At 35.3% G+C, this 117,250-nt stretch overlaps 2 protein-coding genes and 1 long non-coding RNA gene across 6 annotated transcripts; 1 reads left to right on the plus strand and 2 right to left on the minus strand.

Annotated features, from left to right (window-relative positions):
• Window positions 1-5,823: 5,823 nt before the first annotated feature.
• LOC131804106 (uncharacterized) lies at window positions 5,824-6,556 on the plus strand. Its single transcript, XR_009342901.1, has 2 exons — window positions 5,824-6,030; window positions 6,095-6,556. It is a non-coding gene; the product is annotated as an uncharacterized LOC131804106 (long non-coding RNA).
• A 3,769-nt stretch (window positions 6,557-10,325) lies between these two features.
• LOC131804128 (uncharacterized) lies at window positions 10,326-11,252 on the minus strand. Its single transcript, XM_059126544.1, has 2 exons — window positions 10,805-11,252; window positions 10,326-10,716 (listed from the first exon to the last, which is right to left on the minus strand). The coding sequence occupies exons 1-2, from the start codon at window positions 11,174-11,176 to the stop codon at window positions 10,465-10,467; spliced, it is 624 nt and encodes a 207-aa protein (XP_058982527.1). The 5' UTR covers window positions 11,177-11,252; the 3' UTR covers window positions 10,326-10,464.
• Window positions 11,253-31,501: 20,249 nt separating this feature from the next.
• On the minus strand, window positions 31,502-110,606 carry LOC101887561 (acyl-CoA Delta-9 desaturase). 4 transcript variants are annotated; one of them, XM_059121551.1, is made up of 5 exons: window positions 110,492-110,606; window positions 60,812-61,272; window positions 34,703-34,833; window positions 32,467-32,858; window positions 31,502-32,399 (listed from the first exon to the last, which is right to left on the minus strand). In XM_059121551.1, exons 2-5 carry the CDS (start codon window positions 61,203-61,205, stop codon window positions 31,997-31,999), a joined length of 1,320 nt encoding a protein of 439 aa, XP_058977534.1. In that variant the 5' UTR covers window positions 61,206-61,272; window positions 110,492-110,606; the 3' UTR covers window positions 31,502-31,996. The 4 variants fall into 4 exon arrangements, with proteins under 4 accessions (XP_058977534.1, XP_005179706.2, XP_058977531.1 ...); XM_005179649.4 differs by lacking the exon at window positions 110,492-110,606 and adding an exon at window positions 61,682-61,850; XM_059121548.1 differs by lacking the exon at window positions 110,492-110,606 and adding an exon at window positions 61,682-61,850 and having other exon boundaries at window positions 60,812-61,291.
• Window positions 110,607-117,250: the final 6,644 nt, after the last annotated feature.

The raw sequence follows: 117,250 nt of genomic DNA on the forward strand, positions 1-117,250 counted from the left end.
CGCGCCACCCAGGAATGGTTACAAAATAAGGTTCCTCGCTTCATTTCCAGCGCACAATGGCCATCAAAATCTTCGTATATAAATTTGTTGGACTGTTGTGTCTGGAGTATTTTGGAAAGCAAGGTTGGAACTAAAAAAATACCAAAGTGTCGATCACCTCAAGCAAGCGCTTCGCCGGGAATGGGCCAAAATACCGCAGAACAATATTCGGGCAGCGTATGACGGTTGCATTGGCCATTTGAAGGCCATAGTTCGTGGCAAAGGTGACTAATTTGAAAAAATCTAACCTTATTCTAAAAGTTGATGCTATTTCCGATATGTTTGCTTTCATTCAATAAAATTTAACAAAAATTTAAAAATTATGGCGTTTGACTTTGTTGCAGTTTTTTTATTTCACCCTGCATTATTTTTCAATGACACCTGAAACGTGGGGTTTTAAAAATATGTTTTTCAAGAACATCTAAAACGTGGATTTTTAAAAATATATTTTTAAGGACACCAGAAACGTAGGTTCTAAAAATTGTTTTTTCAAGGACACCTGAAACGTAGATTTTAAAGATATTTTTTCAATGACACCTAAAACGTGGATTTTTAAAATGACATCTGAAACGTGTTTTTTTAAATATTTGTTTGAAAGACATTTGAAAATTGGATTTTTGAAAATAAATAAATCAAACTTTGATTTTTAAAAATATTTGTTTCAAGGACACATGAAGTTATAAACTTGGATTTTTAAAAACTGAAAACTGAAGCTATAAAAAAGTATGTTAAGGCTATAAACGTGGGATTTTATGTCTTTAGTCATATGGCTGCGGCTGTGATTTGATGCGGCCAAAACGTGTTTAATCAAATAAGGGTTTTAGGCGAACAGAAAGACACCCGTAGTCTCTATGGGCCAAATCCGATTCAGAATATTTTGTAATCTAGGGGTGCCCGTTCATCTGATAACCCTCGAAATGAGTATCCGATTTGGTCCAAACTTCGACATCGTAATATTATTATTAAACTTAGATCGAGCTCGAAATTAAGAACGGATAAAACGACACAAGAGTATTTCTAACAACACAAGATTTGGTGTGAAGATGGAATATATGGGACCATTCCTTCTGATACCTTAACCAAAGCAGAATTTTGAGTAATTATATTTCTCCCAAAATGCGAAATAATCATTGGATGCTCCTCAAAATGTAATACATTCCAATAACTTTATTAATACAAGATTTGCTTTAAAGATGAGATATATCGATCAACTCCATCGGGAACCTCCCCCACAAAGGGTTTAAATTTTAGAATAACCAAAACGCTCATAAAATGTGAAATAAGCAATATAAATATTTCTCACAATCAGAGATCTGATGTGAGTATGGAATTTATTGGCCCACCCCTTTCGGTACATCCATTATAAAATCTTCAAAATTTGATTAAGTTAAGTTATTCGTATAAAATTGGAAAAAATTCCACTATATTTGGTACCTTACTTAAATGTCAACCTTTTCCAATTATTACTACATGTCTCATATGGGGTAAGTGTGCTTAAGTTCGACATGTCCCAGTAGTCGGCACTTTTAATTTTTAAGCTCAAATCAATAAAAAAAAATTAAACAGAAATTTTAGTTTGCTTCGAATATAATGTCAGCTATTTTAGTGTACAATTTCGCTAAGAAAAAATGATTTATTCTAATAAAAATTACATTTTTGTCTGTGAAGTTCCTTAGCATGAACGGGACACTCCATATTCTTAAGAAAAGTACAATAAAGACGTCGAATCAGTTTATCTAGACAAAAATATAATATTTTAGTAAATTAATTTATCATTATTATTAATTATTCTTACAAAAAATCGGTTTGCCGAACATGTCATACCGACAATTAGCAAGTGGTGCCGACTACTGACAAAAACTCATTATTTTAATAAAACTCCAATTTTATGAAATTTAAAAAAAAAGTTATAAAATCTTTATTTATTATTGCAAAAATTGTACGAATGTTCGAATCTGAATAAATTAGCTTTGTAACGATTGAATGGATGAACGATTGAAAACGCGAAAATCCTAAAAGTGCAGGCTACTGGTACACTTACCCTATTTACATATAAAGTGAAGACCATTAGTCGAAATGGACAATATTGGCACACGCCTTCGCAACAATTCCCATAAAGGGTCAACAGTTTGAATAACACTGTGCAGCAACTTCCATTTTTTCCAATAAATCAAATATAATAAACACGATGAATATTTTAAATCTCTAGCGAGTCAGCAAAAAGTGGGTTTTGTTTAAATATGGTTAAAAACTTTAAAAGGTACCGTAACATGTCAAAATATTCCATTAAATTATTTTTCATAACATTCAACTATAGGTCCTAGAAGACATCAAGTGTGTGCATTTTACGTAAACGCAAGGAATTCATACATATTAACCAGTAAAGAAAGTCCTAAAGTCGGGCGGGGCCGATTTTATGATACCCTACACCACTTTGCTAATTTAGTTGAGCTCCACTTAATAATTAAAATTTTTTTTTATGGGAAAATTCAATTATACATATAATTTAAAATTCAAAGGACTAAATATACCGAAGCATTTGTATCTTTTAAATTCGGACTTATATTGCCCATTTAGTGCAAAATTAATTTGAAATCAGATAAAGATATATATGGGAACTATATCCAAATCTGAACCGATCTCCATAAAATTTGGCAAAGATATTTCTGAGCTGTATTTCATATATTTCCCTGAATATCGTTGTTACGGAGTGTATATTACGGCTTTAGGTAACAAATACAAAAAATCGGATGAACAATATATATGGGAGCTATAGCTATATCTGAACCAAAATTTGGCATACTACCTTCTAGGCTAAATTCGGTCGTATGTGCCAAATTCCATCCCATTTGGGCAAATATTAGACGTTTGGTGCACAATAAAAAGTAAATCGGACGAAGTTATATATGGGAGCTATATCCAAATCTGAACCGATCTCGATAAAATTTAGCAAAGGTATTTCTGAGCTGCATTTGATATATTTCCCCAAATATTGTTGTTACAGAGTGTATATTACGGCTGCGGAGGACAAAAATAACAAATCGGAAGAACAATATATATGGGAGCTATAGCTATATCTGGCATACTTATTTTCATGCCTAATTTGGTTGGATGTGCAAAATTCCATACTATTTGGGCTTATATTACACGTTTTGTGCACAATAAAAGGCAAATCGGACGAAGACATATATGGGAGCTATATCTAAATTTTTACCGATTATCTCCAATTTCAATAGAGTTCGTCCTTGGGCCAAATAAATTGTGTTTGCAAAATTTCATCTCAATCGGATAATAAATGCGACCTGCATTTTGTTCACAAGAATACATGGACAGACGGACGGACTGACATGCATAAATCAAATCAGAAAGTGTTTCTATGAAGATCATCAAAAGGAACTAAGGGTCTATCTCGTTTCCTTTTGCCTGTTACAAACAAATGCACAAAGACATAATACCCTGACTACCTTGTGGTGTAGGGTATAAAAAGACATTTTAGGGTTAAAGCTTTACTTTGTGTGAGTTAATTTGTATACGACAGATGTATACCCCCTGCTTTGAGTTATGATTATTCTAACTGATGACTCTTTATGGGGGAGTTTTCGAAGCAGTTGGCCAATATTGTCCAATTCATATCTGACCTAAATCTGATATAAATATTACAATGTGCCACATTTTTGACTATACCATCTACTTCCTATACTTTATATGAGATATGTGCAAATTTTTGAAAAATCAGGAAATATGCGTGAGGTACCAGATATTTCGGACCGGAATAGTACAATTTTCAAATACAGATAAAAATATTGGTATGTGTAAAATTTGAAGGAAACGGACATTTATATCTAATTTTATACGAAATCATAAATTTCGATATATTATATATTCACATCAGATATATGGTTAAGAGAAATATTTTGATATAGAAAGTTGACCCCTGGTGAGTTAGGTACCAGAAGGGCTGGGCAGTTATTTATAATCTTCATAACAGATTTTGCGTAAGAAAAATTTTTGGATGTGTGAAATATATATATTTGGATGGAAAACCACAAGTGGCTATCGTTAGAGAACTCCAGCATTTAAATGTGAATAAATCGTTTGTGTTTCGTACCATCGCTCGTTACCGTGATACTGGTAGCGTAGCCTGACGTCAAGGACGGAAGAAAACAGCAACATCAGCAGAAATGGTTCGAAAAGTAAAGAAGCGACTTGATCGAAAACCGCGTCACAGTGGCCGAAAAATGGCTCGTGAGCTGATCATATCGCAATCTTCCATTCGGCAAATATTGAAAAATGAGCTGGGGGTAAAGCCATTGAAATTCCAAAAAGTACAAGAAATTACACCGCAACAGAAAGAAAATGAATCAAAAGAGCTAAAGAGTTGCCTCTCTTGGCCGAAAGATGTGAACTCATCTCCGACATTCGTTGTCCAGCAATTAAGCAAACAAAATTATAGAACTCAAACGCCGGCCATGTTGAGGGTGTGGGTCGCCATAACGGTCTATGGTCGCTTTTCGCTCGTATTAATCGTATTAATCGACCGTGAGACCCCAAATCGGCATCAGAATAAATGACGCATATTATGGCGAAAATATTCTGGCCGCAGAACTTGGACATTCCAAAAGGACTCAATACCATCGCACTCAGCACGCGCCACGCAAGAATGGTTATAAAATGAGGTTCCTCACTTCATTTCCAGCGCACAATGGCCACCAAAATCTGTGGATACCATTCCGTTAGACTGGTAGCGTAGCCCGATGTCACGAAATTGGACGGAAGAAAACCGCAACATCAGCATAAATTGTTCGAAAAGTAAAAAAGTGACTTGAACGAAACCCGCGTCGCAGTGGCCGAAAAATGGCTAGTGAGCTGAACATATCGCTGTTTTCCATTCGGCAAATATTGAAAAATGAACTCGGCGTAAAGCCTTTGAAATTCCAAAAAGTGCAAGAACTTACACCGCAACAGAAAGAAATAGACTCAAAAGAGTTAAAGAGTTGTTTCGCTGGGCCGAAAGTGGTGAACTGCCGAATTTGGTTTTCTCCGATGAGAAAACATTCGTTGTCCAGCAGTTTATAAACAAACAAAATGATCGTGTATACTTACCAAAGAGGTCAGCTGAAAATGTGCACCTTCGGTTGGCCACCAGAACAGCCGATGGTTGCACTCCGCTGGTATTAATCGACCGTGACATCAGAATAAACGAGAAAATATTGTGGAGGGTGTATTAAAGCCTTGAACACGGAAACGTTTTGGCCCCAGGCTTGGACATTCCAACAGGACTCAGCACCATCGCACTCAGCACGCGCCACCCTAGAATGATTACAAGATGAGCTTCCTCGCTTCATTTTCAGTGCACAATGGCCACCAAAATCGCCGGATGCCAATCCGTTGGACTATTGTGGGAGGATTTTTTTGGAAAGCAAGGCTGGCACTAAAAAATACCAAAGTGTCGATTACCTCAAGCAAGTGTTTAGCACGAAATGGGCCAAAATATCGCAGAGCAACATTCGGGCAGCGTGTGACGGTTTCATTGACCATTTGAAGGCCATATTTCGTGCCAAACTTGACCAATTCGAACAAATCTAAACTTATTCTAAAATGTGATGTTATTCCGACATTTTTTGCTTACATTCAATAAAATTTAAAAATTATCGCGTTTGACTTTGTTGCAGGTTTTTTAGCTCGCCCTGTATTTATTGATAAATAAACTTTACTTCTCGTTCTAACTTAACATTACAAAAAAAAAAAAAAAAAAAAAAAAAAAAAAAAAAAAAAAAATTGAAACCAAAATTGTCAGAATTTCAAAATTTTTCATTCCATTCTCTATCAGCTATGTCTATAGTTTGCGGATTTTGCAATTTTCTCAGCTCTTTTGTTCAGTTATTTATTGCACTAATATGGAATGGAATTTTTGCATTTGCATTGCAACTATTTAAATTTTCCATTGTCCTGCTATTGACATTCGTACTTGGTTGTGTCGTATTTTTAATGGTAAGTTACAAGTCCTCTATGCGCTGACGGAGAGGAAACAATTTGAAATGATTTTAATTTTCAGTTCGATGGCGCATCAATTTCATTTGATCAATGGGGAAATGCCATTTCATCGATCAGACGTTTGAGTGATAATCTCATTGAAAGGCAGCGTCGAAGTGATAGTGTGGCTCCAGCTACCCCGATCGCAGTCTCATCACAAATTTCCTCTGAATCGAATAAAGCCAGCGAAGAGTTATAGCTGTAAAGTTACGTGTGTTGGGTGTAAAATATGGTAATAACTCTTGTCCTGAGTGACCCCTTAACACAGATTCACAATTAAAGAAGTAATTGCCCTAAAAATTGTCCTTTTGAATCAAGGTTTATAGTTTGGTCGATTCCGTAAATATCTATTCTACGATTTAAGAGTCTATGACAAAATGTATTTCAAAAATCACGTTTACAACTTAAATGCTTTTTGAAATATATTTTTAAAAATCCAAGTCTATAACATTGATGGTCCATGAATATAAGGAAACGAAATAGACCTGTAGTTCCCTTTGAATATCTTCATTGAATTACATTCTGAGTCGATTTATGTCTGTCTGTCCATGTAATTTTTGTAAACTTTTTAAACAAAGTACAGGTCGCATTAATTGTCTGATTGAGATGAAATTGTCCACAAATCATTTGTTTAGCCCAAGGACGAAACCGGACTGATAATGGGTTAAGATTTGAATATGGCTGTAGTGCCGTAAGTATTGCGGGCCAAATGCGTAAGATAAGTCCGAATCAAATTAATTTTAGCACACATTACCAAGTTAAGTCCAAAAGTATGTCTGGCTATTTTGGTGAATATCGGTTCAGATTTAGATATAGCTCCCACATACATTTTCGTCCGTTTTTAATTCTATTGTGAGCCATACGTGTAATATTCGTCTAAATGGAATGGATTTTGGCACATCCGTATTCGAATTCAGTCCGGAAGCAATCACTTCAAATTTGGCGAAAATCGGTTCAGTTTCAGCTATAGCTCTCATACATATATGTTTCATTCGATTTGGGGTATATATACATTCGTAATATGCATACCACAACATAGATATTTGAAACAAGGTATACCCCAGAAATACTTCTGTTAAATTTCATCGAGATCGGCTCAAATTTAAATATAGCTGCCATACACGGGTTGAGATAAAAAAAAACTGCAACAAAGTCAAACCCCATAATTTTTACCTTTTTTTTAATTTTTTTTTTAATGAAAGCAAAAAAGTTCGGATTAGCATTAAATTTTAGAAAAAGTTTAGATTTTTTTCGAATTGGTCACCTTTGGCACGAATTATGGCCAATGAAACCGTCACACGCTTGCCGAATGTTGCTCTGGGGTATTTTGACCCATTCCCACCGAAGCACTTGCCAAAATATTACAGACACAATAGTCCAACGGATTGGTATCCGGAGATTTTGGTGGACATTGTGCGCTGGAAATGAAGCGTGGAATCTCATTTTGTAACCATTCTTGGGTGGCGCGTGCTGAGTGCGATGGTGCTGAGTCCTCTTGGAATGTCCAAGGTCTGCGGCCAAAATGTTTGCGTGCCCAAGGCTTTAATACATCCTCCAGAATATTTTCGCGATAATATTCGGCATTTATTCTGATGCCTCGGTCGATTAATACGAGCGGAGAGCGAACATCGACTGTTACCAAGTAAACACGATAATTTTGTTTGCTTACAAACCGCTGGACAAAGAATGTTTTCTCATCGGAGAAAACCAAATTCGGCAGTTCACCACTTTCGGCCAAGCGAAACCACTCTTTAGCTCTTTTGAGTATATTTCCGTTTTGTTGCGCTGTAAGTTCTTGCACTTTTTGGAATTTCAATGGCTTTACCCCGAGCTCATTTTTCCATATTTGCCGAATGGAATATTGCGATATGTTCAGATTACGAGACCTTTTTTCGATCAAGTCGCCTCTTTACTTTTCGAACCATGCTGGTGTTCCTGTTTTCTTCCGTCCACTTCCTTGACGTGGGCTACGCTAGCCAGTATTACGATAACGAGCGATGGTGCAAGACACGAAAGATTTATTCACATTTAAATATTCTGGAGTGCTCGCTCTAACGATATCCACTTGCGGTTTTCTATTCAAATATAAATGTAGCTATGTATGTCCGTCCGTCCATCAGTCCATGCTAATTTGTAATCACGATACAGGTCGCAATTGTGGCCTGATCCTCACGAAATTGAAAATGGAGGTTGGGTTAGGGTCAGAATAGAAGCCTACTGTTTTTGGAGACGAACCAAAAACATTTCCTGATTTAGCAGTTGCTCTATTGGCCACAATTATATACCAATCGACGTGGAAGTTTGCATGAAGTTAGTGTTCAGGGCTGAGCAAAAGTTAGCCAATTTGGATAATAATCGGACAATATTAAGCAGGTAAAATAAACCATAACTTGTGTGACACAAAATACGAAAATTTCCACTAAACCGCAAATATTTTTAATCCCGGCTAAATTATAAAAAATTTAAAGGTTACCTCGGACCATTACAGTGATTCTAATAGCCAAGATATCGGATATAACCATTGGGTTATATTTAGCTGGAAAATGAACCACAGCTTCAGTGTGAAATTATTTTGAATACCTAAAAACACGAAGGGCTCTATGACATTATATCAAAAATGAAATTTTCCAAGATGGATTTCGACAAAAGGGTCGGCCCCGCATCATGCCATAGCCATCCATAGCCTCCTCAATTTTGGTTACTTTTCGATGAAAATTTTCAAAAGGCCGATGTACTTGTCAACTTTTTTTAGTTCTATTTTGATAATCCGGGCGGGGTCGTCTTTATGATACCCACTTTGCTAATTTAGTAGAGCTCCACATAACAATTAAAAGTTTTTATGGGAGAATTTAATCATACATGCTATGATTATAATTATAATTTAAAGTTCAAAGGACTAAATATGCCGAAGCATTTGTATCTTTTAAATTCGGACTCGTATTGCCCATTTGGTGCAAAATTAATTTGAAATCAGACAAAGATATATATGGGAGCTATATCCAAATCTGAACCGATCTCGATAAAATTTGCCAAAGATATTTATGAGCTGTATTGGATATATTTCCCTGAATATCGTTGTTACGGAGTGCATATTACGGCTGTGGGTAACAAATACAACAAACCGGATGAGCAATATATATGGGAGCTATATCTAAATTTTTACCGATCTTCACCAAATTTGGCATGCTAGCTTCTTAACTCAATTCGGTCGCATGTACCAAATTCCAAACCATTTGGGCAAAAATTAGACGTTTGGTGTACAATAAAAGGTAAATCGGACGAAGTTATATATGGGAGCAATATCCAAATCTGAACCGATCTCGATAAAATTTAGCAAAGGTATTTCTGAGCTGAATTTGATATATTTCCCCGAATATTATTGTTACAGAGTGCATATTACGGCTGCGGAGGACAAAAATAACAAATCAGATGAACAATATATATAGGTGCTATAGCTATATCCGAACCGATTTCGATCAAATTTGGCATACTTATTTTCAGGCCTAATTTGGTTGTATGTGCAAAATTCCATACTATTCGGGCCGATATTACACGTTTGGTGCACAATAAAAGGCAAATCGGACGAAGATATATATGGGAGCTATATCTAAATTTTTACCGATTATCTCCAATTTCAATAGGGTTCGTCCTTGGGCCAAACAAATGTTTTTTGGAAAATTTCATCTCAATCGGATAATAAATGCGACCTGCATTTTGTTCACAAGAATACATGGACAGATGGACGGACGGACTGACATGCATAAAGCAGCTCAAAAAGTATTTCTATGGAGATCCTCAAAAGTAGCTATGGGTCTATCTCGCTTCCTTCTTCATGTTACAAACAAATGCACAAAGATATAATACCCTTACCACTATGTGGTGTAGGGTATAACAAATGCACAAAGACATAATAACCTAACCACTATGTGGTGTAGGGTATAAATATCTTTGAAAATCTCAATTTATATCTCGGATGACCATTGAAGAAGTTTTCTTTTTAACAATCCACGTCTTTGGTCTTTACAAAAAATAATTTTGAAAATGACTTAAACGTTTTATAGTCCGTGGATAGACATAGAAACATAGAAAGTCCTTGGAGAAAACATTTTAAATAATCCACGTCTATAAATCAAGTTTTCAGTCACCCTGTAAAATTCACAATTATTTTCTTGGTGATAGATTTGAAATTGAGATTCTTTGCGGTATACATTTATTGCCTATTTGTTCTCTTTAAAAAATAAATATTCATGCTCTAATCATTTCTATTACTTTATTTAACATTAAACAATTGCCGAAAAAGTACTTCCTCAATGTTTAAAAGAATTATCAAATATTTAAAATCCTGGAGGTGGAGTTGGAATTTCGGGGGTTGTCGTTGGAAATCCAGTATATTCAGTAGTGTATCCCAGCTGGTCTTGAGGGTTCGGGTGCGGATGTTGTTGAGGGTGTTACAAAACCACCACCAGCCAAACAGGCATCCAAAGCAGCATAGAGTGCGGTTGTCTCCTTGACATAGGCATCGGCACAGGTGTCGGTACAGTTTTGTTGTTGATAAGCAATTACCTGATATCTACTGTTGACATATTGCCATCTATTTTTGGACAAGGTTTGAATGTCATAAGAGGTGGTGACGACGGAACCAGCCTATGGTTGTTGGTTGGAGAGAAAATACGGACAAATTAAAATTTAATTTCAAATTTTTGGACTGCTCTCTCTCTCCTTCCGGACTTACCGATTCGTTGTAGCACTCAAAGAAATCAAGGGAAGATTCCTTTTGGGAACATGCCTGGTATAGGGCACAAATTCCACCAGCTTGCTGAGTGACTGTGTCACGATCGCCAGCAACTTCATCCTCAACGGCCTTGGTGGCATTGCTGGCTGTATCCAAACACTGGGTATAGGCAGCTTCGTATTTGTTGGTGGCCTCGTTAATTTGTGGTAAATAAACCGAAAAACATTGGACATTGCGTGGCGAATTTGCCTCCATGGAACGGCTCGATTTCAAAATGGTATTGGCCAAATTTCTTTCGACCAATGGCGCAATATTCATGGAAAGAGCCCCATTGGAGGCAATCGCCACAAGCAATACACTTAATATCCACATTTCCCGGTTTTTTGTTAAGGTTTCGAAATTATTTCGTTTCGTTAGAATGGTAGTCGTGCAACTGATTTTTTCGAATCAAAAAACTTTCGTTTTATACGAAACAATAGAGTAGTTCAGCAATGTATTGGCATACATTCTTATCTGGGGTTTTTTGTTTTTGCTTTCGTAAGAAATTAATTCACAAAGTGAGAATAGTATCACAAACCTTGTATAAGACTCTGAGCACCACAAAAATCCCTATCTTTTTTCCAAAGAAGTATATTTACGATGTCTTAGCCGATAGATCCAGATAATATTGCCATTCTTTTATCAATTAATACATTGAATGGCCTAAACAAAAATATAACATCATATTGGTATATTGTATTGTTGTATGTATACCTTCATGTCCTATTTCATTCCCCTTTGGTATAGAAATATGGGCAGTGCTTAGAAAGTGAATGAAAAAAAGAAAATCCCCTTCTTAAAATATTTTTGATGACTAGGTTATTGATGTTTTGCATTCATCAGAGGCTTTATTGCAGAAATACATTTTTTTTAATTAAGACCAACTAAGACCTTTATTTATTGAGTTCTTAGTGCTAGAATGTCGTTGTAGAATAACAAATTTTTATATTGAGGAGCACTGATTTTCATGGAATAAAAATGTCATGAGAAATTAAAAAGGTGTATTTAATTTCCGGCTATATATGTATACCAACTTCAGACAGCTGTCATTTCTAAGCCACTCGTCCGACAGCTGTGAAAAGTATTCCAGTGGCAGCTCATTATATTGCTTACAAGCGTACAAAAGCATTTTGGTGACAATTTTCCAGAAAAAAAGTTTTTTGTGATGGAATGTTGTGATTTCTTTATATTTGACTGAAAACCCACAAGTGGCTATCTTTAGAGCACTCCAGCACTTAAATGTGAATAAATCTTTTTTGTCTCATACCATCGCTCGTTACCGTGATACAATTTAGCGTAGTCCGACGTCAAGGAAGTGGACGGAAGAAAACAGCAACATCAGCAGAATTGGTTCCAAAAGTAAAGAAGCGACTTGATCGAAACCCGCCGAAAAATGGCTAGTGAGCATGACATATCGCAATATTCCATTCGGTAAATATTGAAAAATGAGCTCGTGGTAAAACCATTAAAATTCCAAAAAGTACAAGAACTTACACCGCAACAGAAACAAAATAGACTCAAAGTAGCTAAAGAGTTGCTTCGCTTGGCCGAAAGTGGTGAACTGCCAAATTTGGTTTCCTCCGACGAGAAAACATTCGTTGTCCAGCAGTTTGTAAACAAACAAAATTATCGTGTTTCCTTGCCAAAGAGGTCAGCTGAACTCAAGCGCCGGCCATGGTGATGGTGTGGGCCGCCATAACAGCCGATGTTCGCTCTCCGCTCGTATTAAACGACCGTGGCATCGAAATAAATGCCGAATATTATCGCGAAATTATTCTGGAGGATGTATTAAAGCCTTGCGCACGCAAACATTTTGGCCGGAGAACTTGGAAATTCCAACAGGACTCAGCACCATCGCACTGACTATGCGCCACCTAAGAATGGTTACAAGATGGGGTTCCTCGCTTTATTTCCAGCGCTCAATGTTTACCAAAATCTCCGCATAACAATCCGTTGGACTATGGTGTCTGGAGTATTTTAAAAAGCAAGGTTGGCATTAAAAAATACCAAATTGTCGATGACCTCAAGCAAGCGCTTCGCCGGGAATGTGCCAAAATACCGCAGAGCAACATTCGGACAGCGTGTGACTTTTTCATTGGCCGTTTGAAGGCCATAATTTGTGCCAAAGGTGGCCAATTCGAACTAATCTAAACTTATTCTAAAATTTGATGATATTTCCGACATTTTTCGCTTTCATTAAATTTTTTATTTCACCCTGTATTTGATGTACCTAGCATGGTATATACCTCCTACACAACAATTTAATTGAGGATACGATTATTATGGGGAACTATGTTCTGTTCCTGGCATTTTCACGCGTTTGTAGCGAAGCGCACCGGGGGTTCAGCTAGTTCTTTATAAAAATTCTTTAAAAAATCCATGTTGGGATTATCCTTTATAAAAATTCTTTAAAAAGACCATGTTTATAGTTGGGATTGTCATTTATAAAAATTCTTTAAAAATCGCATGTTTATAGTTGGTATTATCCTTTATAAAAATTCTTTAAAAAATCCAAGTTTTTAGTTGGGATTATCCTTTATAAAAATTCTTTAAAAAACCCACGTTTATAGTTGGGATTATCCTTATAAAAAATTCTTTAAAAAATCTATGTTTATAGTTGGTATAATCCTTTAGGAAAATTCTTTAAAAAACCCACGTTTATAGTTAGGATTGTCCTTTATTAAATTAAAAAAACAACAACGTATATACGTGTGATTATCACTTTTAAAAAATTCTTTAAAAAATCCAAGTTTATAGTTGGGATTATCCTTTATAAAATTCTTAAAAAACAACGTTTATAGTTGGGATAATCCTTTATAAAAATTCTTTAAAAAATCCATGTTTATAGTTGGGATTATCCTTTATAAAAATTCTTTGAAAATCCACGTTTGTAGTTGGGATTATCCTTTATAAAATTTTTTTAAAAAACCCACGTTTATAGTTGGGATTATCCTTTATAAAATTCTTAAAAAAACAACGTTTATAGTTGGGATTATCCTTTATAAAATTCTTTAAAAAATCCAAGTTTATAGTTGGGATTATCCTTTATAAAAATTCTTTAAAAATCCACGTTTGTAGTTCGGATTATCCTTTATAAAAATTCTTTAAAAATCCACGTTTGTAGTTCGGATTATCCTTTATAAAAATTCTTTAAAAAACCCACGTTCATAGTTGCTTTCATTAAATTTTTTATTTCACCCTGTATTTGATGTACCTAGCATGGTATATACCTCCTACACAACAATTTAATTGAGAATACGATTATTATGGGGAAAAATGTTCTGTTCTGTTCCTGGCATTTTCACGCGTTTGTAGCGAAGCGCACCGGGGGTTCAGCTAGTTCTTTATAAAAATTCTTTAAAAAATCCATGTTGTGATTATCCTTTATAAAAATTCTTCAAAAAGCCCAAGTTTATAGTTGGGATTATCCTTTATAAAAATTCTTTAAAAATCGCATGTTTATAGTTGGTATTATCCTTTATAAAAATTCTTTAAAAAATCTAAGTTTATAGTTGCGATTATCCCTTTTAAAAATTCTTTAAAAATCCAAGTTTATTTTTGGGATTATCCTTTATAAAAATTCTTTAAAAAACCCACGTTTATAGTTTGGATTATCCTTTTAAAAAATTCTTTAAAAAATCCAAGTTTATAGTTGGGATTATCCTTTATAAAAATTCTTTAAAAATCCACGTTTGTAGTTGGGATTATCCTTTATAAAATTTTTTTAAAAAACCCACGTATATAGTTGGGATTATCCTTTATAAAATTCTTTAAAAAATCCACGTTTATAGTTGGGTTTATCCTTTATAAAAATTCTTTAATAATCCACGTTTATAGTTGGGATTATCGTTTATTAAATTAAAAAAAAAACAACGTATATACGTGTGATTATCACTTTTAAAAATTCTTTAAAAAAATCCACCTTTATAGTTGGGATTATTCTTTATAAATTTTTTTTTAAAAAGTCCACGTTTATAGTTGCGATTATCCCTTTTGAAAATTCTTTAAAAAACCCACGTTTATAGTTGGGATTATCCTTTATATAAATTCTTTAAAAAATCTATGTTTATAGTTGGTATAATCCTTTAAAAAAATTCTTTAAAAATCCACGTTTATAGTTGGGATAAGCCTTTATAATAGTTCTTTAAAAATCCAGGTTTATAATAAACCTTTATAAAAATTCTTTAAGGAGCCCACAGTTATACTTACTATAGTCCGTTATAAAAATTTATTAAAAATCCACGTTAACAATTCGGTTAAATTCTCGGAATTCTCGTGTATATTCGGAAATTCGTGTATATTCGGAATTGTACTTTAGGAAAAATATTAAAAAAAAATCCATTATCTTTTATAGTTAGGAAATGCCTTGTTTATAGTTGGGATAGTTCTTTAGAAAAAATCATAAAAATAATTCCCGTTTATAGTGCGGATATTTATTGTATAACTATAATTCTGCCTCAAATATTCATCTGCAAAAAAATAAACGTCTTTAAAAGACCTCACTTAACATCCCAAATTATTGTGCTTAATATTCGTGTGTACGTACTTATTTGACATAATGCCGAATATTACCTTTAAAAAACCCATTGAAATTGGTGTGCCTGCCCTCTACAGAGACGTATGACAAGCCATGAGATAACGGCCTATTCCATGACGCAATATGTCAACAAAATACCTAACCTAACTTATTATTGGCTGTTTAACAATAACAACAACAGCTCTAATATGAGTTAGACCAAAAGACTATTACCAAAGTAAATATGTACACAATACGTACGTATGTCGAGGTGTATTACCAGTCATTTCGGAAGTTTAAAATGTATTGCATAATTTGCGTTCATCGGCATTACCCTAAGTACACAAACACATTTGGATGAAATATCATCCATAAACACGATCTGTTGTTTTGTTTGTTCAATGTTATGTGATGTTCCAAGCGTTGATTTTATTAAGTTTGGGCGGATGTTGACGCCGTGTTCCAAGATTAAATAGAATGCTTTTGTTGTTGCTATTGTTATTGGTAAAAAAAAAAAACACCACACACAGGCAGACATTATGAAGCCAAACTATTAATGAGGCTCAAACACAATATTTTCGGTTTTTTTTTGCCAAAGAATGAGAGTTGTGAAAAAATTACAAGTTTATCGTGGGAAAATATTATTGTACGACAGAATTCAATTTTTTCACTTATTGCAGGTGAAAACCAGCAGATTATTAAAGTAGAGCTAAAACAGGCACATGTATCGGAGTCTTAAAAGTTTCCATGGCAAAGTAACTCTAAAAATAAGAGCAAAATTCCCCCTGCACCACATTTTTTGAAATATTCGGATAAAGATATATGAGAATCCTTACATTTAAGGTACATAGAGTCTTCAGCAATACCATAGAGAACAATACGAGGATTAGTTACTTAATGGATCTGTTTGAATCATTATACCCTGCAATAAAATGTGTTGGGGGCATTATAAGTTTGATTGGGCCAAAAATTATGTATAGATTTTGTAGTATTTTGTGATTTTTTTTATTTTTTCATATTTTTTATCGCATGCGATTTTTTATACCCTACATCACAATGTGTTGGGTGTATTATAATTTTGATTGGGCCAGAATTTATGTAACACCTCGAAATATTGGTTTCCCATATAGGAAAGTATATATGGATCTTCCTAGCTCGCCGAGCTGAGTCGATCTAGCTATGTATGTCCGTCCGTCCGTCTGTCCGTCTGTCCATGTTAATTTGTAATCACACTACAGGTCGCAATTATGGCCTGAAATTTTGCACGAAGGTGGGGTTTGGGTCAGAATAGAACCCTATTACTTTTGGAGATGATCGCCAAATGTTTAGGGGTTGAAATGGACCAAACACTGAAAAAATGTCGGATTTTGCAGTAGCTATACAGGTCGCAATTATAGACCAATCGACGCGGAATTTCGCATGTAGCTAGAGTTTTTATAATATTTAGCGGTTAAAATAGACCATATCTTTGTGTTGAAAAAATTCAAAATTTTTCATTAAACCGCGAATATTTTAAATCTCGGCGAAATCACAAAGCCATGACAAGGTTACTTCTGATCTTTACATTGATGTTAACATCCAACAAATCGGATATATAGCAAAATATGTGCGATATATATGTCTATCAAAGAAGACATGCTTGAAAGATCTCTTATATGTCGATAACGGCTGAACTGATTTCGACAGTTCTCATTAATTCAGAATGGCCTCTTGGCAGAAAACAAAAAACGTCTAAAAAATCGCATAAAAATATCTCTCTAAAGACGAAAATATTGATTTTCTAAAATTTTCTCATATTTTTTCAATTTTGTCATATTTTCATTTTGAATTAAACATTTGGTAATATTTCTACAGCTAACAAAACTAAGTAGTTAGGATATCAGGATATCATATACAGATCGCATTTATGGCCCGATCCGTACGAAATTTTGCATGGGTATAAGATGAGGGTCAGAATAGAAGCCTACTCTTTTTGGAGATGATCGCTATATATTTAGGGGTTGAAATGGACCAAAAAAACTGCAAAATTGTCAGCAGGTCGTAATTATCGCCCGACCCTCACGCACATTTGAATGGGGGTTACCGGACATTGCAAAAACCAAGCAGTTTTGGATGGCCATCTAAAAATATTCAATGTGCGAAATAGTCTGCCAACTTTTGTAGACAAAATACGAAAATGTCCATTCCAGTGACTTTATGGAGAATTCACAAATACAGGAAAGACGCACTTCTGACTATTTCGTTAACGCTGATTTCGTTGAAAAATATAGTCAAATGTCTGTATCTAATATAGATTTACGTGCAACATCTACCAATAAATTGGAAATGAGCAAATTAGCTCAAGTTGCTATTATTCGAAAATTAGAGAACGAAACCTGATGGTTTTATTTTATTATTTGTCACAATATCTTGTGGAATTCATTCGAGTATCTCGCCTATATAAACTGTATCACTTATTATAGTGTTGTAGGGTATTCAACGGTCGGCCACGCTCGACTGTAGCCTTTGCTTACTTGTTTTCAATTAGACTTATAATATTGAAGTATTCATTTTGTAATATTTTATCACCTTACAACACAGGTTGGGGTTATTATATACAGATTGCAATTATCGTCCGATCCTCACGACAATTTTTATAAGGGTAGGGTTAGGCTCAGAAGGGATAGGGCTATTGTTTTCAAATATGTCCGCAATACATTTAGGGGTTGAAATGGATCAACAACTAAAATGTTTCTGATTTTGCAGCCGTTAAAAAGGTCACATAGAAACCAGAGGACACGAAATCTCACATGAAGTTAGAATTTAGGACAACGGGTAGAATGGACCAATACTTTTGTGTGAAAAAATACCAAACAATACCGAAATACACGAAAGGCGGTCTTCTGGCTTTTTATACCCTCCACCATACAATGGAGAGTATATTAACTTTGTCATTCCGTTTGTAACTCCTCGAAATACTCATGTCAGACTCAACAAAGTATGTATATTCTTGATTTAGCGATGTCCGTCTGTCTGTCTGTCCGCCTGTCTGTCTGTTGTAATCACGCTATCTTTCGAACAAATTGAGATAGAAGACTAAAATTTTGCACACATGTTTATTTTCCAGTAGGCAGGTTAAGATCGTAAATGGGTCATGTAGGTCCACGTTTTTATATAGCCCCCATATAACGGTACCTCCGATATTCGCTATTTTGATGATTTTAGCGACATTATTAACCGGAATCGTTTCAAATTTGGTATTTGAAGTTCGTAATGGATACTACAGCCTATGACAGAAAATTGTCTGAGCAGGTCCACGTTTTCGTATAGCCCCCATATAACGGTATCTCCCAATATTCGCTATTTTGATGATTTTAGCGTCATTATTCACCGGCATTGTTTCAAATTACGTATTTAGAGTTCGTAATTGAAACTACGGTCTGTGTCTATGCAGGTCGAGGTCTTTGTATAGGCCCCACATGTCAGTACCTCCCTATATTCGGTATATTGACGAGTTTAGGTACAATACCCACCAAAATAGTTTTAGATGTCGTATTTGAAGTTCGTAATGGATACTACAGCCTGTGACAGAAAATTGTCTATGCTGGTCCAGGTCTTCGCATAGCTCCGATATAACGGTACCTCCCTATACACGATATTTTGATGATTTTAGCTACATTATTCACCGTTTATTTCTAATTTCGAATTGGAATATGGTAATGGCTTCTAACAAACAATGCCTATGTAGGTCCACGTCTTATAGACCCCAATATAACGGCTATAATCGTTATTTTTAAAATTTTAACAGATTTTTTTAAGGATTTTATTTTTTGAAAGTTTCCAAATTCGTTCCAAATGGGAGGCTTTGCACAAAATATTTCTTCGGTCCAAGGTCGAATCCGTTTGAAATTGGAGATAACCGGTCAAAATTTTGATATAGCTCCCACATATATCTTCGCCCGATTTACGTTTTATAGTGCCAAGAAACAAGTGCGTCAAATTTGGTTGAAAATTGTTCAGATATAGCTATAGCCCCCATGTATATTTTTCAATCGATTTGTTATTTTTGTCCTCTACATCCGTAATCTGCACTCCGTAACAACGGTATTCGGAGAAATATATCAAATACAGCTCAGAAATACTTTTGCTAAATTTTATCGAGATCGGTTCAGATTTGGATATAGATCCCATGTATATCTTCAACCGATTTCGTGTTAATTGTGCACCAAATAGCCAATATCAGTCCAAATGTGCTGAATTTTGTCACATCCAATCAAATTCAGTCTAAAAGCAAGTACATAAAATTTAGTTGTAATCAGTTCAGATATAGGTATAGCTCCCATATATATGTTTCATCCGGTTTGGGGTTTGAGGTCCCTCACATGCGTAATATGTACTCCACAAGAGTGATATTTGGTACCGGACATTAGATACTGCTCGAAAATACCTCTGCCAAACTTTATCAAGATCGGTTCAGGTTTGGATATAGCTACCATATATATCTTCAACCGATTTCGGGTTAATTGTGCACCAAATGCCAAATATCAGTTCGAATGACCTGAATTTTGGCACATCGAATTGAATTCAGTCTAGAAGAAATTGAATTAAATTTGGTGAAAATCGGTTCAAATATAGCTATAGCTCCCATATATATGTTTTATCCGATTTGGGTTTTATGTCCCTCACATTCGTAATATGTATTCGATAATAATGACATTTGGTACCAGATATCTCAAAAAGCTCGAAAATAACTCTGCCCAATTTTATAAAGATACTAGCTGACCCGGTCCGCGTTGCCGGCCCGTACTTTTAGTCTTTAATGCATAATAAATCACACATCTGACTTATGTAAGCGGCACAATTTTGATTATAAGTAATGACTGCATTATAATGTCTCCAATTTTGATTATAAGTAATGACTCCATGACTAAATAGAAATAAATATTCATGGCAAAAATTATAATTACCGTCGGTTTTAGATATTGGAATAGCCTGATCTTATTTTTCAGCCATAGGCTTCAATGTGAGTGTAAAATACCTATATAATAAAGAACATCTACAATAGCCCAATGTAAAAATTTAGCTCAATTTTTGGTATTGTAAAAAGCTTAACATTTCCATTCAAATGATCTATAATTTCGAATTTATATTTCCAACGTTTAACATTCCGTACTGTGTGGTATTTAGTTTTGTCCACCTCATACTTGAAGGCAGAATGTTGTCAGAATAGCCAAAAAAAAATTACTCTTTGGCTCCCATTACCATAAGATGGGCATTATTTTTTTGTCATTTAAATTGTGCGGTGGAGCTCCAATAAAGTCCACATTTTTCATCATATTATAATTCAATGACGATTAAACAAATAATCGGTCCCGTGTTACTTTCTAATTTCGTATTCATGTTTCTGCCACAATTTCCGACTGAATGAGCCACAGATTGACATTTCGGAGTTTATTTCATGTAGACGTACATCCCAAATCTACGTTCCCAAACAATATTCTCTTGGGGGTTACATATTGACCACACATTGGTTGGGAAAGTGGACTTGGGGGTATACTAATGTGAGGACTGTACTTAAATAAATGCCTATGTGGATAATTGTCTTTAAGATGGTTTTTTTATCCCAGGTAGCCTCAAGACTAAGATGGGCCCTTTTCGAAAAATAAAAATTTTATGAGAAGAGGTTTTCTTCCCCCTTAGAAACAAATATGTCTAATAAGGGCCAAAAAATAGAAAAAGTGGCCAAGACCCCGAAAATACCTTAAATCATATGATGATGATACCAAAACGTGATCATTTTTTGCAAGTATGGTTTCTTCTTAAATTATCAACATAAGCCTAAATTAGTACGAAAATATGGTTAAAATGTAAAATATACTTGAAATCGGGTTGTTCCGTTATCGGGGTTTTAAAGGTATGTTGAATGTTTAGGAAGAATTTCTGGAAGGAATTCGCTCTACCATTTTGCGTCCTTTATAGTCGATATTTCACTGATTGCATTTTGAGTTCTCATTGGACGAATTATTGTCATATGAAGGAAGCAGGTCCACTCTTCGAAATGAACCCCATAACGCTTTTTCGAATCTTCAACTGGTTCGCTGATTTTTTACGGCAAATTTTTAAAGGTCCTTACGAAGTTTGTCGGAAGAATGTACTATTATTTTGAAATTCGATTCCATTGAAAAATTGTCGATTTTCCCCGATTTTAGAATTTTCATATCTTATTCTCTTCTGAAATGATATTATTCGTATTACCCAATAAATACATAAAATCTATAAATAACAATTTTATCCGTTGTCGCTTTATACTACCCAAAAAAACCTATACATCTATTAGAATTCCAAAAAAAAAAAAAAAAACACTACAATGTACATTCGAAAATAGTAAGTCAAAATGGAAAAAAATATGCAATATAAAACATTACTATTGTACATTTTAAAAGTCAAAATGAAAATGTTCATATTTCAAATTTTTACGCGATTTTTTGGATTTTATTCATTTCTGCCAAGAGGCAATTCCGAATTTGTCTGAATCGTTAAAATCAGACCGGCGGTCTTTATGTTATAAGCGTAGTAACTAACACAACTTTTTTACATATAGAGAGATAGATTTAAAAGTAGGCGCGTTCCTCAGCCCCCTAAATAAGTACTTAGGGTTGGATGGAAAGCCAACAGCATCTCGTGTAATAATTCTCAAACCGATATCTTCACTATATTGGCAAATATAAAGATTTTAGATAAATCGTCTTAGTGGTCGTAAAAGGAAGCGTGGTCAATATTTTTTTCTTTTAAAACCTAACTCGGGGTATGACGAACGTTTGTACAAAAAATTATGCAAATCGGTCCAGCCGTTTTCAACTGATTCCGTTACCAACAAACAACAACTGATTTTTATATATATAGATATATCTAAATTTGAAAATTTGAAATTGGGCAGAAGTATTTCCGAGCTCTATGAGTTGTTGTCGAAGGCATATTACGAATGTGACTGACATAAACACCAAATGGCCAATTTCTGTCAATAAGTCTTAAATTTTGATACATCCGATTGAATTCAGTCTGGAAGCAAGTACATCAAATTTGGAGGAAATAGGTTCAGGTATAGCTATAGCTCCCATATATGTTTCATCAGATTCTTTCTTAATATGCATTTGACAATATTGATATTTGGTACCAGATATGTTAAAGAGCTCAGAAATACCTTTGCCAACTTTTATCGAGAACGGCTTAGATTTGGATATAGCTCCCATATATATGCTTAATCCGATTTCAGGTTTATTGTGCAACTAATGGCCCAAATGGAGTGAATTTCGGGACGTACGTTTCCATTTCGGCTCTCGAAGTGATATCTTATACTCTATAGCAATGTTATTTGGTATAAAAAATTTAGAAGCAAGTACATCAAATTAACTGAAAATCGATTCAGAATTGGATATTCCTCCTGCTCTAAAGCCAGATGTTGATAGGTGTTATGATCTACTTCAAATAAATTATTTTGTTACGGGAGCTCAAATACGCAGTGGTCTAGGGTATCATATAGTCGGCCCTGCCCGACTTATGAGTTTTTTTTACTGTTTTTTTTTTTCACCGGGTTATGTTCACTTCCTTGCATCATTCATTTAACAAAGGCCTATAAACGTTTATTCCTGATTGATAAAAAATATGAAACTCCATAAATCATTCATAGAAATTCACATGGGCCATAAAAAAAATTTAACAACCAAAAACGGGAAGTCCCATGATGATCAAAATTAAGTCACTAAAAAAAAGTATTGGCATGCACTTAAGATCACCGCATAAAATAATTATTTGCGCGTGTTCAATATATTTAACAATGCACATAAATTGTCCTGCATAGCTGCAAGCGTGGTCATAACCATCCTCTTATTACATGGATGGCGTTTTTAAGTGCAATGTTAAGAATCTTCTTCTCTGATGGCAACAAAGAAAACAACATCCACAAGGATGGTGGACCATATGTCTACGTGAAATTTTACACGCATCAACTGAAACGACTCTGCATCCTCCAAAGAAAGCAAAAGGTTCTTCAACTTCTTTTGCCGGCGTTCTTAGAATCGTGCCGTTTCTCTGTTTCAAGGCTTAAATGTTACATTGGCTATTTTGTTGCTAACCTTGATAAGGTGCTTGGTTGGTGGGGAGACCAAATATCTTTTCCTTTATCTTTGAGTGGCTGGCATACGTGAAAAGTGCACGTAGGCCATAACTGGCCTGACCAGTTGTCTAGCTAGCCTAGAGACTAGTATAGTTTTCTTTGAAATAGTACAAGCAATTAGCTCACCCTGTCTGTCCACATAGTAGCACTTTGAATGTCCACCACACTTTGCCATTTTGGCCAGATTGATGTTGATGACATTGGTTTTACAATCGTCGGCATTACAACGAATCTATGCACTCGTATGGGTATTTTAATAATTATGCCACTTTGTTATCCAAAAAAAAAAAAACAAGTTACGAGCTTACATCACAAAGCTTACAATACAAAACAACCTAAATATAGGGGGCAAACCGATCTCATTCAATTTTATGACATATTCCCGGCAAGTTGGTGCTGTGTTCCCAAACATAGTTTCAGATTTGGCTATAACCCACGTATATGTGTTTAACAGATATAGTGAATTATATGTGTTTCGTGTTTGTGACGAAATTCCCTTCAGGTTTGGATACAGCGTCATACTAAATATTTCACGGATCTAGATATAACCTACCTACCAGACCCAATACTTTGTTAAACAAGTGATGAAAAACGAGTTAAAAAGTATCAGTCGGTTTTTGCCGACAGATGTTTACCCTCAGCCAATGTTCGATTATTCAATTATATTTTGTCTTCTGTTATGATTATTCATATTGTCGACCCTCTATGGAGCAGGTTCCGAAAGAATGGACCGCATCGGACCAAAATAAATATGATATAAATTTTGCGACGTTCCAGGCTTCGACTATATTTTTTACTTCCTTCACTTTATATGAGATACGTGATAATGTTTAGCAAAATCGCTGAATTGTTTCGCAAGTTATGACATATAATAGTATTGGAAATGGGGACCCTTTTTGGGTGAGGTACCAGATGGGGTTCGAATATATATACCATCTTCACTACAGATCTTGTGTTAGCAAAAATGTTTGCATGTGTGGAATTTGAAGAGAGTTTCATGTTTTTTTTTTTTGCTTTTTTTGGGCGTTTTGATATCAGAAGAAAAGGTCCGATCTATACCATCTTTATAACACATTTTGTGTTGATGGAAGTATTGAGATATACCAAGTGTGAATGGAATTGGATGTTAATTTGGAAGGTTTCGCTTTTGAAATTTTGTAACGGAGCACTGCCTAGATATTACCCTTAGAATTTTGAACAGAACATATTGCCCAATATTTACGCACTTCGTCGTGCTGTTAGTTGTTGTGGACCATTTTACAGCTAAATATAATCATATAATCCAATGGTCATCCAAAAAGCTACAATTTTTCCCAGAACTCAACCCTCTTTTCAGGCGTGTCGATTGGATTCAAATGTGTGAGATTAGGAAATTTTTTCTGATTTTGGTTCATTTGAATCCCTAAATATTTTGCCATCATTTCCAAACGCAAGATTCCCCTCTGTATCTCCAAATTTAGATTCGTCTATATGATTTGCTTGCCTATGATATTTGGCTATATTCGTCAACGAAATCAGCATACAAAAGCCAGAAGTTTGCCTTTTGTGTATTTCGGATATCGCCTGTAAGGAATGTTGGTATTTTTTTACACAAAAGTACCGGTCCATTCGTGAGGAACGGACGATAATTGCAATCTGTATATAATAAGCCTAACCTGTGTTGTAAGGTGAAAAAATATTCCAATTTTTACACTTCAATATTTTTAAGTCAAATTGAAAAAACTCATGCCATAAAAAATATGAAAAAATAAAAATATATCACAAAATACGACAGAATCTATATAACATCCTTTATGGTATATTTTTCTACAATTTTTTTTAGATTTTATATTTTTATACTAAGACGGCATTTTGAATTGACAATATTTGTCAAAATCGGTCTAGCCATTCCTGAGATATAAGCATTCCAGCTTACATCACCTTCTTGTGTATATACAGGGTTGTCTATATTCGACGGACCCATCTGGCAACGACATAACTTTTGACAGAGATGTCACATCGCTTAATGACATACCGCGTTTGAAGCGTCAGTCCAAGAAGATTTTTACCATGAACCAATACACGCCACGCGAGCGCTCTGAAATTTACATTCAACAGAAGAAGTCAATTGTGAAAACTCAACGTGCTTTTAAAACATTAAAAAATGTGAGAAGTGCGCCTTCTAAGAACACCATTAAGCGTTTATACGAAAAATTTTCGACTGTTAAGGCTCTTTCTTATCCGAAGAGGCCATATAAAAGTCGACCAAGGCGATCGGCCGAGAATATCGCTGCCGTACGAGCCAGTGTTGAGAGGTCCCCAAGAACATTCCAAAAACGCCGTTCTCAGCAGTTGGGCATGGCTCGGTCCACTTTACAACGGATTACTCGCATTGATTTGCATTTGTTCCCGTACAAAATTCAATTGACGCAAAGAATGTTGCCTGCGGACAAGCCTCGTCGATTGGAATGAACATGGGTCCGTCGAATATGGGCAACCCTGTACATTGTATATATTTCGTTATATATATCCGATATATATAATATCGGCATCTACGTAACGGTCAGAATTGACCTGTTCGTCTATTTGCGATTTCGTCGGAATTAAAAATATTCGCGGTTTAATGGAAAATTTGACTTTTATTTCACACAAATCTTATGGTCTATTTCACCCACTAACTATTACCAGATGGCCATCAAAATTGGAACGCTTCTGCCCAGCCCTAAGCTCTAGTCCCATGCTAACTTCTGCGTCAATTTTTTTATGATTGCAACCTGTAGAGCAAGTGCAAAATCAGGAAATTTTCCAGTTTTCGGTCCAGTTTAACCCCTAAATATTATGCGATCATCTTCAAAAGCTTCTATTCTTCTATCCTCGATTCTAAATTTCATGAAGATCGGTCCATAATTTCGACCTGTAGAGTGATTACAAATTAACATGAACAGACGGACGGACGGACATACATAGCTAGATCGACTCAGCTCGGCGAGATATACTTTCCTATGTGGGAAACCAATATTTCAAGGTGTTACATAATTTTTGGCCCAATCAAACTTTTAATACCCCCAACACATAGTGCTGTAGGGTATATAAACAAAATTGTGAATTTTATAAATGTTATATTTATTCAAAATTTTGACCCATTGTAGGGGAGGTACTTGATATTGATACGGATATTGTTCATTTTCGCACCTGCCCTACTTGAAACGAATTTAGTCCAAAGAGACCTAGGGTCTTAAACCGTTATTTCGATGATGCACATTTAGGTCATATCAAATGATATATACCCTCTCTAGCTATATGGCTGGGGGTATAATAATTTCGTCTTTGATGTTATCCTTATATTTATTATGACTTGTAAGAGAATTTTGCAAAAACTCACACGAAGAACAGCTTTTACCCTAAAATGTGTTTCAATATTTATAAACTCCTGGCTTTTCATGTTTTATGAGAGCTAAAATAGAATTTTACATGTACCCCACTGTGCCCACTATTGAAATGTACCGCAATGAGATGCAGTCAATCGCCGCTACCTTTCTTTAATTCATCTAATTTGAATATTTTTATTTTATTCATTTAGACAACTCGTTCATTTTCCGGTCGATTCAGTTACATTGAAATCTGTTACACAAATCATCTATGAGGATTACAAATTTGAAAATGAAATTATATAATTATACTCGTACAATAGATGACCTGAAAATTTGTTGTAATTATGTTAGCGATATGATGTCCAATGACATTGAGATCAAGTTCAAGTTCAGCTGGTTCGATTAAAAGAGAGAAGGCGTAACAACGGCAATACACGTGTCGCGGTTTATTGAAGATTTTCTTGTTGACATTTTGAAGGTCACATAAACCAGAGGTGTGAGTGTCTGGGAGTGCCGTACCATCTATAGTTTCTCCCTTTATATATCCTCCCCTCATACATAGAATGGAATGTATATTAAGTTCGTCACTCCATTTGTAACTCATCGAAATAATCATCTTAGATCTAACAAAATATATGTATTCTTGATCAGCGTCAAATTCTGTCCGTCCGACGGTTTTAATCAAGCTAAAATTTTGTTTCTTTTTGAGTACTTTACCCCTGAAAGAGAATTATCTATATAGGTCCACGATATCGAACAGCCCCCACACAATGTTACCGCCCGATAGTTGATATTTCGACGATTTTAGCGACACTTTTTACCGGAATTGTTTCAAATTTCGTACATAAAGTTTGAATGGGTACTGCAGCCTATGCCAAAAAATTGCGTATTCTGGTTAACGTTTTCGTATAGCGCCCATATAACGATACCACCCAATATTCGGTATTTTGATGATTTTAGCGATATTATTCACCGAAATTCTTTCAAATTTGGTGTTTGAAGTTCGTAATGGATACTACAGCCTATGACAGAAAATTGTCTGTGCAGGCCCACGTCTTCGTTTAGCTCCAATATAACGGTACCTCCCTATATTCGTTACTTTGATGATTTTAGCGACATCATTCACCCGAATTTGTTTCAAATTTCATATTCGAAGTTTGTTATGGGAGCTACAGCTTATGCCTAAAAATTTCGTGTGTAGGTCTACGTCTTCCTATAGCCCCCAAAATCTAAAAATCCTCGTAAAAATAAATTAAAATATCCTATGCTATTTTTTCCACTTGACATGCTTTATTTATGTTTTTTTTTAATTTTGAATGTAAGGGAAGAAAATTATGTTAGCGTACAATACGATGTTAAATTGTGATCTTTTGCAAACAAACAAAAAAATGTCGATACAGCTGAATGGGGTCGTGGACGTCCAATGAGAACTCGGCATTTAAATTCATTGGGACTGCAATCAGTAAAATACAGAATATAAAGAGGAACTGCAATATGCGGACTATAAAACTGGTAGATCGAAATGAAAATTTAGTAAAAACAAGTAAAAAAGGTAGCAATATTCAAATGCGAGACTTAAAAAAAAATCGGTAATAATGTAGATAAAATCATCGAAATACCTAATCTCGGGAGGTACCGTTATATGGGGGCTATACGAAGACGAGGGCCTGCACAGACAATTTTATGTCTTAGGCTGTAGAATGCATTACGAAGTTCAAATACCAAATTTTAAACAATTCCGGTGAATAATGTCGCTAAAATCGTCAAAATACCGAATATCGGAGGGGGCTATACTAAAACGTGGACCTACATGGCCCATTTTCAATACCAAAAGTCCTACAGACATAACATACATTTGAGTAAAAATTTATCAATCCACTTCAATTTGTTCAAAAGCTAGAGTGATTTCCACAGACGTACATAGCTAAATATAGAATTTTATGCTGATCAAGAATATATATACTTTGTGGGGTCTATACTGTGTATTTTGAGATGTTACAAACGGAATGACAAACTTAGTATACCCTCCATACTATGGTGGAGGGTATAAAAGGATATTTAATTTGCGGGTACCATTATTCGGGGTCTATGCGCAATAGCAAGTAATAATGGCATTGTGCAACAATGACTAGTCTTCGGTTATCAGATCAAAATCGCAAAAGGATTTTGGATTCTCAGGCCAAACGTTTTTAAGGCCCTCTATATAGCCCTAACCATACACAAATATTTTTCTCTAAACTAAATATACGTCATGTCGATCTACGATTTGGTGTAGCCAAGTCTGCCGAATATCGGCAGGTACCGTTATATGAGGGCTATACAAAAATGTGCACCTATACATACTATGTTTCGCCACCGGAGCTAGAACCCATTATAACCAACAAATACCAATTTTTAGACAAATCCGTAAAAAAATGTGGCGAAAATCATCAAAATACCTAATATCGGGAGGGCCGATAAACCTCATTTTTAATACCAATCATCCCAGAAACAAAGTTAATATGACGTCCTTTTCAAGGTGGAGGGTATAAAAACGATATAAATTCCCACCAAATTGTTTGCTGGGTAGCTAGGAACATTAGTTTTTATACCCTACAACACTATGTGTTGGGGGTATTATAAGTTTGATTGGGCCAGAATTTATGTAATACCTCGAAATATTGGTTTCCCATATTTCCTAGCTCGCCGAGCTGAGTCGATCTAGCTATGTATGTCCGTCCGTCCGTCTGTCCATATTAATTTGTAATCACGCTACAGGTCGCAATTATGGCCCGATCCTTATGAAATTTTGCACGAAGGTGATGTTAGGGTCAGAATAGAAACCTATTTCTTTTGGATATGATCGCCAAATGTTTAGGGGTTGAAATGGATCAAATACTGAAAAAATGTCGGATTTTGCAGTAGCTATACAGGTCGCGATTATAGACCAATCCACTCGGAATTTCGCATGTAATACAGAGTTTAGGCGGGGAAGAACATTTAGCGGGTAAAATAGACCATACCTTTTGTGTTGAAAAAATTCAAAATTTTTCATTAAATCGCGAATATTTTAAATCCCGGCGAAATCACAAAGCCATGACAAGGTTACTTCTGATCTTTACATTGATGTTAACATCTAACAAATCGGATATATAGGAAAATATGTGCGATATATATGTCTATCAAAGAAGATATGCTTGAAAGATCTCTTATATTTCGAGAACGGCTGAACTGATTTCGACAGTTCTCATTAATTCAGAATGGCCTCTTGGCGGGAAAGAAAAAACGTCTAAAAAAATCGCATTAGAATATCTCTCTAAAGATGAAAATATTGATTTTGTAATTTGTAATTTTCTCATATTTTTTTCAATTTTGTTATATTTTTGGCATATTTTCATTTTGAATCAAACATTTGGTAATGTTTCTACAACTAACAAAACTAAGTAGTTAGGATATCAGGATATCATATACAGATCGCATTTATGGCCCGATCCTTACGAAATTTTGCAGGGGGGTAAGATGAGGGTCAGAATAGAAGCCTACTCTTTTTGGAGATGATCGCCATATATTTAGGGGTTGAAATGGGCCAAAAAACTGCTAATTTGTCAGCAGGTCGTAATTATCGCCCGATCCTCACGTACATTTGAATGGGGGTTACCGGACATTGCAAAAGCCAAGCAGTTTTGGATGGCCATCCAAAAATATTCAATGTGTGAAATAGTTTGCCAACTTTTGTAGACAAAATACGAAAATGTCCAGTCCAGTGACTTTTTGGAGAATTCACAAATACAGGAAAGACGCACTTCTGACTATTTCGTTAACGCTGATTTCGTTGAAGAATATAGTCAAATGTCTGTATCTCATATAGATGCATTTCAGTCAAAAAACAATAATAAATGTTAATCTTTTGCCATTTCTGAGAGATTATAGGTCTTTGGGAAATATTGGTTCCAGATCTAGGAAGACCATTTAAGTGCAACATCTACCAATAAATTGGAAATGAGCAAATTAGTTAAGGTTGCTATTATTCGAAAATTAGATAACGAAACCTGAGGGTTTTCTTTTATTATTTGTCACAATATCTTGTGGAATTCTTTCGAGTATCTCGCCTATATAAACTGTATCGTTTATTATAGTGTTGTAGGGTATTCAACGGTCGGCCCCGCTCGACTGTAGCCTTTGCTTACTTGTTCACTTAAAACTTTTCCCCCAATTGTAAATAAAACATCATTTTTTTCTTTTTTTCACATTCACAGTTTTCTTATTTCCTTCTTGATAGATTTTAACATGGTTTAATATAAATGTTTGTGTATTTGACACTTTCCCCCTTCACAGGTGTTTCAGATCATAGATTTTGGAGGGAAATTTTTATCCCACGAATAAAAACTAACAAGAAATTAAAAAATAATCTTATAAAATATATTTTGCTTTTACTTCGATATGAGAGCTAATCAGCCAGGGTGGCTAACTAAACTGGCGCCCAAATCATCACTAAACCTATTACAAATGCCTTAAACTAGTTTGGGTATGCATCCAATAAAGTTAGTGCATAAACACATATATTGGAATATATTTTCCTGTTTTTTTTTCTTCTTTTCTTCATAATAAAGTAGATAAAATAATAATAAGCAAAAAATATGAGTCATTACTAAGCGCTTCACTTTTGTGTTTTTTTTTTTCGGATAGAAATTTATTTATTTATTTTTAAATTTAAGTGCTCCCCACTAAAACTAACAAAAAAGTGTTTCATTTTGCATATTTGTGAGAGTTTTTTTTTATGTGTATTAGTGTGCGTGTATTGCATCATTGTACCCATTGCTTATAAATTAAATAAAGTTTATTTGTAAAATTGATATGTATGTATTGGTGTGGTGTGTGTGTTATTGGTTATTGGACGTAAAAATGATCAAAACCCGTATTTCGTTAAAGAAATTCGACAGGCCCCGAGGCTGCCTTGCTATGATGATGAAATTGTTTGGTTGTTGTTCTATTTTTGATCGCGTGACCAATTTACAAAATATGTTTTAAATAAATGTTAAAATATATAAATAAGTGTATATATTTGTAATTGGTCCCACAAACGATTCTCACAAAAAAAAGTTACGATTACCCCCTTTTCCCCATGGGAGAGTGTTCCCGCCAATATTTAAAGTAACTTAAGCTAAAACTGATGATTTCTTTGAAACGTTTTCATTTTCATCGAGTTTTGTGCTCTCTGTACTTGACGACTCGGCATCATCGTCATCACAATCGTATTCAGGATCGGGAACTTCGGGTAAATGTTCATGGTGATGTTGATGTTCTGCTTCGGCTGCCGAGGGATGGGTACCATCACCATACTTGTCCAAAGTGCGTCTGACCAAATCCTTGGTGGGTTCTTTGCGGTCCCAGCACCAACCAATCTTGGCGAAGCCATCCAAAATCATGGTGGTCAGGTTCAAGGAATATTTACCCAACTCAGCTGCTTTGTAGTCCCAGGGGAAGACATGATGGTAGTTGTGCCAGCCCTCACCCATGGCAACGAAGGAGACCAAGACATTCTCGCGGGGATTGATGCGCCTGGAAAAAAGAATGAACATTTTAAATTATGCTGTGCAAATTTTTCATATTTCTCCCAACAACTTACTTATCATAGGGACGTGTACCCCACAAATGGGCAGCACTGTTCACCGACCAGGTAAAGTTCAACGAGTACACATAACGGAACACACACTGCATCACGAAGCTCAAATACCATTCCTCACCCCAGAAATAGACGGGAATAACGGTGGGAATAATGAAACAGCAAAGCATCTTCAGTGGAATGAAATATTTCTCATGGAAACGCACCACAGGATCGGCCAATACATCACTCATGTCCAATTGACGGCCGCGACGTAAAACCTCAGGATGTTTGTGCATCATCAACCAGCCGACATGGGCAAAGAAGAAGCCACGGTTCGAATTGTGAGGATCAGCATCGGTCTCCGAATACTTGTGATGCACTCGGTGATCACGCACCCAATCGTAGAGGCTATTCTGTGGATTTCGTAAGGGAAAGGAGAGAAGAAAAACAAAATGTGATTAGAAACAAATTGATAATGCTTATGTGGAAAATATTATTGGGATTCTAGGCCTATATTTCCCTCACTATTACAAAAATATTTGAAGGTGTAAAATTTGTTTGTGAAAAAGTCAGTACGAACAGGTTTTCAAGAGAGAGAGAGAGTAGAATTTTCACGAAACCGAGCAGACTCTGCTCTTGCCGTGTACCCTTTTAAATTTTAATTTATTATACCCTCCTCCATTCTATGGAGGGTATATTTGGTTTGTCATCCCGTTTGTAACTTCTCGAAATATTCATGATAGACCCTACAAAGTATATCTGTAAGGTCTGTCTGTTTGTGTAATCAAGCTATCTTCGAACGAATTAAGAAAGAATGTTAAAATTTTGCACACATGTTTATTTTTCCAGTGGGCAGGTCGGTCCATGTTTTCGTATGGCCCCCATATAACGGTACCTCCCGATATTCGGCATTTTGATGATTTTAGCAACATCATTCACCCGAATTATTTCAAATTTCGTATTCAAAGCTTGTAATGGGAACTACAGCTCATGCCTAAAAAGATCGTACGAGGATCCACGTCTTCATATAGCCCCCGCATAAAGGTCATCATTTAAATTTTAGAACTTTTTGAGTCTTTAAACTATGAATTTTCAAAAACCCTTTGGTACATCTATCCTGCACTCCATCAGTGACCGTCATTCGAAATTTTTGAGTTGTAGGCACTACTAATTATTCTATTTTTAGTACTTTTCGTAACACTTTACAAGGAGTTTTCCAAAACATAGACTTATAAGACACCTCCGTACCGTTCAAAATTTCAAGATTCTAACTTTAGCCATTTAACCTGAGCATTTATTCTTGGTCAGTCTTCCAGTTATTCCATTACTCTTTATATATTTGACTTATATGTATATATCTGCCGCCTTCTCTGGCATATAGTTGTTTATATATGGGTCCAAATCTTAAATAATCCCATATAACTGTATGGCTCGATATTCGATATTTAAATAATATCAGAGGTATTATATCAACGAAATTTACTTTTTAATGAAAAATTTAAATCGTCTTCAATAAAGTCTCTTCTAATATCGATTTATAATGACGTAAACATTGACGTCATCACACTATGCTGACAGTGATTGAACAGTAGTAATAAAACATAATCGGTGTAATGATGGTCGAACATAATTTACTTTATGACTGCATATGTCGGTCACTCTACTTCCATTGTTGTTTAGTATTTCCCGTCACGCTTCATGATCCGGCATTTTTATACCCTCCACCATACATAGTATGGAGGATATATTAAGTTCATCATTCGGTTTGTGACTCATCGAAATAATAATTTTAGATCCAACAAAGTATATATATTCCTCATTAGCGGTAAATTCTAAGACGATTTAGTCCTGTCCCTCTATTGTAATCACGCTACAGTCTGCAGGCACGTCAAGTTCGAAGATGGGCCGATATGCCCACCATATCGTATAGCCCCCCATAACGGTACACTCCCCCCTACGATTTTCGGTATTTTGATTATTTTAGCCACATTTTCAAAGGGATTGTCCGAAATTCTACACAAGGAGATCTTTGTGAGTACTTTCCCCCAGACATACATTTGGTCTATATAGGTCCAAAATATCGTATATCCCCCCATACATCGGCACCTTCCGGTATTCGGTATTTTTAAGATTTCCCAATTCGTTCCAAGTGATGGAGGGTATTCAAAGTTCGACCCGGCCGAACTTACTAATTTTTTACTTGTTATTTATTAATAATGTTATTTTAATTTTCGTCGTGAATACATTTATCACTTACCTGACCAGCCGTTGTATAGCACAGCATTAGAATGATGCGCAATGGCAAATTCGCCTTAAACGAACGATGTGTCCAATAACGATGAGCTCCACCAGTGACACCAAATCCGACAACACCACCCATAATGTAGGCTGTAAGAAAATAGAATATTACAAACAAACGGTTGATTAGATTTTATTCTAAATTCTTAAATAAATTAATGCAAATTAATAAATACAAATCATATATAAATAAGCCATGAACTCAATAATGACCTTCAATGTTGTCCAATGTCATTTACAACAAAATGTGACATTAGATTCGTAAGATGGTTCAGTATTCAAACGGGTTTTAGCCATATACTCTGGTTTTAGCAATTCGAAATAATTTTAAAATTGTTATGAAAATTTTTTGAAGGATTTCATTGAAATATGTTTAACGTTTATTACAAAATTCTTATTCTTTTGTATTTTTTTCGGAGGGATTTCAGAGGTACAAAGGGAATTCAGAGGAAATCTATTTTTACAGACGAAAAGGGTGAAAAGCGGGTGATAAGGCTGGTTTTTTTTAATTTGAAATGAGAGTCACTGATAGATTGTAGGATAAATGTACCAAAGGTTTTTTTGGAATTTCGAACTTTAAGTTTACGAAAAGTTCTAAAATGTTATTAATCTTCTAAAAGTTTACACTGTTGGTATCTGAAGATGAGATTTGGAGACTGTTTTGAAAATGCGCACAAAATACCGAAAAATGTACCGTTGGGTCTTAAATTTTGAAACTGGATATGGAGGTCACTGTTGTTTACATAGTTTTTAGGGAAGGAGGTGGATTTGTTCGAAAAGTACTGAATGGTACTAAATTTGTCTTTGAGTGAATGGATAGAAATTAAATTTTATATTTAGGCTTCTATAGGATCACTTTTTTATAGCCCACTTATAACGGTACCTCCCGATATTCCGTATTTTGATCATTTTTGCCACTTTTCTCCACGGATTGGTCTACAAATTGGTATTTGTAGTTAATAATGGGTTCTAGATCCGGTGGCAGAACATTTAACATTTAGGTCCACGTTTTCCTATAACGATACCCACCGATATTCGGCATTTTTATAATCCTATCCACATTTACCCACGAAATTGTTTCAAATTTGGTTTTTAAGAAGATTTGGCCCCCATACAACGTAATATGTGAGAATATTCATAGAATCACTTTCTGAGTCGAATTATGCATGTCAGTCCGTGCATCCGTCCGTCCATGTATTCTTGTGAACAAAATGCAGTACGCAGTTTTAATCCGATTGAGATGAAATTTTGCAAACAATATTTGTTTGGCTCAAGGACCAACGGTATTAAAATTCGTGATAATCGGATCAGATTTAGATATAGCTCCCATATATCATCAACCGAATTCGGATTAATTGTGCGCCAAATGGCCAATATAAGTCGTAATGACCTGAATTTTGGTACATCTGACCGAATTCGGTCTAGAAGCAAGTACATCAAATTGGTTCAGATATAGCTATAGCTCCCCTATACGTGTTTCATCCGATTTGGTACCAAATGTCAGACACATCCCAGAAATACCTCTGCCAAATTTTATCAAGATCGGTACAGATTTGGATATAGCTGCCACATATATCTTGCGCCAAATAGCCAATATAAGTCCAAATGACCTGATTTTTGATACATCCGACCGAGTTCAGTCTAGAAGCAAGTACATCAAATCGGTCAAGAAAATTGGTTCAGATATAGCTATAGCTCCCATATAAATAATGTTTCATTCGATTTGGTGTTCAAGTCCCTCATATTCGTAATATGCATTCGACAACAATGGTATTTGTTGCAAGATATCTTACAGAGCTCACAATTTTTTTTGCCAAATTTTATCGACAACGACTAAGATTTGGATATAGATCTCATATATATCCTTAATCCGATTTTAGGTTTATTGTGCAAATAATGGCTAATATCAGCCAAAATGGAGTGAATTTCGGGACGTACGTTTCCATTTTTTTTGGAACTTGGCTCCGTTACATATTTATTTAATATAATCCATCTCGAAGTGATATCATGCAATCTAAAGCAACGTTATTTGGTATAAAAGATTAAAATGTCTCCGTCAAATTTGGTGAAAATCGATTCAGAATTGGATATTCCAGTCATATATTAGTTCCCTCTGAAACCAAACTATAACTGCTCTAAAGCCAAATGTTAATAGGTGGAATGATCTACTTCAATTAAATTCTTTTGTAACGGGAGCTCTACTAAATATGCAAAGTGGTGTAGGGAATCATATAGCCGGCCCCGCCCGACTTTTGACTTTTCCTTATTGGTTTTTTCTTCTATCATTAAAATTTGCCCATGCTTAATATTTTTTTCCTTTATTTATTTTGGAAAAAGTGAACATTAAAGTGAAGGCTATTGTAATACGGAAATAAAAAAATAATCACTTAACACCTTGCAGAGCTGATGTTGAAATTTAATTGAATAATAAAAATGTCATTAAATAACAATCAAAATGTGTGGAACTCACTAATAACATTTTGGTTGGAAAATATGGCATAATTATTTTCAAATTTTTCATTAGTAAATGAGTTGCAGGTATGGAAAATTTCCGCAATAATTTCGCAACTAAAAAGTTCGAAGCTTTAAAAGATTCATAATATTTAGTTGAGTTTCTTTATTTCAATTGGGCGGGCAATAAAAACGAATTGGATTTTATGAATTTAATTCAAATTATATTGAAGCTTAGGGGTAGAAGTGTTAAAGCTGGTAGGAATGACGACTGCATTTCTCGTAAATACTCTATTGTTTTGCGGAAATTATTTTGGGTTTTCAATATTTTTTTTTTTTTTTTGATTTTTGAACCTAAAATGAATACTCCCAATATCTTACGAAGAATTTTTATTTCTTTTTTTTATTTATATATACATTTATTCTTTAGCGAATGTATCTGATTAATAAGAATTTTTACATTTAATGACATTATTACTCACTGATGTTCTCCTCACATTACTATACAAAAAACACAATAAAAAATCCGACTTATTTGTCAACTCATCGCAAAATTTAGATGTGGTGAAAAAAATTGGAAAAGCCTCGACTCATTGAATTCCAATATAAAAAAGTAATTAAAAACACCTTGAGACTAATTAAAAAATGTCTACATACATTTTAGGCCGAAAGAAATCATCATCATCATCAGAAATTGCCAATGCAGGCGTTTTATGGGTATTAGCCAACAATGAAACCTGAGGAAATAAACTTGATTTGTTTATCATGGCGCTTTATATGATTTTGTAATATTTTGAGACATTATGGCTATGTTACACACACACACATACACCAATAAAATGGGGTCCATTAATTACCACTTGTGTTGGTCTCCTTTTGTGTTTCCCATTTTCCACACATTTAGCACATTTGATTGGGCGTGTAAGCCAAACAAATGTTTGTCATTGTCAGCGAATCAAAAGCAATGAATGGTTTGAAGTTTTTAACACTTCTTTTAAACTATTTTACTTTTTGTCGCTTTGTGTTATAATTTTTGTTTTTATTTATATATTTTTTTTACTTTTGTGACGTTCGCTTTTTTTGTGAAGGTGATAAATGAGTTGTAAGACGGCATAAGTGTTGACACAATTTATTAGCAGCAAAGTTAAAAGAAACTTAAGTTGCAAAATGAAGAGCACCTCAATAACAACAGCTGTTGGTCATAGTTTGAAGAAAACATTTATGGATATGAACCAGAATATCTTAAAATTAGTACCGAGGATGCAAGAATCCGGTTTTTTTAAAATTCTCTGTTACAAGGGCCATGCTATAATCATGAAATTTTCTATAAATAATTTTTCGAAAGGTTAATCCCAATAAATGTGGATTTAAAATAATTTTTCTAAAGGGCAATTCCAACTACAAAACTGGATTTTTAAAGAAATATACTAAAGGCCAATCTCAACAATAAACGCGGATTTTTAAAGAAATGTACTAAAGGACAACCTCAATAATAAACGTGGAATTTTTAAAGAAATGTACTAAAGGACAACCTCAACAATAAGCGTGGATTTTTTAAAGATTTTTTACAAAAGTCTATTCCAGCAATTAATCTGGATTTTTTAAAGAATTTTTCTAAAAATCTATTCCAGCAATTAACCTGGATTTTTTAAAGAATTTTTCTAAAAGTCTATTCCAGCAATTAACCTGGATTTTTTAAAGAATTTTTCTAAAAACTTATTCCAGCAATTAACCTGGATTTTTTAAAGAATTTTTCTAAAAGTCTATTCCAGCAATAAACCTGTTTTATTTAAAGAATTTTTCTAATGAACTATCCCAACTAGAGGATCCACATGAACCTCTATAATATAATAATTTTCGTGGACATACAGGGTGAGATGAAAAAACTGCAACCAACTTCAGACTGCTGTAATTTCTAAACCACTCGTCCGACAGCTGTTAAAATTATTCCAGTGACAGCTTTTTATATTTTTTACAAGCGTACAAAAACATTTTGGTGAGAATTTCCAGAAACGAAGTTATTTGTGATGGAATTCAAGCGTGATAGCGTGATTTCTTTATATTTGGCTGGAAAACCACAAGTGGCTATCGTTAGAGCACTCCAGCATTTAAATGTGAATAAATCTTTTGTGTCTCGTACCATCGTTCGTTGCCGTGATACTGGTAGAGTAGTAGTGGACGGAAGAAAACAGCAACATCAGCAGAAATGGTTCGAAAAGTAAACAAGCGTTTTATCGCAATGGCCGAAAAATAGCTCGTGAACTGAACATATCACAATATTCCATTCGGCAAATATTGAAAAATGAGCTCGAGGTAAAGCCATTGAAATTCCAAAATGTGCAAGAACTTACACCGCAACAGAATAGACTCAAAATAGACTCAAAAGAGTTAAAGAGTTGCTTCGCTTAGCCGAACGTTGTGAACTGCCGAATTTGGTTTTCTCCGATGAGAAAACATTCGTTGTCCAGCAGTTTGTAAGTAAACAAAATGATCGTGTTTACTTGCCAAAGAGGTTAGCTGAAGATGTGCACCTTCGGTTGGCCACCAGAACTCAAGCGCCGGCCATGGTGATGGTGTGTGCCGCCATAACAGCCGGTGGTCGCCTTCCGCTCGTATTAATCGACCGTGGAATCAGAATAAATGCCGAATATTATCGCGAAAATGTTCTGGAGGGTGTATTGAAGCCTTGGGCACGCAAACATTTTGACCGCAGACCTTGGACATTCCAAGTGGACTCTGCAGCAACGCGCTCAGCACGCGCCACCCAAGAATGGTTACAAAATGAGGTTCCTGGCTTCATTTCCAGCGCACATTGACCACCAAAATCTCCGGATACCAATCCGTTGGATAATTTTGTCTGGAGTATTTTGGAAAGCAAGGTTGGCACTAAAAAATACCAAAGTGTCGATCACTTCAAGTAAGCGCTTCGCCGGGAGTGGGCCAAAATACCGCAGAGAAACATTCGGGTAGCGTGGACGGTTTAATTGGTGTCAAAGTGACCAATTTGAACAAATTTAAACTTATTCTAAATTTGATGCTATTTCCGACATTTTTTGCTTTCATTCAATAAAATTAAAAATAAATGTAAAAAAAAAATTTGGCGTTTGATTTTGTTGCAGTTTTCTTTTTATCTCAACCTACTCTTATCTCCTCCTACTCTGAGTTCTTAAAAGTAGCCTGTTTAGATTTACAAGCATTCGTTAATACAGACCCCTTAAAAGTAATCTTTAGACACTGTTTATTGTCGTCTATACAAAATTCTGAAAAGTTGTTTTGTGCCAAATCCCGAAATTGTTATCTACGGACCCCGTATCAGATGCTTATGCCGACCCTGTAAAAGTCGTCTTTACAGACTTCTGAACAGTAATCTGTACAGTTCTCTTAAAGCCGTCTATAAAGACTTCTTAATAGTAGTCTTCGCAAGATTTTTTTATCAACCTTTAACAACGACCCATATAGACTCCCAAACAAACATCTACACGGATCACTTAACATCCATCTATACAAGCCCAGTTACCACTTAGTTTTAGTCTGTCGCCATATTATTAATTCGAATTTTATTACTAACATAGGTAAAATTGTTTAAATCAAAATATTCTATAAATAACAGTGCCTACATTACGTTAGTCGAAAGGATCACAATAACCTACCATTACGCCTCAAGACTACCACTTAAAATGTGCCCCAAAAATTGGAATTCTTAAAAAAGTGCCCTGCCTATAATACATTTTTAAAAGGCCTTTTGACAGATGTAAATGAGCACTTCTCAGGCCTGGGCAGTAGCCGATATATTAAAAGTCGTTTTACTCCAAAACAAAACCTCTTTAAATTCCCAAAAAGAAATTCCAATTATTGAGGCCAGATAACTTTTACTTTCTACAGCGATATTGTTTTCTTCTTAAACGCCACAGGTTTTAACGTCGTAAAAAGGGGAAATCACTTAACAAAACCTGATTGTGGTTGGTGGACATTGCGTCATACAGATGGTCTGATGCGGCACATTGGTCACCCGGCAAAGCGGCATGACATTGAAAGACCACGATCTACCAGGCCGACACAAAACCCCAACAACATGTGTAATGTTTTCAAAATACATACAGACAAGCATGTATTTACATCGTTTGGAAAGCATGTTAAATATGTCATCAAGCTTGTAACACAACCATGCTATAAGAAAAGTACTCCAAAATACCGGATGTAAATGTTGTGTTGTAAATTAGGTTTTTGTTTATCTCATGGTTCATAAGTGACCTCATTGTTGTTTCATGTCTTACGCATAGTTGTTTACAGAGGGTATACCTAAGTCGTCTCCGCTTGGAGAACATTCAGGTCTTCACGTGTTTTCCAAGGTAGCAAAAATCGAAACAGATGAAGATGGAAATAAGAAGAAACAAAAAAACGCAATGCGTAGACATCAACTTGTCCGCACAACCTCGACCAGATTTGGTGCTGAGCTGCCGCCGCAACTTCTGGTAATGTCTCGTATCGCCAAGTAATCTGTTTTTTATTTTTTCTTCCATACTTTTTTTTATTGAGGAACGATTGTTCAGCGATAAAGTTTGGTGTGCGTAAAAGAACAATTAACACACTGCCGCCGTCAGAGCCACGGAATCATAAACCAGACTAGGGGAAATACCGATCAATCTGAACGATAATCAACATGAATTGTTTATTGTTGTAGATTTTTTCTCATATCATCATTGCTTGAATCATTCAGTTTTTGGTTGATGGGTTGCTGCTCATTTTAATTCCTCTGAAAATGCTCAGTTTGCAAAATGTTGTTTCTTTTTTGTTCTGCACTTTAAGGTTGATCAGCAAAAAATGGTCATAAATATTAAAGACGACAAATTGTGCATTGCCAGTAAAAAGGTCGAATTGGTGGTAAACTTTTATTGACTAAACCGCATAGGGAATTTCAAAAAAAAATTTACTGAAAAAGCTTGTTTTTTTTAAATTATGCGAGAAAAATTTATTGCAAATTATTGTGATTAAACAAAAACATGTTGTCGTTTTTGGCATAATGTAAACCTATGAGAGGAATGAAATATTTATGGGTGTAAAATTACAATGGTTGTAATGAAGTTAGCCATTATGTAGGCGTTGCCAAATGTAATGGGGTTAATATCGTTGTTGACTTATAAACACATACAGCAAGTATATTTAAGGTGTGGCTTAAGAGCCGCCCATACAGACGCCTAAAAAGTCGTCTATATAGACTCCTTAACAGTCATCGTCAATACAGACGCGTTAACAGTCGTCGTCAATACAGACCTCTTAACAGTCATCTATACAGACTCCTTAACAGTCTTTAAAATTATTCCAGTGACAGCTCATTATATTGTTTACAAGCGTACAAAAGCATTTTGGTGAGAATTTTCCAGAGAAAAAGTTATTCGTGATGGAATTCAAGCGTGATGATTTCTTTATATGTGATTTCTTTATATTTGGCTGGAAAACCACAAGGGCTATCGTTAGATCACTCTAGCATTTAAATTTGAATACATCTTTTGTGTCTCGTACCATCGCTTGTTACCGTGATACTGGTAGCGTAGCCCGACGTCAAGGTAGTGGACGAAAGAAAACACCAACATCATCAGAAATGGTTCGAAAAGTAAAAGCGATTTGATCGCAATGGCCTCGTGAGCTGAACATATCGCAATATTCCATTCGGCAAATATTGAACCAGTAAAGAAAGTCTTAAAGTCGGGCGGGGCCGACTTTATGATACCCTACACCACTTTGCTAATTTAGTAGAGCTCCGCATAAAAGTTAAAAGTTCATACACGCTATGATTATAATTATAATTTAAAGTTCAAAGAACTGAATATGCCGAAGCATTTGTATCTTTTAAATTCGGACTTGTATTGCCCATTTGGTGCACAATTAACTTGAAATCGGATAAAGATATATATGGGAGCAATATCCAAATCGGAACCGATCTCGATAAAATTTGGCAAGGATATTTCTGTGCTATATTTGATATATTTCCCTAAAAATCGTCGTTACGGAGTGCATATTACAGCAGTGGGTAACAAATATAACAAATCGGATGAAAAGTATATATGGGAGCTATAGCTATATCTGAACCGATCTTCACCAAATTTGACATACTTGCTTCTAGACTCAATTCGGTCGTAAGTGCCAAATTCCATCCCATTTGGACAAATATTAGACGTTTGGTGCACAATAAAAGGTAAATCGGACGAAGTTATATATGGAAGCTATATCCAAATCTGAACCGATCTCGATAAAATTTAGCAAATGTATTTCTGAGTTGTATTTGATATATTTCCCAACATATTGTGGTTACAGAGTGCATATTACGGCTGCGGAGGACAAAAATAACAAATCGGATGAACAGTATATATGGGAGCTATAGCTATATCTGAACCGATTTCCATAAAATTTGGCATACTTATTTTCAGGCCTAATCGGGTTGTATGTGCAAAATTCCATACTATTCGGCTTGATATTACACGTTTGATGCACAATAAAAGGCAAATCGGACGAATATATATATGGGAGCTATATCTAAATTTTGACCGATTATCTCCAATTTCAATAGGGTTCGTCCTTGGGCCAAACAAATGGTTTGTGCAAAATTTCATCTGGATAGGACAATAAATGCGAACTGTACTTTGTTTACAAAAATACATGGACAGACGGACGGACGGACATGCATAAATCGACTCAGAATGTGATTCTATGCAGATCATCAAATGGAACTATGGGTCTATCTCGTTTCCTTTTGCCTGTTACAAACAAATGCACAAAGACATAATACCCTGACCACCTTGTGGTGTAGGGTATAAAAATGAGCTCGTGGTAAAGCCATTGAAATTCCAAAAAGTGGAAGAACTTACACCGCAACAGAAAGAAAATAGACTGAAAAGAGCTAAAGAGTTGCTTCGCTTGGCCGAAAGTGGTGAACTGCCGAATTTGGTTTTCTCCGATGAGAAAACATTCGTTGCCCAGCAGTTTGTAAACAAACAAAATGATCGTATTTGCTTGCCAAAGAGGTCAGCTGAAAATGTGCACCTTCGGTTGGCCACCAGAACTCAAGCACCAGCCATGGTAATGGTGTGGGCCGCCATAACAGCCGACGGTCGCACTCCGCTTGTATTATTTGACCGTGGCATCAGAATAAATGCCGAATATTATCGCGAAAAAGTATTCTGGAGGGTGTATTAAAGCCTTGGGCACACAAACACTTTTGGCCGCAGACCTTGGACATCAGAACCATCGCACTCAGCTCGCGCCACCCAAGAATGGTTACAAAATGAGGTTCCTGGCATCATTTCCTGCGCACAATCGCCTCCAACATTTCCGGATACCAATCCGTTGGACTATTGTGTCTGGAGTATTTTGTAAAGCAACGTTGACACTAAGAAAAACAAAAGTGTCGATCACCTCAAACATTCGCTTCGCCGGGAATGGATTAAAATACCGCAGAGCAACATTCGAGCAGCGTGTGACGGTTTCATTGGCCGTTTGGAGGCCATAATTCGTGCCAGTAGTGACCAATTAGAACAAATCTAAACTTATTGTAAAATTTGTTGCTATTTCCTACATTTTTTGCTTTCATTCAAAAAATTTAAAAAAAATAAATAAAAACTATGGCGTTTGCCTTTGTTTTAGTTTTTTTTATCTCACCCTGTATATGTATACATACAAGTATATATATACATATTTATTGTATACCAAATTCAAATCAATCTATTTATAGTACACGCATGTTAAATTATGCAAAACTAATGTTTGAGCAAAGATTTGTTGTAATGAACCACCATCACAAAAAAAAAACAAAAAAAAGAACAAAATTCAATCTAAACAAGCTTGTGGCATTAATTTGTCCGGTCACAAAAGAGGACCATGACAAGAATCTCCATTTCAAAACTTTAATCTAATTAGAGCCATAGAAAACTTGTCCCCTGAAAATATATTCAAATTAGTTGCCATAAAAGGTGATGTCATCCTCTTGTCAAAGCATTAAACATGTGCACGAATTTTTTGAGGGCTTTCTTTAAAGAGTGTCTTTGTTGGTGTTTTAATTCGCATATTCTCTGGTATTTATGAATAAAATATTCATATAAGATGGCGGCATGTGAAAACTGCGTTTTTTTTTTGTCTGCAAATTATTTAAATATGTTAATCATTTAAAAACGGACTTAAACTTAACACACACGAAAAAATGGGGATGCCGACAATTCACGATTAAGGCCAACAAACTGAATATAGAATTTTAAAAGGGAATTTCCAACAAAAGGTAAGATGATAAATGTTTAATTAGTGTAAGACTGTTCTTATTGATGAATTATCACTACTGAAGAGCCCTGAATCAGGTGTAAATGTTTATTTAAATATTTACATATTTATATATGCATGTAAATGTAAGCCATAAGTGATATAAATTTGTTTAACAAATATATAAATGAAATATACCAACCCCCATACAGGCTTCTTCAATACAATTCGAAATAATTACGAGGAGTCTTATGGGCAAAATATAAGGGTTTTTGCAAACAAATGTTGTTGTAATTTGACGTTTCCCATTTCCAGATAATAAGGATCCTTGCAGCAGAAATTCACTTTTTAATATGAGTAGGGAGTGAAACTCACTCGAGAATACGAAAACTCCTATGACACTTGAATAAGAACGAGTAGTAAGTTTTGAGTGGGTTTTCGAGTGAGAGTAAAATTCGCTCGTAATCGAGCACATTACTTTCTTTTGCCGAGTTCTTCCTCAGGTTTTGTCATGCTGTTGTTTTACTTGTAGGTATGTGTATTTTCTTAATAGCTTCAAATATAACAAAGTTGAAAATGAAATCGGCAATCTGCGTTCAGGTTGTTCAAACTGTTGACCCTTTTTGGCAAGGTTCTGAAGGAGTGACCTTTGTGTTTGTTTGTTTTGGTTTTGTATTGGAAATTTGAAGAAAATCGGATGCTTATTTGGCGTTTTATGAGAAATGTAGTTATTTAAAATGTTGAGCTTTGGTGCGGGAGGTGATGAAGTGGACCGATATTCTCCATTTTATTTATTTCTAAAAAGATTTGGATTTGCAACGTTTGAGCAAAGTAAACAATTAAGTCAAATATTTTCTTTGATAATTTTGACCTTTTGTGGGGGAGATAAGAAGTGGGCCGATACTGCCCATCTCCGAACTAGACCTAAGTTTAATAATGATATTACGATGTATTCAAAGGGACAAAAGGTGGGAATACATAAAGCGCTTATTCGGCGGGCTTAAGTCATCGGCAAGCTTAACAGGGTCCTCTTTCCCAGCTAATTATTCCAAGCCCGTTCGGTTCATTCTTCAGAGTATCTATCCAATAAACGAAATATTTATACCCAACACTACACTGTGGTACAGGGTATTATGTCTTTGTTTGTAACAAGCAGAAGGAAAAGAGATAGACCCATAGTTCCTTTTGATGATCTCTGTGGAATCACATCCTGAATCGATTTATGCATGTTCGTTCGTCTGTCCATTTATTTTTGTAAACAAAGTCCAGGTCGCATTTATTGTCTGACTGAAAATTTCCACAAATTTATTTGGCTCTACGACGAACGTTTGGGAAATTTGTAGTAATCGGGGCTGATTTGGATATACCCTTCATATATAGTGTCGTCCGAATTTATAATCAAATCAATTTTTGCACATGCGGCCAGGTTTAGTTTTGAAGTATGTCTGGCGATTTTGATGAATATCGATTCAGATTTAGATATACAGGGTGATATGAGAAACTGCAACCAACTTCAGACTGCTGTCATTTCTAAGCCACTCGTCCGACACCTGTTGCAATTATTCCGGTGACAGCTCATTATATTGTTTTCAAGCGTAAATAGCATTTTGGTGAGAATTTTCCTGAAAAAAGTTATTTGCGATGGAACTCAAGCGTGATGGCGCGTTTTCTTTATATTTGGCTGGAAAACCACAAGTGGCTATCGTTAGAGCACTCCAGCATTTAAATGTAAATAATTCTTTTGTGTCTCGTACCATCACTCGTTACCGTTATACTGGTAGCGTAGCCCATCGTCAAGAAAGTGGATGGAAGAAAACAGCAACATAAGCAGAAATTCGAAAAATAAAGAAGCGAATTGATCGAAACCAGCGTCGCAGTGGCCGAAAAATGGCTCGTGAGCTGAACATATCGTAATTTTCCATTCGGCAAATATTGAAAAATGAGGTCGGGGTAAAGCCATTGAAATTCCAAAAAGTGGAAGAACTTACACCGCAACAGAAAAAAATAGACTCAAAAGAGCTAAGAGTTGCTTCGCTTGGCCGAAAGTGGTGAAAATATTCTGGAGGGTGTATTAAACCTTGGTCACGCAAACATTGTGGCCGCAGACCTTGATCATTCCAACAGGGATCAGCACCATCGCACACGCTTCTTTTCAGCATACAATGGCCACCAAAATCTCCGGATACCAATCCGTCGGACTATTGTGTCTGGAGTATTTTGTTAAGCAAGATTGCCACTAAAAACCAGTAAGGAAAGCTCAAAAGTCAGGCGGGGCCGACTATATGATACCCTACACCACTATGCATATTTAGTAGAGCTCTCGTGAAAAGGTTTATACAGGGCATTTCAGAGCTCTATGAAATATTTGGTACAAAATCAAAATCTATCTAATTCTATCGTACATGCCATTTGGGCTGATATTGGCCATTTGATGCACAATTAACACGAAATTGGATGAAGATATATATGGGAGCTATAGCTACATCTGAACCGATTTTTACTAAAATTGGTGTACTTGCTTCTAAGCTGGTTTCGGTCGGATTTGCCAAAATTGATGCTATTACGGCCATTTGGTGGTCAATCACCCGAAATCGGATGAAGATACACAGGGAGCTATATCCAAATATGAACCGATTTCGATAAAATTTAAAACAGCTATTCCTGTGCTCCATCTAATACCTGGTACCAAATATCACGGTTGTGGAGTGAATATTACGAATGTAAGGGACTAAAACACTAAATCGGATGAAACATATATATGGTTGCAATATCTATATCTGAACCGATTTTCATTAAATTTGATATACTTGCTTCTAGGCTAAAGTTGGTCCGATGTACTAAAATTAAGTCCATTTAGACTTATATCGGCCATTTGGTGCACAATTAACCCGAAATCGAATGAAGATATATATGGGAGCTATATCCAAATCTGAACCGATTTCGATAAAATTACAAACAGCTATTTCTGTGCTCCATCTAATACCTGGTATCAAATATCACGGTTGTGGAGTGCATAGTAGGAATGTGAGGGACTTAAACATCAAATCGGATAAAAGATATATGTGGGAGCTATAGCTATATCTGAACCGATTTTCTCCAAATTTGATATACTTGCTTCTAGGCCGAACTCGGTTGGGTGTGCCAAAATTCAGGTAATTTGGACTGATAGTGGACATTTGGTGCACATTTAACCCGAAATCGGATGAAGATATATATGGAAGCTGTATCTAAATTTGATCCGATTCTCACCAATTTCAATAGGGTTCGTCCTTGGGCCAAAAAAGTATTGTTTGGAAAATTTCATCTCAATCGCATAATAAATGCGACCTGCATTTTGTTCACAAGAATACATGGACAGACGGACGGACGGACAGACGGACTGACATGCATAAATCGACTCAGAAAGTGATTCTATGAAGGTTCTCAAAAGTAACTATGGGTCTGTCTCGTTTCCTTCTCCATGTTACAAACAAATGCACAAAGACATAATACCCTTACCACTATGTGGTGTAGGGTATAAATACCAAAGTGTCGTTCGCCCCAAGCAAGCGCTTCGCCGGGAATATACCAAAATAGAGTAACATTCGGGCAACGTGCGACAGTTTCATTGGCCGTTTGAAGGTCATAATTCGTGCCAAAGGTGGTCAATTCGAACAAATCTAAACTTATTCTAAAATTTGATTCTATTTCCGAAATTTTTTTCTTTCATTCAACAAAATTAAAAAAAAATTGAAATAATGTAAAAATTATGGCGTTATCAGATACAGCTCAGATATTCCTCTCTTAAATTGTATCGTGATCGTTCCAGATTCGGATATAGCTCCCACATATATCTTCGATTTTAAGTATGTTGCCCAAATGGAGCCCTCAGCTTTATAGCTACAGAAAGTATATATAATTTTCCATAGTCTAATGTCTCTTTTTGGACGAAATCCATTTTAAAATATTTGGATACGATGTGACTATACTTGTCTCTCTAGTGCTTTATACTCTCAGGCTAAGGTAACAGTCTGAGGGTTAAATACTGAGTATAAATATTTTGGAAATCATATATTTGAAATAATCCATAATAGCTGAATAAAGGTCAATACAACCAAACAACATCACTAATTGATGCAAATTTTGGTTTACTTTCAAATGACATACGTTATTATTTTCAAAGTTCCAAATTGGTAAAACAGAAACATGTATTGTGTGTTATTTCATTTGATGTGTAACGCAATGTTAATTAATTATCGAATTATTGGAACACCCCATGTGACCACTGCCAGACAGGCCAATAATCAAACCGGCAGTCCGGTTACGAAAAAAGATCCCAAAGTAAAACATGAAATTAATTTCTCTTTCACATTAGTGGTTCAAATCAAAAACCTTTTTTTCTTGCTGTCAAATCTTTCACTGCACACAGACACACACACGTGCACACTTATTTGTGGTATGTGAATGTTGCTGCCATATCCATATCCATGGGCCAAAACGACCCCATCATGCTCAAAACAAAACCCAAATAAATTCAAATCGAAATGAAAACTTACATAACATTTTGAAAAAAGAAAAAACAGACACACTCACATAGCTCACACATAATACACAGTCAGCAAAAAGAAAATTAGGAGGTTATTTTGAAGACCCAAAAAAAAAAAAAATGCAAAATATTATCTCTGTTGCTTTTTTTTCATTTCAGCTAGTCATGGCAATACAAACTAAAAAACCCAAAAAACAAAAACTCATAACCCTTCAACATCACGCATACATCCCTCCATCCATCCCATCCTCTGTGTTTCCAAAAACTAAGATGCTATGAAATTTACTTTGCCGTAAAAAATGACTGATGAAACGTTTATTTTGTTTATTCGTCTGTTTTTTTTTGTTTGTCGCTGAAGATATTTTGTAAGAGTTTTACGCCTTAGCAGTCGGTTGGGTGCTCACATACCCCCACATACATTCAAACATCACATTATCATCTTTGGGGCCACAGCTACACACAAAAACCCCTCCACAAATAAACAAAAGAAACCAAAAATTTACTTCAAAGAAAACAACAAAAAATATCATTGTCACCGCAATAATTACGCTTTTAAATTTTGGCAATTACCCTGAATGTCGGCGTGGAATTCACGCATTACCGCTCATGCTTCTGTCGCTGTTGTTGCTGGTGGTGGTGAAGCGAATCCATTTAATCCCTCCACTACTACAACCAAGTAATTTGCCAAATAGGTACTATACAATTGCTGCCGTTGTGAATCATTCATAATTGTCAATGATAAAAAGTAGCGCACCTTAATTTGCACTGCACTTAAGTTTCGAATGTAAAACTGTTGACATTCGTCCCTCAAACCAAACGCATGAACTGATGATATGCCATTGCCAGGTGATTTCATGATAGGATAGATTTTTGCCTTTTTATGTTTTTTTTTTTTTTTTTGTTTTGAGTAAGTTGACCTTCACAATTCAAGCCTCACATTTTGGTGAAATTTTGTTATTTCTAATTAGGTTTCATTACCACTTGGATGGAATAGAGCAATTATGATGATTTCATTTAAGAGGGAGGGTGACCATTCATTTCATTACAAATAACCTTACCAATCCAGTATTTTGACAAGGACATGTCGCACTAAATAAAAGTAAACAAGTAAAAAAGGAGCTAAGTTCGACCAGGCCGAACTTTTAATACCCTTCACCATTTTGAAGGAACTTGAAAAATTTCCTAAAAAATTCCTTCGAAAAGTACCGCTCAGAGAAAAATCGTTATATGGGGGCTATACAAAGACGTGGACTGGAATAGACAATTTTCTGTTAAGGAACTTCAAATACGAAATTTGAAACAATTCAGGTGAATGATGTCGCTAAAATCATCAAAATACCGAATATCGGGAGGTACCATTATTTGGGGGCTATAGGAAGACGTGGACCTGCATACGAAATTTTTTAGGCATAAGCTGTAGTACCCGTAACAAACTTCGAAGACGACATTTGAAACCAGTAAAGAAAGTCTTAAAGTCGGTCGGGGCCGACTTTTTGATACCCTACACCACTTTGTTAATTTAGTGGAGCTGCGCATAACAGTTAAAAGTTTTTAAGGAAGATTTCAATCATACACGCTATGATCATAATTATAGTTTAAAGTTCAATGGACTAAATATTGCGAAGCATTTGTATCTTTTAAATTCGGACTTGTATTGCTCATTTGGTGCACAATTAATTTGAAATCGGATAAAAATATATATGGGAGCTATATTCAAATCGGAACCGATCTCGATAACATTTGGCAAATATATTTCTGAGCTGTATTTGATATATTTCCTTGAATATCGTTGTTACGGAGTGCATATTACGGCTGTGGGTAACAAATATGACAAAACGGATGAACAGTATATATGGGAGCTATAGCAATATCTGAACCGATCTTCACCAAATTTGACATACTAACTTCTAGACTCAATTCGGTCGTAAGTGCCAAATTTCATCCCATTTGAGCAAATATTAGACGTTTGGTGTACAATAAAAAGTAAATCGGACTAAGTTATATATCCAAATCTGAACCGATTTCGATAAAATTTAGGAAATGTATTTCTGAGCTGTATTTGATATATTTCCCCAAATATTGTTGTTACAAAGTGCATATTACGGCTGCGAACGACAAAAATAGCAAATCGGATGAAAAATATATATGGGAGCTATAGCTATATCTGAACCGTGCAACCGTGTATGTGCAAAATTCCATACAATTCGGGCTGATATTACACGTTTGGTGCACAATAAAAGACAAATCGGACGAAGATATATATGGGAGCTATATCCAAATTTTGACCAATTATCTCCAATTTCAATAGGGTTCGTCCTTGGGCCAAACAAATGATTTGTGCAAAATTTCATCTGGATAGGGCAATAATTGCGAACTGTACTTTGTTTACAAAAATACATGGACAGACGGAGGGACGGACATGCATAAATCGACTCAGAATGTGATTCTATGCAGATCATCAAAAGGAACTATGGGTCTATCTCGTTTCCTTTTGCCTGTTACAAACAAATGCACAAAGACATAATACCCTGACCACCTTGTGGTGTAGGGTATAAAGATGTTAATTTTGGCTTGGCTGATCTTCTTATACCTCCCCACCATATGAAAACTTGACTTATGTTCAATTTGGTACAATTTGGTATTGGGCGAACAGATAATCCTAGAATTCTGAAATTTGGTATTGGGGTCACTGTTCATATGTAGCCTGGACATATTAGGGTGGTTTTTAGAAATGTGTAATATAAATGTACGAAAATTACTGAATGGTAATATATTTGGTATTGAGTGAATATAGAAATAATATAGATAGGATAGAGATAAAATTCTGAAATTTGATATTTAGATTACTGATGGTATCTGTGTTTGAGATTTGACAGTGGTTTGGAAATCCGTCCTATACTTGTAGGAAAAGTACTAGGGGGTACTAAATTGGGTATGGGATAAAGGGATAGGACTGGAATCCTCCAATTTGATATTGAGGTCTCTGGTGGTATCTGGAATTAAGATATGGAGGTGGTTTTGGAAATTCGTATTATAAAAAAATAAAAATTTCCATTTCATACAAAAATATGGCTTGGACTTTTAAAGTGCCATTGAATGGGGACAATTGTTACATGATTTTCTTCAAAACCTGACTTCACATCATTTGATTTTGACGAGGATGTATTATACGTATTGTAATTTGAAAATATCAACTTGCAGTCATTTTTAGGTGGAATACTACCATAACCTTCAAAAAAAAACTAAAATCGGTCACCAGAATATTAGGACTTTGATCATGAATGCCTCAAATCCATTAGACCTGTTTTAATGAAGCGAAAAAGATCTGAACCAACGCTTCTGTCGGAATACCTCGTCATAGAATCAGAGAAATTTTTTATTTTTTTTACATACAGTAGTATTTTTAAAAATATACATATGCGTTTTTCTTATTCTTTCAAACAAATGTATACAAATAATTAATGTAGACAAAAAAATTAATAATTACAAATTCAGCCAAGACTTCCTGAACAAAAAAAAAACAATATGATACAGCAATAAATTCTTTGCGGTTAATTTTTAATTCTCACCCGAAATTTTGTATTGCAGTTATAAAGAATGACGTAGCTATTACGAAAACAATTCATTAATTGGGATTTTTTTTCCTCGAAGCTGAAACAACAAATATTACATCATATTGCAGAATTTTTTCTTGAATGGAAACGTAATTTCTTGATAATAAGGTCAATATTTTCGAAATGTATGCGAATTGGAACGAACGTTTTTATATTAATTCAGAACAGAAATTAAGGTTATTATCTTATATATGGATATATTAAAAATTTGCATTTTTGGGAAGTAAAACAGAACAGATTAAAATGAGTCAATTACTGACAAGTACAATCAAATTAATTTATTATAAAGGGTTTTTAGCTATGGATAGGTCTAAAAGACCTATATTAGATAAATTTCAGTCATAATCTCATATGTAATTCAAATAACTTGGTTATTGCTCTTGTGGCTGATCGAAATAGTCATTATACACTCAGTCATATGACTAGAGAGGGTGTATACAGGGTGGGATGAAAAAACTGCAACCAACTTAAGACTGCTGTCATTTTTAAGCCACTCGACGCTCATTATATTGGTAACAAGCCTACAAAAGCATTTTTGAGAGAATTTTCCAGAAAAACAGTTATTCGTGATGGAATACAAGCGTGTTTTCCTTATATTTGGCTGGAAAATCACAAGTGGTTATCGTTAGAGCACTCCATCATTTAAATGTGAATAAATGGTTTGTGTCTCGTACCATCGCTCGTTACCGTGATACTGGTAGCGTAGCCCGACGTCAAGGAAGTGGACGGAAAAAAACAGCAATATCAGCAGAAATGGTTCGAAAAGTAAAGAAGCGACTTGATCGAAACCCGCGTCCCAGTGGCCGAAAATATGCTCGTAAGCTGAACATATCGCAATATACCATTCTGCAAATATTGAAAAATGAGCTCGGGGTAGAGCCATTGAAATTCCAAAAAGTGCAAGAACTTACACCGTAACAGAAAGAAAAGAGACTCAAAGAGCTAAAGAGTTGCTTCGCTTGGCCGAAAGTGGTGAACTGCCGAATTTGATTTTCTCCGATGAGAAAACATTTGTTGTCCAGCAGTTTGTAAAAAACAAAATGATCGTGTTTACTTGCCAGAGAGTTCAGAGGCCACCAGAACTCAAGCGCCGGTCATGGTGATGATGTGGGCCGCCATAACTGCCAAAGGTCGCTCTCCGCTCGTATTAACCGACCGTGGAATCAGAATAAATGCCGAATTTTGGTCGCAGACCAACAGGATTCAGCACCATCGCACTCAGCTCGCGCCAACCAAGAATGGTTACAAAATGAGGTTCCTCGTTTCATTTCCAGCGCACAATAGCCACCAAAATCCAATACCAAAATACTATTGTGTCTGGTGTATTTTGGAAAGCAAGATTGGCACTAAAAAATACCAAAATGTCGATCAACTCAAGCAAGCGCTTCATCGGGAATGGGCCAAAATACCGTAGAGCAACATTAGGGCAGCGTGTGACAGTTTCATTGGCCGTTTGAAGGCCATAATTCGTGCCAAAGGTGACAATTCGAACAAATCTAAACGTATTCTAAAATTTGATGCAATTTCGAAATTTTTTGCTTTTATTAAAAAAAAATTAAAAAAATGTAAAAATTATTGCGTTTGACTTTGTTGCAGTTTTTTTTATCTCACCCTATACATTTGTCGGCTAACCGTTTGATACTTTTTAACTTATTATCCAGTCAATTTAGACCAGGGTCGACCAAAATGTGACAAGGCCAAAATGCATGTGTATGCACATTTTTTTCTGAGAACATTTATATCACCAACAATTTTCGAATTCGGATTAATTTTCGAATTCGAATTAATTTTCGAATTCGAATTAATTTTCGAAAGATATTTAAACATGAACTCTCATTTTAAATGATATTTCTAAATGCAAATGTTCGGTGAAATTTCATTTCGTTTTAATCTTTCTTCTCTTGTGTATTTCATTCTTTCTCCTTCTCTTTTAAATAAAGAAATGAATCCAAACTATTTCGGCTTTGTCTTTTTCGTCGTTCGTAATTAATATTCGTATTAGTTTCGAATGATGTTAATGATTCTAATATGGAAAATAAGTATTGTTTGGTTTAATTAAGAATGTGTGGTAAAATTAAATAAATGCATACACATATTCAATGTGGAAGCTTATATTAATAGAAACTGAGTGAAATCGCGAGTGAGTGAATGTGGCGAAATTTGTATTTTCTTTGAATGAAATCATTTTGTATTTTCTTTATGACACTGTTAGCAATTTGAATGGTCGCAATATCTTAATGGAAATAGATTTCAGATTTCTGAATGTGTACATGTGTTCATATTTTCAAAAAGTATCTGTAGATTTATTTTATGCATCATCATATATAGAAATAACGAAATGATATGCTTATCCCCTCCAGGTAAATGCTGTGTGGGGACTTTTTTTTCAGATGTATGATTCTCACATAAATTTTGAAACATCAATTCATAATACAAGTTCAATGCCTTAATGTTGTCAGTTAACATATTCTCACACGCACACATACATGTATCTATAACATATGTATATATATATATATTAAAAAGTTTTTTTTTTCTTTTTTATATCATAAAAAATAGTTTTAGTATTAATAATACATAACCTGTGGCAGTTTTTATTGTGATACTATGTAAATGTACGCGGAAAAAGTAAACATTGAGACAACCGGCTCCGGCTTCAGATATTTGAATTTCAAAATCAAGACAACGTGGCCGGGAGACAGACTATTTTTTTTTTTTAATTTCAAAATGGGAATTTCACAAGAAAAAACTTGATATTATTATAAAGGCAGTTGGAAAGATTCCAATAATCGTTGATTTTGAAAAAAAGTATGTATTCATCGAATTTTCAATGGATGTTTTATAAGACCCTTCACTCTTTTGCCAAAATGGAGGAATTAAAAAGAAACATTTATATTTTGAAAAATTGTGTTATACGCATACCAGAATTATAGTATGTTTTTTTTTCAAAATTATTCACTTGACAACATATCATTGTTAAAATATATATACTTAAATCTATTGTACAGGAATGCATACATGAGAACCTGCTTTCTGTGGATCTATATTTGAAAAGATAAATTGCGGGAAATTTCCTTTTTTATACCGTCAGCCATATGGCTAGAGAGGTTATATATATCACATGATACGGTCAAAACGTGCCTAGTTGAAATAACGGTTTTGGACCCTAGGTCACTTTGGACCAAATCCGTTTCTGGACATTTGGAGTGTCTGGCTGGCTGGTGCGCACGATAACTCTCGAAGGGATTATCCGATTTGTTCCGAACTTGGTGCATCGTAATATTTTTGTCAAACTTAGGTCGAGTTCGGAGATCGGCAATATCGGTCGGCCCCTCTTCAGGCGCCTCTCCCACAAAAGGTCGAAATTTTTAAAAAATATATTTTCTGCACAGAAAGATAAATGATAATCCTAATATTTGCAACAATGCTAGGTTAGGTGCAAAAATGGACAATATCGGTCCACTACATCAAGTACCTCCCCAACAAAGGGCCAAAAGTTTGAATAATTACAACTCTTATAAAATGTGATGTAACGTTAACGTGGAATATATCGGTCCACTCCTTCTGGTACCTCCCCCACAAAATGTCGAAATTTTTAAAACGCGAAATAAACATCCGATTCCATTAAGACTTGGCACATCTAAATATTTCTATCAACACAGGATCTGCTATAAAGGCGGTAGCGATTGGAACATTCCTTCTGGTAATTTCCCCACAAAGGGTCCAAGTTTTGAATAACAAAAACGTTTATCAAATCCGAAATAAGCATAAGGTTCTCTTTATATTTCACACATTCCATTATTTCTTCTAACACAAGATCTGTTGTGAAGATGGGATACATCGGTCTACTCCTTCTGGTACATCCCCCACAAAGGGTCAAAATTTTGAATATCCATGGAGTTCATAAACGCGATTTTTACATCCGATTCCATTTAGACCTGGCACATCTCAATATTTTCATCAACACAAGATCTGATATAAAGTAGAGATCGGACTTTTTCTACTGGTACCTCCCCCACATAGGGTTCAAGATTTTGAGAAACCAAACGCTCAAAGTAAGTCAAATAAGCATTCAACTCTATTCAAATTTCACACATACAAACACCTTTATTTAATTAGGTTCGATATGAAATGAACAATATTGACCCATCCCCTTAGAACTAACTCCATAGAGGGTCAAGATTTTGAATAATCGTAAAAAAAGTCAAAATATATTTAAATAATTAAACATTGGCTGAGGGTATACGCCTGTCGGCAGAACGAACTGATACTCTTTAACTTGTTTTAAATATCGAAATATATAAACGAATATTGATATAACTGTATAACTATAACTGACTCTCGGTCAATGCCCAGATACAACGGCTGAAACTAGAATCTTGGTAAAGCTGGATTTTTGGAAAATATTACTAAAAGGATACAAAAAATACTGAAATCAAGTTAAAATTGAATTCTTTGTATTGGACAAACGGAATGAACTAGAATTCAGAAATTTGCAAAAAGGAAATTTGAAAATTCGACCTTTAAGACTACGAAAAGTTCTGAAATGGTACTTAAATGGTACCTTTTGGTATTATGTGAACGGATAGCGTTAAATTTGAAATTTGGTATGAGAATCAAGGTTGGTAAGTAAGTTTGATATATGATATATACTATGGCTGCGAACTGTACAAAAAGGTACTAAAATTGCAACAGGTTCGTTTGTGGTGAACGGATGAAGCTGAAATTTAATATTGGGGTCCCTGTTGGTTCTAGGTTTGGTATAAAAATGTGGTTAAATTTGGCATAAAAATAGTACTATATTTGATACAATTTGGTATTCGGTGAAGAAATAGTACTTGAAATCTGAAATTTGGTATTAAGGTCGCTTTTAATGTGTTGCTTGGACATATGGAGGTGGTTTCGGAAATTGTGTACTTAAATTGTATATCTGTGTTTGAGATTTGGCGATGGATTGGAAATCCGTCCTATATTTCTACGAAAAGTAATAAATGGTACTACATTTGGTATTGGGGAAAGGGATAGCACTGGAAACTTCAAATTTGTTATTGAGGTCACTGTTGGTGAAATTCTGAAATTTGATACTGAGATCGCTGTTGGTTTGAAAAGTTTACATATGGAGAAGATGAAATAGTTTTGAACAAAAAAAAAAATTGGATGTAGGTCCATTGTGCAGTGGTTTTAATAATATCCTCCTCGGTAAACTTCAAAATGAACGATTTTGAAGACTTTTTGGTGCAAAAGGTAAAACATGAATAATATATAGAAACTTAAAAATCTTAAAATTTAGTACGATCTATGAAGTTTTGATTACATTTGTTTTGTACATTTCGAGTATTAAAAGGTCTTAGCCCGAACTGTTGGAACGAATCTAAAATTTTAAGGTGGACTTATCGCTGACGAAGTAGCTGACCCTTGCTTGTGTTTAAATATATTCTTTAATATTATTTATTTTCTATTTTAGGTTATGGTTTCAAAATTGAATAATTGGATGAGCAATGTAAGTATTAAGCCCTTTCTAAGCAAATTTTATCTTTACAAATTTTTTTCTGAATCAAGCTATATCAGCCATTTTGAAACTCGTTCTATCAAATGTGTCCCATGATATAATTAAGAAGGTTTCCTCATTTTCCAGCTCAGAATTTTCTATAATTTTACATCATTCCCGCTTGTGATTTGTGTACACATAATAGATTTATGAATACCGACTTTCGCAATGGGATGTGGTCAAAGGTATAATTTTGAAAAAAAGTAAACGTATGATTTATCCAATATTCGCCATAGTCCCAATTTAATGATACCATCGGATCTTAAGGAAATCGCAGGTTTGGATCTACTTTCAAACCAAATAAGTTGTAGAACATTGACCTAAGATTTAAGGCATTAATCCTATTTCCAAATCGATTTGATTACAATTTTATGTTTTTTTACTATTTTTGTTAATAGAAGATGTCAGAACCAGGTCAGTGGATTCAAGCTATTTTTTTCTCTTTTTGTTTGTTCGTCATTCCGTTTGTAACGTCTCGAAATATACTTTTTAGACCCCACAAGTACATATTCTTGATCAGTATAAAACTCTATGTCGATTTAGTGATTTCCTTCTGTCGTCTATCTGTGGAAATCACTCTAGCTTCCGAACGAATCGAAGTAGGTTGATAAAATTTTACTCAGATGAGTGTTTGTTCTGCAGGAGTTTTGGTATTGAAGCTATTGAGGCTATATAGGTCTATATAGGTCCACGTTTAGATATAGTCCCCATATAACTGTACCTCCCTATATTCAGTATTTTCACGATTTTAATTTAAGTACTACAGCCTGTGACAGAAACTTGTCTATGCAAGTCCAGGTCTTCGTATAGCCCCCTTATATCGGTACCTCTCTATATACCGTATTTTGATAAATTTAGCTACATTATTCACCGGATTTTTTTTCAAGTTTCGTATTTAAATATTGTAATGGCCATGACAAAATTTGGCTTTGCAGGTCCACGTCTTCGTATAGACCCTAATATAAAAACAACTCCCTATATTCGGTCAAACGAAATTTTTAACGGATTTTGCTTTTATTTGAAAATTTCCAAATTCCTTCCAAATGGTGGAGGGTATTTCAAGTTCGGCCCGACCGAGCTTACTGCTTGTTTACTTGTTTCCAATTATGTTGGTTATTTTATTATTATTATTATTATTATTATTATTATTATTATTATTATTATTATTATTATTATTATTATTATTATTATTATTATTATTATTATTATTATTATTATTATTATTATTATTATTATTATTATTATTATTATTATTATAATTATTATTAGTATTATTATTATTATATATATTTTTATTACTATTTTTTTTAATCTTAAGGGAATTTATATCCAATTTCGTATGTTGAGGTTTTTTGCTGTTAAGTAAATATTTTCAATCTAAAATTCTGATATTTCTTGCAATTTAAGCCAGTCAGTGGCACCCAATATACCCTTTCATTAGCTTCAAAGATTAGTATTAATATTAAAACCAACTTTTTACCAGAGATTTATCTTTTCTCGGTCCTCTCTTTTATTTGTGAAATAAAATTGTCTGTAGGCTCGAGGTCTTTTGAAATTTTCATTCTACAAAAAATAACTTTATAATAATTTCCCAAAAAAAAAAAAAATATATGTTTTCTGAATTGTTTTTGCCCATAATTTAAATATCTATTTTAAATTCAAAAGATAAATAAAATTCTTACTTACCATACAAAACAGTTAAGACTTTTAGCTTTTCCAACGGATATGTGACATAGGCATAGATGAAGAAGAAATGGAGGGCGAAAATCATGATGATGTTACCCCATTTCAGTGGTGCATCGAATTGAATGCCGAAAACTTTGTCACCCTTGAAATTTTTGGTGTACTCTTCCAAGTCGACATGATGTTTCTGTTCGATATTTTTCACCTCACCATCGACGGCCGAGACCAACGGTTGGCCATTCTTGGCGGGGAAGCCGTTGGCAGCTGCTGAACTTTTGCCATTGGTGGTAACACGATGTTTCAATTCGGTTTGTTGTTGTTGTTGTTGTGATGGCGAAGACATTGAAGTTTCAATGCTGGTGGTACTGCTGCGATCGGACATTGCTAAGTGACCCATGTTGTTGATGTTGGTTGGGTTTAAATAATGGTGAGGATGATGATGGTGTGTGAATGGTAGTAGATGGCTGTTTTGAAAAATTAACACTTTTTTTTAAAATAAATCTAAGTTAAAAATTATTTTTTTTGTTTTTGGTACAAAATTTTCAAGTCTTTTTACTGTACCAAAATGTAAAGTTACAAAATGCAATAGGGTTTTTACGTTGATGGACTAACATTTGTTTTTAGTGTTTTGGGGTAGGGGAGTTGGATTTGTTTTTTTTTTATTATTTTTTTTTTCAAAAGTAATTATAAAAAATAGTTTTATTTAATTTTCTTTATTTTTTTTTTGGTTTATTTTTTTCTTCACTTCTCTTTTCACTTAAGAGTTATATCTCTTTTTTGTTTAAATTTTTCGTTTTTTTTTTTTTTTTTTTTTGGTGAAACAAATTTACTTTTCTTCTTTTTCTTCTCTTCTTCTTTAACTTTGGTACATACACGATTTATATAAGTTGATGAGTTATAAGTAAAAACCAAAACGTTTTGGTTTTTTCGCTTTAAATTTTCAAGTTTAACATCCGCTTAGGGCTTATCTAACGACCGTTACTCCTAGACGTTTCGCTAATAAATGACCAGAGTTGAAGATGTTAAAATTCATTTCTATCGGCCGAGGAAAGCCACAAGATCGGTTTTAATGCCACTGTCATGCCACAGATACAATGACGACGAACGACAGCGACAAGCACGACAACTACAGCCACAAGCACGAAGCCACGACACACACAGTTCACCTACGACCGAAACCACAACGAAAGCTTAGTGGCTGTACGACCCCAAGCTGCTATTCTTTTGTGTGCGAAGAATTTCGACTTCAAAAAGTTAGCTGGCGCACCTGTGTGCGTGCGTGTTACCCCATGCATTTGTTAACGCGTTAATGTTCATGCATACAAACATACATATGTATATTACTCATACGTACACGATTGTCTGGGTTAAACCACAACTTCATTTCAACCAAGTCCAGTGTTGCCATTTTCATTTGTAAAAAATGCTAATGAATCGAAAAACACGTTGTTATGTGGTTGCCTTATGGGGGGTTTTCCTAACCATCTCCCCGATTATGATCGGAAACATACCAAGTACGTCATTCATCTTAAAATGACGCATATGGGGTGTAAAGATTTCACAACGAACAGGTCGTTTCATTTGTATTCAATAATATCGCCCAAAGTTCCAAAATAGCGCATCTACACATAATGATGTAGGATAGGTCGGAATCAATAAGTTTCCTTATTTTATTTCGCAAAATAAAAAAAAAAATACAAAAAGTTGGACCGAGTCAAACCTGTGATACCCTCCAGTATTTCGAAAGCTGTATTTTACAAAGAATGTCTGTAAGTTTTGACACCAAGTATATATGTTATTCGGAATTTGCTATACAAAATGTAAAAAAATCCGCCAAAGCTAAAATAGTCATAAGAAATTACACCTATTACGAACTCCAAACAGCAAGCTTGAAATAATTATATTGAAAAATGTGATATAAATCATGTCAATGCCGAATCCACCCGATATTCGATACATTTATATTGATGATTTTTCCATAAAGAGAACATGGAATCTCTGTGAACATTAAGATGTTGCCAATACATGCAAATACCGAATATTGAGAGCAATGCCAAAATTTGGGCATATGTGTATATTTTTTTGCAAATATACGTATATATGGAGGCTATATAGAAACCCACTCAATTTCGTTCGGAAGCTTTGATATCATCATCACACCAGATTCTGTGTTGGAAAAAAATTGGGATGTGTAAAATTTAAGAGAATCGAATGTTTGCTTCGCATTTTATAAATGTTATAATTATTCAAAAATTTCGACCAGTTCTGCGAGAAGTACAAGAATGATTGAAGCGCCATATATCATCTCCACCCAGATCTTGTGTCAATAAAAATATTGGAATATGTGAAATTTAATGCGAATTGAATGTTTATTTCATATTTTGAGTATTATGGTTGTTTAAAATGTTGACCTCTGTTGGTGAGATACCAGAAGGAGTAGGCCGATGTATTCCATCTTCACGCCTGATCTTGTGTTGATTAAAAAATTGAGATGTTGCGAGTTTAAAAGGAATCCTATGCACATTTCACCTGTTATTAAGTGCATGGTTATTTTAAATGTTGACCCTTCGTGTGGGTAGAAATATTGAGATCAGGAAAATTTTAAGACAATTGGATTAGGTACCAGAAGGAGGGGACTGATATTTCCCATCTTTGAACTTGATTTAAGTTTGGTAATAATATTACGATGTGCCCAGATTGAACCGAATCGGGCATTTCTAGAGTTGTCGTGGGCTTCAGCCAGACACACCTAGATCGACTGCAAATGTCCCCTAACCACTTTCGATGAGGCACGTTTTGACTGCAACAAATGGCAAAGGATATAAAGAGTTTTTACGTTCGGAAACAGTCGAGAGTCAAAATTGTATATACATATGCACAAAAAATAAAATAATGTTTTTCAACACAAATTGAAGGCGAGGCTGCTTTCCGATTCTCTTATTTAGGGATAATTAAAAAAAAATCTGAACCAATTTCGTCAAATTTTGTCAAGGTTATTTTAGGCATTATCTGATATATTCTATCTAAAATTGTCATGAAGTGTATACTACGGATTTAACATCAACATTCTTCTAGAGGCTGAATCTGAAACGCATGTGAGGGACTTCAAACCCCAAATCGAATGAAACATATACAGGATGAGATGAAAAAAATGCAACAAACTTCAGACTGCTGTAATTTCTAAGCCGCCAGAAAAAAAGTTATTCGTGATGGAATTCAAGCTTAACAGTGTGATTTCTTTAAATTTGGCTGGAAAAGAATAAGTGACTATCGTTAGAGCACTCCAGCATTTTAATGTGAAAAATCTTTTGTGTCTCGTACCATCGCTCCTTACCGTGATACTAGTAGTGGACTATACTAGTGGACAGTAGAAAACAGCAACATCAGCAGAAATGGTTAGAAAAGTAAATGGGCTCGGGGTAAAGCCACTGAAATTCCAAAAAGTGTAAGAACATACACTGCAACAGAAAGAAAATAGATTCAAAAGGGCTACAGAGTTGCTTCGCTTGGTCGAAATTAATGAACAGCCGAATTTGGTTTTCTCCGATGCGAAAACATTCGTTGTCCAGCAGTTTGTAAACAAACAAAATGATAGTGTCTACTTACCAAAGAGGTCAGCTGAAAATGTGCACCTTCGGTTAGTTACCAGAACTCAAGCGCCGGCCATGGTGATGGTGTGGGCCGCCAACAGCCGATGGTGGCTCTCCGCTTGTATTAATCAATTGAAAATATTTTGGAGGGTATATTAAAGTCTTGGGCACGCAAACATTTTGGCTGCAGACCTTGATCAAACCAACAGGACTCAGCACGCGCCTACCAAGAATGGTACAAAATTAGGTTCCTCGCTTCATTTCCAGCGCACAATGGCCACCAAAATCTCCGGATACCAATCCGTTGGTCTATTGTGTCTGAAGTATTTTGGAAAGCAAGGTTGGCACTAAAAAATACCAAAGCGTCGATAATCTCAAGCAAGCACTTCGCTGGAAGCGAACCAAAATGCCGCAGAGCAACATTCGGACAGCGTGTGATGGTTTCATTGGCCGTTTGAAGGCCATAATTCGTGCCAAAGGTGACCAATTCGAACAAATCTAAACTTATTCTAAAAGTTGATGCTATTTCCGACATTTTTTGTTTTCATTCAATAAAATTTAAAAAAAATGTAAAAATTATGGCGTTTGACTTTGTTGCATGTTTTTTATCTCATCCTGTATATGGGAGCTATAGCTATATCTAAACCGATTTTCACCAAAATTTGAAGCACTTGCTTTTATGCTGAATTCCATCGGAAGTGCTAAAATTCTGTCAATGTATGCTGACATTAGCCATTTGGTGCACAAAAAAACTGAAATCAGATAAAGATTTATATGGGAGCTATATCCAAATCTGTTGTAGAGTGCATATTACTCATATGAGGGACGTTAACACCAAATCGGATAAAAACATATATATGGGGGCTATAGCTCTATCCGAACCGATTTTCATCAAATTTGATGTACTTGTTTCTAGGATGAATTCAGTTGGAATTGCCAAAGTACAGGTCATTTGGTTTGATATAAGCCAAAAAACCTGAAATAGGATAAATATGTATATATATGGGAGCTGTATCCACATCTAAACCGATCTTGTCCAAATTTGAAATACTTATGTTTGAGCTCCATATGTTATCTGGCACCAAATATCATTCTTGTGGACTGCATATTACGCATGTGAGGGACTTAATCATCAAAACGGATGCAAAATATATATGGGAGCTATAGCTATATCTAAACTGATTTCCACCAAATTTAATGTACTTGCTTCTAAACTGAATTCGGTCGTATGCGCCAAATTTGAGGCACAATTAACACGAAATCGGTTGAAGATACGTACGTATGGGATTCTCACAAATTTCAATAAGGTCCTTTTTGGAAAATTTCATCTCAATCGGATTATAATTGCGACCTGCATTTACTTCACAAAAATACATCGACAAATGGACGGACACACATGCATAAATCGACTCAGTAAGTGAATATATGAAGATCCTTAAAAGTAACTTCGGCATGTTACAATCAAATGCACAAATACATAAGACCCTGTGCCACATTGTGGTGTCGGGTATAAATACCCCCTATAAATAAGAGGGTATTTATATCCGACAAAGGGAAATATATAAAACAAATATGCCAATAATTCGCAATAATTGGCAACCACGTTTTACACCAACATCATCACTCCAACTATCTTTGGTTGTGTGCGTTAAAACTCCTCGTGGCAGCTTTTGTAGCACACAATACAGACACAAAAAACAAAACTATTGTCACTGAATTGTAAACATTACCACATTCAACATTCGGTATTCAAACGAATTAATTCATTCACCTGTTCGTAATGTTTTGGTGTTGTCGTGTCGGCTAACTATCTGTGGCTTAGTGCCAATATCAAATAGTCGAAAAACTTTCATGCGAATTTGCACGGAGTCGATTTTCTAAGATAACGATTTTGTTTTAGAAATGAAAAGAATTTAAATATTATGATTTTCATAATTTATATTGTGTCGGCCAAAACAATGTTAAGGGACTTTACAAAGCCCTTCAAATATATTGTCCAATCTGAAACATAGAACTCTTACAAGTCAATAGTTTTTTTCTTCTGATGTTCTAATTTGAATAACGGGTTTTGTGGCGACTTTTAAATATATATTTAAATGAAGTATGCACGTTATCGGCTCGTGGCTCGAACACATGTATGCAGGCCTGAAGAATTTGTGAGACAAATTTCCTAATTTATAAAAAAAGAAATATTCTCATAATTTAGCAACCACATTTTTCATTCATGAATTTAAATGAAATAAAAATCGTAATTAATTATTATTTATAATCTATAATAAACGAAAGGCTTAAAACGATACATGTGATCGGTATTATATTTAATTTTGTGGATAATTTTGTATTCAGTTTTAATTCAAGAAGAAATGAATGACAAAATGAAAGAAATTAAATATATGTTAATTGTTCTGCATAAAACATAAATGATGAATTTAGTGCTGTAGTACATAACGTTCATAGTTCATTGTCGGACATAAATTGTCATCATCTTTTTTATATCCACCACCCTACTATGGAGGGTATATTAACTTTGTTCTTTCGTTTCTAGCTTCTAGAAATAATCTCGTTAGATTCTATAATGCATATATATATTACTGATCAGCGTAAAATTCTAAGGCGGTGTAGCCATGTCCGTCTGTTTTTTGGTAATCATGTATTTTATAAAATTTTGACAAAATTTTATTCAAATGTGTGTTTCGTCTGCAGGACTTTTGGTATTGATAATGGGCTATATAGGTCCACGTTTCCCCCATATACCTCCCCCATGTACCTCCCTATATTCTTTATTTTGATGATTTTAGCAACATTATTCACCGCAATTATTCAAAATGAAAGAAAATTGCATATTCAGGTCCAGATCTTTGTATAGCCCCATATAACTGTACCTCCCTATATTTGTTATTTGGAGGATTTAAGCGACATTATTCACCAGAAACGTTTCAAATTTCTATTTGAAGTTCCTAATGGGAACATCAGTCTATGAAAGAAAATTCTCTATACAAGTCCAGGTCTTCGTATAACCCTCATGTAACGGTACCACGGGCCGATTTTCGGTAATTTTAAGAAAATTTTTTAAGATCTACATTTGTTATTTTATTTATCTCTTTTTAAATTTCTACGTTTGTTCCATTGTGGAGGGCATTCAAAGTTCGTCCCGGTCGAACTTACGTAAAAAATTCTAAGACGATTTAGCCATGTCCGTCTGCATGTCTGTTGTAATCACGCTATCTTTCGAACAAATAGAGATAGAAGGCTAAAATTTTTCACACGTGTTTATTTTTCCAGTAGGCAGGTTAAGTTCGTAAATAGGCCATGTAGGTCCAACTTATCATGTAGCCCCCATATAACGGTACCCCCCGATATTCGTTATTTTGATGATTTTAGCGACATTATTTACCGCGATTGTTTCAAATTTCGCATGTGAAATTCGTAATGGATACTTCAGCCCATGCCAGAAAATTGTCTGTGCAGGTCCACGTCTTTGTATAGCCCCTATATAACGGTACCTCCTATATTCGGTATTTTGATGATTTTAGCTACATTATAAACAGATTTTTCTTCAAGTTTCGCATATAAATATTGTAATAACTTATGACAAAATTTGCCTATGCAGGTCCACGTCGTCGTATAGTCATTCGGTAGTTTTAAGATTTTAACAGAATTTTTAACGGATTTTATTTTTTTGGAAATTGCCAAATTTATTCCAAATGGTGGAGGGTATTAAATGTTCGGCCTGGTCGAACTTACAGCTTTTTTACTTGTTTATTTTATTTATTTCTTTTTAAATTCCTACGTTTGTTCCATTGTTCCATTGTGGAGGGCATTCAAAGTTCGTCCCCGCCGAACTTACAGTTTTTTTACTTGTTTCTGTAGAAGATCGCCCCCTCAATTTGCCCCTCTTCGATAGTCAATAGCAACATTAATCCCCCTTTGCTATTATGCAGACACAAATTTTAGAAATTACAAAAGAAAAAAAACTCACATCATTTTATTATATTTTCAAACCCTCCACCTTGGAAAGGAGGTTATATTCCGTTTGTAACATCCCTAAATATTCGTCGTAGACCCCATAAAGTATATATATTTATAATCAGCATAAAATTCTAAGTCGATTTAACGTTGTCCGTCTGTCTGTATGTCTGTTGAAGTCACGATACAGCCCACATTATTTGACGTAGAGCGGCAACATTTATCAGAACAATTTGTATTGTGTCTAGGATGGTTGATATTGAAAATGAGATATATCGGTCCATGTTTTGGTATAGTCCCCATATAACGGTACCTCCTTTTAATGATTTTTGCCACATTTTTTCACGGATTTGTCTGAAAATTGGGATTTGTAGGTCAAAATGGATCCTAGATCGTGTGGTGAAACATTGTATGTATAGGTCCACGCTTTGGTATAGCCCCCATATAAAGGTACCTCTCGATATTCGGTATTTTGATGATTTTTGCCATATTTTTTCACGGATTTGTCTAGATATTGGTATTTGTAGTTCGTGATGGGTTCTAGCTCCGGTGGCGAAACATTGCATGTATAGGTCCACGATTTGGTATAGCCTCCATATAACGGTACCTTCCAATATTCGGTATTTTGAAGGTTTTTGCCACATTTTTTCACAGATTTGTCTGAAAATTGGTATTTGTAGATCATATTGAGTCCTAGTTCGTGTGGCGCAACATTGTATGTAAAGGTCAACGATTTGGTATAGCCCCCATATAACGGTATCCCCGATATTCGGTATTTTTATGATTTTTGCCAAATTCTATCGAGATCGGATCAGATTCCCATATAGCCATGTATATCTTTATCCGATATCAGGTTTATTGTGCACCAAATGGCTAATATCAGCCCCTACGTAATGTATCTGGGTAATTCCAATTGAATATAGCCTAGAAACAAATGCTTCAAATTTAGGGAAATCGGTTCAGATAAAGCTATATTTCCCATATGCTGTTTTCATCCGATTTGGGGTCTAAAGTCCCTCACATGCGTAATATGCACATCATAACAATCATCTTTGGTACCAGATATCAGATACAGCTAAGAAATAAGTGTTTAAAATTTTGTTGAGATCGGTTCAGACGGAATTCAGCCTAAAAGCAGGTGCTTCAAATTTTGGTGAAAATCGTTTCAGAGATAGCCATAACTCCCATATATATTTTTATCCGATTTGGTGTTAAAGTCCCTCACCTTAACAATCATATTTGATACCGGGCATTAGATACTGCTCGAAAATACCTCTGACAAATTTTATCGAGATCGATTTAGATTTTATATATACATCTTCTTCCGATTTCATGGTTGTTGTCCACCATATATGTAATATTAGTCCAAATTGGATGGATTTTTCATATACAACCGAATTTTTCCATTTGGTGAAACTCGATCCGGTATATCTACTACTCTAATTAATATTTTTTAACATAATCATGCACTATATAACAGTGTTATTTGATACTAGAGGTAGAAATGCATCCGTCAAATTTGTTGAAAATCGATTCAGAGTTAGAAATAGTTCCCAATTTGTTACGTGGGCTCTACTTAATACGTGTAGGATATCTTATAGTTGGCCCGGTCTGACTTTATAATTTCCATGTTACTTACTGGTTTCATAATTTCGATGTCCAAATGTAAGTCTGAATCCTAACCGGTGGATGCATGACTTCAGTTCGGTAGTGTAATCGAATATTGCCGGATTAATGCGGTTGTGAAAAAAGTAAATAATGCTTGACTACAATTGCGAATTTCTGTTTCCTAGGGGATGTAGATGGAAATTCCCGATTTGGAATTTGCTCGTTTCGAGGTATTTCGTTTTTAATCGTGTTCCCGTTTTAGCTCTATTTCAACCTATGTAAAAAAAATTCAAGGTCAATAGTACTGGGTCATTAGATCAAACTCACTCAAGTTCGCTTATTTTATATCTCTTCAGAAAACTGGTTAAATCAGTCCACGTGTTCGTTCGTATGGCTTCTAAAAGTTTCAAACTAGAATAATTATTTCATTGTGCGTGTATTCAAGCCATGAGCCCACTGAATATCGAATTATTTAATATAGTTCATATGTAAATGCTTAATTGTCTTTAAAAATCGACATGTCAATCATCACAACCAATGCCACAGAAAATGTAAAACTAGTTTTTCAAAGTTCAGCGATCTCGAACTAAACAAATATGAAATAAATTTCGACACGTGTTCTGCAGTGTTTTATTATCGAACCTGCGATAAACCGCTGCACCTTACCGACTGACAATGTTGCTGTTGATGATGGGTTACGTTCCGAAAGACACATCGACCAGCAGCCAATAGGTGTTGTGAAATATTAATAAAATATGGAACACATTTTTGGGACTGCGCAGATTCAATGTTTTATCAATAACCGTGATTTTCGGCCATCTTTTTTGTCTCCGTTTTTTTCTGCCGTTACTTTCTGATCTGTCCATTTAGACATATTGTGCCGAAATTAGGGTTACTTTTGTTAATTTTTCGGCCTTTGTTGTTGTTCTTTTTCTTCGGCTTCTTCATTATCATGTTTGACTCCACGAACTTGATCGAATATAAAACTCCACCATTGCCATCAAAAATCGCTCTCTGATGAACTTCACCGCTGATGCTTTCTCTTTACGTAACACCCATGCCACCACACCACCACTCCACTCCACTCCACACCAGACCAGACCATTCATGATGTGGACATGGATGTGTGTGGATGAATGGTTTGAATAAATGAAATTTAAACAAAACCAAAAACCCAACCAGCCAAGAAAAAAATAATTTTACAACAACAAAGAATCCCATTCAAATGTTGGCTACTGAGTCAGCCATCAGTGTGTTAGGCAGTTGGCCTAGCCAGCATCCAAACGTATGGCTAGTTGGACGGTAAAAGGTTTCAACATACGGTTTGCGTTTGCTTTTCAAGTTTTCTTTCTCCTTGATGTTTTGGTTTACACAGTGGGAGGAAGAGACTAAAAAATAACAGCTGCAGGTTTTTATACCCTACACCACAAGGTGGTCAGGGTATTATGTCTTTGTCAAATTGTCAAATTTGCTGGAAATCGCTTCAGATATAGCTATAGCTCCCATACATATTGTTCATCCGATTTGTTGAATTTGCCCTGTATAGCCGTAATATGGACTCGTTAGTAACGATATTCGGGGAAATGCCTTTGCCAAATTATATCGAGATCGGTTCAGATTTAGATATAGCTCTCATATATATCTATCCGATTTCAAGTTAATTGTGCACCAAATGCATAATGCAAGCCCGAATTGAAAAGGGGCAAATGAATCGACAAATTTAGTAGAAATCGATTCAGAGGAGGATATTCTTCCGATATATTAGTTCCTTTGGACTTTTAATTATTATTATAATCATAGTTGGTACCATGGTACAATAAGTAGGTACAACAACTTCGTAAAATACAGAAATACACCCCTGAGGCTATGCCCGTATTCCATTAGAATTAGATATATACCCTCAGCCTATGTTCGATTATTTAAATATATTTTGGCTAGTGTTAAGATTATTCAAACGTCTGACCCTCTATGGAGCAGGTCCCGAAGGAATGGGCCAATATTGACCATTTCCTATCGGACCCAAAAATATGATATAATTATTTCGACAGATGTGCCAAGTCTAAATGGAATCGTATGTTAATTTGGCGTTTTATGAGCTTCATGGGTACTTAAAATTTCAATATTTTGTGGGGAAGGTACCAGAAGGAGTGGACCGATGTATTCCCCCTTCACACCATACAAATATAAGGATGTGTGAAATTTGAAAACAATCGGACTCTTATATCACATTTTAAGAGAGTTGTAATTATTCAAAATTTTGACCATTTGTGGGGGAGGTACTTGATGGAGTGGACCGATATTGTCCACTTTCACACCTGACCTAGCACTGACGCAAATATTGGGATTTGCAAAATTGGAGTAACTTCGGATTATCCTTTCTCTTTCTGTGTAAAAAAATATATTTTTGAAAATTTCGACCTTTTGTGGGGGAGGTACCAGAAGGAGTGGACCGATATTACCCATCTCCGAACTCGATCTAAGTTTGACAAAAATATTACGATGAAGCCAATTGGGACCAAATCGGATACTCCCTTCGAGAGTTATCGTGCGCTCCATCCAGCCAGACAGACGCTCGGACGGACGGACATAGCTAGATCGACTCCAAAATGTTCTGAAACGGATTTGGTCCAAGGAGACCTAGGGTCTAAAACCGTTATTTCGACTAGGCACGTTTTGGTCGTATCAAATGATATATACCCTCTGTAGCCATATGACTGAGAGTATAAAAACGCGAAAGATGAATTAAGTGCCTGGATTTTCTTTCAAAAATATGATCTAAATGGATCAATCCTCCAATTCCATGGCAAAAATGGTTATTACCTTTAGTGTGCGCCCTGCAATGTACGTTTCTTTCAATCATAGTTTTCGAATATATTTTGCTTTTCAAAAAAATAAATACATACACAAAATTAACAGCTGGTAGCACTACGTTACCTTTTTTTTTTGTACCATGGTTGGTACGATATAATTCTCACAAATTCTCGTTAAAAAAATTATTTGTTATGTGAAGCTCTACTAAATATACAAAGTGGTGTAGGGTATCATAAAGTCGGCCCCTCCCGACTTTAAGACTTTCTCTACTCTTACCTCCAGACAACAACAGTGACGTCGATACCAAATTTTAGAATTCCATCTCTATCCCAACACCAAAAGAGACCTCAGTAACGAATTTCGGGATTCCAGGTCTGTCCCCTCACCCAATACCCAATTTAGTACCACATAGTATTTTTTGAACAATTATAGTACACATATCAAAATCCAGCTCCATCTCTCAACTAAAACAGTGACATCTATATCAAACTTCAGGATTCCAGCTCAATTCCTTTTTCCAGTACCTAATTGAGTACCATTTCCAAACCATCGACAAATCTTAAATATAGATATCATCAGTAATACAAATACCAAATGTCAGAATTTTGTACCTATCCCTTCACCAAATACCAAATATAGTAGCCGTCAGTACTTTTCGTACAATTAGAGTACACATTTCCGAAACCACATCTATACGTCCAAGCTGCAAATTAAAAAAGACCATAATACCGAATTTCAGATTTCATGAACTATGTGTTAGTACTTTCCGTAATTTTGTAGTACATTTTTACAAACCAACTCTTTATCACAAACCTACCACCAACAGGGAACCCAATACAAATCTTCATAAGTCCACCCTCTTCCGATCACCCTTAACCAAACTGTTCCAACTGTAGTACCATGCCGTACAATTCGGACACTCAGTACACATTTCCAAAAACCATCTTCATATATCCAACTTACTTTCCAACCTTGGTCGCAGTGACCAAAAAGTGGCTAGTGAGCTGAACATATCGCAATATTCATTCGACAAATATTGAAAAATGAGTTCGGGGTAAAGCCATTAAAATTCCAAAAAGTGCAAGAACTTTCACCGCAACAGAAAGAAAATAGACTCAAAAGAGCTAAAGAGTTGCTCCGATTGGCCGAAAGTCGAAAACTGCCGAATTTGGTTTTTAAACAAACAAAATCATCGTGCTTACTTGCCAAAGAGGTTAGCTGAAAATGTACACATTCGGTTGGCGGTTGGCCACCAGAATTAAAGCGCCGGCCATTTTGTGGTGATGGTGTGGACCGCCATAACAAACGATCGTCGCTCTCCGCTCATAATAATCGACCGCGGCATCAGAATAAATGCCGAATATTATCACGAAAATATTCTGGAGGGTGTATTAAAGCCTTGGGTACGCAAACATTTTGGCCGCAGACCTAGGACATTCCAACAGGACTCAGCACCATCGCACTCAGCACGCGCCACCCAAGAATGATAACAAAATGAGGTTCCTCGCTTCATTTCCAGCGCACAATGGCCACCAAAATCTTCAGATACCAATCCGTTGGTCTATTGTGTCTGGAGTATTTGGAAAGGAAGGTTGACACTAAATAATACCAAGGTGTCGATCACCTCAAGCAAGCGCTTCGCCAGGAATGGACCAAAATACCGCAGAGCAACATTCGGGCAGCGTGTGACGATTTCATTGGCCATTTGAAGGTCATAACTCGCGCAAAAGATGACCAATTCGAACAAATCTAAATTTATTTCAAAATTTGGTGCTATTTCCGATTTGATTACATTCAATAAAATTTAAAAAATATATATAAAAATTATGGCGTTTGACTTTAATGCAGTTTCTTTTATCCCTGTATGTAGCTTGATCGACTCAGCTCGGCGGGATAGGATGATTCATATATAATTCTTATGTCGGGGACATTGGATTTCGAGGTGTTACATAATTTCTGGCCCAATCAAACTTATAATACCCCAACACTCAGTGTTGTAGGGTATACAAATTTACAAAGTATCCAGAAAAAGCTGAATTGACTTATCTGTAGATAAAAATAAAACAGAGTTAAAGTCGAGGTTAAATTTATTTCATTCTTAATTTCTGTACAGTGGACTATTTTTATCTGATGGGCGATAAATTTTTCAGGGAATTCGTTCGTTCTTCGTTTTTATGTTAGTATTTTTTTAAATGCGTTAATTTTTCCTTCTGTTCGCCCTTTTTTGTATTTTTTTATTAACCTTTTCATATCCCGCGGTTTATAATTTGCTACATAAATTTCTTAAAATTGCCAACTCTTTTAACACTTTTCTCTTGAAACGTATTTTCCAAGACTTATACATATTTATAATCGATACACCCCATTATTCAATTCATTTACAATTCATTTTGAAAAATCCATCAAGAAAGTTAATCAAATGTATGCTACCAAAGACATGCGTCTCTAATATATATACATCTCTAAATATATTTGAATATATTAATGAGTATTTAAGATTTGCAAAATTTAAAAAAAATTTCGACGCAAAACACCGTGGTTTGTCATCCATCGATACAATTTTGCAATGTTGATACGATGCGATAACAGTCACGTTACCTTAGCCAGCGGCTTGAATATTATTAACTATGCATCCCCATTGGCTTGGCCTAATGATCGCAAACCCACATAATTAATATGTTTTTCTCTCGTTGTCTCTCTCTCTCTCTTTCTATCGCTCTTTAATTGCATTATTATGGACTTTCTTTTGGTGTTGACTGTAGCAAAAACACCAAATCTGTGTCAATATCGGACATTGCCCGAAAATTTCATCAATCATCAATTCGGGACATTAAAAACAGGTTATGGCGGGATAAAGTCTCAAAATTTCAAAATTTTCTTAAGTGTTGAAATTGAAATTAATTATTTTCGATAGGAGACTACAAAAACACATCATATTGGCTATTGTTGGGAATTGGAATTGGATGTTGTTAGGAAAAATGATATAGGTAATAGAAATTACATTTTACGCTGCGGTAATGAGAGGTTTGAAGGTGTTCTATTTCAAATAATATAAAACTATTTATACTTTCCATTATAAAATAAGTATAAAGGCCAATGTTTGGGTATATTCTCATTATAACGTACTTACTAATTTTCCATAATTTTGGCCCCAATTTCAATATTTTCATAATTTTTACATTTCAGGTGATTTTTTGGGTTTTCGATGGTTGATATATTATAAAGAAATAGTTTTTTTGTTGTTTATATTTGTATTCAATTTTTATTATTTTGGAGTTACCTGAATTTGAAACCACATCCAATTCCAAAAATAAAAAAAACGTCATTAAAAACTAAAATATATTATTGATATAATACATACAGGGTGATATGAAAAAAACTGCAAACAACTTCAGACTGCTGTCATTTCTAGGTCACTCGTCCGACAGCTGTTAAAATGATTCCAGTGACAGCTCATTATATTGTTTACAAGCGTACAGAAGCATTTTGGGGAGAATTTTCCAGAAAAAAAGTTATTCGCGATGGAATTCAAGCGTGATAGTGAGATTTCTATATGTTTGGTTGGAATAGTATAAGTGGCTATTGTAAAAGCACTCCAGCATTTAAATGTGGATAAATCATTTGTGTCTCGTACCGTCGGTTGTTGCCGTGACGTCATGGAAGTGGACGAAAAAAAAAACACCAACATCAGCTGAAATGGTTCGAAAAGTAAAGAAGCGGCTTGATCGAAACAAGAGTCGCAGTGGCCGAAAACTGGCTCGTGAGCTGAACATTCCAAACAGTGCAAGAACTTACACCGCAACAGAAAGGAAATAGACTCAATTGAGCTAAAGAGTGGCTTCGCTTGGCCGAAAGTGGTGAACTGCCGAATTTGGTTTTCTCCGATGAGACAACATTCGTTGTCCAGCAGTTTGTAAACAAACAAAAAGATTATATATACTTGCCAAAGAGGTCAGCAGAAAATATGCACCTTCGGTTGGCCACCAGAACCGCCGCAGTGATGGTGTGAGCCGCCATAAAAGCCGGTGGTAACTGTCGGTTCGTATTAATCGACCGTGCCATCAGAATAAATGCCCAATATTATCGCGAAAATATTCTGAAGGGTATATTAAAGCCTTTGGCACGCAAACAGGTTGTCCGCAGGCCTTGGAAATTCCAACAGGACAGGACGCGGCAACCAAAAATGGTTACTCAATGAGGTTCCTCGCTTCATTTCCAGCGCACAATGACCACCAAAAGCTTCGAATACCAATCCGTTGGACTTTTGTGTCTGGAGTATTTTGGAAAGCAAGGTTGGCACTAAAAAATACCAAAGTGTCAATCACCTCAAGCAAGCCCTTCGCCGGGAAAGGGCCAAAATAACGCAGAGTAACATTCGGGCAAGGAGTGACGTTTTTATTGGCCGTTTAAAGGCCATAATTCGTGCCAAAGGTGACCATTTCGAACAAATCTAAACTTATTATAAAATTTCATACTATTTCCGACATTTTATGCTTTCATGTAAGAAAATTTAATAAAAATTTAAAAATTATGGCGTTTGACTTTGTTGTAGTTTTTTTATCTCAACCTGTGTATACATATTGTTTGTAATTTATTTCCTTATAGGAAATTTACACAAACGACAGACCGCAGATCTGGTTAAAGTTTAATTTTACGATGTACAAAATCTAAATTTATATTCGGTTTTTTAATCTTCGCATTCTATTTGGGTATTTACGTTACTAATTTCGGAGTTCGCAAAAATTGGTTAGTAAAATCTCATTTAATTCAAAATGATGGTCCTTTGTAGGGAAAGTACCCCTCTTTTAAATGTCCTTATTAATATTGGGTCGACTTTTAGCTCTTCTAAACATCATTTTGCAAGAATATTTGCTGTGGATTTTTTGAATACATGAATATTTAGATCCATAATTCCACTCGATGATCAACATAGAAGTATTTTTTATGTCGAGTTCTGCATTTTAGTAATTGGTCAGAATTTAGATATAGCACCCCCTTAAATCTACTACATACGAATTAAGTTTCAATGTAACAGTGTGAAATTTGCCAAATATTTTTTCGGTACAGAATTTGATATTCGGGCTTAAAGATGCTGCCTCAATCAGGATTAGGATTTCAGCCCCAAACACAATTTTAGTACCATTTATTACGAAATAAAAAAATAAAACAAGAAAAAAAATTGTAAAGTTCGGCCTTTAATTTTTTTTGGTGGAGGGTATCTCCACCAAATAATTTCATAGAAAATGTGACTAAAATCATCAAAATACCGAATATCGGGGGGTACGATAAAGTGGACCGATATAACCCATTTTCGAACTTGATCTGCAAAAATTTTAGATTTCTATCTTAGTTCGTGATTACAACATAAGTGCGGATCGTCCTAGAATTTTACGCTGATCAAAAAAATGTATACTTGGTTATACTTTATTATTATTATTTCGATGAGTTACAAACGAAATGATGAACTTAATATACCCTCCATACTATGTATGCTATATACCTGCCAAATTTCAAGATTCTACTAGCCGTGCAGTAAAACAGCATTATAATTCAAAATTGAATAGTCCATGCGTACACCTAATTTAGCAATATAAATTGCATGAGAATCCAAACATGAGAAGCCAAATTATTATGTCCATTTCGTTGGTGTCAACAAACATTAAATGCATTAAGGTGAAGCTCATTAAAACCTAAACTATGCCGAAAAGTCAGTCGTGTGGTGGCACAGCGGCTAATGTCATTTGGATCTGTCACAGCTAATGCATATTTACAATTACGAATGAATTAACTTAATTAGCATTTATTAAACCACGTTTGAGGTACCTTCAAAATTTTCGTTTAATTTGAATTATTAAATTAGTCGCAGAGCAAACGTAATTGCTTAAACCCAAGGTCGAATTAGAATATCTGTTTAAAGGCTGATGTCCAAATTTTTAATTAGATTGGCGAAACCGAAAAATATAATGAAATTAATATTCAAAAAATATGTCTTTGGAAATGTAATATAACTTTAACAATTAGTCTTCTGTATGTATGGCCTGCAGGATTTTCCTTTTTCACTTCCTTTTAATATAAAGTCACTTTTTCTTATATAATCCGGTTGGAAATCACACTGTTGTGAAGGAATAAATATTTTTCTTGGTAGTCATATGAATACTCCTATATGAAGTTGAAAAATATACAGGATGAGATGAAAAAACTACAACCAACTTCAGACTGCTGTCACATCTAAGCCACTCGTCCGAAAGCTGTTAAAATTATTCCAGAGACAGCTCATTATATCGTTTACAAGCGTAAAAAGCATTTTAGAGATTCCAGAAAAATGTTATTCGTCATGGAATTCAAGCGTGATAGTGTGATTTCTTTATATTTGGCGGGAAAACCACAAGTGGCTATCATTAAAGCACTTCAGTATTTAAATGTGAATAAATCTTTTGTGTCTCGCACCATCGCTCGTTACCGTGATACTGGTAGCGTAGCCTGACGTCAAGGAAGTGGACGGGAGAAAACAGCATATCAGAAGAAATGTTTTGAAAAGTAAAGAAGCGACTTGATCGAAACCCGCGTCGTAGTGGTCGAAAAATGGCTCTTGAGCTGAACATATCGCAATATTCCATCCGGCAAAAAATGAGCTCGGGGTAAAGCCATTGAAATTCCAAAAGGTGCAAGAACTTACACCGCAACGGGCAGAAAATTAAATCAAAAGACCTAAAGAGTAACGTCGCTTGGCCGAAAGTGGTGAACTACCGAACTTTGTTTTCTCCGATGAGACAACATTCGTTGTCCAGCAGTTTGTAAACAAACAAAATGATCGTGTTTTCTTGCCAAAGAGGTCAGCTGAAAATGTGCACCTTCGGTTGGCGGTTGGCAACCAGAACTCAAGCGCCGGGCATGGTGATTGTGTTGGCTGCCGTAACAGCCGATGGTCGCTCTCCGCTAGTATTAATCGACCGTGGCATCAGAATCAATGGCGAATATTATCGGGAAAATATTCTGGAAGCCTTGGGAAGGCCATAATTCGTGCCAAAGGTGACCAATTCAAACAAGTCTAAACTTATTCTAAAATTTGATGTTATTTTTTATCTCAACCTGTATTTAATGACAGAGCGCATTTCTAAATTTTCCATTGTAAAAAAATTGCGGATGCGTCTTTTTTGAACACCTGTTTCTATATGAAGGCATTGTCAGATCGAAACAAAATTTAACATGTTTATACCACGCTTTAAGTGCTAGGCTAATAAGTTTCCGAACTGCCCTCGTTCTTTATCCGGTTAGTGCAATTTTGACATACCCTTTCCAACATTTCTGCCGATATTTCACGAATAAATACTTCAATGTTTTCCTCCAATGTGTCAAGGGAAACAGGCTCATCTGTATATATATGAGCTTTAACATGACCCCAAAAAATTCTAGACAATCAATTATTAGTGTAGAACGTGGAATAAAAATTGTTGCCAGTTGTTACTAGTGCTGTGTGGCACCATCTTGTTGAAACCACATATCAAGCAAGTCAAGCTCTTGAATTTGTAGAAAAAAAGTTGAATATCATCTCAAGGTAGCGCTCACCATTAACAAATTCATGACGATTCACAGCATCCAATGCTGCACCAACTCATAAATCACACCAAACTGTGACCTTTTCGTCGCAAAATGAGCATGTTGCTTTCAGGCATGAACTTTTCTTGATATACATTAGAAATAGAGCTATATATTCTTTGGAGTTTAATTTTTTAAACCTTAGGTTAAGGTCTTTTAAGTCTATACAAAATTCTGGCGTTTTATATTTATATTTTTTCTTAGATAAGATTTATATTTAGATAAGATTATATTCTTCTAGGCCCCAAAGTAGAATGTTATGACAAATAATTTTATAAAATACTAGCAAGTGTTCGCTACTTTGTTAGCAAAAGTGCACCTTTAAATATTAGATTATATACAACAGTTTGTGAAAATTGTGGACCTACAATTTCTTTACATTGTAAAATTTTTAAATAAAAATTTAGTACCTCTTAAAAGATCACAAGACCCGGTATTTGCAGAGATCTCAAATTCAAAATTCGGTATTCCAGCTCTAAATATTAACTTAATACCCAATTTCGGGATTCCAGCTGTATATCTTCACCCAATAGCCAAATTAGTAATATTTAGTACTTTTCATACAATTATTGTACATATTTCCAAAACCACCACCATATATCGATGCCAGATACAAACAGAGGCCTAAATATTAAATTTGAAGATTCCAGCCCTATCCCTTCACCCACACTTAGTACACGTTTTCAAAACACGTTTTCATGTATAAAATTTTATTTGTAATATTGATTCTTATACCAAATATTTAAGTTTTTATACCCTCCACCAAAAAAAGTATGGAGGGTATATTAAGTTCGTCATTCCGTTTGTAACTCATCGAAATAATCCTTTTTAGACCCAACAAAGTATATATATTCTTGATCAGCGTAAAATTCTAAGACGATTTAGCCCTGTCCGTCCGTCTGCCGGTCTGTTGTAATCACGCTACAGTCTAAACGAATTAAGATAGGAAGCTAAAATTTTGCACAGGTCTGTCTTTTGTCTGCAGGCAGGTCAAGTTCGAAGATGGGCTATATCGGTCCACGATATCATATAGCCCCCATATAACGGTAACCCCGATATTCGGTACTTTTAATGATTTTAGCCACATTTTTCAATGGAATTGTCTGAAATTCCACACAAGGAGTCCCTTGTGCACATTTTACCCCCTCAAAAAGAATTGTCTATATAGGTCCACGATATCGTATATCCCCCATATAACTGTACCCCCCGATATTTGGTATTTTGATGATGCTAGCCACATTTTTCAATGCAACTGTCTTAAAATCCACACGAGTAGTTCCTTGTGAGTATTTTACCCCCTGAGAGAGAATTTTCTATACAGGCCCACGATATCGTATATCCCCCATATAACGGTACCCCCGATATTCGGTATTTTGATGATTTTACCCACATTTTTCATCGGAATTGTCTGAAAATCCACACAAGAAGTACCTTGTGGGTACTTTATACCTCGGCAGAGAATTATCTATATAGATCCACCATATCGTATAGCGCCCATATAACGGTACCCCCGATATTCGGTATTTTGATAATGTTAGCCACACCTTTCAATGGAATTGTCTTAAAATCCCCACAAGTAGTTCCTTGTGAGTACTTCACCCCCTGAGAGAGAATTGTCTATACAGGTCCACGATATCGTACATCCCCCACATAAAGGTACCAACCGATATTCGGTATTTTGATGATTTTACCCACATTTTTCATCGGAATTGTCCACACAAGGAGTTCCTTGTGGGTACTTTATACCTCGGCAGGGAATTATCTATATAGGTCCCCGATATCGTATAGCCCTCATATAACGATACCCCCAATATTGGGTATTTTGATGTTTTTAGCCATATTTCTCAACGGAATGGTCACAAGGGATTCTTTGTACACAAGGGACCGACAGAGAATTATCTATATAGGTTAACGATAACGTATAGCTCCCATATAACGATACCCCGCGATATGCGGTATTTTAAAAATCCACACAAGGAGTTCCTTGTGAGTACTTTACACTCAGACATAGATTTGTCTTTATAGGTCCACAATATCATATATCCCCCCATATCGGCACCTTCCTATATTAGATATTTTAAAGATTTAAAAAAAAAAATTTAATGGATTTTATATATTTTTTTTTTAATTTGCTAATTCGTTCCAAATGGTGGAGGGTATTCAAAGTTCGGCCCTTCACATAATACCAAATGGTACAATTTTAGAAGTTTAGTACATCTTACGAACTTTTCGCAGCCTTAAATTTCGGATTTCCCAAACCTCTTTGGTACATATAGCCATTCCAAATTTCAGAATTCTAATGTCCAACACAAGTTATTACATTTAAAATTTTCAAGATTCTGGATGTTGCTTTAGCGCGGCAAAAAATATTTTTTTTAATACCAAGCTCCTGGACTGCATTTGATGTCAAGCCTCTGGTGTAATATATATTTATATTATTATAATCTATTATATTTATAAAAATTATAATCAAAAAATATTCCCGCATTGCGCGATTGTGCGGCTATTTTGTAGTTTCTCATTCATATGTTCTTTCGTAAAAAAATATATTTTTAGTTTCAAAATAAATAAAACAAAACGGGTATATTATGCATAAGCGTGCTTGGGTATATTTCCTTATGATCGTGAGAAAAAGTTGATTGAATATATATTTATGGCATGCGTTCGGCGGTGGGTAATTCACCGCAACTTAAATGTTTCCATTTTGGGATTTTTCCAATAATTTTATGTTCCTGAAATCTTCCATTCCGTTTTAAGCTTATGCCCAATAAAAAATAACAATTTCGTGTGTGCTTTCACATTTTGTAATATTTTTACTTAAATTAATCAAAAATTGTGTTTATTTCTTTTTGACATTGTCATATATATCTTTAATTTGGAATATATTCGCTTCAGAGTTTCAGACAAATTCAAAAATTTTAAAATAAAAATTATTTAAATACTTTATTTAAATTCATGACAAGAACAGCTGGCCGTGATAAAAGCAGGAAAGCGCCAAATATAGTCCGCATACACGAAGGGTTTGTCCTTCGGATTTATTAAGTTGACTGGTATTTCTGTTGCAATTAGTGAATTCAAAGTAACAACATACTTCACCATAATAATCGTATCCTCAATTAAATTGTTGTGTAGTTTTTACTCTGTGCTTAATACTATTGCACAGGAGTTGCGGGTAAATGCTTCTTAATAAAAACATATCACAATCTGAACCGATTTCAATATAATTTGACAAAATTTTCTTTTACACCAAATTCCGTCACACCTTCCATATTTCATTGAAATATGGAGCGTCAAATCTATGAAATCGGCGGAGAATATATATGGGAGCTATATACAAATCTAAACCGTCAAATTTAAAATGTATTATTGTAACCAAATTCCGCCACACATTCTGAATGACATTGGAATCCGTCATATATAACGTGTTTGGTTCATAACATACATGAAACCGGCCGAAATATATACAGGATGAGATAACAAAAATCACAACAAAATCAAACGCCAAATTTTACACATTTTTTTTTTAATTTTATTGAACGAAAGCAAAAAACGTCGGAAATAGCATTACATTTTAGAATAAGTTTAGAATTGTTCGAATTGGTCACCTTTGACACGGATTATGGCCTTGAATCCGTCATACGCTGCCCGAATGTTGCTCTGCGGTATTTTGGCCCATTCCCGGCGAAGCGCTAGCTTGAGGTGATCGACACTTTGTTTTTTTTTTGTACCAACCTAGTTTCCAGAATACTCCAGACACAATAGTCCAACGAATTGGTATCCGGAAATTTTGAAATTTTGGGCTGGGTTTTTTTAGAATGTCGGCCAAGAATATTTTCGCGCTAATATATTTGGCATTTATTCTGATGCCACGGTCGATTAATACGAGCAGAGAGCGAGCACCGGCTGTTATGCCGGCGCTTGAGTTCTGGTGGCCAACCGAAGGTGCAAATTTTCAGCTGACCTCTTTGGCAAGTAAACACGATAACTTTGTTTGTTTACAAACTGCTGGTCAACGAATGTTTTCTCATCGGAAAAAAACCAAATTCGGCAGTTCAACACTTTCGGCCAAGCAGCTCCTTAGCTCTTTTGAGTTTTTTTTTCTTTATGTTGTGGTGTAAGTTCTTGCACTTTTTGGAATTTCAATGGCTTCTCCCCGAGCAGTTGGTAGCAGTTTTTTCATCTAACCCTGTATATGGAAGCTATCCCCAAACCTCAAGCGATTTCAATATTTCGATCGAACATATATGTCGCGTTGGGTGCATCAAATATGTAAAATCGTCCGAAAATATATAAGGGAACAATATTCAAATCCGAACCGATTTAAATATAATTTGACAAATTTATTTTTGTACCAAATTTTGTCACTCATCCTGAATTTCATTGGAATTGGACATATATATCGTGTTTGGTGCATCAAATATGTGAAATCGACAGAAAATATATATGGGAGCTACTTCCAAATTTGAACCAACTTCAATATAATTTGACAAATGTATATTCGTCTTAAATTCCGTCACACATTCCAAATTTCATTGAAATTAGAGATACATAGCGTGTTTGGTGCATCAAATATATGAAATCGGCCGAAAATGTATATAGGAGCTATATTCAAATCCGAAACGATTTCAAAATAATTTGGCAAATTCATTTTGTTTAAAATTCCGATACGCATTCCAAATTGGGAGACTTTATCTGGAATCGATCAATACATATGTGCATATAAAATCTGAATTTTTGGGTGGTACCTACGATTCTGATGCTATATCTCCAGTTCCAGGTGGAATTTAAAAAAATGTATATAGCCTTTGTTACTTTCAGCCAATGTTGAGTATACTTGGAAATTTTCAGGAAAATTTGTTCAACGGGTTTCGCGTTCACAAATTACAAACATACAAACATTTATCCCTTTTATAGATATAGATCTTGTGTTGATAGAAATATTGAAATGTGCAAAGTATGAATGGAATCGTATACTAATTTCGCGTTTTATGAGCTTCATGGATATTCAATATGTTGACCCTTTATAGGGGTGATACCTGAAGGAGTGGACCGATACATCCCATCTTCACCACAGACCTTGGGTCTGACATCACATTTTATAAGAGCTATAATTATTCAAAACGTTGACCCTTTGTGGGGGAGGTATTTGATGGAGTGGACCGATATTGTTGCAAACTACCAATACTGATGAAAACATTAGGATTTTTAAAATTGAGGCAGAATCGGATTATCCTTTCTCTTTCTGTGTAAATTATTATTTTAATTTATTTATTTATTTATTTTTTTTTGATAATTTCGACCTTGTGTGAGTATTTTACAAGAAGGAGTGGACCGATATTTTCCATCTCCGTACTCGATCTTAGTTCGTTTGGATGCTCCCTTCGAGAGTTATCGTCCGCATCAGCCAGACAGACGGACGAAATGACATCGCTAGATCGACTCCAAACGTCCCGAAACGGACTTGGTCAAAAAAGTCCTAGGGTCTAAAACCGTTAGTTCTATGAGGCACGTTTTGGTCATATCAAATGATATATAAGCTCTCTCCAAATTGGCTTCTTACATCCAAAGGAAAGGCTAGAAGGCCATCTATCCATAAAAGTGCTCAGAAAGCATTCTTTTTATAGAAAACCTTTAGAAGATCTTATATGGAGTGTATTAATATTTTTTTTTTTTTTTTGGTATTTCCTGACTTTTTCATATATTTTAAACTACTGAAAATTTTTACGAGAAATTAAACTCGCTGCTGGCGATCGTAAAATTTCGATTTCAAACGAAAATTTTAGTTAATAACTTCTCATAATTCCATTGTAGTAGAGAATAGCCAAATATTTGCTAACACTTGACTTCAATTAAGTATTGCGCTAGAATTGTTATTGTTGTTGTTTTTTGCAGTTTATGAAAACAAATTAAAGGCTTTCCTTGAAACTTCAATTTAAAGCGAACCAAGCAAATATGACACCTTTAATAACGCCTCTTTTGTTTTCAAACAATAACAGCCAAGGCAAACAAAAATATTTATTAAATTAAGCATCCAGCGGGCGAGCGAGCACCAACAACAATGGCGAAAAATCTACAGCAGCAACAACAAGCAATAATTCTAAGGTGTATAATGAAGCCACTGACTCGAACTTAGTTAGTTCATTGAGTTAACAAAATATTTGAAGTTTTCGTAATTGGGGCGTCGCATTTTCTTCACTAGTCGGTGTGGTGTGACCAGCTTGGAGCACTGGGTGCCCTTAGCTGCTCATCTAATTTGAATGCATATGTGTGAGTGTGTTTGATGTAAGGCATTTCAAGGTCATATACATTTGAAATTATGTAGTCGATAACCAACATTTTCGAGATGCCTTAATCAGCATTTGGAGACACTAAAATTACCATCCTAGTTTAACAAAAATTGCTGCTAAGCTGGTCATGAAGAATTGTTTCCATTGTTTTGAAAAAAAAAATATATTAAAATATTTTGTAGATTTGGTAATAAACCTAAACCGCCTTATTTAATAGCTTTAAATTAGCCAATACTTTAACAATGCTTGCTAAAAACAAGAATGGTTTCGGCACAATTGGTAAAAAATACAGATGCATGAAAATTATACCAAAATTCCTGCAAAATTGTTGATGAAAATGTCTCAGATCTGCAAAATTAAAACAAATTCGAGTAATGCTGTCATATGTTCTATTAAGGTTTTTCAGCATTAGAGGAAGGGTTGACAATGCAAAAAATAAATATAGGAAGAACATAAAAAATGAATGTAGACTTAAACAAGGTCAAAAGTCGGACGGGCCGTTTATATGATACCCTATACCACTATGCATATTTAGTAGAGCTCACGTAACAAAAAACTTTATATAGGGAATTTATTTTTTGTAATAGGCTGAAGTACCCATTACGAACTTCGAATACCAAATTTGATACAATATACCGAATATCGGGATGTACCATTATATGGGGGATATACGAAAACGTGAACATACATACAATTTTTATACCCTACACCACAAGGTGGTTAGGGTATTATGTCTTTGTGCATTTGTTTGTAACAGGCAAAAGGAAACGAGATAGACCCATAGTTCCTTTTGATGATCTGCATAGAATCACATTCTGAGTTGATTTATGCATGTCCGTCCGTCCGTCTATCCGTCTGTCCATGTATTTTTGTAAACAAAGTACAGGTCGCATTTATTGCCCGATCTAGATGAAATTTTGCACAGATCATTTGTTTGGCCCAAGGACGAACCCTATTGAAATTGGAAATAATCGGTCAAAATTTAAATATAGCTCCCATATATATCTTCGTCCGATTTACCTTTTATTGTGCACCAAGCCTGTAATATCAGCACGAATTGTATGAAATTTTGCATATACATCCGAATTAGGCCTGGAAATAAGTATTCCAAATTTGATCGAAATCGGTTCAGATATATCTATAGCTCCCATATATATTGTTCATCTGATTTGTTATTTTTGCCCCCCGCAGCCGTAATATGCACTCTGCAACAACAATATTTGGGCAAACATATCAAATACAGCTCAGAAATACATTTGCCAAATTTTATCGAGATCGGTTCAGATTTGGATATAGCTCCCATATATAACTTCGTCCGATTTACCTTTTATTGTGCACCAAACGTCTAATATTTGCCAAAATTGGATGAAATTTGGCACTTACGACCGAATTGAGTCTAGAAGCTAGTATGTCAAATTTGGTGAAGATCGGTTCAGATATAGCTATTGCTTCCATATATATTATTCATCCATTTTTTTGTATTTGTTACCCACAACCGTAATATGCACTCCGTAACAACGATATTCAGGGAAATATATCAAATACAGCTCAGAAATATCTTTGACAAATTTTATAGAGATCGCTTCAGATTTGGATATAGCTCCCGTAGATATGTTTATCCGATTTCAAAATAATTTTGCACCAAATGGGCAATACAATTCCGAATTTAAAAGATACAAATGCTTCGGCATATTTAGTCCTTTGAACTTTAAATAATAATTATAATCATAGCGTGTATGATTGAATTCTCTCATAAAAACTTTTAATTGTTATGTGGAGCTCTACTAAATTAGCAAAGTGGTGTAAGGTATCATAAAGTCGGCCCCGCCCGACTTTAAGACTTTCTTTACTGGTTTTTTTATCATAGGCTGTTTTTTTTTACAATTCCGGTGAATAATGACTCACAATCCCTAAAAATACCGAGTATCGGGAGGTACCGTCATATGGGAGCTATACGAAGGCATGGAAATGTTGCTGAAATCATCAAAATACCGAATATCGGGAGCTACCGTTATATGGGGGCTATAAGACGTGGCCCTGCATACAAAAATTTTTGTCATAGGCTGTAGTACCAATAACGAACATCAACTACGAAATTTGAAACGATTCCGTTGAATAATGATCATGAAAATACCGAATATAGGGGGGTACCGTTATATGGGGGCTACACGAAAAAGTGGACCGGCATGGCCCTACTGGTAAACTATGCATCTATGCACAATTTTAGCCTTCTATCTCAATTTGTTCCAAAGATAGCGTTATTACAAAATACAGATGGACATCGCTAGATCGTCTTAGAATTTTACGTTGATCCAGAATATATATACTTTGTAGGGTCTTTTATAAATACTTCGAGGAGTAACAAACGGAATGACAAAGTGAATATACCCTCCATAGAATGGGCCAATTTTCAAATGGACGGATTGACATGCATAAATCGACTCAGAAAGTGATTCTATGAAGATCCTCAAAATTAACTATGGGTCGATCTTGCTTCCTTCCTGGTTAATTAGTAGTAATCGATGCAAAAAGTACTTGGAATTGGGTTATAACCAACATTACCCATAATTTGTACAAATGATTTTACGTGAAATCCATAGGTCTGCATAAAATTTAAAAGTTTTACCTTAAATTTTGCAAAGTGTAGAACAGAATTTTTGAGACCTGCTGTATATGATTTAGCTATATATAATAGTCCCTAAATTTTGCGAAGTGTAGAACATAATTTTTGAGACCTGCTATATATGATTTAGCTATATATAATAGTCCCTAAAATGTTTGGCCTGGGAGACCCATTTTGGATTTTATTTTACTAACCGAATACCATCAGCTTCACTTGGAATTTCCCACCCGCCAGATTGGCTGTTGCACAGTGTAAAGACTTTAAGGGAATCAAATATCAAATCGCATGAACATGAGTGAGTGACATGAGTGTTATGTATATATGTTCAGATATGCGCTCGTAGTTACGCATATCCTTCCTATTTTACTTGATACTACACATTTGGTGCACAATAAACGTGAAATTGAAAGAAGATATATATAGGAGCTACATGTAAATCTCCACCGACTAGCATCAATTTTAGTAGATTTCGTCCTCAAATTTTGCAAAATGTCATCTCAATCGGAAAATAAATGACACCTGTACTTTGCTTACAAAAATATATGAATGGATGATGAAGATGGACAGACATGAGATCACCAAAGGAACTAGTGGTCTAACCCGTTTCCTTCTTCATGTTGCAAACATATACAGAAAGACATTATACCTTACACTACCATGTGTATATAATGCCTGAATTCATCAATTTTATGTGGAAAGACTCGTATCTCTTGGTTTGATTTTTAAAACGTGTGTATAATTTTATTGACTTTGTCTAGTAGTTGTCAATGCTGGTAATAAAATGCCTGTAGTTTTAATTTCTGCCACGAGAAGAATCATTTTGGAACAACATAGAAACGATATGTAAATATTTACCTTGTGCCATTTGGTTGATGAATTTATGTCTAGAATTGTTAACAAATACTGGCATTGTTGTTGAAAATGAAAATAGTTTTATGAAGATTTTTTTTTTTCAAAAATAAGTGAAATATTGACAAAAATCCCACGAGTTTCAAAACTGATGATGATTCGTTTTTAAATTGTTTTATACCCTACACCACATGGTGGTAAGGGTATTATGTCCTTGTGTATTTGTTTGTAGCATAAAGAAGGAAGGGAGATAAACCCATAGTAACTTTTGAGGGTAATCAAAGAATCACTTTCTGAGTCGATTTATGCTTGTCAGTTCGTTCATCCGTCCGTCCGTCTGTTTGTTTGGCCCAAGGACAAACCCTATTGAAATTGGTGAGAATTGGTGAGAACCGGTTCGGCTTGTCCTGTGTATATCTTCAACCGAGTTCGGGTTAATTGTGCACCAAATGGCCAATGTTATTCCAAATGACCTGAATTTTGGCGCATCTGATCGTATTCAGTCTAGAAGCAAGCTCATCAAATATGGTTAAAATCAGTTCAGATATAGCTATAGCTCACATATATATGTTTCATCCAATTTGGCGTTTAAGTCTCTTAAATCATATACGGACTCCACAAGAATGATTTTTGGTACAAGATATCACACACAACACAGAAATAACTCTGTCAAATTTTTATCGAGATCGAATCAGATTTGTATATAGCTCCCATATATATCTTTATCCGATATCAGGTTTATTGATCAAAAAATGGCTAATATCAGATCAAATAAAATGAATCTTGGCAATTCCGACTGAATTCATCCTAGAGACAAGTGCTTCAAAATCGGTTCACATATAACTAAAGCTCCCATATACACAGGGTGAAATAAAAAAACTGCAACCAACTTCACACTGCTGTCATTTCAAATCCACTCGTCCGACAGCTGTTGAAATTATTCCAGAGACAGATCATTATATTCTTTACAAGCGCACAAAAGCATTTTCCTAAGAATTTTCCAGAAAAAAAAAATTATGCGTGATGGAATTCAAGCGTGATAGTGTGATTTCTTTTTATTTGGCTGGAAAACAACAAGTGGCTATCGTTAGAGCACTCCAGCATTTACATGTGATTAAATATTTTGTGTGCCATACCATCGCTTGTTAACGTGATACTGGTAGCGTAGCTCGACGTCAGGGAAGTGGACGGAAGAAAACAGCAACATCAGCAGAAATGGTTCGAAAAGTAAAGAAGCGACTTGATCGAAACTTGCGTCGCAGTGAGCTGAACATATCGCAATATTCCATTCGGCAAATTTTGAAAAACGAGCTCGTGGTAAAGCCAATGAAATTCCAAAAAGTGCAAGAACTTACACCGCAACAGAAAGGAAATAGACTCAAAAGAGCTAAAGAGTTGCTTCGCTTGGCCGAAAGTGGTGAACTGTCGAATTTGGTTTTCCCCGATGAGAAAACATTCGTTGTCCAGCAGTTTGTAAACAAAGAAAATGATCGTGGTTTCTTGCCAAAGAGGTCAGCTGAAAATGTACATCAGTGTAAATGCCGAACATTATCGCGAAAATATTCTGGAGGGTGTACTAAAACCTTGGGCATACAAACATTTTGGCCGCAGACCTTGGACATTCCAACATGATTTAGCACCATCGCACTCAGCACGCGCCACCCAAGAATGTTTACAAAATGAAGTTCCTTGCTTCATTTCCAACGCACAATGGCAACCAAAATCTCTTGATACCAATCCGTTGGACTATTTTGTCTGCAGGTTGGCACTAAAAAATACCAAAATGGCGATCACCTCAAGCAAGCCCCGCGCCGAGAATGGGCCAAAATACCGCAGAGCAACAGTGTGTGACGGTTTCATGGGCCATTTGAAGGCCATAATTCGCGCCAAAGGTGACAGATTCGAACAAATCTAAACTTATTCTAAAATTTGATGCTAATCCCGACATTTTTTGTTTTCATTCAATAAAATTAAAAAAAATTAAAATCATGGCATTTGGCTTTGTTGGAGTTTTTTTTATCTCACCCTGTATGTTTCATCCGATTTGGTGTTGAATTCCCTCACTTCCAGCACTCCACACCAATGATATTTGATACCGGGTATCAGATGAAGCTCGAAAATACCTCTGGCAAATTTTATCGAAATCGGTTAATATTATTAGGTGCCTTCGATATCCATCTTCATCCGATTTTACGATTATTGTCCACAATATATGTAATATCAGCCCAATCCAATAGATTTTTTCATATTCTACCGAATTTTTCAATTTTGTGAAACTTGGCCCGGTATATCTGTTGCTCCAATAAATATTTGTTAATATTATTGTTATCGAAATCATATCATGCACTATACAGCAATGTTATTTAGGATTAGGGGTACAAAAACCTCAAAACAAAATTGTGACTGCTCTAAAGCCATGATACTCATTCTAATGAGGTTCATAGTTGGTGTGATCTATCTTCTATATCTATAAAAGAGGAAAATGTTTGTATGTTTGTTTGTTTGTAATTTATGGACTCGAAAACCGCTGAATAGATTTTCCTGAAAATTTCCATATAAACTGCAACATCGCCTGAAAGTAACATAGGCTATATACATTATTGAATTTCTACTTGGAACTGGAGATATAGCATCAGAATCGGAGGTACCTCCCAAAAATTTAGATTTTGTATGCACATATCTATTGATTGGTTGAAGATACTGTCTCCAAATTTGGAATACGTTACGGAATTTGGAACAAAAATAAGTTTGCCAAATTATATTGTAATCGGTTCAGATTTGGATATAGCTCCTATATATATTTTCGACCGATTTCGTTCATTTGATGCCTCAAACACAATATGAATGTTCGATTCCAATGAAAATTGGAATGTGTGACGGGATTTAATCCGAAAATAAATTTGTCAAATTATATTGAAATCGGTTCAGATTTGGATATAGCTCCATATACATTTCGACCGATTTCGTGTATTTGATGCACCAAACACGCTATGTATCTCTAATTTCAATGAAATTTGGAATGTGTAGCGGAAATTAAAACAAATATACATTTGTCAAATTATATTAAAATCGTTTCAGATTTGGATATAGCTCTCATATATATTTTCGACCGATTTCATGTATTTTATGCATCATACACGATATGTACGTTCGATTCCAAAGAAATTCGGAATATGTAACGGGATTTTGATTAGAAAATAAATTAGTCAAATTATATTAAAATCGGTTCAGATTTGGATATAGCTCCCATATATATTTTCCGCCGATTTCACATATTTGATGCACAAAACACGATACGTACTTCCGATTCCAATGAAATTCGGAATGAGTGGCTAAATTTGGTACAAAAATAAATTTGACAAATTATATTCAAATACGCTCAGATTTGATTATAGCTCCCATATATATACTCAGCCGATTTCACATATTTGATGCACCCAAAGACAGAGAGACAAAATCTGGCACCAGAAAAAATTGCCAAATTATATTGAAATCAGTTGAGGTTTGGATATAGCTAACATATATATTTCGGCCGATTTCATATATGTTATGCACCAAACATGATATATATGACCGATACCAATGAAATTCAGAATGTGTGGCGAAATTTGGTTACAATAATAAATGTGACAAATTAATTGGAAATTAGTTAAGATTTGGATATATATATATATATTATCGGCCGATTTCACATATTTGACGCACCAATTTCAATGAAATATGAAAGGTGTGGCGGAGTTTGGTGTAAAAGTTTTTTTTTGTAAATAATATTTAAATCGGATCAGGTTGGGATATGATTTTAATAAGAACCATTGACCCACAACGCCTTAGGCTAACACTAAAAAACAACACAACAATTGATTTGAAATACGCTTATAATAAATATTACGGCGAAGTATGTTGCTATCTCGAATTCACTAATTGCAATAGAAATGCCACTCAACTTCAAAAGATTGCAGTTCACTGCACGCTTGGTATATGCTATGAAATAAATAAATCCGAAGGACAAACAATTCGTGTATGTATGTCATGTTACTGCTTTTCTAATGGTTTTGGTTATTTACGCATTAAAATAGTGCAATAATTTTTTTTTAATTTTTAAGTTTGTTTTTTTTTAACCAACATATATTCGTAAAAAATATTTTGAATGCATATAAAATCAAAAGGGGTAGCGAAGCGCACCGGGTTCAGCTAGTTTCATATAAATTCACAATATGAACTTTTTCTGTTAAGGAAACTATATTAAAAATGCATAATGGTGTAGGGTATAATATAGTCGGCCTCGCCCGATTTTTGACCTTTTCTTACTGGTTTAAAATTATGGTTACTTGATGCCTTGTGAATTTTAATAAACTTAAAAAAATCCAAATACTTATTTAAAGTTTCTCAATTCTCTATTTCTCAAAATCTACCAACAATAATATTATTTTTTTAGTTTTGAAAAATCACCCCATATATGACAAACAATTTTTTTCAAACCAATTTGTATACAAATAGCATCCATACTGGCTGACAAATATGTATTGAGTTTTAATTCATAATTGCGATTTGTAACGAAAAATGTCATTAGTAGTAACAATGGGATCTCAAGACAGGGCTTTCATCAGCAATACTTTTGTGTTAGTCACACACATACACATATGGCCGGTCACCTAGCCGGAGAGACAATTGAATAAACAAATGATGCTGATCATCATCAGCCAGGTTTTTTTTTTTCAAAGTTGAGTTTTTCGGTGCAAAACTTAGGGTACCGACTACATATTTGACTTTGAAATAGTCAAATCAAACGTGTGTGCATTTTTAAAACTATATTTAAGACCCAAACGAGTTATCCGTGCCGCCTTTGAATAGGCGACTACGACAACAAAGCCGCTAACACATTCAAACTTTTGAATGGGATGCCAAATAGACCACAGACAATCAGCCAGCCAGCCAGCCAGTCAGCTCGTCAGCCATCCAACTTCAAACTACATTTCTAGTTTTGTTTTACGTTTTTGTTTGGTGGCGTTATTTGGTTTGAAGTTGAAAGTCCCAGCATTAGGCAAATAGGCAGTTAGTCATTTATATTTTATGATTGTTTGGAACACATCGTACCAAGTGGCGGCTGGTTCGTTACCTACCAACACAGCAGACAACAGAAACTGGCCCTTCAAATAAAATAAATCAACATTTTTAAAACTCTACTAAATACCTAGTTCCCGTCAACAGGTCGTTCGGCAGTTCGTCTGTTTCATAGCTTGTGATTTTTGTATTTACTCTGCGCAAGCGTTATGTGCTTCAGCGAATATTACTGCTGCTGCTGCTGCTGCTGCATGACAAGAGCATTTTTTTTGAACGGATGCAGGCAAAATTTAGTAAAATGCATTAAGTCAGAGTTTCCCAATTCAAATTGGGTAACATTCGAGGAAATTTGTCAATGGAGCATGAAAGCAAATCATTAGTTACGCCAATGAAGAAAAAAAAAAAACTAGTATTTGGAGGCAATTCGAAGTGAACCGATTTGAACCAGTAAGGAAATATATGAAACCGTATGGCCCCCCACCTCAAATTTGATTATCTGGAGAGCACATGAGAGAGCCGGTAGCTGATACGACTCATTAGATAACGGCGTTCGTTCTTCGAATTTAAAAATTTTAAAATATTCTACAATTCGTAAAAGATGTTCTATAATGTCCATATTGCAGATTGACTCTTAAAATATAAGAAAGAGTAAAGTTATGGCTAAAGGAAGGATCCTTTTTATGCGGTAAAATCTTCCTTCGGAATGATAATGAAGTGGGTCCATTTTAAATCATCTTCTTACTTTGCATATCTGATTCGTACATATAAAAATAATTTTTGTGCGATTTTTTACTATTTTTAGGAGAAGTTCCAAAATGTGCAAACATTGAGACTCTTCTCCCTTGTATTGGATGGAATCGGAGTCTATTTTTATACCATACACAACATACTGGTAAGGGTATTATGTGTTTGTGCATTTGTTTGTAATATGGAAATGGAAGCGCCCATAGTTACTTTTGAGGATCGTCATAGAATCATTTTATGAGTCGACGCGATTGAGATGAAATTTTTGTTTTCCCCAAGAATGAATCCTATTGAAATTCGTGAGAATCGGTTCAACTATATAAAAAATAAAAAAATATATCAAATAAAACAAAAAAATAAATATAGACCCCATATATATGTTCAAGCGATTTTGGGTTAATTGTGCACCAAATGGCCAATATCAGTCCAAATTACAAGAGTTTTAGCATATCAGACCGAATTCAGTCTAGAAGCAAGAACATTACATCGGTTCAGATATAGCTGTAGGTCCCATATACAGGGTGAGATAAAAAACTGCAACGCCATAATTTTTACATTTTTTTTTTTTTTTTTTTTTTTTTTTGAATGAATTCAAAAAATGTCGGAAGGAGCATCAACTTTTAGAATAAGTTTACATTTGTTCGAATTGGTCACCTTTGGCACGAATTATGGACTTCAAACTGTCAATGAAACCGTCACACAATGCCCGAATGTTGCTCTGCGGTATTTTGGCCCATTCCCGGCGAAGCGTTTGCTCGAGGTGATCGGTATTTTTTAGTGCCAACCTTGCCTTCCAAAATACTCCAGACACAAAAGTCCAACGGATTCGTACGTATTCGGAGATTTCGGTGACCATTGTGCGCTGGAAATGAAGCGAGGAACTTCATTTTGTAACCATTCTTGGGTGACGCGAGCTGAGTCCTGTAGGAATGTCCAAGGTCTGCGGCAAAAATGTTTGCCTGCCCAAGGCTTTAATACAACCTCCAGAATATTTTCGTGATAATATTCGGTCGATTAATACGAAGGAAGAGCGACCATCGGCTGTTACAGAGGCCCACATCATCACTATGGCCGGCGCTTGAGTTCTGGTGGCCAACCGAAGGTGCACATTTTCAGCTGACCTCTCTGGCAAGTAAACGCGATAATTTTGTTTGTTTACAAACTGCTGGACAACGAATGTTTTCTCATCGGGGAAAACCAAATTCGGCAGTTCACCACTTTCGGTCAAGCGAAGCAAATATTTAGCTCGTTTGAGTCTATTTTCTTTCAGTTGCGGTATAAGTGCTTGCACTTTTTGGAATTGCAATGGCTTTACCCCGAGCTCATTTTTTTCAGTATTTGCCGAATGAAATATTGCGATATGGCTCGTGAGCTGAGCCATTTTTCGGCCACTGCGACGCGGGTTTCGATCAAGTCGCTTGTTTACTTTTCGAACCATTTCTGCTGATGTTGCTGGTTTCTTCCGTCCACTTCCTTGACGTCGGGCTACGCTACCAGTATCACGGTAACGAGGGATGGTACGAAACACAAAAGATTTATTCACATTTGAATGCTGGAGTGCTCTAACGATACCCACTTGTGGTTTTCCAGCCAAATATAAAGAAATCACGTTATCATGCTTGAATTCCATCACTAATAACTTTTTTTCGGACGAGACTGCGGCATAAAAATGCCACTTAGTTTGGTTAATATATATATAAAAAACTTAATTTTCGATAAAATTATAATTTTACTGTCCAATAGCCCGTCTCTATGGTGGATTTTAGAGGACTCGATTGGAAGATCAAAACCCCAAACGAGTACGATTACCTCACATATTAAGCTCTACTAAATATGCATTTTGGTCTGAGGTACATGATACCGCGGCCCCACCCAAAATTCTTACAAGTTGCAATTGTTTTCTGTAGGAACTCGAAACAGTGGCAAAATACTTTAAAATATCTACGTACGAAAATTTTGAAACTGTTTGGAAACTCTGTTCAATCCTTTTTGGACTTAATAGGCACAATTCATATTTTAACATCATTTTTTTCCAAACTCCGCAACTAAAATGCAATTTGCAGTGCATTGGGTACATAGGCACATGCATTTGCCGTGTGTGTATTTGAGTACTTCATTTGTGTAGTATACCTCGATTGTTCCACCACAAGCGAGAAATAGTCATTGTTCTGCAGTTCCATAGGTTTGTGCGAATTTTCTAGTCTCAGTTTTTCGCCAAATCATTTGATTGTTCATTAGCGAATGACTTGAGGGATTTGCGTTCGCGTTACGAATGGAAATATTCAGTCGTAACTTTACAATCTGTAAATTGCATTAATCATATAACAAATGTTATAGAATTTGGTAACATAATCGAACTTGAGTTACAAAAGAATGAAAATCTCACACATGCCAGACGGCTTACACAAGAATTTGTTCGAAATGAGATAAAAAAAAAATATTATTTAAGAACATTAAAAAACAAGTAAACAAAGGCTACAGTCGAGCGGTGCCGAGATACTCGAAAGAATTCCACATGACAAATAATAAAAGAAAACCATCATGTTTCGTTCTCTAATTTTCGAATAATAGCAACTTAAACGAATTGGCTCATTTCCAATTTTTGGTAGATGTTGCACTTAAATGATCTTCCTAAATCTGAAACCAATATTTCCCAAAGACCTATAATCTCTCAGAAGTGGCAAAAGATTAACATTTATTATTGGTTTTTGACTGAAACGCATCTATATGAGATACAGACATTTGACTATATTCTTCAACGAAATCAGCGTTAACGAAATAGTCAGAAAGTCACTGGAATGGACATTTTCGTATTTTGTCTACAAAAGTTGGCAAACTATTTCACACATTGAATATTTTTGGATGGCCATCCAAAACTGCTTGGCTTTTGCAATGTCCGGTAGCCCCCATTAAAATGTGCGTGAGGATCGGGCGATAATTACGACCTGCCGACAATTTTGCCGTTTTTTTTGGTCCATTTCAACCCCTAAATATATGGCGATCATCTCCAAAAAGAGTAGGCTTCTATTCTGACCCTCATCTTATCCCCATGCAAAATTTCGTAAGGATCGGGCCATAAATGCGATCTGTATATGATATCCTGATATCCTAACTACTTAGTTTTGTTATATGTAGAAATATTACAAAATGTTTAATTCAAAATGAAAATATGCCAAAAATATGACAAAAAATTAAAAAAATATGAGAAAATGTTACAAAATTAATATTTTCATCTTTAGAGAGATATTTTTATGCGATTTTTTTAGACGTTTTTTCTTTCCTGCCAAGAGGCCAGTCTGAATTAATGAGAACTGTCGAAATCAGTTCAGCTGTTCTCGACATATAAGAGATCTTTCAAGCATATCTTCTTTGATAGACATATATATCGCACATATTTTGCTATATATCCGATTTTTTTGATGTTAACATCAGAAGTAACCTTGTCATGACTTGGAGATTTCACCGGGATTTAAAATATTCGCAGTTTAATGAAAAAATTTGAATTTTTTCAACACAAAAGATACTGTCTATTTTACCCACTAAATATTATCCGATGACCACACGAATTCTTCCCTGCACTAAACTCTAGCTACATGCGAAATTCCGCGTCGATTTCTCTATAATTGCCACCTGTATAGCTACTGCAAAATCCGACATTTTTTCAGTATTTTGTGCATTTCAACCCCTAAACATTTGGCGATCATCTCCAAAAGAAATATGCTTCTATTCTGACCCTAACCCCACCTTCGTAAGGATCGGGCCATAATTGCGACTTGTAGCGTGATTACAAATTAACATGGACTGACGGACAGACGGACGGACATACATAGCTAGATCGACTCAGCTCGGCGTGCTAGGAAGATCCATATATACGTTCCTATATGGGAAACCAATATTTCGAGGTGTTACATAATTTTTGGCCCAATCAAACTTATAATACCCCCAACACATAGTGTTGTAGGGTATAAAAACTAACTTACAGCATTTCATTGCTTTATTTTATCATTATTTTTTTCTGAAAATTCAAAATGATTTTCGAAGAAATAATAAGATAATAGGGAAAGCTCATAAAGGTTAATGTTTATAAATTCGATTAAATTTATATAAAAAGGGACTCCAAAAATCTTTGACCTGTAGAATTAAGTTCCATCTACAAAATATAATATGCATGACCTAATTTAAAGGTTCTCAATTGAATTCCTCAGCCTCTCACAATGTGCGTTTTTCATACACACCCTGAAATGATAATTATGTAAAACGTACTGTATGTTTAAAAGAATAGCTTTTTGTGAATGTATGTATCTGTGTACGCCTTCTTTCTGTATTTACTTTATTACTGTGCATTAATTCGTATCCCATATCATTAATTATTTGTCATGACCAAATAATTCGTTTCCGCATTAATTGAATGGAACAATAGTAACGACTATTCATGGAATTAACTTTGACAATGGAGTTCAAATGAATATTCGTCATTCGTAGAATAGCTTAAACGTAAAGATGAACTGAACGCTACTTTAAGGTAGTAAAAAAAACTAGTAAGAACCAGTAAAGAAAGTCCTGAAGTCGGGCGGGGCCGATTTTATGATACCCTACACCACTTTGCTAATTTAGTTGAGCTCCACTTAATAATTAAAAGTTTTTATGGGAGAATTCAATCATACACGCTATGATTATAATTATAATTTAAAGTTCAGAGGACTTAATATGCCGAAGCATTTGTATCTTTTAAATTCGGACTTGTTTTGCCCATTTGGTGCGAAATTAATTTGAAATCGGATAAAAATATATATGGGAACTATATCCAAATCTGAACCGATCTCGATAAAATTTGGCAAAGATATTTCTGAGCTGTATTTGATATATTTCCCTGAATATCGTTGTTACGGAGTGCATATAACGGCTGTGGGTAACAAATACAATAAATCGGATGAACAATATATTTGGGAGCTATAACTATATCAGAACCGATCTTCACCAAATTTTGCATACTACCTTCTAGACCAAATTCGGTCGTATGTGCCAAATTCCATCCCATTTGGACAAATATTAGACGTTTGGTGCACAATAAATGGTAAATCGGACGAAGTTATATATGGGAGCTATATCCAAATCTGAACCGATCTCGATAAAATTTAGCAAAGGTATTTCTGAGCTGCATTTGATATATTTCCCCAAATATTGTTGTTACAGAGTGCATATTACGGCTGCGGAGGACAAAAATAACGAATCGGATGAATAATATATATGGGAGCTATAGCTATATCTGAACCGATTTCGATAAAATTCCATACTATTCGGGCTGATATTACACGTCTGGTGCACAATAAAACGCAAATCGGACGAAGATATATATGGGAGATATATCTAAATTTTTGCCGATTATCTCCAATTTCAATAGGGTTCGTCCTTGGGCCAAACAAATGTTGTTTGCAAAATTTCATCTCAATCGGATAATAAATGCAACCTGCATTTTGTTCACAAGAATACATGGACAGACGGACGGACAGACGGACTGACATGCATAAATCAACTCAGAAAGTGATTCTATGCAGATCATCGAAAGGAACTATGGGTCTATCTCGTTTCCTTTCGCCTGTTACAAACAAATGCACAAAGACATAATACCCTGACCACCTTGTGGTGTAGGGTACAAAAAGTCAAATGTCGGTTGGGGCCGATTATATGATACCCTACACCACTCATTCATATTCATATTTAGTAGAGTTCCCGTAACAAAATAAATCATTTGAAGTAAATGATGCCTCCTATCAAACATTTGTCTTTAGAGCAGTTATAATTTGGTTTCAGAGGAGACTATGGGAGGCATATCCATTTCTGAATTGATTTTCACTAAATTCGATGGAGATATTTTTGTCCTTTATAGCAACTAACATTGCTATAGAGAGAGTGATATAACTTCGAGAAGGGTTAGCTATAGCTTTAGATTCCATATATCTCACATTTGTATTACAAATGTTAGGGACTTAAAGATCAGATCTGATGAAATATATATATATATATATATATATATATATATATATATATATATATATATATATATATATATATATATATATATATATATATATATATATATATATATATATATATATATATATATATATATATATATATATATATATATATATATATATATATATATATATATATATATATCATCAGATCTGAACTTTAAGACCCTAACATTTGTAATACTAATGTGAGATGAAAAAACTGCAACCAACTTCAGACTGCTGTCATTTCTAAGCCAATCGTCCCACAGCTGTTTATATTATTCCAGTGGCAGCTCATTATATTGTTTACAAGCTTACAAAAGCATTTTGGTGAGCATTTTCCAGAAAAAAAGTTATTCGTGATGGAATTCAAGCGTGATAGTGTGATTTCTCTATATTTGGCTGGAAAACCACAAGCGGCTAACGTTAGAGCACTCCAGCATTTAAATGTGAATAAATCTTTTGTATCTCGTTTGTAGCTCGTTACCGCTATTCTGGTAGTGTAGCCCGACGTCATGGAAGTGGACGGAAGAAAACAGCAACATCAGCAGAAATGGTTCGAAAAGTAAAGAAGCGACTTGATCGAAACCCGCGTCGCTGTGGACGAATTTGATTTCTTCCGATGAGAAAACATTCGTTGTCCAGCAGTTTTTAAACAAACAAACTTATCGTCTTTACTTGCCAAAGAGGTCAGAGGTCAATGTGCAACTTCGATTGGCCACCAGAACTCAAGCGACGGCCATGTCGGTCTCCGCTCGTGTTAATCGAATCAGAATAAGTACCGAATATTATCGCGAAAATATTCTGGAGGGTGTATTAAAGCCTTGGGCAGGCAAACATTTTGACATCAGACCTTGGACATTCCAACAAAATGAGGTTCCTCGCTTCATTTCCACCTCACAATGGCCTCCAAAATCTTCGGATACCAATCCGTCCGACTATTGTGTCTGGAGTATTTTGGAAAGCATGGTTGGCACTAAAAAATACCAAAGTGTCGATCACCTCAAGCAAGCGCTTCCCCGAGAATGGGCCAAAATACCGCAGATCAACATTCGGGCTGCGTGCGACGGTTTCATTGGCCGTTTGAAGGCCATACTTCGTGCCAAAGGTGACCAATTCGAACAAATTTAAACTTTTTCTAAAATTTGATGCTATTTCCGACGTTTTTTGCTTTTGTTCAATAGTATTAAAAAAATTAAAAATTATGGCGTTTGACTTGTCTGCAGTTATATGTAGATATAGCTCCGTATATGGGAACTATATCTACATTTTGACCGATTTTCTTCAATTTCAATAGGGTTCGTCCTTGGACCAAACAAATGATCTCTGCAAAATTTCATCTTGATCAGGCAATAAATGAGAGCTGTTCATTGTTTTCAAAAATAAATGGACAGACGGACGGACATGCACAAATCGACTCAGAATGTGATTCTATGCAGATCATCGAAAGGAAAATGGGTCTAAGCCGTTTCCTTCTCTAGGCTACAAACAAATGAACAAAAACATAATTCTCTGACCACAGTGGGAGTATAATAAGTCATATATAAAGCGAACCGAATAGGCAATGTTAATCTTAATTGAGTCACGCTCAGGTCAGGAAAGATGGATAATATCGCTCATTTTTCCTCGTTCTCCTTCTCCAAGGCATAAAGATTCGGATCTGTAATTTCCCCTCACCTTCACTTTTCTCTTGTATACCAATATATTTTTCCAAACTTGTTTAACTATGGGTCGGGCATCCACAAAATCTTAAGTCGATATGCCTGAGGACATTTGTCCCTGATATACTTTGTCTATCCACATTTTACCCATTTCTGTGTTATATTATTATTTATATTTTGTTATTACATCTTCATCAGATGAATTGATTGTTGGAGTCATCGCATAATTGACTGCGCCGATTTGTAATATTTGTCCAACTAAAATGTTGTGTAAATATTTAACAACATTATTGGGATCAACGTTGAAGATGACAAGAAATTTGTGACGAAAACAAAAAAGGCAAAAAAAAAAAAAAAAAAACAAAACGACAAAAAACTAATAAAAAATAAAAGTGAAAAAAAAAAACATAAGACCACAAACAAACGAACGAACAGTTAACACATACAGTAAGAGGGCAAAAAGCAAACAACTCGCCTTGGCTTGGAAAGTTTTAAATCTTGCGGTTACACAGTTCGACCGAAATACATACAAATACGCATAATTAGGTAGGGGGAAAGGTAAACAGCGTCTTTCGTGGGGTGATTAATTTCACAAACTTCGGGGAGAACATCTAACGCAAACATGAGTTGTGGTGAAATAATTATTTCAACTAAACTTGAACATTTAGACTTCAAAATCGTTTGTTTAACCACTCAATTTGTGTTGCACTGTGTAATGAGTAATTCTTCTCATTTCGTTCATTTTTCGTCAGTGTTTTGCTTTTTTATTTACATTTTGAAACATTCTAAACAAATAACATCCGACATTAGTCGCACGACTTTATGCCCGGGCTATTTCGATTTAGTGTTCGGCAAATAAAACATTTGTGAAAACTTTAACAAATTTTCAAAATGATGTTAAGTGATTGAGTAAAACACATCTTAATTGTCAATATTGTATTTATCGAGAATTAAAAACACAAATATTTAAGCAAAGCAAATAGGGGGTTATTTGAAATTACCTAACTGATTGCTCTTTTTTCCGAGTAATTGAGATAAAATAGAAAAAAGGGATGTGGATTGGTTTTTTGAAAAGGATATATTAGTCAGAAAACCAATAGGCTTTAGTACTCGCATGAACGTTAAACCTACGTTTTAAAATCTCAGAATTGCTGACATTGCGAGCTAATACTTCGCACCAAAAATGGTTTAGTGTTCGGTACTTTTTATACCCTCCACTGGAGGGTACATTAAGTATGTCATTCCGTTTTTAACCCCTCGAAATATACATTTTAGACCCCACAAAGTATATATATATTCTTGATCAGCATAAATGTCTATGCCAATTTAGCGATGTCCGTCGTTTGGCCGTCTGTGAAAATCACTTTAGCCTCCGAACGAAATGAAGTAGGTTTATAAAATTTTACTCAAATGTATATTATGTCTGCATGACTTTTGGTATTGAAAATGAGCCATGTAGCTCCACGTTTTGGTATAGCCCCCATATAACGGCACCTCCCAATATTCTGTACTTCGTAATGAATACTACAGCCTCAGACAGAAAATTGTCCGTGCAGGTCCACACCATCATTTTTAAATTTCTTTTTTTTAATTTTACTGAATGAAAGCAAAACATGTCGGAAATAGCATCAAATTTTAGAAAAAGTTTAAATTTGTTCGAATTGGTCACCTTTGGCACGAAGTATGGCCTTCAAACGGCCAATGAAACCGTCGCACGCAGCCCGAATGTTGATCTGCGGTATTTTGGCCCATTCTCGGGGAAGCGCTCGCTTGAGGTGATCGACACTTTGTTATTTTTTAGTGCCAACCTTGCTTTCCAAAATACTCCAGACACAATAGTCCAACGGATTGGTATCCGGAGAATTTTGTGGTCATTGTGCGCTGGAAATGAAGCGAGAAACCTCATTTTGTAACCATTCTTGGGTGGCGCGTGCTGGGTGCGATGGTTCTGAGTCCTGTTGGATTGTCCAAGGGTTTGCGGCCAAACTGTTTGCGTGTCCAAGGCTTTAATATACCCTCCAGAATATTTTTGCGATAATATTCGGCATTTGTTCTGATGTCACGGTCGATTAATACGAGCGGAGAACGACCATCGGCTGTTATGGCGACCCACACCATCACCATGGCCGGCGCTTGAGTTCTGGTGACCAACCGAAGGTGCACATTTTCAGCTGACCTCCTTGATAAGTAAAAACGATAATTTTGATTATTTACAAACTGCTGAATGTTCTCTCATCGGAGAAAACTAAAATCAGCAGTTCACCACTTTCGGCCAAGCGAAGCAACTCTTTAGCTCTTTTGAGTCTACTTTCTTTCTGCACTTTTTGGAATTTCAATGGCTTTACCCCGAGCTCATTTTTCAATATTTGCCGAATGGAATAATGCGATATGTTCAGCCCACGAGCCATTCTTCTTTACTTTTCAAACCATTTCTGCTGATTTTCCTGTTTTCATCCGTCCACTTCCTTGACGTCGATCTACGCTACCAGTATCACGGTAACAAGCGATGGTACGAGACACAAAAGATTTATTCACATTTAAATGCTGGAGTGCTCTAACGTTAGCCACTTGTCGTTTTCCAGCCAAATATAAAGGAATCACGCTATCACGCTTGAATTCCATCGCGAGTAACTTTTTTTCTGGAAAATTCTCACCAAAATGCTTTTGTACGCTTGTAAACAATATAATGAACTGTCACTGAAATAATTTCAACAGCTGTCGGACGAGTGCCTTAGAAATGACAGCAGTCTGAAATTGGCTGGCTGGTGCGCACGATAACTCTCGAAGGGAGCAAACGTAGATTAAGTTTGGAGATGGGCAATATCAGAAGGAGTGAGCCCTTCTGGAAATTTTCAAAGAAAATATTTTTCTACACAACAAAAAAATGGTCAATGCGATTGTGCTCCAACTTTGCACGTCCTAATATTTACATCATTGGTAGGTCAGGTGCGAACATGGGCAATATTGGTACACATTGCTATTCTAAATATTTCTCTCAATCAGAAACATGAGATGAATATGGAAATTATGGTTTTGCATAAAATTGGATATAAATGTCCGATTTTCTTGTAATTTTGTCTATATAAATATTTTAGGTGTATTAGTTTATGACAGAAAAAAAACAGTAAGTCCGGTCGGGCCGAGCTTTCAATACCCTCCACCATTTAGAAGGAATTAGGATACTAAACCAGTAAAGATAGTCTTAAAGTCGGGCGGAGCCGACTTTATGATACCCTACACCACGTTGCTAATTTAGTAGAGCTCCGTATATCTACTAAACGTTTTTATGGGAGAATTCAATAATACACGCTATGATTATTATTATAATTTAAAGTTCAAAGGACTAAATGTGCCGAAGCATTTGTACCTTTTAAATTCGGACTTGTATTGCCCATTTGGTGCACAATTAATTTGAAATCGGATAAAAATATATATGGGAGCTATATCCAAATCGGAACCGATATCGATAAAATTTGGCAAAGATATTTCTGAGCTGGATTTGATATATTTACCTGAATATCAATGTCGCGGAGTGCATATTACGGCTGTGGGTAACAAATACAACAAATCGGATGAACAATATATACGGGAGCTATAGCTATATCTGAACCGATCTTCACCAAATTTGATATACTAGCTTCTAGACCCGATTCGGTCGTAAGTGCCAAATTTCATCCCATTTGGGCAAATATTAGACGTTTTGTGTACAATAAAATATAAATTGGATGAAGTTATGTATGGGAGCTATATCCAAAGCTGAACCGATCTCGATAAAATTTAGCAAATGTATTTCTGAGATGTATTAGATATATTTCCCCAAATATTGTTGTCACAGGGTGTATATTACGGCTGCGGAGGACAAAAATAACAAATCGGATGAACAATATATATGGGAGCTATAGCTATATCTGAACCGATTTCGATCAAATTCGGCATACTTATTTTCAGGTCCAATCTGATCGTACTTGCAAAATTCCATACTATTCGGACTGATATTACACGTTTGGTGCACAATAAAAGGCAAATCGGACGAAGATATATATGGGAGCTATATCTAAATTTTGACCGATTATCTCCAATTTCAATAGGGTTCGTCCTTGGGCCAAACAAATGACTTGTGCAAAATTTCATGTGGTTAGGGCAATAAATGCGAACTGTATTTTTTTACAAAAATACATGGACAGACGGAGGGACGGTCGGACATGCATAAATCGACTCAGAATGTGATTCTATGCAGATCATCAAAAGGAACTATGGGTCTATCTCGTTTCCTTTTGCCTTTTACAAACAAATGCATAAAGACATAATACCCTGACCACCTTGTGGTGTAGGGTATAAAAATACATTGAAAAATAATTTTTAAAATTATAAAAATACCGAATATAGAGAGTTACCTCAATATTGGGGTCTATACGAAGACACAGAGGCAAATTTTGTCAAAGTCCCTTACAATATTCAAATAGGAAACTTGAAACAATCCGGTGAATAATATCGCATAAACATAAAAATACCGAATATGGAGAGGTGCCGATATATGGAGACTATACGAAGTCGTGGACCCGCATATTCAGTTTTGTGTCATAGACAGTAGCACCAACAGCAAACTACAAATACGAAATATGAAAAAATTTTGGTGAATAATATCGTTAAAGTCATCAAAATACCGCTCATTTTCAATATCAAAAATCCTGTAGACCAAACACACATCTGAGTAAGATTTTATCAACCTACTTCAATTGGCTCGGAAGCTAGAGTGATTTCCACAGATGGACAGACGGACGGTTATTGCTAAATGGACATAGGATTTCTTGCTAATCTAGAATAGATATAATTTGTAGAATCTAAAATGTATATTTCGTGGTGTTACAAACGGAATGACAAACTTAATATACCCTCCATACTATAGTAGAGGGTACTATGGCTGATACTTTGTTTTAGTCGAACTTGAATTGTTCGAATTTCAATGAATTTCGGTTGACAAAATTTATATTTGACATAATTTTCATTTCATGGATAAAACAAGTAAGCAAAGGCTATAGTCGTGCGGGGCCGACCATGTGATACCCTACAACACTTCAATATGTTCGAAGTCCCTTTATATGCAAATCCATTTTGGAAGATTTCGTTTTTGAAATAATGCCAATGAGCCCTGCCCAGAGGTTACCCTTAGGTTTATGACCCGGAAAATTTGGCCAATATTTACGCACTCCGTAGTATTGTGAAGTATTCAAAATAATTGCACACGAATCTTGTGGTCCATTTTACAGCTAAATATAATCCAATGGTCATCCAAAATGCTAGACTTCTTCCCTGTCCTCAACTCTCTTCCGATGCGAAATTCCGTGTCGATTAGTTTCCAATTGTGGCCTATAGAACGACTACAAGAGTAGAAAAATTTAAAATTTTTTAGCCATTTAAACCTCTAAATGCACATCCTAAGAACAATAGCCTTCAATTCCGACCCACCCCCATGCAAGATTTCGTGAGAATCGGACGATAATTGCGGCATACATATAATACCCTCAAAACGTAGTGTTGGGGGGTGTAAAAATTTAGAAAATTTAAAATTCAAAATTGTAAGTCAAATTGAAAAAATCGCATGCGATAAAAAATATGACAAAAATGGAAAAAAATGAAACAAAAGATATAACTTTTTTATTGGTATATTATCCCGCGATTTTCTTAGATTTTATCATTTTCTGGCAAGATACTATTCCGAATTGATGTGAATTGTGAAAATCGGCCCAGCGGTTCTTGATTTATAAGCAGAATAAATATGATCAATTCTTTTACATATGTATTGTACCTATTTTGCTATATATCCGATTTCTTGGCTATTAGCATCACTGTAATGGTCAGAAGTGATCTTTTAATACATTTGTGATTTGGCTGGGATTAAAAATATTCGCGGTTTAGTGGAAATTTTCCTATTTTCTAAAATAAAAGTTAGGGTCTATTTTACCCGCTAAATATTGTCCGATGGCCGCTCTGCACAGTCCCAAACTCTAACTCCATGTAAATTTTCGCGTCGATTGGTTCATAATTGTGACCTATAGAGCAACTGCAAAATCAGGAAAATTTTCTGTTTTTGGTCCATTTCAACCCCTAAATATCGAGCGATCATCTCTAAAAACAATAGGGTTCTATTCTGACCTTAACCCCACCTCCATTTTCAATTTCGTGAGGATCGGTTCATAATTGCGACCTGTAGCTTGATTACAAATTAACATGGACAGACGGACAGACGGACGGACGGACATACATAGCTAGATCGACTCAGCTCGGCGAGCTAGCTACTTTCCTATGTGGGAAACCAATATTTCGAGGTGTTACATAATTTGGCCCAATCAAACTTGTAGGGTATAAAAATTGATCTCGATTTCAGTACATTTTTTGGGCAAAATTATATTCCTCTTCAGTTAAGCTTCTTCAAAACTTAAATATTAAAATTTTTATCACAGAGAGTATTTGAATATTGTGACATGGCGTTGGCATTCTTGGAAGTATTTAATATTGATATTCATGGAAACTCACTGTGTACATACAAATATATGCATACATTATGTATGTGTTCTTTTGTTATGACACTGGACCGCTGTTTACCTTTACGGTAAACTAATTACTAAATAGGTCGAGGCACATTCTTTTATAAAAACTTTAACTGTAAGTACGTGTCAATCTATGTTTTTGCATTTTTTCACAAATTCACAATTTTTTCTTCTCACTGTCGAGATTAATCTAGAAACTTCAACAATTCTTTTTTTTTAAATATAATTTATGAATGGTATTTAAAATTCTATTATATTCAATAGAACCGCATATTGCATTTTGTAACTCTTTAAGTTTGTTTTTCGGGCCAAGATTTATTACTTTTCTTCAATTTATTTAGATTTTTCAAAATAATTTTCCGAACTAGTTTTTTATTCTTGTTTAAAATACTTTTGTGCAATGTTTTGGTTTCCGCGGTTTGTAGAGCACTAAATCTGCCACAGTGAAAGACTTTAACATTTCATATGTGGCACTGATTTAATGATTATTTTGCAAAAATATGCCATGTAATCCATACATACTTAAGTGTGGAAAAGCTACAGTGAGTTCTTGATATGTGGAAATTGTGGACACAAATCCAGCACTGTTGTTATAGTTTTTATACCCTGCACCACAATGTGGTCAGGGTACGATGTCTTTGTGCATTTGTTTGTAGCATGGAGAGGGAAGCGAGATAGACCGATTGCTATTTTTGAGGATATTCATAAAACAATTTTCTGAGTCGAATTATGCAAGTCAGGCCATCCATCCATGTATTCTTGTGACCAAAAAGCAGGTCGCATTTATTATCCGATTGAGATGGAATTTTGCAAACAATAATACGAACCCTATCGGAATTGTGGATAATTAAATCAGATTTAGATATAGCCCCCATATATCTTCAACCGATTTCGGGTTGATAAAATGGTCAATATATATATATATTGGCACATCCGACCGAATTCAATCTAGAAGCAAGCACATCAAATACAGAGAAAATATGTAGAGATATAGCTATAGCTCCCATATATACGTTTCATCCGATTAAGTGTTTAAGTCCCCTACATACGTAATAATGTTTAGTATCAGATATCAGATACAGCCCAGAAATACCTCTGGTAAAATTTATGGAGATTTAGATATAGCTCCCATATATATCTTTAACCGATTTCGGGTAAATTGTGCAAATAATGGCCAATATCAATTCAAATGACCTGAATTGTGGCAGGACCTACCGAATTTAGTTTTGAAGTAAGTACTTCAAGTTTGGTGAAAATCGGTTCAGATATAGCTATAGCTCCCATATATATGTTTCATCCGATTTGGTGTTTAAGTCCCTCACATTCGCAATATGCTTTCGACAACAATGATATTTGCTACCAGATATCTTATAAAGCTCGGAAATACCTCTGCCAAATTTTATTAAGATCGGTTCAGATTTGCATTTAGCTCCCATATATATCTTCAACCGATTTCGGGCTAATTGTGCACCAAATGGCCACAATGTGTCCAAAAGTCCTGAGTTTTGGTACATCCGATCGAATTCAGTTCAGAAGCAAGTACATCAAAATTGGAGAAAATCGGTTCAGATATAGCTTAGTTTTGTATCTCGTAACATCGCTCGTTACCGTGATACTGGGAGCGTAACCGGACTTCAAGGAAGTGGCCGGAAGAAAACAGCAACATCAGCAGAAATGGTTCGAAAAGTAAAGAAGCAACTTGAGCGAAACCCATACCTCCTGATGAAAACTTCGAATATCATGCCTCCTTTTTAACATGACCATGCATTAGAAAGTACGTACTTATCAAACTGCCTGTAATACCCAAAAAATTAGTTCGAATAAATTAAAAGGACATCAAGTTCGCCAGGGTCGCCACTATGTGTATAAATGTAAATTGAAATAATGAAAACCAACCAACAAACCAAATTCAGACCGCTGTCTCTTCTAAGCAACTCCTCCGACTGTTGTTAAAATTATTCCAGTGACAGCTCATTATATTGTTTACAAGCGTACAAAAGCTTTTTGGTGAGAATTTTCCAGAAAAAAGAGGTATTCGTTGCAGTGGCCGAAAAATAGCTCGTGAGCTGAACATATCGCAATATTCCATTCGGCAAATATTGAAAAATGAGCTCGGGGTAAAGCCATTGAAATTTCAAAAAGTGCAAGAACTTACACCGCAACAGAAAGAAAATAGACTCAAATGAGCTAAAGAGTTGCTTCTCTTGGCCGAAAGTGGTGAACAGCCGAATTTGGTTTTCTCCGATGGGAAAACGTTGGTTGTCCAAACATTTTGGGCGCGTAGGCCTTGAAAATTCCAACAGGACTCAGCACCATCGCACTCAGCACGCGCCAACCAAGAATGGTTACAAAACGAGGTTCTTCGCTTCATTTCCAGCGCACAATGGCCATCAAAATCTTCGGATACCAATCTGCTGGACTATTGTGTCTGGAGTATTTTGAAAAGCAAGCACTAAAAAATACCAAAGTGTCGATCACCTCAAGCAAGAGCTTCGCCGGGAATGGGCCAAAATACCTCAGAGCAACATTGGGGCGGTTTCATTGGCCGTTTGAAGGCCATAATTCGTGCCAAAGGTGGCCGATTCGAAAAAATCTAAAGTTATTCTAAAATTTGATGATATTTCCGGCATTTTTTGCTTTTATTCAATATAATTTAAATTTTGAAGGACACCTCATCCATAAATCGCTAGCCTTTCTAAGAGATACATGTTTAAGGAATTCCTAGCTGAAATTGTTGTTTTTTTTTTTAAAGATTTCATGAAATAAAAAATATTGAGTCAGTTGTTATTAATAAATTTCCTGACAAAAAAATGTGGGTTTTCATAGAAATAAGTTAAAAATATCAACTGCCTATTGTACTTTGTATATAATAAAAATAATTTTTATTGTTAAAAAAAAATATAAATTTTTTATAAATTAAAGTTCAAGGGTCGTCAGGCGGAGCCAAAGTTCCATTATACTTTAAAATTTTCCATTAAAAACTTGACTACTTAGCCCGCTCTGTCAATTTGTGATTTATTTTTAGGTGGTTTGCTGATGGCGCTGGTTCTGAAGTTTCATTACACTTTCCCAATAAAAATATTACTATTTTAATTGGATAGGGTGACCCCCAACCTACTTTGATTTATGCTTTATTGATTTTTCAAGATATTTTGTTGCTTTCATGCGTAAAAAATTTCGCATTAAAATTAACGACATTATTTCTATGGGTTATTTTTTTTTTGACACATTTATCTCCTTCATCAATAATGCGTTTATTGTCAATATTACAGAAAAATTTGCATTTACAGAAGTTTCATAGTTCTACTTCAAGCCTGATTACAGTTGGAAGTACCAACAAGGTGTGTACATGGTGACAAATTCTCAATTTTATGGTTGGGTTTAACGATCGAAGAGAACATAAAAAAATAATGGTCAAATGCCACTACTTTTAAAACGCATTTTAAAATTCCCAGTTAGATATTAGGATATTCGAGAATGGGCCCATAAGTGCGTGAGAATTTATGTATGTGTGTGCTTATTTATGTGTCTTGTAGCATTCTAAATGTATGTGTCTTGTAGCATTCTAAATGTCACATTCACAATTCGAATAATTAAACATTGCGAATATTAATTAATAACACAACATATGTAACAATTAAATTCATATTTGTAACTTTGCATGTCAACATGCCAGAGTCCGATTCATGCCAGAGTCCGATTCATGCATATTCTAATTTAAGTTGGTTTGAATTGACACTTTATGAATGAGAACATATTAACACATAAGAAAACCTACATGCTTCTGTACGATATATACATTTTTATACCCTCCACCATAGTATGAAGGGTATGTTAAGTTTGTCATTCCGTTTGTAACACCTCGAAATATACATGTTAGATCCCATATACAGGGTGAGAGGAAAAAAAATGCAACTACATTTATATTTAAATTTTATTGAATGAAAGTAAAAAATGTCGGAAATAGAATCAAATTTTAGAATAAGTTTTGATTTGTTCGAATTGGTCACCTTTGGCACGAATTATGGCCTTCAAACGGCCAATGAAAACGTCACACGCTGCCCGAATGTTACTCTGCGGTATTTTGGCCCGTTCCCGGCGAAGTGCTTCCTGAGGTGATCGACACTTCGGTATTTTTAGTGCCAACCTTGTTTTCCAAAATACTCCAGATACAATAGTCCAACGGATTGGTATCCGGAGATTTTGGTGGCCATTGTGAGCTGAAAGTGAAGCGAGGAACCTCATTTTGTAACCATTCTTGGGTGGCACGTGCTGAGTTCGACGGTGCTGAGTCCTGTTAGAATGTCCAAGGTCTGCGGCCAAAATGTTAGCATGCACACACCCTTAATACACCCTTCAGAATATTTTCGCTTTAATATTCGGCATTTTTTCTGATTAGTACGAGCGGAGAGCGACCATCGGCTGTTATGGCGGCCCACACCGAAGGTGCACATTTTCAGCTGACCTCTTTAACAAGTAAACACGATAATTTTGTTTGTTTACAAACTGCTGCACAACTAATGTTTTTTCATCGGAGAAAACCAAATTCGGCAGTTCACCACTTTCGGCCAAGCGAAGCAACTCTTTAGCTCTTTTGAGTCTATTTTCTTTCTGTTGCGGTGTAAGTGCTTGCACTTTTTTGAATTTCATAGCTTTATCCCGAGCTCAGTTTTTCAATATGTTCAGCTCACGATCCATTTTTCGGCCACTACGACACGGGTTTTTATCAAGTCGCTTCTTTACTTTTCGAACAATTTCTGCTGACGTTGCTGTTTTCTTCCGTCCAATTCCTTGACGTCGGGCTACGCTACCAGACATCAAAGATTTTTCCACATTTATATGCTGGAGTGCTCTAACGACGGCAGTTTTTCAGCCAAATATAATGAAATCACATTATCACGCTTGAATTCCATCATGAATAAAATTTTTCTGGAAAATTCTCACCAAAATGCTTTTGTACGCATGTAAACAATATAATAAGCTATCACTATATAGCTATATGAGAGAGAGAGAGAGAGAGAGAGAGAGAGAGAGAGTTAAGGACAGAGAAGAAGTCTAGAATTTTGGATGACCATTGGATTATATTTAGCAGTAAAATGGACCACAACTTTCGTGTGGAATTGTGTTGACTACCTACCAACAAGACGGAGTACCTAAATATTGGGCAAATGTCTATCTTCATTTCGACATTATTTCAAGAACGAAATCTTCTAAAATAGCTTTAGTCATAAGGGGGCTGGTGTAGGTATCAGATGGTCGGCCCCACACTACTATAGCTTTCGTTTACTTTTTTATAATTAGGATTATTAAAATTTTTGAATATTTGTATCAAAGGACTGGGTCCATATTATTGCACCTGAGATAGCACTGACATAAATATTAACATTCGCAAAGATTGAACAAATCGAATGATACTTCGATGTTTACCTCCTGTATACTCTGAAACGTTTATAATCGCCATTTGAAAGAGATCGTACAAAAATGATGCTAGTGGAATCGGTGGAATATATATAACATTTTGTTTAGGGTATAACAACAACATCAGTTGAACGATTAGCGTGAAATGTGAGAACTATAAAGGTCGACATGTGTGTGGTTGTCTAGGCTAAGTTTGTTGTTTAAAACTGTCAAATAACTGTAGCATATTTTAAGGAGTTTTAAAAAGTAAAATAAATAAAAATGTACATATGAGATATTCGTCTTCAAAATATGGTAAAGACCGTCGAAAGAAATGGAATCAGGAGCGCTACTCCCAAACATGGTCCTGCATTAAAATTTATTGCGAAATAGTGTTGAAGCCAAATCGATTCAAAAATAGGGTCAAAACACCTGCTGTAACCCAAATAAGCGTATATCTCTATATATTTTTCTCTCCATATTTTGCTATGGAAAATATGGCTAAAACGGAAAAAATACTTGAAATCTGGTTTTACTTTTATGTAGGAACTATAACAAAAAGTGGACCGACATGATCCTCATTTTTAAATTTCCAAAGCTCTATACAGGGTTAGATGAAAAAACTGCAACCAACTTCAGACTGCTGTCATTTCTAAGCCAGTCGTCCGACAGCTGTTAAAATTATTCCAGTGACAGCTCATTATAGTGCTTACAAGCGTCCAAAAGGATTTTGGTTAGAATTTTCCAGAAAAAAAGTTTTTCGTCATGGAATGCAAGCGTGATAGTGTGATTTCTTAATATTTGGCTGGAAAACCACAAGTGGCTATCGTTAGAGTACTCCAGCATTTAAATGTGAATAAATCTTTTGTGTCTCGTACCATCCCTCATTACCGTGATACTGGCGGCGTAGCCCGACGTCAAGGAAGTGGACGGAAGAAAACATCATCATCAGCAGAAAGTAAAGAAGCGACTCGATCGAAACCCGCATGGCAGTGGTCGAAAAATGACTCATGAGCTAAACATATCGCAATATTCCATTCGGAAAATAATGAAAAATGAGTTCGGAATAAAGCCATTGAAATTCCAAAACAGTGCAAGAAATTAACGCCGCAACAGAAAGAAAATAGACTCAAAAGAACTAAAGAGTTATTTTGCTTGGCCGAAAGTGGTTTGGTTTTCTCCGATCAGAAAACATTCGTTGTCCAGCAGTTTGTAAACAAACAAAATGATCGTATTTACTTGTCAAGAGGTCAACTGAAAATGTGCACCTTCGGTTGGCCACCAGAACTCAAGCGCCGGCCATGGTGATGGTGTGGACCGCCATAACAGCCGATGGTCGCTCCCCGCTCTTATTAATCGACCGAATATTTTCGCGAAAATATTCTAGATGGTGTATTAACGCCTTGGACACGCAAACATTTTGGTCGCAGACCTTGGACATTCCAACAGGACTCAGCACCATCGCACACAGCACGCGCACCCAAGAATGGTCACAAAATGAGTTTCCTCGCTTCATTTCCAGCGCCACCAAAATCTCCGGATATCAATCCAATGGACTATTGAGTCTGGAGTATTTTGGAAAGCAAGGTTGGCACTAAACAATATCAAAGTGCCGATCACCTAAAGCAAGCGCTTCGCAGGGAATGGGCCAAAATACTACAGAGCTACATTCGGGCATCGTGTG

The sequence above is a fragment of the Musca domestica genome, unplaced genomic scaffold, assembly GCF_030504385.1.
Source record: "Musca domestica strain aabys unplaced genomic scaffold, Musca_domestica.polishedcontigs.V.1.1 1, whole genome shotgun sequence".
Classification (NCBI taxonomy): Eukaryota; Metazoa; Arthropoda; class Insecta; order Diptera; family Muscidae; genus Musca; species Musca domestica.

Bases quoted from the DNA above. Each gene is read 5' to 3' on its own strand.
- LOC131804128 (XM_059126544.1), bottom strand. From the start codon at position 11,176: ATGTGGATATTAAGTGTATTGCTTGTGGCGATTGCCTCCAATGGGGCT. The intron at 10,717-10,804 runs GTAAGTCCGGAA...CAACAACCATAG, and splicing joins TTGAGTGCTACAACGAATCG to GCTGGTTCCGTCGTCACCAC.
- LOC101887561 (XM_059121551.1), bottom strand. From the start codon at position 61,205: ATGGGTCACTTAGCAATGTCCGATCGCAGCAGTACCACCAGCATTGAA. The intron at 34,834-60,811 runs GTAAGTAAGAAT...ATTTTCTTACAG, and splicing joins AGTCTTAACTGTTTTGTATG to CCTACATTATGGGTGGTGTT. The intron at 32,859-34,702 runs GTAAGTGATAAA...CGAAATCCACAG, and splicing joins GCTATACAACGGCTGGTCAG to AATAGCCTCTACGATTGGGT.